The sequence below is a fragment of the Dermacentor variabilis genome, chromosome 1 (assembly GCF_050947875.1).
Source record: "Dermacentor variabilis isolate Ectoservices chromosome 1, ASM5094787v1, whole genome shotgun sequence".
NCBI lineage: Eukaryota > Metazoa > Arthropoda > Arachnida > Ixodida > Ixodidae > Dermacentor > Dermacentor variabilis.
In genome coordinates this window covers 238,309,946-238,454,124 of record NC_134568.1, presented here as the reverse complement: position 1 = coordinate 238,454,124, position 144,179 = coordinate 238,309,946, and the positions used below count along the sequence as shown (strand labels likewise).

Sequence of the window (144,179 nt, the reverse complement as noted above, 5' to 3'; positions counted from 1 at the left end):
ACGTAATGAATCTTAATTCTGTGTTCCCCGTGTTACAGGACCTGCTAAAACCGATGCAAAGTCAAGAAAGTGATAACAGAGTTCACGTAACATATACCCCAGCCAACTTTAGCCAGAGTTTAAAAAATGTAAATGCCACATAGCTGGACAGAACCAAGGTAGCATTGTTTGCCGTCGCTTGTAGATACTTAATTGCTTTTCATTCCGCCTAATTAGATCATTAGTCCTAATTAATCCACTTCTCAAATATTATAATGAGATGAAAAGTTTCAATGAGAAAATTGTAGAGCGACATGAAAAACACCCGATACAGCTTTCTGTTGCTCAATACCTGCTACATAAAAGTGTTTCTCCAAACGTGAAGGCCGCATGCGAATACACGCAAGGTGCCTCGATTGGCCAGTCATGCGGCAATTTTGTATGCATTTGCGGGCTTCTTTCACGCTCGGAAAAACACGTTTATGTAGAACGTATTTAGTAACAGAAAGCTGTATAGGGAGTTTTTCATGTCGCTCTACAATTTTCTCATTGACACTTTTCACCTAACTATAATATTTGAGAATTAACACTAATTATCTGATTAGGCAGAATGAAAAAATTATTTGAGTATCTCCAAGCGACGGCAAACAATATTAGCTCGGTTCTGTCCAGCTACGTGGCATTCGCATAGTTTTAAACTGTGGCTAAAGTTAGCTGGGACACCCTGTATATGCGAGTTACAACCCGCACAGAGGAAGTCCTGCAAGGGACGTTTTTCGGAACATCTTTCCTGCATAATCCCCTGTGAGATCCACAGGATGCCCGTATAACGTCCGGTGGGGGACATGGGATGTTGATGCATTTTTGAGATATCCCTGGTAGGTTTTGTGCACATGTTGTCAGGGATTATATTGTCACGTGGTGGTGACGTTGAAGAACACAGCAGCAATACTGTGAACGACAAAACTAACTTTTATTGGGCGAACCTTTGCCCACAAGACAGGCTACACTTATAGCACAACGATAGCGGCGAACACGGTCGGCGATCGTCGAAAATCTGATCAACGGGTCAAGCGCGTCGGCTTTTATACATCAATCGTCGAATGTTCCAGACTAATCGTTGGGACCCGCGTGCCTTCCACAAAGTTCTACACCATTCGCGTCAGGCGATGAAATCAGATAACATAAGGTTCGGCGACAACAGAAAGCGGATAGAAGCATCGATAACTTTCCAGAAATTTCGGATAGATGCAGGCGCGTCCCGCGCTGTGCGATAACATTTGTTAGGCAGCGAAACGTGGTCGCCCGATAAAGATAAGTACACGTGTCATTACCCCCCTCTTAAAAAGCATCGACCCGATGCTGCAAACAAACGAAAGTAATAAAGAAAAGCACTCGTAGCAAAGAAAACAACAAAATAAGGAAGTTAATAATATTTGGGGTTTTACGTGCCAAAACCACTTTCTGATTATGAGGCACGCCGTAGTGGAGGACTCCGGAAATTTTGACCACCTGGGGTTCTTTAACGTGCACCTAAATCTAAGCACACGGGTGTTTTCGCATTTCGCCCCCATCGAAATGCGGCCGCCGTGGCCGGGATTCGATCCCGCGACCTCGTGCTCAGCAGCCCAACACCATAGCCACTGAGCAACCACGGCGGGTAAAATAAGGAAGTTCGTCAGCGTCCGTAAAATGGTTTAAGGCGCACCACGTGGACCACTTCAGATCGTGCGCGGCGCCGCTGTGAATGCGAAATGCCGTCTGGCACGACCTCATAGTCCAGTGCGCCAATACGTCGGATGACCTTGTAGGGTCCGAAATATCGTCGCAGTAGCTTCTCACTGAGTCCTCGTCGGCGTATCGGGGTCCATACCCAAAAACGGTCGCCGGGCTGGTACTCGACGAAGCGTCGTCGGGGGTTGTAGTGTCGGCTGTCGGTCCTCTGCTGGTTCTTGATCCGCAGGCGGGCGAGTTGTCGGGCTTCTTCGGCGCGCTGGAGATAGGTAGCGACGTCAAGATTTTCCTCGTCACTGACGTGCGGTAGCATGGCGTCAAGCGTCGTCGTCGGATTCCTGCCGTAAACCAGCTTAAATGGCGTGATCTGTGTTGTTTCTTGCACCGCCGTGTTGTAAGCGAATGTTACGTACAGCAGGACTGCATCCCACGTCTTGTGCTCGACGTCAACGTACATTGCTAGCATGTCGGCTAGGGTCTTGTTCAGGCGCTCCGTGAGACCATTCGTCTGCGGATGGTAGGCAGTTGTCCTCCTGTGACTTGTCTGGCTGTATTGTAGAATGGCTTGCGTGAGCTCTACTGTAAAAGCCGTTCCTCTGTCGGTGATGAGGACTTCTGGAGCACCATGTCGCAGCATGATGTTCTCGACGAAAAATTTCGCCACTTCGGCTGCGCTGCCTTTCGGTAGAGCTTTTGTTTCAGTGAAGCGGGTGAGATAGTTCGTCGCCACGACGATCCCCTTATTTCCGGAAGTTGATGTCGGAAACGGTCCCAACAAGTCCATCCCGATCTGTTGAAAAGGTCGGTAAGGAGGCTTGATCGGCTGAAGTAATCCCGCTGGCCTTGTCGGTGGTGTCTTGCGTCGCTGACAGTCTCGGCATGTCTTGACGTAACGGGCGATATCGGCGGTTAGGTGCGGCGAGTAATACCTTTCTTGTATCCTCGATAGCGTCCGGGAGAAACCGAGGTGCCCAGCGGTCGGATCGTCATGTAAGGCGTGCAGTACTTCTGGACGCAGCGCCGACGGAACAACAAGAAGGTAGTTGGCGCGGACTGGTGAGAAGTTCTTCTTCACGAGTAGGTTGTTTTGAAGCGTGAATGAAGACAATCCACGCTTAAATGCTCTAGGGACAACGTCGGTACGTGTGCCCTTCCAAATACTCGACTTGGGCTTTTAGCTCCGGGTCTCCTCGTTGCTGTTCGGCGAAGTCTTCCACGCTTATTATTCCAAGGAAGGCGTCGTCATCCTCATCATCTTGCGGCGGCGGGTCAATGGGGGCGCGTGATAGGCAATCGGCATCTGAGTGTTTTCGTCCAGACTTGTACGTTACAGTGATGTCGTATTCTTGTAGTCTGATGCTCCACCGTGCCAGCCGTCCTGAAGGGTCTCTTAAGTTAGCTTGCCAACACAACGCGTGATGGTCGCTGACCACTTTGAATGGCCTGCCATATAGACCGTTTCATCGGGCGAGGAGGATAGGGCGCGCGGGGAGCCTTTCCTCCTCTCTGGCTTGGGCGATCCGGTGCGGCGCTGCTTGAAAGTATTGCTGTCGCGTGCTGCCGAACGATTTGGAGATGTTTTAGATGGTACTTTCTCAAATTTAAGCCATGTCCGTTCATATAAGGTCGTCAGGGAAGCCTTTCAGTGCATCGGTAACTACAGTACGCGGAAATATCTCTTGGGGGCGCAAACACGCGATGCGCATCGTCAGCCGTGGTGCGTCTGTGAGTTGTGAACTCTTTTGCATTTAACGGTTTTAATTCAACGAAGAGAAACGGCGTCTCTGTATTAGTAGCATGAAATGGTAAATCTGCTCATTATCTGATCGCTTGGCGTAGGGAGTAAAACATAAAGCATAAGAGCGCATGCTCGTGCACGGCCAACATAAGGCAACCACGAAACATCTAAGCGGCAGGCGCTATCAAAGATTTGTGATGCACCGGCATCGTTCTCACGCATTTCAAGTCTAGTAGGCTTGAAATTACTATATGTCCACGCTAGCCTTCCTGCATGAGGCCGATGGCGCTGCTCAACACAGCGATCACTGCGGTTGGTGAACCAGCACGATACATATGTAAGCTGTGCGCTTCGGCATTGCCTTTTTGGCCTGTATACTGCTATAATGTATGAGAGGGATCGCATAAAAAGAATGCGATGCCTATTTTTGAGGACAAAGTTTCCGTAATACGTGTGAGTGCGTCGTAGAGAACGGAACGAACACAACCGAAAAGAAAATTCGTTTATCATCCTGTTTCTCAAAAAAGCAAGAGAAAACGAGCTAACGCCGCAATAGGACCTCGCATAATCACGCCGCACAACGTTTATAAATATATAACCGCTGATGCCGTATGCTTGGACCATGCGGTATATAGAACAAATATATATGTAGTCCAGCACCTACCACTGCTTAGGACGCTCGCGCAGTTCGTAAACAGTCTCTTTTCTGGACAAGCTTAATTCAGACTGTAAGGTATGCTGGTATTACTTGCCAAAACTATTTTATTCAGGGGCGGAAACCTGATCCATCGAACCAAGTATAGTCACGCAATGTAACCTGCAGCGAACAGTTTGAACGCTTGTAAAAGTATAACATCACAGCTCCTATCGTAGCCGACCATGTTACGATCATCGCGTATGTTTCATGGCTCCTAACCGCAGCTAACAAATAGAGGATAATACTAGAATAAGGTCACATTAGTGATTGGTACATTCAGAAATACACAATTGATCTCCGAGGCTGATTGTAGGCTCAAATATGCGTGCACACATCGCGCTGCGTGTTCCGTCCACCTCAACGCCAGCATAAATTCCGGCCATTACGCCTTAAACCACTTGAGCACGTCTCACAGAACCGTTTACCACGTAGAAGACGCACGTCATACTAAACAGACCGCACGACCGCGAAAACAAACGCCAGAACCTACCGCCGAGCGTATACCTGCCATGCAAAAGACCGCTTTTACCCAAGCCAGTATGGCGCTGCTCATAGGCGGCGCCACTGCGTTCACAATATGGCGGCGCCTACGAAAAAACGGTCTATAGGTAAGGGCGAAATTTCGCTGCAGCCCAAACGATGGCGAGGCATTCCTTTTCGGTTGTAGAATAATTGACTTCCGCTTTTGACAACGACCGGCTAGCGTAAGCTATCACGTGTTCATGTCCATCTTTTCTCTGGACTAGGACGGCACCGAGGCCTAGGCTACTGGCGTCAGTGTGTATTTCGGTATCGGCGTGCTCGTCGAAGTGCGCAAGTACGGGCGACGACTGCATGCGTCGTTTGAGTTCTTGAAATGCGTCGGCCTGCGGCGTTTCCCACTTGAACTCGACGTCACATTTAGTTAGCTGTGTTAGCGGCTCAGCGATGCGTGAAAAGTCCTTGACAAATCGCATGTAGTAGGAACACATGCCAAGAAATCTACGCACTGCCTTCTTGTCGATGGGTTGCAGGAACTTTGCGATGGCAGCTGTCTTCTGCGGGTCGGGGCGGACTCCAGACTTGCTCATAACGTGGCCTAGGAACAGAAGCTCGTCGTAAGCGAAGCGGCACTTTTCTGGCTTCAGAGTGAGCCCTGATAACTTGATGGCCTCTAGTGCTGTTGCAAGCCGCCTAAGGTGATCGTCGAAATTTCCGGCGAAGACAACGACGTCATCCAAGTAAACGAGACAGGTCTGCCACTTCAATCCTGCTAAAACCGTGTCCATCATGCGCTGGAACGTTGCAGGCGCCGAGCACAGTCCAAATGGCATAACCTTGAACTCGTACTGGCCGTCTGGGGTGATGAAGACGGTCTTTTCGCGATCTATTTCGTCGACTTCTATTTGCCAATAGCCAGACTTGAGGTCCATCGACGAGAAGTATTTAGCGTTGCAGAGCCGATCCAATGCGTCGTCTATCCGTGGGAGGAGGTATACGTCCTTCTTCGTGATCTTGTTCAGACGACGATAATCGACGCAGAAACGTAGGGTTCTGTCCTTTCTCTTCGCCAGGACAACAGGGGATGCCCACGGGCTTTTCGACGGCTGGATGATGTCGTCGCGCAGCATTTCGTCGACTTGTTCTCTTATAGCTTCACGTTCTCGAGGCGAAACTCGGTAAGGGCTCTGGCGGAGTGGTCGAGCGCACTCCTCGGTGATTATGCGATGCTTGGCGACTGGCGTTTGTCGAATCCTCGATGACGTCGGAAAGCAGCCTTTGTATCATCGGAGCAGACTTCTGAGCTGCTGTTGCTTAATCACGGGGATACTTGGATTAATGTCGTAGTCTGGTTCGGGAACCATGGTCGTCGGGGTAGATGCGGCGGAATCCGACAGGACAAACGCATTACTGGTTTCCAGAATTTCCTCGATGTACGCGATCGTCGTGCCCTTGTTGATGTGCTTGAACTCCTGGCTGAAGTTTGTCAGCAACACTTCAGTTTTCCTTCCATGCAGTCGAGCGATCCCTCTTGCGACGCAAATTTCACGGTCTAGCAGTAGACGTTGGCCGCCTTCGATGACGCCTTCTACGTCAGCGGGTGTTTCGGTGCCGACCGAAATAACAATGCTGGAGCGAGGCGGGATGCTCACTTGATCTTCGAGCACACTCAAGGCGTGGTGACTACGAGGGCTCTCCGGCGGTATCGCTTTATCTTCCGACAGCGTTATGGACTTCGACTTCAGGTCGATGATTGCGCCGTGTTGATTCAGGAAGTCCATACCGAGAATTACGTCTCGTGAACACTGTTGGAGGATAACGAAAGTGGCAGGGTAAGTCCGGTCATGAATGGTTACTCTTGCCGTGCAGATTCCAGTCGGCGTGATGAGGTGTCCTCCAGCGGTCCGAATTTGAGGGCCTTCCCATGCGGTCTTAACTTTCTTCAACTGGGCGGCGATGTGTCCAGTCATTACGGAGTAATCAGCCCCTGTGTCCACTAAGGCGGTAACTGCGTGGCCGTCGAGAAGCACGTCGAGGTCGGTGGTTCTTTGTCTGGCGTTGCAGTTAGGTCTTGGCGTCGGATCACGGCTGCGTCGTCAAGTCGTCTTTCGTCGGTGTAGTCTTTGCTTCCTGGCTTCGTCGGGACGGCGGCGTGTCGTTATTATGTCGTCGAGATGGTCTCTTCGGCGTCTTCATCGGCGGCGGAGGATCTTCGTCAGTTCTACGAACAGCAACCGCACCTCCATCGGTTGCTGCTTTTAGTTTTCCGGATATGCGCTCGCAGAGCGGCCCCGTCTGGGCCGGTGTATGGTCGGCGCTGCGGCGACAGGTAGCGGCCTGGTGACGGCGAACGGGACGGTCGTCGAGGGCTCCACTGAGTAGCGGCGAGGTAGTCAGCTATGTCACGAGGGCGTTCACCTTCCCGAGGGCGCGGTGCGTCGACGGCGAACCCTCGCAATCCCAGGTAGCGATATGGGCATCGGCGGTACACATGGCCGGCTCCGTCGCAGTGGTAGCAGAGCGGGCGGTGGTCGGGGGCTCGCCAAATATCCGTCTTCCTCGCGTAGCTGCGCTGGGCGACGGGTGGGCGTGCTGGCGGCGGCGGCGGTAGACGACGGAATTGCGGCGTTACAGGGCCCTGGCGTTGTTGCGGAGGGGGACCTTGACGGCGGGCGACGGCGGCGTAGGTCATCGCTTCCGGCTGAGGTTGCGGTGATTGTGGTTGCGCCTCAGGGACTCCAAGCGATCGCTGAACCTCTTCTTTGACGATTTCAGCGATTGGATCCACTTGGGACTGCGACCTTGGGTACAACTTCTGCAGCTCCTCCCGTACGACCGCTCTGATAGTCTCGCGTAGATCGTCGGTAGCCAGTGATTGAACCCCGGCGTAGTTTGTAGAGTTCGTGCTGCGATCGAATTGCCGGTTTAGCATCTCGAGTGTCTTCTCGATGCTGGTGGCCTCGCGAAGAAACTCGTCGACGGTCTTCGGTGGGCTTCGTACCATTCCGGCAAAACGTTCCTCTTTCCCACCACGCATGAGTAGGCGGACTTTCTTCTCCTCGGCCATTTCGGCGTCGGCGTGACGGAATAGACGTCTCATTTCCTCCGTGAAGATCGCAGTTGTCTCATTAGGCAGTCTTAGGGTCGGCCTGCAGCTATTTCAGCCCGCTGCACGTGTTCCGATCCAACCGCGACGGTGGCGCACTTCAGAGAACTGCGGATGACCGGCAGCCACGTGGCGAGGGGTCAGCTTAGGGGAGTTCTCGAGGGGGGAGGGGGTAATTGGCGGAACCTCCCCACGCGCTTTTCGAGACACCAGACAATGTGCTACCCGGGCTCGCCACCCGGGAGGGCTCCGAGTTCGACGCAGCAGGCTTTGTGCGCAACACGACAACGCCGCCCTGTTCTGCTATGAGTGGGGGAGTTGCCGCGGGAACGCCGACGAAGGCTCCTTCCCACGCGCCGACCAAGACGCAAGACAATGTGCTACTCGGGCACGCTACCCGGGACGGCTCAGAGTTCTACGAAGCCCCTTTGACGTCGGCTCCGGACCATTGCATCTATGTGTGTGTGTGTGTGTGCGTGTGTGTGTGTGTGTGCGTGTGTGTGAGCCGTGTGTGTGAGACTTAAAAGCATGGGTTCGATGGTTTTATTTGTGTTGCTCTTCCCCCCCCCCCTTGCATCCATGCTTTGTACATGTACACCTGCTTTCTCATACCATGACCTCCTGCTGACGCAGCTGCCATTAGTAAATCATTGATAATTGCGAACCATCGGACCATGAGTTTTTTTTTTTTTGCTAGGCTTTAAGATAGCCATGGGTGACGCTCCGTCATAGTCTTTGTTTCATGCCAAAAAGGGTCAGTCTCATACGTGAGCATGTCGCGGCAAGTTTGAGTGCCTTCCACCGCCGCGCTCCGTACACGCTCTTCGTGCACTGAGCACATTCTGCAACGTGCGGCTGACAGACACACTCGCACATTGCAACGAAGACAATAATTTCAATAATTATACGTTGCAACAAACCAAAGTTTCACAAGCACATAGGGAGAAAATGCGCACAATGCAGTTGGCAAGGCACCTATAGTGTGCGCTCTAAAAGCACCTGAACAAGCGCGCGTCTATCAAAACCTGCCGGGAACCAAGCACTCCAGACCGAGTCCTCCGAGCACAGAGTCACGTGTTGGGCAGACTTCTTGGGAGAAAAAGCATGAATGGCTTCATGGCAAGTTGGCTTGTGGAGGCTAGCTGCTTGACGGAATGTCCCCTCCTAGTTTTATTTCATTCCTCCACGCCAGTCGGTATCACACACACATAGTACTAAGCAAGCACAAAGGAAAATAAGTCGCAACTTCGCCCGAAAGGTGAAGCATTCACGGCGATAGTAATGTATTAGACAATTACACGTAGCAAGCATCTTAGTTTCATCAGCCGTATAAATTCTATGACAGTAGCTTAATAATTAAGTTTGGTGTCGCTCACCGGGAACACAATGCTGTCACAGCGCAAAAGAGCGAATGCTCTGTGCTGTCTCTTGCTTCACCGTACCTCGGAAATTTTAGATTATGCGACCTCCAACAATATGCGTGCGGGAAGACGGAGCGTGTGAAGCCATCAGCCATCTCGGCTCACTCATACTTAACCTTTACATGCGCTCAGTGCAGCCAACCTCTGAAACCTGTTATCCCCTAAATCGGATAAAGAAATTATCTAGATTTCCCTATTTATTAGGATGCATATGGTTGTTCACTTGGCAATATACTTCTTTGTTATGCAGATCGACTGCGAAAGCGTAGTCTAAATTTATTGTCAAGTTTATTTTTATAAACTTTATTAACGAAGTCGCTGCACTCCAGCTTAAATGATGTGGTAGCGTAATTTCTTGCAGTACAAGTTTTTCTTTCCTTCACAAGTTTTCCCTGGATACAAAAAAAAATCCTAAACACCAAAAATCCCTAGATCTAAGGAAATTTATCTGGAGTTGGCAGCAATGCGTCCACTGTAGATTGCTCTACGAAGCGACACGCGAGCAGCGTATACGCTCAGTCGCCCGGACAGCCACGTGCAGCTACGGCCAGGTGAGAAAAGGAGACATGGGCTCTCCTACTTTTATATAGTAAAAAAAATCCCACTTTCCAGGCCACACCATGCAAATGTTTGATTAAAGAGCGGTGAAGAATAATTCCTAAAAAAGAGCATTCTCTATATATAACAAAACTTACACAAGCCACATTAAGTTTGCCTCATTCCATAGGCGCCGACTACGGAGGGGGCTCCAGGGCCCTAACCTCCTGGAGTTTTCCGGAGGGGGGCTGAGCCCCCCCCCCCCCCGCCAAAGACACACACACCTAAAGTGCCATTACCAGAGCTCTTTCATCCACATCATTTGAGGTTTCTTTTGACTTTCCTCGACCTTTTCACTTTCAATTTTAATGTGGTGAATAGGGTGCATCATTGTTGGCACGGACATGCATGGCTTTTAATTCATACTTTCGTTTTATTTCTCCAAATCCTGACAATAGGAGGACACACACATTAGAAACACTAGCGGCGGCTGCCTCATCTGTATTTTCTCACTTGAACATTGTTTTAAATTTCCACTGTAAACGCAATACACCACTACACAATATATTTAAATATACACACAGGACAAAGTTTATTATATTTTTGAAAGAGATGGAGCTGGTCAATTAAAAATTATTTCGAAAGGTTCCAATTAACAATCATGCACCAAGATTTGAAAGAAGAGCAATGCGTTACTTGAAGAAAACCTAGTGCATATTGTTTGTAGCACAGTGAAGTAGCTGCCAGTAATTTTTTCGTTACTGAGTTTTAATCAGGTAGTTATAATTATTTATCTAACTCGAGACATACTATCCTAATTATCAAACTGTCAATGAGGCATTTGTAGGCACAGCCAAGGTTCATCTAACTGCGGTATTTTCAGTGACGTACTAATTTCGCACAAATGTTTTCGAAAAGATAAATAAATTCCGTGAAATATGGAGGATACCACGTGACTACGCTCCCACCCGGATCATAAAGCAGCGCCCTCGAACGGGTTCCCTCTGAGTTATTCAGAACGAAATAAAGGAAATAAAGAATAACATTGTGATCGAGCGAGTGCCTTATCTGCCACGCCCCCGCCGAAGTAACATATTGCGTTTGGTGTTTCTTGGAAACAAGCTGTGATAGCTGTTGTCTCAGCGTAGATAAAGTGCACCGATATTTTTTCTTTTTTTTTTGCCACAATAACTATCACCACAAAAGCGAATTGAGGTCAGTGCAAAGGTTTAAAGGTGCGTTTCGTTTCATCCTACACTCTTAGGCAAAGTTACACCCTTTGGCTTGCCCCTTCTGCCACACAACAATAATCGTTATCTGCCTTGATGCGTTTCCTTTCTTTAACGCTGCGAGGCCGGAACTTTCCAGTAACGAACGGCACGCGCGTTATCAAAAGGGGCAATCCAAAGGGTGTAAACTGTTGTATGCTGATAACGCGCGTGCTGTTCGTTACTGGAAAGTACCGAGCTCGCAGCGTTAAACAAAGGAAACGCATCAAGGCAGATTACGATTATTGTTGTGTGGCAGAAGGGGCAAGCCAAAGGGTGTAACTTTGCCTAAGAGTGTAGTCGCCATGTCTTTCTCTAATGAGCAGAAGGTAAAAATGATCCTTGCTTTGGGAGCTGAGAATGAGAACAAGAGTAAGGCCGCAAACATATATCAGACATGGAAGTGTGGTGGTAGACCAAATGCATCGACTATCATCAGAAATGATGATACCCGAGACAAACCGGCAGCTTCAAGAAACTCGGCGTAGGACTCCATCTTTGAGTCCTAGCCTATGCACGTATGTTCTAGCATTTATGGCCTCAAACCCTCATGCTAGCGCGCGGGACGTCGCCACCCAGTGTTAGGGTTGGCGTCTGACACCACGTGTTGAAAGGAATTTCAACCGACCATTTCATCCTGCCTCGTCGAAATGAGGCGTGACTTCGCCTGCTATTGTGGGCATCCTGATCCACGTGCAGAAAGAACTTTCTCTTTACCAGGCCTCGTCGAAATGAAGCGTGACTTTCTAATTCACCATGACCGTCTCGAGTGTGCCCCGTCTGCCGGAAGCCCCGCAATGTACAGGCCTCTTTTGTGTGTGTGCGTGCGTGCGTGCGTGCGTGCGCGCGCGTGTTTAGAGAGGCCCTTTCCTCGAATTGGACCTAGAAGAGAACTTCCACGAACCCGCAAAGCGCAGAAGAGGCGGACAGGCGTCTACAATTCCAGGAGGCGGGACGACGTCTTCCTTTCAGCAGGATCGGTATAACCAGAGGAGGAGGGGCCCTCTTTCTGTGCCGGTCACGTGACATCGTCGGAAGCAAGATCCCACCCACGATTGTAGAAAGCCTATTTAAGGGGCTCCGAAATGTACTTTTCATCACTTCATGCTCTTCTCATTTTCTTTCATCTACCTTTGAATAAACCGTGCAAGTTTCGCACTAGAAAATCGTTACGCCCTTGCTTGGTCGCCATGGTCTACCGGAGCCCGCCGACAACGCCACGCTACCCAATAAGTAACGTCGGTCGAGCTTCGATAGACAGGCGCCGCTACTTCTCGCCAGCAGTACGATACGCTACCCTGGAGCATGCAACGCCAGGTACCAATTTCCAAGTCATCAGTTTGGATGATTCTAAACGATGGTCTTTCACCCGTACCACCTTAATTAGCACCAGTGCTCGGAAGATAGATACCTGTAGAATCGTCTAGATTTCTCGAATTGGGTTCTCACAAAAGCCGACGAGTCACTGGACTTTTTGAGCAACATCACGTGCACAGATGAAGCCAATTTTCACAGAAACACCCAGATATATTTGCATAATGCACACTATTGGCGTGACAATTCACACTGGGTGAAGTGCAATCGGCACCAGAACCAGTGGTCATTCAATGTGTGGTTCGAAATTTACGACGGTGCTATAATCAGTCCCACCTTCTTTGATCACGCACTGACTGGACAGCGTTACGTGAACGAAATACTTGGAGTAGTGGATGTTTTTTTCAGCGAAGTCTTGCTGTCACGTCTTCCACTTCTGTGGTATCAGCAAGATGGGGCACCTGCACAAAGCAGCAGCCAAGCACGAAACTAGCTGGATGCAACTTTTCATGCGCAATAGATTGGAAGGCACGGGCCTGTAAATTGGCCGGCTAGGTCACCTGACCTCTCCACTCGATTTCTTTCTTTGGGGTTACCCGAAAGATCGTACTTACATGATTGAGACGGATGTCAGATTAGCTCAAGACAAGGATAACGGATGGTTGCCGTAGAATTCCGGCGTCAGTCATCAAGAAAACCACTGAAGATGTGATATAACGGACACATTAGTGCGTAGCTGCAAAAGGAGACCTATTAGAACATGTCCTCTATGCAGCAGCTGGTGTTCACGAGCTTATGAATTCATAGATTTCAGTGTGCCCTTATCATCTGATTTTTTTTTTTTTTTGTGCAGACATCTTGATTGCCGATTCGGCTCATTTAGAAGCGGAATATTTACTTACTTGAACGCATCGGTTTTGTCTATTCTCTACACGTTGGTCGCTTCCCGGTCCGTTTATTTCACTTTTATTTTTTTTACATGAACCTGTTTTTGCAGCACGTATACATTTTCATGAAAAATAAAACGGTCACTTTAATTTGGCTTTGGTCCGAAGCAAGTTTCTGGAGCAAAATATAGCTTCGCACGCACTCTTTCGATGTAGTGCGAGCAAAGCTTGGATCTTGAAACATCCTATGCCTATTACATTGCTTTTGAGCGGCGCTTCGGCCGTGTTATCAAGAGGCTTTTGTTATCAATGTGATAAGACGACCTTGAGAGACGGATAAGTGTGACGTAGAAATGAGAGGAAGGAATAGCTGCAAAGCCACAAAACCTACTGTTGGTACTCCTTCCGTACCATTATCAAGGTGATGTGCTGTCTCTTCGAGTTTGCGACAGGCAATACAGTTGCTTTCATTCAGCTTATTTCAGGGCGCTGCTTTATGATGCGGGTGTGAGCGCACTGATTTGGTATTTTGCATATTTCGTGAGGTTTCTTTGGCAGTCGAAAGAAATCACACGTAATTTTAGTACGTCGCTGAAAACACCACACTCATATGTCATTTTGGGTGCCTATAAATGAGTCAGTGACACTTTGACAATTAGGACAGTACTTCTCGAGTTAGATAATTAATTACAGTTACCGAATTGAATCTCAGTAACGAAAGAATTACTGGCGGCTACTCCACTGTACTGTACTGGAAACAATTTGCACTAGGTTTTCTTTGAGTAACGCTACTGCTTTATTTTTAAGTCTTGGTGCATGATAGTTGGGGAACACTGTATAATTCACTCAGTAACCAAAATGAGGCCAAGCCAGATTCACTGGAAATCAGGATCACCAGCGCTCATGCGCAGCAGTGCTTATGCTCAGACTCAGGGAAAAAAAAAGAGAGAGAGAGAGAGGCTGCAGTTTCGCCGGGAATGTGAAGCAGTACTAGTGATAGCCAAATATGCGACAATTGGACGAAGGAACATTACATCACCGAGAGGACTCAGGCTGTGAAATTGTACTGTCTCCTACTAGGAGGTCTTGTATATTCTCATATAATGCCATCACTACAGCGCTCAGTTCCTCGAGGTCACACGAAGCTTCTTCAAGTGCAAGAAATATATATATTATTACGATATCATCGAGCGATGCTCAAGAGACGAGCCGAAGCGAGAACGACGAAGAAGTTGGTCGGTGCTCTTGGCACGAGCGAGTGTCAGCCTGGCTGCCTGGCTCCAGTGTAAATAGCGTGTAAACAGCATCTTTCGTATGTGTCTTTCCACACGTAACATTTCTGGTGGAGGTCGGCGATCCCTGTCCTCACCACGGAACTCCGAAGTGGTCGGCACACCGAGCTTGTCGCCATGCCTCCCGGTGACGAGCCCGCCTCTGCAACGGCTTCGGCTTGTCCGGCTGCTCCAATCGTCACGGTTGCCCCACATCGTGACCCAGGTGTCTTCTCTGGCTTGGAGGGACAGGATGTCGACGACTGGATCAAGCTTTATGAACACGCCAGTGCTAATAACAGGTGGGACCCAACAATTACGCTCGCCAATGTCATCTTTTATCTCGGCGGCACCCCACGCGTGTGGCACCAAACGCACGATGACGAAATAACCAGTTGGGACAGTTTCAAAGAAAAGCTACGGGAACTGTTCGGCGACACCATTGGGCGCAAGGCTGACGCGAGAAAGGCTCTTGCGTGTCGTGTTCAGTCATCTACAGAGCCATACGTTTCCTACATCCTCGACGTCTTGTCTCTATGCCGTAAAGCTGACGATATGTCCGAAGCAGATAAAGTGGCACATGTGCTAAAAGGCATCGCCAACGACGCTTTCAATTTGCTTGTTTTCGGCAACGTCTCGACTATCGACGCCATTATAAAAGAATGCCGTCGCCTTGAACAGGCTAAGAGCCGCCGTATCTCACACCACATTGCGCAGCTACCCAACACTGCTGCTACGTCGACATGTGAGGGTCGACCGCGTCAGACCACCCCCTGTGACGACGTCACCCGTATCGTTCGCCGCGAACTCGAGGCCGCCTGTTCGCCAGCCTTCTCCACGACGCCTCCCGATCCGCCAGCAACCACCATTGCGATGATTCAGGCTGTCGTCAGACAGGAATTTGAAAACATGGGTCTGAACACCGTGTGTTCTACGTCTCGACCCAGCGTTCCCCAGTTATCTAGCGGCCCTCCTCGACCCCGGCAGTCCTTTTCTGCCCCATCTCGCCGCAACCCGTCCGAATGGCGTACCCCTGATGACAGGCCGACCTGCTTCCACTGCTGTCGCATCGGCCACGTCGCCCGTCACTGCCGCAACCGATGGCCACCACCTCCTCGGACTTACGCCGCCACTTATTCCCGCACTTTTAGGCCTTCTGTACCCTATGCCACCCGCCATGAACCCACTACCGCTGATGCCCCTGCTCCGAACCTTCGCTACAGCCGCTCGCCCTCGCCTCGACGCCACCAGTCTCGTTCGCCCCAACCCCACCGCTTCTCTTCGCCGCCTATCGCCTCCCGGACCCAGCCGGAAAACTAGGCACTGCAGCTTCTGGAGGTGAAGCTGCGTTGTCGACCCTGCCCTCAAATCCTCTGCTCACGTTACCTACTAACCAAAGCCTTCTTGACGTTGACGTTGACGGCTATCTTGTCACGGCACTCATCGATACAGGAGCACATCTTTCTATTATGAGTGCTGCCTTCCGACGACTGAACAAGCTCCTCACCCCAGCGTCGGCACGTGTCGTCCGCGTTGTGGATGGCGGTACTGTGCCTACCATCGGCATGTGTACGGCACGTGTCAGCATCGCCGGCCGCCACACTCCTGTCCTCTTCACCGTAATTGCTCATTGCCCCCACGACCTCATTCTCGGCCTCAATTTTCTCTCCGCCCATTCTGCTCTTATTGACTGCTCTTCCAGTACCCTTCGCCTTGAGTTGCCGATGCTCGCAGAACCTTCTGACGCACCCCACTGCCGCTTACGCTCCACCGGCTTTCTTCGCCTGCTGCCAAAGTCCATAGCCTACATTGAACAGTTGTCTTTCCCACCAGTTCCTGATGGCGAGTACCTCGTCACACCTCTGCCCGACATCCCAATACAGTATGACGTCACCGTGCCTCACAGTATACTTACTATTACTGCAAACCCCACTCGAATGCCTGTCTGTAACTTTGGATTGGCAAAGCAAATTCTACCGCAAGGTATTTGCCTTGCCATCATTGATTGTCTCGGCGACCAATACGTGGCAGCGTTATCGACCGATGGCTCTCGCGAGCTTAGCATGCCCCTCGCGCCAGCCTCGGGCGTCGATCCCAACATAAAGAAAATGCTTGCGACGGACCTTTCCTCTACGCAGGCTGAAGACCTTTGCGAAGTATTATCATCCTACCGCGATATTTTCGACTTCGACGATCGCCCTTTAGGACAGACACTCGCGGTCAAGCATCGCATTCTTACTGGCGATGCTGCGCCTAGTCACCGACGACCGTATGGAGTTTCTCTGGCGGAACGCCGAGTAATTCAAGATGATGTGAACAAAATGCTCGATAAAAACATCATTGAGCCTTCATCGAGCCCCTGGGCGTCACCTGTGGTGTTGGTTAAGAAGAAGGACGGCACGTGGCGCTTCTGTGTAGACTACCGTCATCTGAACAGCATTACAAAGAAGGACGTCTACCCGCTCCCACGTATAGACGACGCCCTTGCCTGCCTGCACGGTTCCAGCTATTTCTCGTCTATTGATCTTCGTTCGGGATATTGGCAGATTGCTGTTGACGATATGAACAGAGAAAAACCGCGTTCATCACACCTGATGGCCTATACCAATTTAAAGTAATGCCGTTTGGATTATGCAACGCCCCTGCCACCTTTCAGCGTATGATGGACTCCTTGCTCCAAGGTTTCAAATGGTCCACATGCCTCTGCTACCTCGACGACGTCATCGTCTTCTCGCCAACGTTCGCCACTCACGTTGAGCGTCTCACAACTATACTTGAAGGCGAAGCTGCAACTCGTCCAAATGTCGTTTTGGTCACCGATAAATTACTCTTCCGGGCCATCTCGTTGACGCTTCCGGAGTACAGCCTGATCCCGACAAAACTCGCGCTGTCCGAGAGTTTCCGGTTCCGAAGACAGCCGCAGACGTTCGAAGTTTTGTAGGGCTGTGCTCGTACTTTCGTCGTTTTGTTCCAGATTTTGCGATAATTGCTAGGCCCCTAACTAATCTTTTGAAGAAAGGCGTACAATTCTCGTGGGGTACTGCAGAAGCCGCCGCCTTCTCTCGTCTCGTCACTCTTCTAACCTCACCACCCATGCTCGCCCACTTCGACCCTGATGCCCCTACAGAATTACGTACAGATGCCAGTGGTCATGGCGTAGATGCCGTCTTAGCCCAGCGTCAACATGGCAAGGATCGCGTTATTGCTTATGCGAGCCGCCTCTTAGCACCATCGGATCGCAACTATTCCATTACGGGACGCGAATGCCTTGCTGTTGTCTGGGCGGTTGCGAAGTTCCGTCCTTACCTTTACGGTCGCCCTTTTTCCGTAATCACTAACCATCATGCTCTCTGCTGGCTCTCGTCGCTAAAAGATCCTACAGGCCGGCTTGGTCGATGGGCTTTGAGGCTACAGGAATTTTCATATTCCGTAATGTACAAGTCTGGCCGCCTGCGCCAAGACGCTGACAGTTTGTCGCGTTACCCTGTTGACGACTCTGACTCCTCCAATATTGCCTGTGCTTCTTGCGTATTCTCTGTATCCCAGCTGCTTCATTTCGCCGACGAGCAACGCCATTACGCCTACATCAGAGCACTCATCGACCGTTTTGAACACTCTCCGGCCAATGCTACTCTACGCCTCTTCGTCCTCCGCGACGGTATACTCTGTACCGTCGTAACCTTCACCCAGACGGCTCTGAGTTCCTACTTGTAATACCTAAACAACTGCGCTCAATCGTTCTAGAAGAGCTTCACGATGCACCAACGGCAGGACACCTCGGCCTATCTCGAACCTATGACCGTGCACGTCGCCGTTTTTTCTGACCGGGCCTTGCCCGTTCCGTACGACGTTACGTCGCCGCATGTGAACTTTGCCAACGACGCAAGAAGCCTTCCAAACTTCCCGCTGGTTACCTGCAGCCGCGCGACATCCCCGCCGAGCCCTTCCATCGTGTCGGCTTGGACCTTCTCGGCCCATTTCCGGAATCTACATCAGGAAACAAGTGGGTTGCGGTCGCAGCGGACCACGCGACCCGCTACGCCGTAACCCGCGCTCTTCCGACCAGTTGCGCAACTGACGTTGCGGACTTCCTCCTACATGATATCATTTTGATGCATGGTGCTCCGCGTCAATTGCTTACAGACCACGGCCGCACCTTTTTGGCCAAAGTCATTGACGACATCATGCGTGCCTGCTCAATACAGCATAAATTTACCACCTCCTACCACCCCCAAACGAACGGCCTCACTGAGCGTTTGAACAGCACCCTTACAGACATGCTATCCAAATACGTTTCAGACGACCACCGTGACTGGGACCTGGCTCTACCTTACATTACCTTCGAATACAACTCTTCCCGTCTCGAAACAGCTGGCTTTTCCCCGTTTTACCTCTTGTACGGCCGCGAACCGACGCTACCACTGGACACTGTGCTTCCGTCCGCCACAGCTTCAACTAGCGATTGTGCCCGTGATGCAATCGCCCATGCTGACCATGCTCGCCAACTTGCGCGCGCTCGTCTCCAAGTGTCTCAAGACAAGCAGAAACAACGCTACGACCTCCGTCACCGTGATGTCCATTTTGTGCCCGGTGCCCTCGTGTTGCTTTGGTCACCATCGCGTAAAGTCGGCCTTTGTGAAACACTGCTTCCCTGTTACATAGGCCCATATCGCGTGATACGCTAAGTGACCGATGTCACCTATGAAATCGTTCTAGCCACGCCCACTACGTCCTCCGCTGTGACAACCAATGACATTGTCCACGTTGCCCGACTCAAGCCCTACAACTCTCCATGCACCTTGGATATTTAACAGCACCGTGACGGTGCTTTTGCCGCCGGGGCGGGGGGGGGGGAGGGTAATATTACGATATCATCGAGCGATGCTCAAGAGACGAGCCGAAGCGAGAACGACGAAGAAATTTGTTGGTGCCCTTGGCACGAGCGAGTGTCAGCCTGGCTCCAGTGTAAATAGCGTGTAAATAGCATCTTTCGTCTGTGTCTTTCCACACGTAACAATATATATATATATATATATATATATATATATATATATATATATATATATATATATATATATATATATATATATATATGGAACCCATATAATAGTTTATAACAATTATATAAAATTTCCGAGCCCCATGTGTGTGTGCGTGTTGCTCTTGGCACCCATTCTGTAACCCTAATGGTCCACTGGTTATCTAACCTACGCATTACATGACCTGCCCAGCTTAATTTCTTTCTCTTAACAGGAAGCTTTAGCTCGGGACCAACTCCGACGCAGCCTATTCAAATACATGTCAAACGCAGAAACGCTTTTCTGAGACAACCCCTGGCCCGATTTTAATGAAATTTATTGCATTTGAGAGAGAAAGTTAAATTCTAGTGACTGTTATAAGCGGAATATCAATTTGGGGCCTGAATTTTGTTAAAAGAATATTCAAATATATAGAAGTACGAGGAAAACAGAAGCACGAAGTTTAGAAACTAATAGCTCCACAACAAGAACAGATATTGCAGTTCTGTAATCGGCATCCATTAGATCATTAAAAGCGGACAAGTTCGATATGTCAATTTGTTTTACGTGATTTCGTTACATTGTGTACAAGGGTTTTGCAAAAGCTGTATTAACATCTTACTAAATTTTTGGGGATTCATGTGTAACACATCAATTTTGTCCCCTTTAGATGTACTATTAGATGCAATTCACAGAATTGTGGTATCATTTTTCATTGCTGGCTTAGAGTTGTAAACGTGATAGTTTCGTTTTCTGAAAATTTGCCATTTTCGACCAATTTTAATAAAAGATTGACGACCTAAAACGAAAATTCGAAACAGACAGTCACTAGATTTTAACTTTTTCTTTTAAATGCAACAAACCTCGTCAAATTCGATGCAGTGGTTGTCGAGAAAAACTTCTTTCACGTGTATTTAGATAGGAGCACCCGAGCTAAAGCTTCCTCTTAATGTCAGAATATCAGCTATCCCCGTTTGCTCTCTGATCCACACCGCTCTCTTCCCGTCTCTTAACGCTAAGCCTAACATTCTTCATTCCATTGCTCTTTGCATGGTCCTTAACTTGTTTTCAAGCTTCTTTGTCAGTTTCAGTTTCCAAGTTTCTGCCCCATATGTCAGCACCGGTAAAATGCACTGATTGTACACCTTTACTTTTTGTGATAATGGTAAGCTTCCAGTCAGGATATGACAATGTCTGCCGAATGCGCTTCAACGCATTTTTATTCTTCTGTAAATTTTCTTCTCATGATCAGGGTCCCCTGTGTGTAATTGACTTAGGTAAACATATTACTTCATAGACTCTAGAGGCTGGCTGGTGATCCTGAACTCTTGTTCCCTTGCCCGGCTATTCATTATCTTAGTGTTCTGCATATTAATCTTCAACCCCACTCTTAGACTCTCTCTGTTAAGGTCCTCAACCATTTGTTGTAACTCATCCCCAGTGTTCCTGAGCAGGTCAATGTCATCTACAAACCGAAGGTTGTTGAGATGTTCACCATCGATGCTTATTCCTAAGCCTTCCCAGTTTAACAGCTTGAATACTTCTTCCAAGCATGCAGTGAATAGCATAGGAGAGATTGTGCCTCCTTGTCTGACCCCTTTCTTTATAGGCATCTTTCTACTTGTGGAAAATTAAGGTAGCTGTGGAATCTCTGTAGCTACTTCCAAAGATATTTATGTAACCGTCCTGTACTCCTTGATTGTGTAATGTCTGTATGACTGGCGGCATCTCGACTGAATCAAATGCCTTTTCGTAATCTATGAAAGCCATATAGAGAGGCTGATTGTACTCCGCGATTTCTCGATTACCTGATTGACGATATGGATGTAATCTATTGTAGATTATCCCTTCCTCATGCCTGCCTGTTCTCTTGGTTAACTAAAGTCCAGTGTTGCCCTTATTCTATTGGAGATTATCTTGGTGAATATTTTATATAATACTGGAAGTAAGCTAATGGGCCTATAATTTTTCAATTCTTTAAAGTCTCCCTTTTTGTGGATTAGTCACCAGTTCTAACCTCACTAAGGCCAATTATATGCCAAACAATGCCTGACAGTTCCTCAGAGAGTCCCGCTAGACTAGCTTCACTTGAGAGGGTTTGGGCAATTCCTCATTGGGCCCCGCAGTTGTCTACAACTATTAACACTTGCCTCTTCTGGTGCTCAAACATCCATTCCAGACGGCGGACGTAATCTTCGAACAAGCTTTGTGTAATACAGGCCTTTGTATTGCTGCTGTACCACACAGGCAGGTTCTTCGCACCCTTAAAGCAACGTGGGTTTTTTGCCTTCCCTATCACTAGAAGGGGCAGCTTCTCAGTGCCAACCATGCTTGCCCCGACCATGACAGTTACCCTCTCCTTACTATGCTTCCCACCAACGCCGGCCTCATTAAAAGTGAACGGTCGGCAGCATGTTGAATAGGTCTGTCTCGTCACAATTTAACATGTCTGCAGGAGCATACTCTTGTAGCAGAGCCTTCAACTTACTTGTCCAGTAATCCGTGACAGTAGATTGATCCACGGCACTGCTCTCCCCACGAACTTTCTTGAAAGAGACTCTGTGCCTTTTCTTAAACCCACGGATCCACCCATTGGTGAACTTGAAGTCCTGAATGCCCCTTTTTAAAGCGAGCATCTCGGCTTTCGGCTTGAGCATGTTTCCCGAAACGGGGAGGTTCTTTGCTAGGACTCCTTTAAACCACAGCTACAGGGCCTCTTCAAGCTTTGGATGTTGTCCTTTCCAGTTATTTTTTTTTACTTTTGCAGTGCGACTAGTCGACTGCAGACAAGATCTTTTCTTTGTTTTTCACATAATCAGGCAAGGTCTGTTTGGAGATATTAAACTCCTTTGCGACGTTGACTTGGGTCCGTCCTTGCTCGATAAGCCTGATGATGGCGGCCTTCTTGTCCACCGTCATGGTCGAATATTTTCCACGCTTCGACAAATTTGGTGGAGGCACGTGAAGAGCAGGGGCCATGGCGTCGAAAACATGTCAGCGTTGTGCTGAATGAACGGCCGCAACACACTGAAATAGCGATATGTTGTATGGCAGCTAGTGATGGCAGGCGATGATTTCACTTGCACTGTACTGGATAAAAGTTGGCAGATCACTACTGGACGAAAACGTGCATGACAATACCTACGACACCGAGGCAAAACTGATGATGGTGATGGTTATAGTGAGTATCACCTGGCGTTCATAGGTGGTGTCCAAAGCTGGCCATGCATGACCGGTTTCCAGCTCTCAAAATCACTTCCACAACAGGCTACAGGCAAAAGCATGGCCTTTAAGATCGGTGTTTCTTACAACAGGCGCCACCACTGCCGTGTGCATTTGGATACCTCCTATACTTGCTAATCAAATTACTATACCGATCCAAGGCACTTCATGTCCGATCTGAAGCTAGTCGGGCAGCTCTCAGACTCATACCAGTGGTCAAATTATGTCCGGAAAATCAAACTTTTGGCTTTATGTTGTCCGAAAAATGGGTCGCGAATATGCATTAGCTCTATGGGAACCCTGACAGTGCATTTATGAAGTCTGGAATATACATCAAGTCCGAATTTTTGGGGTCCGAAAAATCAGTTGGCTACTGTATAACTCTCTTTTCCAACTGTATTGGTGTCAACCCAGTTGCCTCTGTGAAAATGGGACAGCATTTTCTTGATAAGCATGTTCTTGTAGAGTGTCCAGTGATCATTCCATCCCACAGCAGATCGCTGGGGTGTGTCAACCTTCTCGACAAAATGCATTTCTGTAACTTTTCCATAAAGTCCAAATGATTATGTATTTATTTTGGCACATTGAAGATGGCTGCTGTAAATGCATGGTTCATGCAGAAATACTTTCAGCAGCAGGGATCATCAACCACACCCTTGAGGGAATTCCTCTCGGAGCTTGCTATAAGCCTTATCCTGTACCATACGCATCTAACAGGGCACCCTTCTATAGAGAATGTCACACCACTCAAGAAGAAAGTGTGCTTGAATGTCCCTCGCAATGTCAGAACAGACAGCAAGGAACATTGGCCCATCTGGAATGTACGGTGAAACTGCTGCAAGGCACGCCCAGGGGGATACACGTACGTCTCCTGTTCAAAGTGTCTAGTAATGCTTTCTTTGAACAAGGACCACAGCTGTTTTCTAGGTTACGTTCAGTAGGCTGCGAACAAGCAGACTTGTGCTTTGTACTGTTTTTCATGTGATACATGCTGAAGGAGGCGGCACGAAATGAAGATTGCTTGGCTTGGCATCCATTTTGTACATTACTGCCCCCCAGTGTTGCAATATACAACATCTTATAATTCAGACTATACAATCGAATTTTTCACTGAATAGAAATATTTCGAAGTTCTGAATGATGTTTCACATACTGAGAACTAACGGGCTAACCACTCCGTATCTACTTTCATCTTTTTTTTTTAGTGCACTATGAAGCAGGTGAAACAATAGGAAACCCATAAATCATGCCACCTTTTAGTAACAGACAACATTCAGTAGTCTTCCACTATGGCATTAGTAATGATTTTATGTGTCATTCAGTGCATAATTGCTTTGTATGCACTGTTCTCTGACAACGATGTCGAAACCACACCAATGCTAACTCATGCCACATCAAATAAAAACAGTAGGGAAAGAGCACTTGTTCCCAAGCTTGACATGATTCCAAGTCAAGCATGTAAACAAGTGTATAAGTGGCTTTGGCTTCGTATGCCTATGTTTTGTACATGTGTACAGTCGAAAGTCGATTTAACGAAGTGATGAACACATTCGAATTATTTCGTTAAATCGGGAAGTTCACAAAATCGAGAAAGGGATTTTTAGGCTCTTCAAAATGTAAACTTGTAACGTAGTGACACCCAAAAGGTGCCGCGGCATTGTATTTGCCGCTAACCCATGCCTGCGCATATCAAAAGTTTTTCCTTGGACATGTTCCCGGATGAAGCGACACAAATGATGGTGTCCTTTCTTTTCAAGATGGTTGAAAGAGTGCTGGCCGGGATGCCACTGCCGCCCCTAGCGCCATCTGGTACATAAGAGCGTTACCGACTGCAGAGTAGATTATTTCACGCATGGACGCAGCGTGCAGCCTCGTCAAAATAAAGCTGGGGCTGTTACTAGGGCATCCAGATGCTTTAACGCGATAGCGTTAGAGCGCACACTCAAAGAGAAACAGTCTCTGTCAAAAGTGGCAAAAAATCACTGCCATTTTTTTCAATTATTTCAGGAAAAACTTTGTTAAATCAGGTTTGGTGCAAGTTTATTTCGTTAATTCGGGCTGATGACAACACTGAACCCTATGGGTACCTGCCGGGGAACGGAAATTTCTTTGTTAGATCGGGAACATTGTAAAAGTGGGCTTCAATAGATCCGAGTTTTAACTGCAGATGCCAGGCAAGCCGTGTACAGGTTAGATTTTTACCAAGCACGTGCCAACTTTATAATACTTTGTTAAAGTACAACACATGCGAGAGTTTTGCATGGCCTCCTATATAGCAGTGTGCAATTGTGTCAACTGCATGCGGAACAAATGGTTAATTGCGATATTGGAGGCCTTGGTTTCCCTGTACTGAAGTCACTACCCATCATAAGAGAAGCAGTAGATCATCTTACAAGATGAAAATGAACTGCAAAAATCTGAGCATGTTCCACTGCATAAAATTAACAGCATCAGAGTTATAGTTGGTAGCAAGGATACTGAAAAATACCCTATGGCATTTGCACAACAAAGCAACCATATGCATGAGCGTCCAGTGAAAGCAAGCCACCCCCCTTACCCTGAGAGATAAATGTTTAGTAATGCCAGGTGTGGACCCACACCTATACAGATTTATTCACTGAGTTTAATGCCTCAAAACAACCCTGGGGCTATGAGAGACACCGTAGTGGACCGAAGGCCAAATTTAGACATCTTTTGGCCATTTTACCCGCTGTCTTGCCCTCAAGTCCACTACAGTTTATTACCTTAAAATTAGGATCCAAAGGGAGCTGATTTGGTTTGACCCTGAATGCATGAAATACCTGGGACTAACAGTCATTACGAACTCATTTTCAGTTTGTTTTGCTGGTGCAACTTAGTGTAGTATGAATCTGAAGCCAGCTTTTGCATACCGTCAGTAAGCATCCGACAAAGTGACGAGCTTTCATAAGCCTCTTGGAACATTGCAAATTCTTTATAAAGAAAAGCCAGGACAAGCCAATAAGCCTTATGCCCCACAACGGTCAGATGGGTAAAAATGTTTAATTGTAACTCAAGTCACAGCCACACACACATTGTAAGCACACAACCACAAGTCAAACGTCGAACATCATGGCCGCTACACCATGTAATGGGCAGCAGACGCACTCATGACATTTTCCGATTTAAAAACACCATGTCAGACTGAAATTTCTTTTTGAAAAAGAAAAGCATACTAGAGCCTCACCTAGCAATAAAGCCTTGAAAAAAGATTACACTAGACCAACCGGATCTTTTTTGTGGCCCGTTCTACATCATCTGCATTGGCACTGCACCAAGATGAAAGCTCTTTCAAAAGTGGGTTCTTTGAACAGTGTCCAAACAAGGTCAGGAGGAGTGCAACTCCATAGCCTGTTGCCCTTTCCCCCTGGAATAAAAGAGCCAAAGCTGTTAATATAAATTGCATAAATTGCAAACATAACATACTACATTGCTATGGCATAAAAGCGACACCTTTTCCCTTTCTTCCTTGTAAGCTTTAACCCTTCATGCCACCACAGAAGGTATTTCAAGCAATAATGACAACTGATGGAAGTCTCATAGCTAGACTCGGTCTATGAGAAATGTCATAGTGGAGGACTCCCAACTATTTTTGACAACCTAGGGCTTTTTAACGTGCACTGGAACCTCAATGCTCAGGTGTTTTATAAATGTGGCTCCCATTGGCCACAAACCTCGTGCTCAGCAGTAGCCAAAGCTACTGAGATAGCCCAGAGGGTGGTCTTCCAAGCAAGCTCCCCATCCCAAACTCAAACCAAAACGTTTTGCACAAACGTTCAATACACAGCATATAAAGGAACATATGAACCATTGAACCATCATGGTAAAATGGTTCCTGTATGGTGCACAGCATGAAATTTGCACTCTGAAAAGAAGCACGTGACTGTTCATTCTGTGGAAGCAAATGACTACTGATGTCTGCTACCACCGTGTTGCAATACAGCAAAACCTCATTAACTGATATTTCGAGGCATCAAAATTTGAGTTAATTCAGAATTTTCTTAATGGCCATGGTTTCAACCTATGTCTTCCACTTGAAAAGCTTTTGCACCCAACTCTCTAGAACTTCCAAAAAAAAAAAAAGGCAATGGGGTGGCATTGTTTGCACTCGCTTTTTACATGCTGGCTCTATGTCACCGCTTGCCCGCACTTGCTCGGCTGCTCGCTGCCACTTCGTTGTGGCCTCATGTGGCAGCAGTGAGCTGGGAGTCGGTCTTTTGATTGCGACAGCAATTACAATGACTTGTAAAGGGATTACATTTTAAAAGTTCATCAGTAATTTTCTTTAATTAGTTGAATATATGTTTTCACTTTTCGTGCAGGTAATGCCCGCCTCTATGGATAAACCAGCTCAAGGACTAGAATTATGTTATCTGCAACGGACAATATGCAATTCCAGAAAACTTAAAAGTGATCCCCGCATATAATAATGTGCCTCTCTGACAACATTCTACATTTCTTCCATGTACCACGGAATAATTTTCACTGCAGTGCCAGTGATTCGATAGGTTCATAACAAGGTCAGCCTGCCCTCTCTTTCTGGAGCTGGCTCCAAAGAGCAAACCCATTTTTTAGAATGGTCTACACAATAGTCCTTTTTCTGTTGGCAAATGTTCATTGTTTTTTCTACTCTGTGGGGTGCAAGAACACTGCTACCACCATCACACATTATTCCACTGCTAACCATTGTTAAAAGTAACAAAACTTTGGCATCTTAAACCTTTACGCGGCAGTGTTGCTTGAGTACTTAATGAGACCTCGAGCCAAGCCTAGGTCAATGTTCCTTGGCAAGTAGCTGGCACTCAAAAATATTGGGTGCCTCCACCTTCAAATCAAGCATATAAAAAAAAATTAAGTAGGGCCGTTATCCTGTAGCGATGCCTTTTCCGATGCTAATGCCTTTCGGCGCTTTTCATGTGCGTGAGTGGTCAAGAAGCCCTGGGCAGAGCGTTGAACGTGACTCACTCACCAGCATCGGGAAAAGGCATCATTACAATATCGCTGACCAGATGTTTCACAAATGACCTATAATTAGCTATGTTTCACTGAAGGAAAGTACTTTCAGTATTTTTAATTTCCAAGTTCAAACAGAGCAATTTCACAACTTTTAAACCCCCCCCCCCCCCCCTTGCCAATCTTACGTTACTCAGGGTAACAGGGTTCAAATTCTTTTACCCATCACTTGTTTGCACATCCCTTTGTAATGCACGTAGACACAAACAAGTCATTTAGTTCACATTGTCCACTGCATGTACACATACAGCACAAGCTGTGAGCATATTCACTGTGAGTGAATTACATATTTTATGAACAGCCCCACACTGTCACACGTGACATGCAATTTGCACAGTACTGCAACATACCACACCATGGTACATTGATTTCCCTTTTGTTTCATGTTTGAGAACACCAGTCCCTGCCTCACCACATGAACGAGCCCCAAAGTTTAAAAGAATTCCTTATGTGCGACAAGGTGTGTTAAAAAAGCATCGAAAATCACTGTTTTATAATGAGCAAAGGCAAAGCAAACAATGTAAAAGTACTTACACAGTGAACTGGATAAGCCATGTCTACATGCATCCACACACCAGGAAATTCAAAGCCCAGATGAGAACAAATGAACAAACCAGCACAGGATGGCTGGGCATTGTTGCGGTCCTGTAGAAATAGGATCAATTCATATGAAGCCTGAAGAGCTTTCAACATAAATTTAAGGAACCTATGTGAGAAACAGAGCTGGAAATGGCAGCTACACAAAAATGTAGCAACCTAGCTCTTAAAGGCTACATTTTACTCAATGTAAGAAACAAAATCAACCAGTGGCTAGATGCACTTAAAGTAAAACCGAAGTGGTTCTGCGATTCGAAGATGCAATGTATTGGAAAGCTGTCAGTGCAATTCAACACAAATTCTTTTTTAGATTGTGTGTGTCAGAGCACAGAAACCATCGATTCAATTTCAGTCATAGCTCTGCCCACCAACTGCAGTGGAGGAAGACCAGGAAAAAGAAAAGCCACCGGCAGTGACGTCAATACAGGTATGTACCACATAGGCCTTCTGCCATGCCCTGCAACTCAGGAACAGCCAGGGAGCAGCTGGATGTGTAGATATTTCGCGCTTTCTGTACCAACCTTAAATGCTTGCTTAATGTTTGCTCAGCTCAGTCAGGTTCTGATCAGTACCAAAATGCACCCCCTTTCAAATGTTCCTTGAAACACAAAAAAAAAAGGAATTAAAAAAACTTGAAGTGCCAGTTGTAACATCTCTTCAGCATATCTTTTTGAAAAGAGAAAACATCAGTGTCCTTTATCCTTGTCGTACAGTTCACTAACAGTGACGACGCAACGAGCTATGGAAAGAAGAATGATAGGTGTAACGTTACGGGATAAGAAAAGAGCAGACTGGGGGTGAGGGAACAAACGCGAGATAATGATATCTTAGTTGAAATCAAGAAAAAGAAATGGGCATGGGCAGGACATGTAATGAGGAGGGAAGATAACCGATGGTCATTAAGGGTTACGGATTGGATTCCAAGGGAAAGGAAGCGTAGCAGAGGGCGGCAGAAAGTTAGGTGGGCGGATGAGATTAAGAAGTTTGCAGGGACAACATCGCCACAATTAGTACATGACCGGGGCAGTTGGAGAAGTATGGGAGAGGCCTTTGCCCTGCAGTGGGCGTAACCAGGATGATGATGATGATGATGATGATGATGATGATGATGATGACGACGACTATTCTGAGTCGACAGGACTCGAGATTATGGGGATCAGTTCTCAGTGCAGAAAGATGGTTGTTGAAAAAAAAGTGCACACTGGCATCTGTTCCTGCTCAATTAACTGCAGCTTCGCGTGAGTCTGTTAAACGCTGATTGAAAGAGGGAAAGCTCAATTACAGAGCGATGCTGGCTACATGAGCAGCACAGTGCAAAATTAACAGCAGTAGGATGGCCTACGCCTCCTCCTATAGAGTAGGTTCCATTCGAACACTGAGGCAAAGGCTAGCTTTTCGTATAAAATATAGTCAACATGCTCACGGTCTATAACCTTGCAAACTTATGCTGTATTTGCCACGACAGTGATCCTGTAGTTTGTGTTTGCCGCATCAAAAAACCAGCACATGCCAACTTGTGCAGCTTGAAAGATGCAACCAGTTTCATGCAGTAAATTTTCTCCGAACAGCACACCTTGAACTTGCACCTTCACCTGTAAAGCCCTCCAAACTATTTTTTCAGTGTATACAGCCAAGTGGTCCAATGTCTAAAGCCAATGCAACAACTTGCTGTTGTGGCTGCATGATGCTTTCTGCCAATGTTATGCTGGGATTTACTGCACAGTTTGAAACAAATTGAAACAGTGTGCAACAGCCTCTAGACAACAGCAAGTGACCCTTCACAACCAGCTGCAAGCTCCACACAGTGCACTGATGACAATATTCAATGAGGACAATCAGAATGTTATCCTCACCAGTGCACATTTTAGTGGAATATTCAAAACCTGTTTTAGCATCCTTTAAGTAAACAAGGTACCAATATGTATATATATTTTTTTAACTTACGGACGGTGGGAAACAATTTATAGCAATGAAGGATTTTTACGCCCCTTCATCTAGTATTCAAGGTGAGTGTACCAGGAGACTAGTTGGTAACACATTTTTTGTGAACTTAAACTGTGCTAGGGACAAGACACCGAGGTAGAAGAAGACAGGGCGAATGCATCTAGTATTTCATCTGGTATGTTGAATTTGATATGTTTCAAAGCAGCAAAGGTGAAGGGACACCCCATTTATGCAACATTAGCAACACAAGTGCCCTTAAAGGTGACACAATTAGTTGGTGCTCGCAAAGTTGCCTTTAGCCACAAGCATAGACACACAACAAAAATTGCAGCTAGTACAAAAAGAATGAGTATTTAGTACTCACTGCCACTGAATTCTTCATGTCAGCGAGGGCACTGGCAAATTCAACAAAGTGCAGTTCAGGTGCAAAGGGCATGGCATGAATGAGGTCACCAGAAAGGATGCCTGACCGCATGGCCAACTCCTCCCAGTCAGCAGAGTTGCTAACCAAAGCAGCATGGTACTTCCCAGTAGCAACACCTTGTGCACCAGTCAGAGTTGCCATATCAAGGATTATGTTAGCCTTGAGGTCCTTGTGTGCATATGCCACCTAACACCAAATGTGCAACAGAAAGGAGCAATCAGCAAAGGTCCATCCATATACAATAGCACCAGGGAGTCAAACATCCCAGCAGTAACAGAAGTGCAACTTAACTCAGCAAAGCACCTGTTTCAGCTGTAGGAGCCATGCAACCAGTTCAGTATCCCAAGAGAAATTTTACCCGGTTACAGCTGGTATCAACTGGTTGCAGATGGATATATAGTGGTCCCAGTAAGGTAACAGTTCATCCCAGCTCAGGGCCAATTGGACAGCAGTTTGCACAGTTGCAGAATAACAAGAGTATGCTGGTCACAGTTTGAAACCAACTGGAACCTAAGCCCGTTAACTTTACTGGAACCAACTGGGAATGGTAGTTTCAGTAGCTGACAGACCAGAGGTTGTGTCACACCTGGTTCAGACTGACTCCCAAACAAGAACAAACTAAAGCACCAATTTTAATTTTTTTTTTATTCGTGGCTTGGGAGCCCACAGGCAACACTGTCTACCATTACAGTGGGTAGATGGAATAAGTTCCACAAATGAAAGAATCGAGATACCTCTTAAGGAGGCAGCCACACGTGAAGTCTACTTAGCCAATATATCATAAAGTGCTTTGCAAATAATTAAGTGTATATAAAATTGACATTGTTTAAAGTGCAAGTAAACATTCTTGGTGGAAATTATTTCATATGTACTAATAAAGTTACTGCTGATGCGATATGGTCAGTCCCTAAGGCAATTGCAAATGTCATGCATTTGTGAATGGCTCACCATTTGCAAGCCAGCAGGGGTCTGTGTGCATTCTGATATGCCACACATGCAGAACTATAGCTTGGCTATGCAGAAGGAAATTGTGTGCTAGATTATCTATGCTTCAACTAAGCTTTAGCTGCACTTGACTAACTGCAATCTAACAGCTGCACTTGAACTGCAACTACCCAGCTTGTTCAGCTGGTTCGCTTGCTGGTTTCTGACAATCTTAATTGGTTGTTACTGAGACTCAATAATCTAGACTGTTTCTTTTTCACCTGGATTGTCTACAGTATCAATTATCCAGACTCACGCTCACGTTACTGTAACCATTACTTTATTTTTGCATTTATTTTTCCCATACAGTCGAAGACCTTTATAATGAAGTGCTTGGGGCCTATGAAATCATTCATTAAACAGGTCATTTCACTGTAGAGGTCTTCATTGTACAGGTGCTCGACTACAATAAATGGGCCATATAATTTGCACAAAAAAGCATTCTCATGCATATTTGTCATTACATATCATCCTAGCATCCTCAGAAAGGCATTGCAAAGAGAAGTTGGCTGGAGCAGACCTCTCTCTGTTTGTCAACCCTTTCAGGGTCAATGACGTAAATATATGGCGCCATGAACAAGTCCAAAGTGGTCAATGCCGTATATTTACGGCACCGTCTGTACATTTAAAAAGCGTGCCAATTTCCAAACTTTTTCTTTTCTGGCATGTACTGCCACTATGTGAGAATATAGGGAATTTTTTTCTCGTGCCTCCCTCTCTCAGTTTTTATTGCATGGTCTGTTTTAGAGCTAGTTTGCTCCGGCGCATCTATATACTACCGCTCGCGCACTGGCGCACGCGTGGGCGGGCAGCGGTTTGGGTTTTGTTCCGCGGGTGCTTTCAGCTTCTTGCGCTCGCAAAACTGATGGCTATCTTGTTACTAATCGCTCAAAGGGCGACCGCCTGTTTCTCGCTCGTTTAGTGCTCACAGAGGTGGACATAGGAAGGATGCCGCCGTGCATGCGTTTTCTTTTTGTTGGAGAGAGAGATAAAACTTTATTATGTCCTTGATGGGGTTCAGGGGTGGCGACGGTCGGGAGACTAACCCCAACCCCCCCTTCCTCAGACGGCGGCCAGTCCTTGCTTTCTGGCGGTGTCTTCGGCCATCCGGACGGCCCAGAACTGCTCCTCTGGGTCCAAGCTGAGCAGCAATGTCTCCCACTGCTCGGCCGTAGTTATGATGTATGTGTTAGTGCGGGAGGTGTTGGTGGGTGAGGCTTTGGGGAGATTCACGAAATTTAATCACCTCTGGTTGGCGATAAGATGAAGATTAGCGGAAGTTTGTCACATGTTTTGTTTTTTGATGGGCACACAACCACACAGTTTTCTTGAGTGCGCTCACCTATGCAGTTCGATTACGCCATGGACGTAAATATTAGTGTAAGAGCAGGACCATCTGACACTCGTGAAATATTCTCGTGTGCGCATTTTCTAAGCCTTCAACTATGTGTATAACAATGCATCAAATTTTTAATTCTTATAAATTCATTTCTCTTTTTTTTATTGCTGTCATTCTTGAATAAACAGTACATATATACCAACGCAAATTTTTTTTTCTCTCTCTTTACGGTCACCCTAGAAAAATGAAGGTAAATTTTTTTTCGAAATAGGTCCCTCAGAAGAACCGGAATCTGCAATAAAAAAAATCGACCCTGGGTGGTCGCATATGGCGAAAAAATTGCCCCTGAAAGGGTTAATGTTGTCAACAGAGTGAATTTCTCTAGTACAGTGCAGTGTTCACTTATCTGTCATGGTGCTGGTTACTGGGTTGCAGTGCTGCAGTTGCTGCAGCATTGCTGCAGAATCATTTCTAACATGCATTAGTGGAGTTGGAAAACATAAATGCACTTGCTCCTGTTGCGAACTGGTGTCCAGCTGGCCACTAAAGCATGCTGCAAACTTGCTTCAGTTTGCAACTAAAGCCAGCTCACCAATACTTAGTTTACAGCAAACCCAACCCAGCTGGGGCCAACTAGGCCAGTACAATCTGGCACCATTTTAAGTGTAGCCAGTTTCAATCAGTTCCAGTGGCAGATCCATAAAATTTTTTAACTGAAAGCATTCGAATCCTGGATTAAGTTTCAGTTCAACATTTTCACTTGGAGTAATAATACACTACTGAAAGGACAGAGCCTTCCAGCACACTGCGAATACAGTAGACTTCTGTTATTTCAACTTCGGTTAATTTGATGCTGACCGAAGGTCCCAGCCGACGCCCATGCTCATACTTTTGTTATTTCTTGACTAAAATTTGCTTTCACCGGGTAATTAGAACTTGACCACTCAGCACACACGCACTTGACCCCTATGGCGATGCCAATAGCGATCCCTTTAGTGGCAGCGTCTGTCTCAGCGGAGCTAAGAGGGCAGTGAATGTGTTGCCCACACACCATCTTCTGTTGAAAACGCCAACCTTCGGCCTGTCCTAGGAAGATTTTTAAGTGATAACTGTGGCTCACAATGTCTCATTATGGTATTTACGTGATTCTGATGCATACTTTTTTTCACAAAAATGGCGCCAAAAATTGCCTGCGCAGCGCAATCGAACACGAAGCCAAACCTGCCTTTATATGCTTCACTACATAACACAAGTGTAATGCCCCGTAGCCGACTTTAAAACACCATGTAGCGAAGCTGACATTGGGAAACCTGGCCGCCATTGTGCAACACATATTAGACCCTTGCCCATTTTTCTTGCTAAAAAATCGGGTGCACGCTAGATTTCTACTTTATTTAGGAGCTTATACCCAATTTTTACATTAATTTTCTTCTTTGGAAACATAGAAAGTGGGCAGGCATTTGATTTGGGAGCGTGTTAGACTTAGACAACTGCTGCGAAATGAATTGGCGGTGCGTTTTGGCGTTTTCCTTATATATATATATATATTTTTTTTTTGCGTTGTTTAATTTCTACAGTACTGTCAGGGTCGAATTTATGGAAGATGACTGTATTCAATACTGACAACAGAAGCAGGCCATAGTGGAAAGGCTTTGCTTAATTCATTATGCATATGGGTTGCTGTAAGAAACTGGCAAATAAATATACAACAAAGAAGGCCCTTCTAACAGAGCACACCGACGACATACCCCGTCACCAACAACAAGACGTCCTTCAGCATCAGTATTATTGATTTCAACAGTTCTGAAAGCAGTCAGAAAAAGGAACACTTGTTTGCATGTGCCCAAGTGAAAGTGATATCAACATGATTTACATGCAAACAAGCTCTTCGGGGCTCCACTCACCTGCCAGAGTACATTGTAATTATGTCATCAGGCCGTGTTGCATCTGGACCAACAGCATTTTCTGCCAGGCAGAAGATAGCATGAAGATTATCACTGAACCCCTGCAAAAAGATCACACTATGAACAAATGCCTCTTTCCAAATGCTGAGGCAAATAGAGCAAAATAGTACCCATATCACTAGGTTACAGCAACGTCCATGGAACGTAAGCTAAGCACTGTGGGCTTTAACATTACAGTAGCACTTCAGTATACATACCACTTGATTTAAGCTTTTACCTGCCAAGGTCCATGAATTTTTTCCAATAAGTGTAAGCGAAGAATCTTAATCGCCCAGAGATTTCCTTTCATCTACCAAGTGAGATAAGCGGCAGCCATTTTATCATTTTGGTCCCAATTCTGCGCTACTAGATGCTAGCAGTCTCCCAGAAAACTTGGTTTTGTGAATGCAGTTAGTGGAAACACAGCGAGTCTGGAGTCCCTAGGTTTTAAAAATGGCAGCCCAGAGTTAGGGGGCTGTAGCAATGATGGCAGACTTTTTCAATAACGGAATTGTGGTGTTTTTGGATGTTTCTTCACCTCAAGTAAACAATTAGACCTGAAAAGCTCTAGTGAGCCATAATTGGGGCTTCAATTTAGTACTGGCAATTGTGAGGAAGAGTGAGTTGCTGGTGGCCTCTTTTGCATGGACACGACTCAATGAGAACGATCTGCCGCCACCTCTGCAATTTCCTGCAATTTCTTCCCAGTGCCAGGAATGCCTCATATGGAGGATAGCAAAAGCATGCTTAACTTCTGTTCCAAGAAATGTCAAGCTTCATATGGACTGTTTCTGTGGCCATACCTATCCGAGATTCAAAAGCATGAAATAATAAATGATAGTAAAGTACAAGAGAAAATAAATTAGCTGCCGATACTGCAATAGCTAAAATTGTTCCCAATAGGTCAGTCATAAAATTTTAGGAAACTTCAGCGGCTTTTCTGAAAAGAATCTTGTGTGGAGAGGGTTAAGATATTTAAAGGGAACCTCAACCACTTTATCGAAGTGGAGAAATGCACTTGAAGTTAAAACAGGCTATTTCAGAATTACTTTGTTGCAATAAGTACTTCAATGCATTCCGCAGAAGCAGAGTTACTGGCAATCAAACACTCCCTTTGTGGTGTTTCTACTCCTTCAATGCTTTGTATTGCGAAGGCTACGGCGGAGCGGGGCGTACCCACAACGCTGTGCTTACTCTACATCACCGGAGTGTACAGTTCACATTTGATTTTGGATATTCATGTAGATGCCACTACTTGCGATTTTGGCACCTACAACACGCCAAATGTAAGCCAGACGCAGTTGTCCTCAGTGAGCCACAGTGAGCTCAGCCAGCACACTCTTCGTGGCAGCCCATGGTGGCTGCGGTATATACGCTATGTAGCAGACCACACCTACATGTAACTGTAGTGAGTATGTGCAGCGTTTGCTTTGTGCACGACACAGCTCAAGTGCATGCTCATGCTCATACGCTCCAGCCACATCCAACTTGCTATAAGTGCTATAAATAGCTCATTAGAAAAACTTAAGAGTGCTATCAAAACGCAGGACATATAAAAGGAACACACACACCACACACACACCTTCCTTTTCTATGTCCTATGTGTTTATAGTGCTCCAAGTTTTTCTAATAATGCCTTCCCAGCTAGCCCACCAAACCATCTTTTATCAATAGCTGAACACGAAGCGAAGTCTGCCAAGGCGTCTAACCAGGAGCGGCCAGGAGTGAGTGCAGGCTGGCAAGCATGCCTGTGGTCTGACCTTAAGAGGAAGCTTTAGCTCGGGCCCAACTCCAACGCGGCCTATTCAAATACATGAAAAACGCAAAAACGTTTTTATGAGATAACCCCTGTACCGATTTTGATGAAATTTGTTGCATTTGAAAGAGAAATTTAAATTCTAGTGACTGTTGGAAGCGGAATTTTGATTTAGGGCTTGAATTTTCTTAAAACGATTTTCAAATATTTGACCGTTAGAAAAAATAGAAGCACGAAGTTTACAAATTCATAGCTCTGCATCAAGAACTGATATCGCGGTTCTGTAAACGGCATCTATTAGATCATTCAAAGCGGACAAATTCAATATGTCATTTTACATCTTACGTGAATTTGTTACGTTGGTTACAACGGTTTTGCAAAAGTAGTATTTTCCTATGATTAATTTTTTTTATATTCATGTGTAACACATCAATTTTGTCCGCTTTAGATGTACTATTAGATGCAATTCACAGAATTGTATTATCATTTTTAGTGGTTGAGTTACAGAGTTTTAAACTTGATAGTTTCGTTCTTTGAAAATGTTCGATTTTTGCCAATTTTTAATAAAAAATTGACGACCTAACTCAAAAATTCGAAACCAACAGTCACTAGATTTTAGGTTTGTCTTTTAAGTGCAACAAACCTAGTCAAATTTGGTGCAGTGGTTGCTGAGAAAAACGAATTCTCCTTTTACATGTATTTAGATAGGAGCACTCGAGCTAAAGCTTCCTCTTAAGTTTCCCATGGTTCGAGGCTAGTTGTGTGTTCAAAAATAGCCAAATTGGCTACTTTTGAAGACCCGATGGCTATGACATTGATATGCAGGGTCACTAAATTTTAATTCTTATGCAGGCGGCCACGGCCAAGCATGAGCAGGCGAGAGACTGCTTCTTCCAGAAGTATGTAATTATCGAAATTCAAAAGCAGATTTTCACTTCAGCCTGTTTATTAAACTTTGTCAACAAATATACACAGTGACAGCAGGAAGACGCACACTGATCCAAACACCCTCCTTGATTAATGTCATCTATAGGACAATAGCAGCCGCATATGGGAATCTGCTATATTATGAAATAAAGCTTCTAGGAAAGAGTGAGGAGCAGGCTTCTGTTGAAAAGAGAGCATTTGAGAGAAAGGAGACTTTAGCCTCCGCTTGCGAGCTCCACATGCTGCGCAAGACTGCAAAACTTGGCCGAGATGTTCACAGCAGCGTAGGCTATCCGCAGACTGTTTCTTCACCAAGCCTATAGGGTGATTCAGGAGTCCTTTGAAGGGACACTAAAGGCAAATACTAAGTCGACATGGACTGTTTATATACCATTCCAGAAACCTCGCAACGGTTGTTTCGTGCCAAGAAAAGACTTCGTTTACGAGAAAATTGCATATGAAGGGTGCAAATACCTTTCTCGACATTCAAATCTCACACCACCCAGCCGGAGGAGTGGTGACGTCGCATACACCGTCGCCACCCTTTGCTGCCCCGTCGGTGAGTGAAACGGCGCCCGACAGACGGTGGTACCGAGTCAAGTCAGAGCAGCGGATTCGCTGCTGCATCTGCTTTTTTGGCCAAGTGGCGCAGACTGTTCGGGAATCCTGCCACATCGCATAGAAGTTGAATTCTCTGCTACTTGCAGTTTGTGCGAGTTTCACGAGCCAGCAAAACAAGCGCAGCACTACGCGATGACTACTGAAACGCGAAAGCATGGGCGGCCTCGGAGTCTAGCGAAAACAAAACCTTTCAACCGCCCGCGTTGTTATTAAGAGTAATTTCAATCAGTTATTTTTTCGAAAACAGGAATAGAACTGGACAAGTTGCATTTTATTTTGTCTTATAATACAATGTAAGGATGTTTTGTCCAACGAGTGGTTGAGTACTACTGACATAATTTAACTGAGGAGTGCTTTCATCATCGGGCAAGTACTTGAATGTCTCGGGCGGTCTCTAATCATGTCCTAAATTTACCTAAATTTCTCTATTATTAAGGGTCTGTTCGTGATAATATTGACACCTTAGAGATTCTAGAGCACTAATCCATCACTTTAGCTTGACTTAATATTTGCCTTTAGTGTCCCTTTAACATCCTAAAGCAACATTGCAGCTATGAGAGACACAGTATCAGAGCTCCCTGCGGTTCTTAAAGTGCATCAAAAGCATTAAAAAAAAATTATGGGGTTTTACGTGCCAAAACCACTTTCTGATTATGAGGCACGCCGTAGTGGAGGGCTCCGAAAATTTCGACCACCTGGGGTTCTTTAACGTGCACCTAAATCTAAGTACACACGTGTTTTCGCATTTCGCCCCCATCGAAATGCGGCCGCCGTGTGCACCAAAAGCATACTACGTGAGCAATCTTGCATCCCGCACCTATAGGAATGCAGTCATCTCAGCCAGGAAACAAACTCAAAACTTCATGCTCAGTGGTAGAACTTCATAAGACAAGACTGCAGCGACCATTGTCGAATTTGTATCACTGCCAAAGCCTACATGACAACCTGCGATTTTTGCTTGTAGTTCGTAATTTATCGTTTCTTGCAGTTTGTCATGTAACAGTTTTATCTTTTACGCTACAACCAGTGATGTTTCCTTTGCAACGGGCCCTTTTACATGTTTTTATGGTCTGTCCCCTTTATTATTTCTAATTTATGTGAACAACTTGCCTACTAACATACATTGTAAATTACAACTTTTCGCAGACGACTGTGTAGTTTACAACACTGTTAACTCCTCTGACAATGTTCTTCGCCTGCAGCGTGTCCTCGATGCCATCTCGTCATGGTGCGAAAAATGGCACATGCCGCTCAACTTATCGAAATGCAAATCTATGTCTTTTACCCGAAAGCGCAGTCCCTTTCAGTCCACTTATCGCATTGGCTCTATCAACATCAGCGCTACTTCATCTTGGAAGTACCTGGGTCTTATTTTGACGTCATCACTCTCCTGGATAACACATATCGAAACAATACGTCGCAAAGCTGTGCGCTCACTCGGGTATCTACAAAGAAATTTAAAGAAGGCATCCCCAGAGGTAAAGCAGTTGGCGTACGTGACATTTGTCCGTCCACAACTCGACTTTGCTTCCGCTGTCTGGCATCCATCTCAAGTTTACCTAGCCGCATCATTGGAATCCGTTCAAAACCGAGCCACCCGCTTCATCACTTCATATTATTCACGGTACACTAGTGTCACTTCTTTGAAGCAAACAATAGGTCTGCCAACACTGAAGTCACGCCGCATCATATCACGTCTTTGTTTGCTGCACTCTTATTTTTACAATCCACGCTCAAGACACCACCTTCTTAAACCGCCATTGCGAACTTCCTCTCGCATAAGTCACAGCTCTGCCATAGCATGTTTACCCGGCCGCTCATCTGCCATGACCACTTCCTTCTTTCCTGATGCAATCGTTTATTGGAATGCGCTCCCTGACAACTTCGTTACCTGTACTGACTGCAAAAAATTTCGTGAATACCTAACACATCACTTTGAATAACTTTCTGTTCCCAGCGTACATCGTTTATGAACCCATCATAAACCACTCTGAATAGTCTACCCTTGTCAACCCTTCCACCTAGTCTTTTCTTTTTTTGTGTTTGCAAATGTATTGCCGTGTTACTTCTTTAAATTCGAAATTTTTCTTTGATTGTTTAAAGTCATACAAAATCAGCAATGTTTCTTTTTTTTTCCGTTGTTTTGTACGTAACCACTCTTACACGTGTTTGTATTGCCCCCCCCCCTTGGGTAACGATTTCGGGCCTTGAAGGTAATAAATGAAATGAAATAATAAAACAAGTCCTTCAGCAGCTCTTTTTCTTTTTCTACAACTTCTGATATTTTTTAAAACAACCATTCATTTCACATTTTAGGAAAGCTACTCATACAGCAGCCATTCTTTCTTGGAAAGCTTGTTTTCAAACCAGGCTGAAAAGATGTTGGGAGATTACTTGTGCAGTTCCTTTAATGACATTTAGTGATATTGTGTGTAAAGCTTATCTTAATTGCGGGTGATTGTTGGCCATCTTTTTTTAAATTAGTCGGTAGAAGCTTGCTACTTAATTATTCCAAAATAAATATTTCTATTGTAAATATATGTGTCTGTGTTTGACTATTCGTATTCAACTTGTATTGATAAAACTTGTTATTCACCGACCTCACATATATATATATATATATGAAAAAATGAAAACAAAATGAAATGAAAACAAGTGACGCAGATGATTACTTCCAAGTTAAAATAAACAAAAGCTGCTGCTACTAGATAAAATTGCAGGAATCAAGTTTGTTTGGGGTAGACAACTGACAGCAATAAATCAGTCCATAACACTTAAGCATGTTCAAGGCAAAAAAAAAAAAGCAAACATACTTACTAGTTTTACGGCAGCATAAAAAGCCCCAAGAATCCCAGCAGCTCCACCGCAGTCTCTCTTCATGCCACACATAGCAGTCTGGAGAAAAACAGTTCATAAGCATGTTTAAAGTTTATTTCTGGGGTTTTACGTGCCAAACACATATGATTATGAGGCACACTATCACAGGGTCTCCAGATTAATTTTGACTACCTGGGTTTCTTCAATGCGCACATAAATCTAAGCATATGAGCATTTTAGCATTTCACTCTCACAGAAATGTGGCCGTCATAGCCAGAATCAAAACCCTGACCTCGAGCTCGGCAGCGCAACACCATAGCCATCGGGCTACCGCAGTGGGTCATAGGCGTTTTTCCACCAAGCTACCATTTTGCAGTTAAACATCTATGTAACAAACCTTGACTTAACGAAATTCGCAATGTAATGAACTGAACTACTGAAACACGAAAGTGTGGGCGGCCTCGGAGTCGAGTGAAAACGAAACCTTCCCTTTTAAAGCGCACACTTAATCTTTTAAACCTTGACACTAGACACAAGTTTTTACGTTTGTCTTTTTTCCACTCTTTATATTTTGGTGACTCTGGATTCGGAGCTACATGCATTGTTCCTGCGCATCATATTTCCACACGTACCATTCACGTACACAAGGTATCGGCTATTTTCGCAGAAACAGTAAAGTAACAGTAATGCGAGCCTATCCACCTTCTCTCCTTAGCGCATAAGTCGCTACCCTTGCTGTAGCTGTGCATGGCTGACTATACGCAGGCCACGTGCTGTACCTTGGAGGTAATCTTCGGCAAGCGCAAAAGTTGAGCTGAGATGGTTGGTGCCTTGATGTTCGTTTCGTTCCCGCACATCTCAAGTTTCCGAGGCATGGTGTAAAGCGTTCACTCATGTTGCAACAGCGAGCATTCTTGGTCATCAAGTGAGATCTTTGCCCGAGCGTTCGCGAGATCGATTAAATCTGCGAAACTTAGTGTAGTTGTCCTCTTTGCTATCCCCATCAATGCTCAGCCTTTCTGGCAAAACCGTGACATTTCTTTTTTCTTGGGACGAATACCCATAGCTTTCTGCGCTTTTAATTTCAATTTGAGGGTGCGATCTGATGACTGCTGCGGGCAATGAGCACAATCGGCCATGGCGTCCAAGACTGATGGCACCGCGCAATGTAACATGCTAATCTCGGACGCCGTGAGTCACACCGATGCATTACTCTTACAAGATCTGCACCACGTATACGCTAACACTCATAGCCACGCTATTATGGTCCCACCTTCTTGTGATTTGTTTATAATTCATTACCTACAACATACCATCAACTAGGAATGTTCTGGAAATTTGTGAAATATTTTTACTGTTGACACTTTAAAGGGACACTAAAGGTTACTATTAAGTGAACGTGGACTGTTGAAATACCATCCCAGAAACCTCGAAACGCTTGTTTCGTGCTAAGGAGAGACTTATTTTAAGAGAAAATGCATTCTGAAGCGTCCGCGTACCTCTAGCGCAGTTCAAATCGCCCTCCCTCCCATCGAGGAGTACTGACATCATGGTCTCAGTGACGTTGCGCTACGGCTTTTCAGCGCAAAACGCAAACGCGCGGCCAGAAACAGAGCCAAGACAGAGCCGACAGCAGAGCGAAAGCGGGAGTATGGTGGCTAGCGGAAGGAGAAACGTGCGACCATAAGCTGGTACTTTATTCTACGACGCGAACTTCGACGCTCGTCGCAATGGACCCTGACAATAACAGATTGGCTCGCGATGCTGGGCTCAACTTCAGCGATTTGAGCACTGACGAGCGCAATGTGCTGCTGAGGGCTCGCGCTGCCGGCGTCGTTGCGTACTACGACGGCGGCCTCGACACCGGCTCTCCGGAGCGGGAAAGCAACGAGGGCTTCCCACCACGACATCACAAGGACGTGGCATTCTCACTGCTTGTTCGAAATGAAAGTTTCACGAGCCAGCAGAACCCGCACAGCATGACGCGATAACGAAACTACTGAAACTCCAAAGCGTGCGCGGCGCAGAGTCGAGCGCGCAGAGTCGAGCGAAAACGAAACCTTTCGACCACCCATACTACAGAAGGGTAACGTCAAAATGTTATTTTTTCTTAGAATCGAATAGACGTAGACAAGTAGCATTTTCTTCCGTCTTATAATCGAATGAAATGATATTTTCAATACGAGTAGTTGAGTATTAGTAACACAAATTATGAGGAGTGCTTTCGTCATCGGGCTAGTACCGGAATGTCGCTGGGGGGTCTCAAATCGTGTCATGCATTTACCTCAATTTCTCGGTTACTAAAGCTCTGTTCGCGATTATATTGACGCCTTAGACGTTCTAGAACATTGCTCTACCACTTTAACTTGACTTTCTGGTAACCTTTAGTGTCCCTTTAAAACCTTGAATTAACGAAATTTTTGATTTCACAAAGTTTTTTTGTTGCAAGTACAACTTCGTTATATTGAGGTTAAACTATAATATGCATGCACCTTACACCACCCACCCCCCTCTATTTTTCTCCTCACAATAATTTTGCTTTGGATTTAGCCCTTGCCTTTGCGTCTAAATTAGCTTTGTAGTGAATTTTCAAAGCAGTACAAAATATAAGCTCTGTGGACACAAGTGAGGCTTTAGTTTAAGGTACGATGAATAGGGCTCATTCCATGCAAAACACTAAGACAATTTCATTTCGTCTCAAAGGGTCTATGAGGTAGACGCCAAATCCCACTGACTGAGTGCCTGTCTAATTGAAGTGAGTACTTGACTAGATAGGTACTGAAGAATCGGGCACATTTTGGCAGGCTCAACACAATCCAATTAGTCTATCTGCCTTTGCCAAAGACAGTGTTGATGTGCAAAGAATATTGTAGTCTGTCATTAACACATTTAATTTAATCTTGGACACAGTAATGGTACAGAGAAAAAGAACAAAGACTGTGCAAAAGAAATAACAGAATCCAAACGGTTCGAATATAGAACACACATTTCTATAGTGGTGAAACTGCTCTACATTTGTACTGCTGTAGTTTAGGCTCTGCACTTGTGTGTTTTTCTTGGGCTTTCAAAGACCAGGTAAATGAGTTCACTTACCAGGAGTTCCATTTACCAGAGACTCAGCTCAAACACACGCCAGATTATCTTTTGAAAGGGGTTACCAACAGCAGATAATAGGTGTATCAGAGATGATTACAAAGCTTGCTACAAAATTTCTACTTGCACAGGGCCACTGACTAGAGGTAGCAGCATAAAAGATTCACAAGAAGAAAAAGAAGAGTCATTTACTAAAAAAAAATTGCTATTTTAGTGGACCAACCACTCCAGAAGTCACCGATAACTTCAATCTTCATCTCCAGCATGAGTGCATTGAGCGGGCATTTCTGTGCTGCCATTGGAAATGCTAAGCAAAGTCGCAGCTCACTAAAATTGCCAACACAAAGAAGCCACAACAAGTCACGACCATGGTAGGGCCACACTCCCCATGGCACCAACAAAATCCAGCAAAAACTGCCTTGGTGATAGTCATATTGCAGAAAATTATGGAGATAACCCAAAAAGGAAAGGCATAAACACTGATGCCTGCAGCAATCAACTGAGATTGGCCACTAAGTTTCCCTTTCAATAATATTTTTCAGTTAAGTTTACCCAGAGTAGGAAAAAGATGTGGTTTCGTTAAAGCACTTTCTTTTTCAGCGCTTTAATCCAGAATCTACCAACCAACCTTAAACGGAGCCTGAAACAATTCTGACGAAATTGTAAAAACATACTGAGTTGTTAAGGTTGGTCCTTCTGATCATTAAGTGACACATTTAGGCACTCCGTATAAAGCATGTAATTTATTATGAAATTTTAAAAATGTACATCGCTACCGATTGCAGTGGCACAGCTCCCAGAGTTTTCAGCCACCCCACACCACGTGACATGTGGTGGCCATATGACATCAGTAGGGTGAGCTATCCAATTGGCTGCCCAGGGCACATTATTGATAATTTTTCCAACCTTATGGTGAAAATATGTTGTTCATAATAGTTGGAATATTGGTTAATTTGTTTCTATAAAAGAAGTAACAGAAAGAGAATGAACAAGGACAATTTATCGCTACACTCAAGCACTTCCGGCACACAGCAAGTGTATTCTGCTTGTGTTACAATGTGCTCCGTATTGGCGAGAGCTCAGCAGTCAGTGTTGGTCTCAATCTTTCTTTTCATGAGCACCATGGTTCGCCCTTGTTACGCTGTGGGCTTCAAACGTAGTGATCAGTGATATGTCAAGCTGTGACATCTTGTCTTTCTGCAAGGGAGCAGACGAGTGGAGTTGCTGCAGCACATGGGATTGCCGGTATACGATCAGTGCCAGGATCTAGGCGTTTGTGGCCGTCACTTCACACACGAGGATTACTACCAGAACAGAGATTTAACGTGTCTGGTATGCGGGTAAATGCAAGCAGACTGGGTATTTTACCAGAGAGGTAGGGGCGCAAATGTGAACGGCCTGCATGGTGCAGCCACCTGGTGACACAGGGCTCAACCAGACTAACACAGAACTAATGCAGCAGTAACCAAGTATATTCTACTTTGCAGCTGGTGTAAATTTTTGGCAGGAGCGTAATCATGAAAATGCCACCTTTGTAAATCTTTAAAATGTTTTAGACTTGGTTACAGCAATAGTAGCTCTGTTTGGTTGGTTATGCTCTGCACCACCAGGTGGCTGCACTGTGCAGGGCCACTCGGGGTGCTCATGTTTACACTCAAGCCCCTTCATCACTGCAGTAGCAGTATGGAGGGACTTTTAGTTTATGGCTCCACCCATCTGCAAAAACACCCAGCTTGCCTGCGGTTACCAGAATACTGGACACACTCCGCGCTGCAACATAACGCTCACAATGCACGCTGTTTGAATAGCTCTTGTGTGGGATCGACGGCCAGGCAGCTTGCAAAGATGTTGGAAAGGCTTCATGCACTGGCTCCAAGACAACCGGAAGTAGACGCCGCGATGTCACATCATGACGCAGAGCCAGTGAAGGCGGAGCTTAGCACTGATCACTTGGCAAACTAGTTGAAGAGGAAGAGCATGGCTAGGGAGGAAGGTAACTTGTAATAATCCGTACCTGCCTCAATATGAGACGCTTCGCTTAAATTGCGGCACTACTGTTTTACTGTAACTGTACCCTACACGTCTACAAAGTTTGTCCAAACCGTTTCAGGGACCCTTTAAGGGCAATTTCATTAAAAATTTCCGTTTACCAAGATTTCACAAGTTTGACATGACAAACTTGGATTAAGACTACATGTAGTAACTCATTTTGAGTTTTTTTTTTTTGTGAAATGCAAATGCCAGCATTGCCACCATTGGCAGCACAGTCTGAAGGCCGCGGAAAACAAGCAACACAGACACGTGGGCAGCATGAACTTGGACTTGTCAGTTATCAGTGTGCACATCACAAGTAGCATGACCAGCAGGGCTCACAGGACAAGGTCCTTCTGAGTAGTCCCAAGTAGCTTGATAGTGACATCTTCGACAGGTGAAATGAGTGACTGTGGAAGCTGTGGTATGAGGTGGATTGGTTTGCTCTTCTCCTCCTGTCATTGGACTCGGTGTGATTTCAAAATTTTTCAAATAACTTAAGCTGCTTAAGTGCAGCAGAAGTTTCAATTCTAGTAGGACAATTTCAGAAAAACAGTCTGGCTACATTGTACTGCACATGCAAGCATGCACCAGTGCACATCTGAATTACCGTCTAGTTACTTCTTGCTTTTCATCCTGTCATGAATACGGTGGTTGTACACAAGCATGGGACTGTGTGCACTATATAATTAGGATCCTTCGTTTTCGGGTAAAGTCCAATAGCTCCAGATTTTTCCATCCCAAACAAAATTTATGAGAATCAAGTTAAACCTGATTTCTCTTCGAATTCACCCCTTGTTACAAAACTAATGAACACTGCCCACCTTTTGTGAGCAAGTGGTCAAGATATATCATATATCACATATCATGTTAATATATGGCATATATGCTTGTTTTCTACTTAATGCTCAAGCAAAAATGGCCACATAACAATATAACATACTATATTCAGTGCCTGCCAGTGTTGAGTGAACGAAGGCTTGTTGCTTTTTTAGTAGCCACATTTACATGAACACAACAATGGCTCCCTGCATTTCATTTGTTGTAGATCGCATACATGTAAACGGCTATAATACACCAGGAAGCAAACTATTGCAGCGATGACATTGCTCTGCATTGCAAACGGTAGCAGTGACATCGAGAGGATGTTTGCCCAACTACGGCACATTCAAAGGAGGGTAGCTGATTCGTCTAGTTGGTATTCCATTAATTGTGTTGCAAGAGCGTATTATTAGGAACCAGTAAAACAGGACAAAAGGCCAGACAGGTATAGGATGGATGGAGAAATGCTCTCAATGCATACAATGTACGTCATCAAGGCCAGACTTGTAAGATTCCGAAAAGCATCACACCTTCTGCGAAGCATGCCCGTATGCACTACCTTTGTACTTTTTTCCTTTGTTAAAATAATGCAGAGAACAACGTAACAAAGAGATCGCCAAACCCATCTCTATTTGTTGTTTTTGTTATAGTGGTTTCCTTCAAATGTATTTATAATGCCTAACAAAAAAAATTTATAGAGATGAGTTCGTCACATGATTTGCGAGCAGTTCTCTTAGTCATTACATGTTCCTATGAGTGATTTCGCTTGTTTAATTAGAATGCTTGTGTCCAAAAGGGGACCACTTCCTGTGTTATTCGTTTGTAAAAGTTACTAGAAAGTCCCAAACTTTGTGCTGCCAGACAACAAAGCCCCAATTTCTTCCCATTTTTCCTGTCAGGCAGCGAAACCCCTGATATCTCAACAGGACCCTATGCAGGTATATATATATATATATATATATACACACATATATATAAACGAGGAGAGGGGGTTAACCGAGGGTCCCGATTTTTATTAGTCATATTATAAGAAGCCAACGAACACTGACACCAAGGACAACATAGGGGAAATTACTTGTGCTTATTAAATGAAAATAAAGAAATGATAAATTAATGGAAATTGAAGTGGATGAAAAAACAACTTGCCGCAGGTGGGAACCGAACCCACAACCTTTGCATTTCACGAAGGTTGTGGCGCTTGGTTGGCTTCTTATAATATATATATACATATATATATATATATATATATATATATATATATATATATATATATAGGATGTTTCACGTAATTTGAGCCAAACATTAGAGATATGTAAATGCCATGCAGCTGGGCAGAACTAAGGTGATGTTTGCCGTCGCTTGGAAATAGTACTCAAATTATTTTTTCGTTCCACCTAATTAGATAATTAGTTTTATTTAATTAACAGAGTTGTCAAATATTATAATTAGATAAAAGGTGTCAAACAGGAAATTGTAGAGCACCGTGAAACACTCCCGATACAGCTTTCTGTTGCTGAACACGTGCTACATAAGTGTTTTTCCGCACATGAAAGAAGCCCGTGAATATACACAAAGTGCCTCAAGCGGTCAGTAGCATAGGAATTTCGAGTATTTGCAGGCTTTTTTCACGCTCAGAAAAACACTTATGGAGCATGCATCGAGCAACAGAAAGCTGTATCGGGAGCTTTTTATGTTGCTCTACAATTTTCTCATTGACACTTTTCATCTAACTATACTTGAGAAGTTTCTAATTAATTGAGACTATCTAATTAGGCAGAATGAAAAAAATTATCTCCAAGTAGAGTATCTCTCCAAGAGTATCTCCAAGCAATGGAAAAAACACCTTGTTTCTGCCCAGCTACGTGGCATTTGCATATATTGATTTTTGGCTCAAGTTACGTGGTACACCCTGTATATATATGTTGCATAGCTGCGATAGAGACACCAGTTGTTAATTAAGCCATCATGGTGTCTCTCTGCCTGCTTGTACTCATTCTGCTGTGCTGTCTTGCACTTTCTGCACACTAGCTAACCCAATGCACTCACTGATGCAGAAATCATTATGGAGAAATTGACAGCATAAAAAAATAACGAGGAGAGGGAACATTTTTGGTGCTCAATCACGTATGATGTATCATAATGTATCCCCAACAAGCCCAAGTTCCGACGCTTTCAAGGAATTATGCCTAGGCATAAGAAAAGAAAATTCCGGTAGAAACCATCTCACAATGAATGTCGACATTATTGTAACTAGCATTGAAGCATCGTAGCAACACACCATATTGCCAACGCCAAAATGTGTGTGCAGCCGGGCTCCTCTCTCGTGCTTCCCACTGCACACGCTGCAGCAACTAGAGGCTGCCACTGAGTCCACATGTGGCCCATGTTTGATTCCGCCTAGCACCAAAGAAGTTTTAAAGGATCTTTTTTGTCATTGAAGAGTGGCACGTACCCAATGGCACATGACCAGTGGTGCACACCCAGTACTACATATTCAGTGACCCAAGTTGGTCTAACGGTTGGTTTAGAACCCTGTTCCCTCAGCACAGCAGCCCGACGCCCCACCCATTAGACCATGGACTATACAGCGACCCCAAGTTGGTGGAAAAATTGTTAGAGACATAGACAGACAGTCAGTCAGACATAGGAAAGTGCGTTAAGTACCTTAAAGATGCAAATCATATTAAAAGAGTGCTAGGGGTTTCTATGAAGTACCTTTGACTTGATGCAGAGCCCTCCTGTGTCATACACGATGCCTTTGCCAACCCATGCAATCGTGTCTTGAGAGCCCTCTGGTGTGTGGCTCAAGATGACAAGTGCAGGTGGATGCACTGCTGCCCGGCCGACAGCGTACAGACCTACAAAAAAAAAAAAAAAACTTAGAGGGACACTAAAGGCAACTATTAAGTCAAGCTAAAGTGATAGATAAGTGTTCGAGAACCTCCAATGCATCAATATTATTGTGAACAGAGCCTTAATAATAGAGAAATTGGGGTAAATGTAGGACATGATTAGAGACTCCCCCCGGACATTCAAGCACTTGCCTGATGACGAAAGCACTCCTCAGTTAAATTATGTCACTAGTACTCAACCACTCCTTACAAAAAACAACTTGTATTATAAGATGAAATAAAATACTACTTGTCCAGTTCTATTTCATTTTTAGAAAAAATAACCGATTGAAATTACTCTTGACAATGACAAGCGGTCGAAAGGTTTTGTTTTCGCTCAACTCCGAGGCCGCCCACGCTTTTGCGTTTCAGTAGTCATTGCGTAGTGCTGCGCTGGTTTTGCTGGCTTGCGAAACTCACACAAACTGCAAGTAGCAGAGAATTCAACTTCCATGCAATGTCGTGGGATTCCCAAACGGTCTACGCCACTTGACCAAAAAACAGATGCAGCGGCAAATCCGGTGCTTTGACTTGACTCGGTACCGCTGTCTGTCGGGCGCCGTTTCACTCACCGACGGCAGCAAAGGGTGTATGCAATGTCACCACTCCCCCGGTTGGGTGGCGGGAGATTTGAATCTCGAAAACACTATTCGAACCCTTGAGATGCAATTTTCTCATAAACTAAGTCGTTTCTTGGCACGAAACAAGCATTGCAAGGTTTCTGGAATAGTATTTAAACTGTCTACGTCGACTTAGTATTTGTTTTTAGTGTCCCTTTAAAGGATGACCTTTCCAGAATTGGTCATTCCAACATCAGAAAAATTTCTGCTTTCCCAGCAAAAGTTTATTAATACTAAAAACGAAACTTAAGAATAAAACAGTGCAGAAACTGCTCGAATTAATGTTTCACCATGCAGGTGTTCCTAGCCATGTGCACATGGAGGCATAAGTGGCTGTTTATTTGCATGCCTACAGTGTTATCAAGTTGTTCAGCCAAAATGAAACACTTGATTGGACACACTTGAGAAGCGATTAGCAGGAAGTACCAGAGAAAAGGGTGCCAAATTATTCCAAAAGGAAAAAGCAATAAAATATACTTTGGATGAACATGTTGCTAACCACAGCAAAGTATGCTCGCATCTGGTTGAGAATAGTTGCTTTTTTGTCACTATTCCTGAACAGCAGTGAAAGAGGGCAACATTCACATGGACAGACCATTCCATAACAGAGTTCATGTTTGCTTGTGTAACGTATAGTACCCCCAACATTAGACATGGGCGAAGAAAGAATACTTAAGTTCTTGTCACTCAAATGTCACTCAGTCTCCCATGGTATAGTTGGCAACAAGTCCACAGTGAATCTTTTTCTTCTGGTATAATTCCATGTGAACACTTGTCAAATGATGCTAATTTTTCTTTTTCAAACTTGAAATTTCAAACAAAATTTGGAACTTGAAGTGCCTGTGTTCTTTTATTCCTCAGCATAAAACAGGCATCTATGACTGAATACAATTGGCAAAAGTTGTCGAGAACACACTATAATACAAGTTTTAAGGACCATATGGGCAGCTGACTTGCATCGTAGCAATTTGCAACATTGACATCGACTTGACAAAATTCTGCAGCTCCTTGTATGTTCCAAGGAGACTGCGGACATTACTGATCAGGATGCTCATGCACACCCAGCATGAAGGGAGAAGATGCTTCTTTGCAAGGCTGCTTGCTTGCTTGTTTCTGGTTGCTTGCCCTCCTACATACATCATTGGGAATAGAGATTAGAGTGTGTTTACATATGAATACAGACTGTACTAGCATGGCATCTGATTCGTTTTGTTTCCCTACATAGGACCCTAACAAGAACTGTGTGCAGTTTTACTTGCTCATTTAATTTTTTGGCAACTTGTTACTGGAAGGTGTCTGGAGCATGGCTAAGACAGCTAGCATGGTCAATGCATGCTTTGTCATGTCTACCTTTGTTACTGCTTGAAGTACTGTCACCTTCCAAAGTCCAAACAGCAAAATGGTTGTGAGTGTGTGAATACAGAAATTTTCTAATAGAAATACTTAGCTTTAAATATCAAATAATGACATGCAGAAGCATTTTATTAGCAAGTTTCTTTAACATACTGTAACATCACAATTGTGTTGCCAACAGCAAAAGATAGGCTAGTCAGACATTACCGTAAATGCTTAGTTATGTGACCCTAGTTTGGAAAAATTGAGTAATTCACCCTTCTTAGTCATGCCAACATGCACATTAATATGCAGCATCAAATATCTACCAACTTGGATGCATTTGGCCCTGAGCTAGTTGACACTCGGTACATTTGTCATCAAACAATCAGCTCAGCAGTGCGAGTAGCACTGCAATAATAATGACAAACGAGTCAGGCAAAAACTGTGCTAGCACCCAACAAGAACAAAGCAGTCTACTATTCACTATGACCACTGCTTAAAAGATGGCCAAGGGATCTTTTCTTTTTCCTGTGTTTTGCACCACATGCATTCAGGACTCTTGCAGCACAGCACACGCTGCAAGCCTCCTTTATTGTTTTCCTTGAGTGTGAGCCACCCAACCGACTCATTGTCATCAAGATACTGCATTTGTACAAATAAAACAACCACAAATTAACATGAGGTGTGAGGATGAGGGAGGGCATTCTTGATTGCATGAAAAAAATATATTACGATTATAACCTTAGCTAAGGATCAGTAATGCAGCCATATCCCTATGCTTAGAACACCATCTTGGAACCTAGTGCAATGCACGTGGGCATCTTGGTAACACCCAAAGTGCATAGCTTATCACCGGCGGGATCTGCACAAGTCCCAGGTTCTGCCCGGGTGCATGTCCATGGCAATGCATCATCCATCGCTCAATTCTATATTACTATAAGAGGAACATGATGCGTTGCACTGAGAGGCCAGATGGGCACACGGTGTGCATCTGGCACGTTTGCATAATTAGGCCATGTTGATTGGCATCGCTGTAGTAGGTCAGCCCATTGGATTTACACTCCGTAGAAAAGTATTCTTATTGCAGTTGGACTTCTTTGAGCAAGAGCCCCATTCCCTTTTGTCGAGCTAAGTTGTGCCCTCGCTATTCACAGACTGGGACTCCCTGTCACCAAAGGTTGCTTTTCCTGTAAAATTTAGTCATCCAGTGGCTTAGTTTACCTTACGCACTAAGTTCTGCCATGGCAGGAACACAGTTGACCACAAATCAGGTCCCCATTTAAGGGTTACACAAAAACAGATGCAATGAATCGCATCTGCTTTCACACAGGAGCAGACGAGACTGTACATGTTTTGTGGCTGCGTGAAAATGAATTCCCAAGTTTATTCTAACCATCAAAAATTTTCTAGTCAAACAGCAAGATTTCAGCTTTCTGCAAAAACTGATAACCCTTTTAGTATCAATGACGTAAATATACGGTGTCACGAACAAGTCCAAAATGGTCGATGCTGTATATTTACGGCACCATCTGTATGTTTAAAAAGCACGTCAATTTCCTAACTTTTTCTTTCCTGGCATGTGCTGCCACAACACGGGAATACAGAGAATTTTTTCTCGCACCTCCCTCTCTCAGTTTTTGTTGCATGGTTTGTTTGCTCTGGTGCGTCTATATACTACCGCTCACGCAATCGCACACGTGCAGGCTGGTGGCGTTTAGTTTGGGTTTTGTTCCGCTGGCGGTCTCGGCTTCTTGCACTCGTAAAATTGATGGCTATATCATTACTAATCGCTCAAAGGGCGACTGCCCATTACTTGCTCGTTTATTGGTCACAGGGGTGCGCATACAATGGTTGCCACCACACATGTGTTTCCCTATTTTTGTTTTTGGAGACTCGCGAAAACTAATTGCCTCTGGTTGGCAATAACATGAAGATTAGCGGAAGTTTGTCATACGTTCTGCTTTTTTGACGGGCACACAACCACACAGTTTTTTTTAATGCGCTCACTTACGCAGTTAGATTACGCTATGGATGTAAATATTAGTGTAAGAGCAGGAACATTTGAGACTTGCAAAATATTCTCGTGTGCACATCTTCTAAGCCTTGAATTAGTGTATAACAATGCATCTAAGTTTTAAGTCTTATAAGTTTATTTCCTTTTTTTATTGTTGTTATTCATGAATAAACAGTACATATATGCCAATGCAAAATATTTTTTGTCACTTTATGGTCACCCTAGAAGAATTACGGTCAATTTTTTTTAAAATAGGTCCTTCTGAAGAATTTAAATCTGCAATAAAAGAAATCGACCCTGGGCGGTGGCATATGGCGAAAAAAATCAACCCCGAAAGGGTTAAATGTACCACGCTGAATTTTTTTCTTAGGCGACTGATTTTGCTCATGCTGTTTTTTGCTAATATGCAAGCTGATTCTATTGCTGAAATACTTTGCTTCGAATTATCAGGTGCATCAGACAACAATGACGGAGATCTGTGTCGTCACATATCTGACATAAGTGACTTTTCTTGAAAGAATACTAAAAGTTGAACTAAAAAAAATGCAGAAGTTAATTTACTTGCAAGTAAACTATATCTTGAAAATATATGCTATAAAATTTATATATATTTAGCAGTAAAAACATTGAATATAATGAGATTCCCAGATAAAAAATTTACTCGCCATCCTGGCCTTACGAAAGCGGATGTAAAGCGAAGCTGTTGAAAACCACCACCACAACTGCTGAGGGGTGTATGCAATGCTTTGTTGCTTTAGGGTAATGGTAATAATAATAATTTAGAGCAATAGTAGTAATGGTAATTTTGACAGCCCGCCGCCGCATATAGAAGTGCTGCAACAATGAAACCAGTCGCTTGGCTGGTTCTTTCATATACGAAAGGCTAGGGACATCACTGCCCCCGTCACAAGCTGCTGTCACCGCAGCAGCTTGCACAGCAGTAATCTTTACCAGGAAACATATGCGAGGAGCGCTACGTGCTTCGCATTATTATCAAGAACGCCTTATCAATTATGTGGTTCAGATGCTTGTTTTGGGCTTGTTCTTTATTGAAATGTATGCTGTTCTGTATGTTGTATGCGCGATTGCAAAGAATGTATGCACTGTTCACTTTGCTGAGTACTTGAAGCCTCTGCCTTACGGTAGTACGAGCTACTGCTCGTGACTTTGCGCTGCCACCGCAATTGGCCCAGATTTCTGCTAACAGACGTACACACGAAAAATTCCAACTAGAAGCTAACAGCTTCACTGCAAAAGAAAAACTGCTCAAGCGAAGAAAAGCTGTGTTGGTGACCAGAGTAAAATTCGCAGCAAGTAGGACCTGTATATGATGTAAGGATTCTTTTCCACCCACTTCTTTTCTTATCCACCACTGACTATTAGACCATGCTGGCAATACCGTAGCCGAAGCGCTGCTCAGACCACTGATGTAGTGGTAAAACAATTGCAACCTGATCGTTACATTATACAAGTCTAGATCTGTATGCTTTCCAGTGCCTCCTACAACTGAGAGAAGTTAATGAAAACAATCTTTAAATGCCAGAAGTCATTCAGTGCATATCTAAAAAAGCATGGACCTTGTGAAGCTACCCAGTGCTACATATGTCAGCAGAGTGGAAAATTCTCATAATTTTAGAAGCAAGAACTTGCAGATAGTCAGATGATAATACAGTCTAATCGACTTATAATGATACCGGTTTTAACAATATATTGGTTATGACAATAAAAAGCTGCTTCACCGTCAACTGTTGTATGTTTTCTATGGGGAAATAACCCGCTTACTACAATGTCCCCATGCCACATTATCGGTTATAACGAAATCTGGCTGCTGGGTGCCCAAGCCAAAAGGTAATGGAATGCGAAATCCTTGAAAAGAAAAAAGAAAAAGTGAAATGCGAGCCGCTGCGCGATCGCCTGCCACCCCAACTGCCGCCACGCACTTTCTCTCCATGAGGGATGCATGCCAGCCTCGCGTGAATCTCTCCTGTCGCCCTTCCACGCCTCCGAACATGAATGGGCTGCGCCCATAGCTGTGCTGTGCCAGCCTCCGAAACACTAATGCACCACACCAACTGCGTTGAGAACGCTGGTGGTGCTGCTCTCAGACTGCTCGCTGGGCCCTCACAGTTGGTTGTTTATTCTATGGCCCTCATTCTGCGCAATTCTGCTAACGGATGAAGTCACTCATGCTTGTCTTTGTTCGTTACGTTGAAGTCATTCCTGGCCACGTTGTTTCTCAGTCTCATTTGGCTCGCCGCTGAAACGGGAGATTGTTGATCCGCCCACCGATCATCGGCAACGCATGATGTTGCCGGCAAAAAGAAAGCACACTGCAACAGATTTGGAGACTAAGTGCTTTTAACCGGTGAGGCGATCATTGCGAACGTGCTTGTATCGAATAGCAACAGCGACGGCCAAGACGGCAGCGCTGATGCAGTACGGCAGGCTGTCTCAACATTGTCCCCATCAGAAGTCATAGATGAATCATTCACTCGTGGGCTCGTTTTCACGAGAGACTTTCCGCTTCCCTACGTGGAGCATCTGCATGCCTTGGAGAAGGTTGTTGGCAAGCTTTGTGTAAATCAAGCAAGGCTGATGGACATGCGGTTTTCTCATGCAAGCCAGGGTGAAGTACGTGGCAAGGTGCTTGTGGTGATCACATCCCAGTGCTTCTTCTGAATTTCTCAAGCAGAGATGCTGCTGCGGCAACCTTCCCACATTTCTTAAAAGGTGCCTTTTGGGGCCACCAAGCGATGCCTTGGCGGAGCTCGTATGTCACTTGCAGCCCGTGACCCTTCTTTGTAGCTATTATAGCAGTGCCATTCTTGAACACCAACAGTCGCGGCTTGTTAACAACACGCGATCGGAGCGTGCAGGAAGCAGAGTTACACAGTTAAATGAGTCAACACAATCAGAAGCCGGATGGAGGAAGGTGGTGGAGAGGAGAACTGGCCTCCCCTCTATTATAGTTTTTTTCTGAACAGCTACGCCATCCCCCATTTTGATTTTTTTTTTCATGCAACCTGGTTATAACAATGGAATTTTTGTGACATTTGAATGTTGTTATAAGTGGGCTCGACTGTACAGTCGAAGCTCGCTAATTCGAACACGCTTAACTCGAACTTTCTGTTTATTCGAACCAACTATGGTCCTATCAAAGTTATGTGTATTCCAATAGGTTAAAATGCCCAGTGTATCGAACGTGCAAGCATTTCTAATGATTAATTCGAAAATACCACACTCCAACAATGCTCTCAGGAGTCCGCCAAATCACGCAGCAGTGCCTCCGACCAGCAGTGCTCTGACCCCGCTACAGAGGAAAAGCTTAGGAGAGACCCCTCAATGCCGCGCACGAACAAAAAAAAATATGTGGTGGAAATTTCACCCTCTCTCAAATGGCAAGGTAGCTGTTTCTGCATCACACTGTAATGCCCCCGCCACACTAGCAGTAAAATGCGTGCCGCGGGAGGGATTGGTCCCGGGCAGATTTCTCATGGCTTGCCGTAGTGGAAAGCAAGCCACACGAGGAGGAGACCAATGAGAGCGGCCCCTACAGTGACATTCGTGCGAGAAACTGGTGTCATGAGGACCTGCCCAAACGCTATATTCGTACTTGCATCTGGTTCAGCCGGACTGCTTGTTCCACACTGTCATCTGCTCACGTCTGCTCTCACTCACGCTTGTTTTTAAGCATGAAATGCTTTTAGCTCCCATTGTCAGCGACCTTCAAGTGGCCTTGAGCCAAAAGCCAGAGCCATCATCCGGGTGCTCAAATGAGAACAGGGCTAGTTGCGAGAACAAAAGGAGATCATCTGGGCAACCAGTCAAAACTTGAGAAAATGTGGTCTCTGGCCCCCAACCTTAAGGACAGGACCGCATTACATACACTAGTTATTGCCCAAACAAGTTACAAGAAATATTGCTGCAGAGTTTTTCCTAATGTTTGTTCACAATATCACTCAAGCTGTAACTTCTAGTATGTAGTATGTTATTTGTTATTTCCAATAGCGACGTTCAAAAGGTACATCATACACTTCACTGCCATCTTTTGGTGCCGAGACAGGGTTGCCTGTGCTGTTTTGTTTCGTATCGCCTAGAGAGATCAGCGCCATGCTGCGTGGCACCTCCTTCAGGCATTTTGCTTCTTCTAGCTTGGCAATCCGCTCTGTCTTCCTGGGGTCTTTCGCTGCCTGTCATGCCACCTTCAGCCAGTTTTCTTTTTCTAGCTGGGCAGCATCCATATGAACCAGTGCACAGTATGGCATGGTGTAGTGTGGTATGGTGGGGTGTGCAGTTGCTAACATGCACTACACAGATTTCAAGATTGTGGCTAGTATCATCTCCAACCAATCTGCTTTGCCAGTTTCCATTTCATGCTTGCATCTACTCTCGAGTACAGGAGAGCCAGCAATTTTTTACAATGGCGAGTCTAAACCGAGATCGTCCCAATGGAAAGGTTGTTGGAGACAGTGCACCATATCAGATTCTGAACGACAAGTCAGACCCTGAATACAAGGATGCAAAGGAGACAGCCAGTATCTCATTCTCCTTGTCCTTTGAACATGGCACCACCATGACAGAAGGGAGGACACCAACATGATTATGATCACTGATGAATTCGTCACCTTGATAAGACATGACTCATGTTAAGAATGCAGGACGAAGAATAAACGCAGCACCTATCTCTCAGCAGACGAAGGAAAAAGCATGCGAGCATGCAGAGGGAAGCACCGGCGGAGGCCCAGTTCGGCCTCGGCAACTTCACTGCTTCGGTGGCAGTCTTAGGTGGCAGAGGTAATCAGCGCCATTTAGCAAGCTGGCAGGAAAGCAAATCCACTGCCCTCCCGCCCTTTCTCGCAACTACGCTCCCCTCAGCCTCCCTCTCGCCTCCCTCACCTTCAACGGTCTCCACGCACGCATGCCTCCATGCTGGCCCAGCGCCACCTTAACCCACTCCCTGAAGTTACGTTTTCTGCCGTTATCGGGAAGCGAGCATTGGGGCCGGCATAGGCAGTTTCATGGTCCTCGCTCGCTGTGTGCTTGAGTTCCACAATGTTTCACGACTCGCACTGTTCGTGCATCATGCTATGGTGCACGAATATTTCAAGAACAAGTTCTTTTAATTTATTTGGGCCCCTTCGAGTTCGAATTATCAAGATACCACAGCACTAACTACTTTGGATGTTAAGATAGACTTTCATTTCTATTCTGCAAGATATCTTGGCTGCAGAGTGGAATGGTTTTCCTAACCCAAATATTGTCATAGGAAACCTATACAAGGACCCTTCTTCATGCCACAAATGTTACCCAGCCTTCTTCAGGTCATACTCATACACAAATAACTGTGTTCCTTCGTGTGCACTATGATGTCGCTGCAAACAGTATAGAACAGCCCCATATACTTTTTAAGTAGACACTGCTGCCATTCTAATTTCAGCACACTCTGCCTAAGATGACAAAATGTACCGTCGCATCCTATATCATCGATCCTATTTGAGCATCAAGGATACGAGACACTACAGGCAATACCATTTGAGGTGGGTGCCAAAGCACTTTCATTTACATTCCGTAATTCCATCCACTATTGCGCGAGGGCGTTGTCATGATCCCTTTTTCTTGCAAGTCGCTTTCCGTGAAATGAGTAACTGAGATGCTACAGCGTCTTAATGTATCAAGCAGCATTTATTTTCTGGTAACTTAACCTTTCAATTATCTCCTGAACTTCACTAAACTCTATTTTCAAGCATTCTTCTATTTCGTTTATTATTACTCATTTTCTTTGATGAGTACCTCAACAGTCTCATGTTGGCTTCAATTGTGGCTTTTCAGGGATGACCACTCCTAGACTGATCTTCAATGCTCATCTGATCGTCTTTAAAATGCCTGACCCATACTCGAACACTGCTCGAGCTCATTCATGCGTCACCGTACACGAGCTGAAGTTTCTTATCAATTTCTATAGCTGAAATTTGTTCTTTCACCAGAAATTATATTGCCACACGTTGATGAAACGAGACAATGTGTGCTGCCAATTTGTTTTATGTCCTTGTGGCGAGATCATGTAATTTGTTATTGCCAAATGGCAATCCATTGTTGCAATGAAGATAGCGCCGCATACCACCAAACACCCATTCCTGTGTGTTTTTAGACTTGCATACATTCAATATTTGCATCATTCAGTACAGCTCTCACATATATAGTATAGCCCCCATAGGAATTGTTTGAAAACATATTAAGTTCTATATTTTGCCAAATTTTGCGCAGCTTCGAGAGAAGTAACTGAAATCTTCTATTCTGATAGAACATTTTTGTCATTATAGTTTTAACAAACTAGATTTCTAGACGTTGCTAGTTTTAACAAACTAGCAACGTCGCTATTTGGACCTGTGTCGTATCGACGTGCAGCGTAGCCCATAGCGCGGTATTATCCTGATGGTACCAAACAAGCGATGCTGCTTTCAAACGAAAAGTTGTGCTAGCCACGGAGGCATCGTCAAATGTTCAAGACAGGCAGGACTTCAGCATTGATGAGAAAAACATCCGTCATTGGAGGGGGCAACAGGAGACGCTTTTTGCGTGTAATGCAACAAGGAGATGATGGCGATAAAGAAGATAAGCGCGCGATAACAGAGAGGAGATGTTCCCCAAGATCGCGCTGCGTTTCCGCAGTGCCGCTGCGTTTCGATCAGTGCGAGCAGTGCCGCACTGTCTGCGCATGCATGGGCGTGCATCTGCAAGCGTGCGCGTGGTCTGGGATATAGCGACGAGGCTAGCAACGATGATAACATAAAGTGAGCTCGGCATGTTCATATTAAATAAATGCTGTTTTCATTTTGTTAACGCTGTCCTCACTTTTTTGTTCGGCCTACATTCGAGGTAAGTTTTTAAAATTTTTTCTGGCTTCAAACATCTGGGGGTCGGCTTAGAATCGAGGCCGGCCTAGATTCGAGTAAATATGGTAAACTGGAAAATCCACTTTCACGCAGCCACTAACATGTAGAAATTTTTTTACTCAAACTTGTGGCGGTATCATCTACAGTCGAATCCCAGGACAACGAAGTCCACTTCAACAAAATTTTCGCCACAATGAAGATTTTTTCATTCCCCATCAATGTCTCATAGAACATAATGCATTGAAATTCCCTCTAAAATGAACTACTTTGCGGACACATTTTCATTTTAACAAAGTTTTTATGGAGCAGACGTGACCAAAATTATTTAAACTGTAGCTTATCGAAATCCCTAAAACATTTTTCTTGCCTTGACAAAGCATCGACCTTGATAGCATAAAAAAAAACCACACAAGCTGGAGCTGCTCAGGCCATGACGTAACGTAAAAAAAAACAGAAAGCTGCCATGCCACGTTGGTAATACCAATGCAACATGCTCTTATGAAACAGCATCCGAGCTCCGAGGAAATGTTTGGGTCATATTGGTTAGGAAAATGGTACATGTACAAATAACATACATGCAATAATCTTACTTTTACATTATTTCTAATTATTTATTTTCTTCAAAGTTTCATGAAAATGTCTCCGGTGTACAACACCAATTACTGTACGAAATAGTGGTTGCGAGGTCAAATCACAGTAGGGTGTGACGAGGCATTCAGGCAATGCACGCTTGACAACAAACGATTGCACGCCATTTGGTCATTGTCTCTCGAAGCTGTTGGATCATCAGCTGAAGCACATCGCAGCTCGCAAAGAAATGCAAGTTTTTATCGCTCGAAGGCTCGAGTTATCGCCCAGGCTGAAGCTGGAAAGAAAAGAATCAGTCATCACTGAAGAATTTGGAATTCCAGCGAGCTCTCTTTTGACAATATTGAAGAACAAGGATGCTATAGCCAAAGCGCTAGCTTCAGGGACATCATTGAAGCACAAGAAAGTGACTCAGCTGGCGCACGAGGCCTTGAACAAGGCAGGTTACACCTGGTTCGTGGAGATGTAGGCCAAGAAAATCGCCCTTAGCGGGGATATTGTGCAGCAAAAAGCGCTGGATTACGCCTGCATGCTAGGAATAGATGACTTTAAGGCCAGCGTAGGTTGGCTGAACATGTTCAAGTCAAGCCACAGCATCACTGGCAAAGTTTTGTGCAGTGAAGCTGCTTCGGCGGATAGTGACTGCGCCACTTCGTGGATGTCAGCCAGCCTCGCAGGCATACTGAAAGACTACACACCATCGGATATTTATAATGCCAATGAGACCAGGCTCTTCTACAAGATGCTGCCCACTAGGACCCTGGATTTTAAGAAGCTGCGCTGCCATGGAAGCAAGCACAGCAAGAAGAGAATAATCGTGCTCCTGTGCACTGATATGGACGGTTCTGACAAGCAGCCACTTTTGGTCATCAGAAAAAGTGCAAAACCACGCTGCTTCAATGGAAATCAGAGCCTTTCCGTAAAGTATGTGGCTAACACTCGGGCGTGGATGACCTGGGCTATTTTCAGAGCGTGGGCGGAAGCCTTCGACCGGGACATGGGCAGGTAAGGCTGAAAGGTTTGTCTACATTTAGGCAATGTTCCACCTACGTTATAGAGGATGCCAAGCTGGAAAACATGCAGTTTTTCCCCACCGAACTGCACCTCTATCATTCAACCTCTCGACCAAGGGGTCATCCAGAACATCAAGCAGGCCTACTGCAAGTGCCTTATTCGAAGGCTGCTTCTGAACACGCAGCTGGGCCACAAAACAAAAGTGGACCTCTTTATTCCACCATGCTGGGTTCACTGCGCAGGCTGCCGAGACTTCGGACTCTGAGAACGAAGGTAGTGATGGAGACGGGTCGCCGTCTGATGAAGTTGCAGCCGCGTGGGCAGCCCTGCAGGAAAGTGGAGATGTGCCCGCCGATGTACATCCCAACGAATACATCCAAGCCAACTCGTGCATGGTGGTGCACGAAGAATTGACAAACCAAGAATTCCTGAAGAGTGTCTGGGAAGACTGTTTCGGCAGATGAAGATGAAACAGCTCACAATGTGAGCCCGGACCACCGACTACATCGCAGGTCATAAAAATTATGGAGTTTTACGTGCCAAAACCACTTTCTGATTATGAGGCACACCGTAGTGGAGGACTACGGAAATTTAGACCACCTGGGGTTTTTTAATGTGCACCTAAATCTAAGTACACGGGCGTTTTGGCATTTCACCCCCATCGAAATGCGGCCGCCGTGGCCGGGATTCGATCCCGCGACCTCGTGCTCAGCAGCCCAACACCACAGCCACTGAGCAACCACGGCGGGTTCATCGCAGGTCATGGAAACATTCGATACAATCAGGCATTGTATTGGGTCCTAAGGCGACGATGAGGCAATGGCTCTGCTGGCGGCATGCAAGAGTCGAGTTGTGCTATCACTTGGCAAGAAGTGCAAACAAGCTAAGCTGACCAATCTTTTTAATTGAAGCTTGCTTTTTGCGTCAGCGAGTCATGTGTCGCCTACATACTTGATAATATCACGACAACGAATTTCCGCGACAACAAAATTTTTCGCGCACCCCATCAATTTCGTTGTAGCGGGACTCAAGTGTAGCCTGATATGACCCATATAGTCTAAGCGGCAGGACTTTAATGTTCCTTAAATACATGGTAATATGCAGGCTTAAATGACAAACTATTAAACGGAGCACTACAAGAATGGAAAATAACTGGAATGCAGGAAGCCACTATATGTACTTTACATTAAAACTAATGCAGATAAATTTCCACATTTTCTTCAAGCTAAATTCTAAAATGTAACTAACGGAGTACATGGTCATACCTACACTTCAATATTCAAATGGCCTTTCTAAAGTGTACATTTGTTTAAGTGCTGTAGAAGAAATAGCATAATTTAAACAATCAAAACACACACCTCCAAAACCTTTGGTATTAAGTTCCTCTCCCTTGATTACAGTGGGCTTGAGGCCTAGAGCACTTCCAACAATTTCCACCTCCTGGAAGTAAGAAAACAAAAGGGGAACGATGCAAAAAGAAAGTCATTCAGAAGACTTCACAGCAACCCAGCCCAAGGTCCCCAATGTTCTCATCTATCATAGTGGACAATGCAATTAAAATAGGTCTCAATCTTGGTAAAGGCAAGTCCCCTTACTGAAATGCTGGTAGCGCGCTGAGCTTTATCGACTTCTGTTCAAACAAATACATTCCAGTTCTATATGGCTTATGTGACAAGCGTGACTGAAAAAACTGAATTAAATGTAAAGGGTCAACAAGTTAAGAGCTGTAAAACAAAGTAGCACATTCAATTTAAATCTTGAAGGCACCCAGAGTTTAAAGGGCCCATCATCAGATTTGGGCATTGCAAGCCGACTAGAACACTGCATGAGTAATGCAGTGGCAATCTTGTCACAAAATATGTATGCTGCAAAAACAGCTGAAAGTTCAAACGAAAGCCCACATGCCCTTCTTAAAGGAGCCAATCTTTATACCAGAAGAGACAACTTCAGAGGTTGCCATCTCTGCTTCATGTGTGTACTGCCTGTAACACACAAATAGCGAGCAGCAACATGAACAACCCTCTGTGAAACAGTGAACACAAAACCATCTCGAGAACACAAAACCATCTCCAGAAATGCAATGTAAAGCAAAAGAAGGGGAATGAAAAAAAAGAAAGGGAATGTTGGGATTGTGACGCTACCATTGCATGTGTCCTGGGCTTCAATATTAAAGAAGGCAAAAAAGGAATGTCACGTGTGGGCAGGTCAAGGTAATGTGAGGCAGCCTCTGCTGCAGGGAGCATAGCTTGAAGCCATTTATTTGCTTCTATCTTCGTTGTTGCCAAACCCTTTTTAAAAAATCTCGTCTTAGAATGCTCGCTGGACAGTGGTTTACAGCTTCCAGGAACCACCACAACCAACATATTAAATGGAGCCTGGCGAGGGGCCCTTTAACTTTTCACATCCTAAGTTCTTCCATAAAAACATTTTCAAAATTTGCCAATTAATGAAAGGAAAATGAGAAATCCACCCTTTCGTAGCAACTGCTACAAAGGAAACCCGTACAGGTTCCTCGAACGAAAAGCTTTGCAGTTGAAAAATTCATCCTGGTCCGGGACTATAACATGGGACCACCACTTTTCTGGGGCAGCCGCTCTACTATCTGAGCAAACCAGGCGGCTAGCAGATGGCAGGGCAAAGGCGAACTGTTATGTCAAATTCTTGCCTTTGCTTCGAGTTGTTGATAAGTTCGACTTCACCCTGCCATCTACTAGCCATCTGGTTAGCTCAGATGGTAGAGCGGCTGCCATGGAAAGGCAGTGGTCCCGGGTTCGAGACCTGCACCAGGACAAATTTTTCTTCAATTGAGAGGCTTTTCTTTCGAGGAACCCATATGGGTTTCCTTTGTAGGAACTGCTATGATTGGGTGGATGTCTCATTTTCCCTTTATTAATTACTTCTCTCCACCTTGCAGCTTTCCGCGGAACTATTACATCAAAATTTGATGAATTTTTTTTTCTAGTAAGTTCTCGCCATTACATCTGGCTCGAAAAAGTACTACATTACATGTGCAGTTTACCTCTTATAGTCACCCGACATACTCAATCAAAAATAGACTCTTCTTAAGACACATGTAAGGCTTGAACATAATTATCTGAACAGATGATAGCAAAAGTAAGCGAAAGCATACAAAAATATGTTCACATGCCAAAACTCAAATGCATGGCAAGGACTGAGTTGACAAGCGCAGCTCATTTCCAGCAAGCTAAGCAGAAGCAGCTGGAGCCTGGATGAGTACGGCTTGTCTTTGTGACATAGGTACAAAAAGTCAGAACAAGTACAGCTCAGGCTGGTAGTCGAGTTTGGCACAAATTAAATAATGTACATGTAAGGACACGTAGCCGCAAGCATGGATGTCAAGCATGTTAGAGGCTTGTGTGGACTGACAGGGCAACGACCTAACTAGAGAACATGCTAACAGTGACATCAGAGTGACACTGAAAACAGCCAGCATAAACAGAAACCTAACAAAGCTGAAATAGACTGTCACAAGGACCTGCCATTTCAGAACAAGATGCTCATACTAGTAGCAGTAATTGCATATAATTCTATTCATGGAGAGGTGCTGATCGATGCATACCATAAAGTAAATAGGCCAAAGTCATCCACAAAACTACCTTAATTCATGCAGATGAATTAAGCTACATGTTTTTGAAGGCTTATTCCTCTTTATGAAAAGCCTGGACAAGCAAACAATTCAGCAAACACATGCACGAGATAAAACAAGAGTCAAAGACTGCAATGAAATCCACAGACTTGGTGACCCATTAACCATGATCCACATGGCTATATGCACAAAGGCCCAGACCGGGGCGCGGCACAAAAATTGCAACGTATGTTGTGCTCTTGCTGAAGGGCTTGGGGTGGTGCTGTATGAGGAACACACGATGCCTACAACCAGAGGCCCACATTAACTTATTCCACATTTGCCACTGTCATCTTCCAAGCTATCTTAATGGATGCATGCAGCAGCCCTTTCAGGCAGCCCTTGTGAGCAGTTTCATTTTGCAAAGGGAAACAAGCTGACCTTTGTGGGAACCCTCGGTAAGGCATTGGTTCAGAGTTTGAATTCCTGGCCAGGGCAAATTTTTCCCCAACTACGAAGCTTTCTTTCCAAGAAACTAGCATGGGTTTTCTTTGTAGCTTCATGCTACATTTGGGTGGGTGACAATTTTTCCTTTCAAGCTGACCTTTGTGACTACAGCTAAATATATTAGCTTGTCCATCCATGCAACAGCCAAACAAACTTTACAAAAAATTTTATTGGAATAAAATGTGCAATAATCATACAAGTTAATGAAGTATCACTTCGCTGTTTCTACAAAAATGTGCATCATCACTAGGATTGCCACCTGGCCAGTTTTTCCCACACGGTGCCAGCTGCCAGTTCAACCATCCCACCGCCACGCCATTTGTCAGTTTTCCCGGATCTTGCTAAATCGGCATATAATGTGCATCACAAGAACTCTGTCGGACAATCATACATAACGAAACTGATTTGAATCAAGTATATTCATTCTTAGTACCTGAAACCATTCACTGTTCTGAAACTGTAGAGCCATCCAAAGATGCAAGATCAAGCTGTCTACAGTTTGCCTTTTGAGCTTTCCCTTAAAAGTCCAAGCACACTTTCTGGTTCTCTCCAATGTGCCTTGTTTACAGCCACTCACTAGCTGGTAGCACTTGTCAGATGGCATGACCAGTTTCAGCAACATGAGCGAAATCAATGCAGCGTTCATTCTCCTGCCTCCACACATGGGGGTTAGAGAAACCATGCTCAGTTGGTTGTTTCCTTTACCCACTAGCCTCTCTTAAAAAATTTGACATGCACCAAATTTCATATAAAGTCTGCACAAATTTCAATCATGCAAAGTTCATGCATATTGCAACTGTTTTGTACTAGTTTTATAGTTTTGCACACAGTACTTATAGCAAAAGCTTACCACAATGGTCATACCTTGATAAAGGCCTCTGTGTTCATGTCATGGCAAGGAGTGTCAACAATCTTTGCTGTCAACTGAATGCCTTCTGCAGCTGCAGTGAGACAGCGCAATTCAGGTTCACCCAAGTGGCGACCTCCGCCTGCTCCATCCACAAGCAGGAACTCCACTGTAACACTGTGAGACCCTGGAGTACCACTGGACTTTCGGGTGTACACTGGAAATGCTCTGGCAACAGCACAAGCACTAGCAAACACATCTTGCCACTCACATACTACCTGCAAGTAAAAGATTGAGATGAAAATTTTCAGAGCAGTGAAATTAGCAAACATTAAGGACATTCAATAAGGCTGCCCTCCATACTAGTCTATCTTTTATGCTCCCTCCCACTCCCACCCTTCCCCCATCCCCCTTGTGCAGAATAGCAAACTGGGTACTCCCATCGGGCAAACCTCCCCGTTTCTTCATTTTCTTCTCTCTCTTGACAACACACCTAATAGAGCATCTGGCCACTCTCTAAGAATCTAGGTAGTTACTAAACAGCGCTTATATGTATTCTTCGACGTAAAGTTCATTGATAAAAACAAAATTAAATTATGGGGTTTCACGTGCCAAAACTTTCTGATTATGAGGCATGCCATAGTGGAGGGCTCCAGAAATTTTGACCACCTGGGGTTCTTTAATGTGCGCCAAAATCTAAGTACACAGGTGTTTTCACATTTCACCCCCACTGAAATGCGGCCGCCGTGACCGGGATTCGATCCCGCGACCTCGTGCTCAGCAGCCCAACACCACGGCCACTGAGAAACTACGGCAGGTAAAGTTCATCATGCACACAGACTGCGTGAGGTATTCAAGCACATAGCCTTGGATCAGAATTGAGGCTTTGTATAGTCTTAGGACTTCTGCTAAGCAGACACAACTTCACTAGTCCTTGGCTTCAAATTTTTCAAGCACCACATGTGCCCTAAGATAAGCAATTGAAACATTAATTAGCACATTTGTGCTAATAGGTAACATTATTGGGGAAAAATTTTTACCGTTAATGTCTACCCTGCCCCGTAGCCCACGTGCAAGAGCAGCAGGGGCCTAGATATGACAGTTTCTTTTTAATCCCTTAAGCTTTTGGACAAGCGCAGCTCATTAATGCAATATTGGCAAACTTTCCTTTGGATGAGCTCAGCTCATCCATGCCAATATTCCTGTTTTCAAAGCGATCTGGATGAACACAGCAAATCCATTAAGCTTTTTTATTACAGAGATTGCAGCCTTATGTCAGTGCTCAAAGCTTGCGTTTTTGAAATCGTGCTCTCTGGGCACCTTTCAGCAGAATGTTTTGAAAGGAAACTAGGATCTGGTGCAAGCCCTGTGGCAAAGCTCTGTGCACCATTCTGCGATGTATGAAATTCCATACAATTTGTGACCTTCCTCAGCACTTAGCAGTGGAAAAATGAGTAAAAAACTTTGGTGCAAATTTCACTTTGCAGAACAGATTTAGAAGCAAAGTAATTCTTTTTTTTCATTTGGGACCATACCGTCTGTGGCAATGACAAATATTATATATATATATATATATATATATATATATATATATATATATATATATATATATAATATTTGTGTTAATAAGATAATATTGATATGTGTTTCAGCGAACACTCAAAAATTTTTAAAAGTTGCCTGTGGCAGATATCACAATTCTAGTTCATGAGCTGGTGTACTCGAAGCCGCGGACAATACTTGCCGAAAAAATATAGAAGCAGAATCGATTAATTAATAAAAATTACCTAATTATGTTTTTAACTAATTACACTATGGCCCATATTGCAATTCACAAATTATAGCTGTGGAATTCGCATGGCGGATCCACTTGGAACAAATTTTCAAGATGACACCAGATGACACTTGTGTGCTTCAGTGCATGAAATGACGTCTCTCTGCGCCTCGAGACTGAATATATAAATACACCAACTTTGCCAGCATTCCCTACTTCTGGCAAACAACCTGCAGAAAACCATGCCATCACACACACGAATTTAAAGTGATGCAACAAAATATACCTGTGTACAAACTTTTTTTAAACAACTTTATACAAGTATACAACCTTATTGCTGCATATGTATATCTTTGTTGTTTATGTATACCACTCCTTTATGTAATGCCTTTGGGCCTGGAAGGTATTTTAATAAATAAATATATAAATACATAAATAAATAAATACTCTTCAGCATTCAACAAAGCCTTACAAAATGTCAGTTTTGCAGTTCAAACAAGTCAAGAACAACAGCACATTTTCAGTTTGATTTCCGTTAATGTCCATGGCTTTTATTCCTATTCTGTCACATAGATTTTGGGTTGATACATTCAGAAGCTCACTATACGGCAATTGAACTTCAGGAGAGTTTGCCATTGAACTAGTTGGTAAACGGTGTTAAGAAGGAAAACAGAGGAATAAACGGGACAAGAAAGACTTTTTCATGTCCCGTATCTTGCACTATTTTTTCTCTTACAGCAATTGAATGTTGCTCTCCCAATTAGTTACACATCAAAGGTATTTTCACTTTAATTTTTTTTTCTGTACACATTTCAATTTACACTGATGATACCACCATGACAGTAATTATATTAAGTTCTGAGGTTTTACGTGCGAAAGCCATGGTCTGATCGTGAGACACACCATAGTGGGAAGCTCCGGATTAATTTTGACTACCTAGGGTTCTTTAATGTGCACCCAATGCATGATAATTGAGCGTTCTTGCATTCCGCCTCATCAGAATACAGCCACTGCAGTCGGGATCAAACCCACAATTTCAGACTCAGCAGCGCAATGCCATAGCCACACGGCTACCATGACAGGTCGCCATGACAGTAAGTGCACTCAATGGTCTACCATGGTTAGTTTCTTAATGCGCTGTAATTCCATGCAAAGTGCTACACGAGTACATTAAGTGCTTAGAGAATAATCGCACTCTGAGGAATATGCAGCTGCACATGGCTGTGCAAACTGTTGAGCGCCCACTTCAGAATCTGTTGCAGCGATACCAATCAAAACTTACCACGACATACTCGTCCACTCCTGCTGTAAGGCTCTTCACCAGTTTGGTAAGCGAGTGAGCATGTGACGGCGTATTGTGACGTGAGCACTTGGTTGGCAGAGCTGCCACAATGGCTAGATTCAAGTATAAGAAGCAGTTGTCGGTGGGTGAAGGGTGCAATGAGCCCACAGCTGCTTTGAACATCTAAAATAGGTGGGAAACAAGCAATTGCTATTTTTAAATGAGTGTCCTGCATAATTGCCGGCACAATGTAAGCAAAAAAATGAAAATGAACTGCAAGAGAATATTGGCCATCCAGTGGGTAAAGCAGCTGCTAAGATTTAACCTCTGGTGTGCTTTTGGGTAAGCCTAGCTGACAGCACAATTTTGGAATGAAAAATTGCCTAACCATGGCCAGTGCGATTTTGAGTGATATGTACAGTATGGCCCATGAGCTCGGTATATTTACTTAATTTCCTGTGCAGACATCGTGCGGCAGAGAAATAAGTACTCGAATATAACTGGTAAGCTGCTTCACACTATCCCTACATATTACTGCTTACACAAACATTTCTGGATGTGGGAAAGATAAGGTAAAGCAAAAACAAGGTTGGACCAGCAATTGCTAACATAATGAAACAGGTAGGTTAACAACCATAGTGCAACACTGCTATGAAGAAGCATGCACATGCACAGGATGCGCGTTCGCTGCTTTCTCTAAATTACTGCCAAGCAGTCACACTAAATAGGATTTGTCTGACATTTCTCAGAACTATTAATCTTGTAGCGCATGACTCCATGCACTTCATTTTGTCCAATGATAAGAGAATCAGCACTGAAATTTTCAGAACTATGATGATGAATGCAGCACTAAAATGCACAGCCGAGTGAGCAGAAAGAGCAGACTTTGGAATTGCACACTGCACATTCATCACACCATTCATGTTCAGGCATGTGTGTCCTAGCTATGGCAGATGAAGAGCTTAACATCATCTGCAGGATTAGGAGCTGATGTTTGTTGTTAAGGCATGTTCAAAGCTATATTTAAGGTGTAGTCATGGGCCAGGCAAAGGTGGATACACTGAGCTAAGACATGCAATAGAACAGTCGCAAATCTATCAATTAGAATGTCTTCTCTCCAGGAAATGCACCGCTGTGTGCGGGATGTATTTTTATTTAACTAATTACCCACCAGGTAATCATCACGACATCTATTGTCCAAAAGATCTTGAAGTATAGCTGAGAACACACAGCTGTGAGAAATGGTCACGAGAAGCAATATATAAATTTCACTGCAAAGACACCTTGCAAAGACGCGTGTGATGCTCTTACCAAATGAGCTACTGTGGCACCGTTTTCCCATCCACTTTCTTGAGTATTTATGTTTTACTATTAGAACTAACCCTGGGTTTGTTAGCCAGTACCACCACTCGCAAACCTTGGCAGCGCCGCGGTAGCTCAACTGGTAAGAGCATTGCACAGATAATGCAAAGACGTGGGTTCGTATCCCACCTACGGCCAGTTGTTTTTTCATCTACTTTTATTTACATTGATTATAATTTTTTTAATTCATTGAGTAAGTACAAGTAATTTCCCCTATGTTGTTCTTGGTGTCTTTGTTTGTTGGCTTCTTATGATATGGCAAAGCATGTGGTGTATGACACCTCAGGCTGTTTACCATAATTTAGCATCGAAACTGCCCATACTGCTTCATTGATGACATACATAAGAGACACATTTTTGCTGAGATTAGAGGAAACGAACTCATTATGAAAGTCAAAGGTTAACAAGAACTCTCAAAGTAATAGGTTAAAGGTCAAAAGCAATGAAATTTTGGGCCACTGACTGAGCCTAGATTCAGATAGAGTAAATACAGAACAGCCTCCGTGCAATATTTTACATCTGAAGAAGAGTGGATGCATCATGAAAGGCTCACAAAAGTAGGCATTTATGATACTAAAACTGGAAAAAAAATGCGACCATAATTGCTCGCCAGAAGTGATGCATGACTGATTGCGGGGCTCCTTGGCGTGACCTCAGAGATAAGGCACCACCTGCAGCTGCCTGTGGTGTGCTGGAAAATCTTGGAGGCGATGTTCTGGGACTTATGTCATAGTCGCTAACCACCAGGTTGCATATGCTATCTGCTAAGGCACTATTAAAAGGCTGTTCATAAGAAATTTAGACAGTCACGAGCCTTACAGCTTTACCAAGGTTGCTTCAGTATTACATGCCACTCATTCATTACCAATTTAGCTAAAGTAAATTTCATTGCAATTTGTTTCAGGATGGCATGATAATCAGAATTTTAAATAGGAACAAGTGTAAAAACATACCTCCTCTCCAACACGGGGCTCAAGCTTGCACTTGACATCATCAAATGTGATTTTGGAAAGGTTTTTGGGTTGTCCAATAATAAGAACAGGGTGATGAAGAGGGTCACTTGGGGTAAGGTGCCCATTGAATTTTACAATGGTGCTGCACATTCTGAAAATACAAGGCAGAGAAGAGCTTGAGCATTCAGAAAACTATCTCAAACCAAATGACTTCACTTTTTTTTAGCCAACTAGTATGAGAAAGATGACCACATTCGTGCAGTCACTGGCAATCACAACAGAATCATAATGTACAAGTGACCTTTTAGCATTGTGGAAACCAGTGGGTCGACATGTAAACATTTAGTCACGGTTGGCGCAAAAAAGTTGCACAAAGCCAGCATTAATTTTATATGTACAGTGAAGCCCATCATTAAAAGGAACCCACCAGAGCAAGGCACCCACGCAACGGCATATACAGAAGCACTTGTCTTTGCAGTAAGTGACACTGTTTTTTCTCTACATGCCTGTGCAGTGCATCGACACAACCACTATAACCCAAAGCTAAAGCCACCCAACCCTCCTGTGTGAATCTCTAAAAGCAGGTAAAATGCACATATGGCCCTTTAGTTTCACAAGAAACCATAACTTTCCCAAAATTTGAACCCTATATCACACCACAACAATCAGATTAAGTCAAACTTTTTCCAAGATGACCACATTCATTTCATAAAAAGCAGACACCAACTGCCAGGGCAGCGTTGTCGTCGAAACTTCAATATCAAAATCCTAGTCAGGCATCTGCTCTAGCCAATGTTATAAGCGCAGACAAAATGGTATGCTTCCAGTGTCACAGTTTTGTGCATGCCCTATTGCAGGCATGAATAAAAGTGACCAGGTCAGGGCTGTTTGGTACACAGCCACATGATGTCAGTGATATTGCTTCACAATTTTTGCTATATACAGGTTGAAACGAACTACTACAATCAACTGAAATGTATCAAGCAGAAAATCAGCTTATGGCATGAAATTCAGCAGCTGCCTTGGCCCAATCTAAGCACTATCTTTCAAACCAATTGTTAGATCACACATTTCTTTAAATGCTTGTGCAAAATGTAGGTTTACTGCAGGGACGTTTAACAGCATCTGGGCTCACATCTGACAGGGCTAGGGCTACCAGAACAAAAAATGATCAGAGTCCTTTCTGACGAGATATCATCACACACTACTGCACATCAGAAAACACTGCTTCAATGCTCTTTGACATTCCAAACAAAATGACTTCTCCAACATAAAAATAACTTGCAACTTAGGCACATATGTGTAAAGGCACAGCCGGTATGGCATAGCAATGCTGCAAATTGTAATACACATGTACGTCAGTAAGAATTAATGAAGCATAAAAAAAAATAGAACAAACCAACAGTGCGCAGGTTGGAAGATACTTCCTTGGAGCAACCTCTAATAATAGCATGTTTGAGAAAAAAAATGAGCTGGCACAGAAAGCTTGGGTTGTTCTCAGTGGCAAGCAGAACTATAAACGAAAAGTAAAACCGAATACGGGGAAGGCTTTTTTTTTTTATTATACACTGGAGTTCTCCATAACCATATAATAAATATATAGGTCTAACCTTATTTCACAAATTTAGCAAAAATAGAACACCCGAAAATGGAAGGATCGTATAATTGCAGTGCATAAGCCATACATCGTTGGCGCAAGTCTACAGAAGTGGTGTGAATTTTTAAGCAACTGTGTTCGCGGTGATCGACGGGTTAACTTAAATGGCGATATTCGAACAGCATTCCATGCACATGAAGGAAACAATATTTCATATTACGCAAGGTTGTGGAGGCGGCACCCATTTCCTGACGCTCTTCTCGACTTGTGCTCCATATATCTGTCCGTCAAGCAGGTTAACTTAAGCAGCGAGGATGTCCAGCAAAAGGAGCTATCACTTTCACGAGACGGTACGTTCGAGAGCTTGATGGGTACGATGGGTACCTGACCACGCACTCAAAGCTCCTTTCTTTGTAACGAAATACGATTACCATTGCACATCGTCAATTTTGTACACATAAGTTACAAGTACATTTTAACTCGCGTTGAATCAGCTCAATTTCTTAATTTAAATATAACAATCTCACAAAAAAGCAAGACGCGGTACACAAACGACGACGAAAAAAAGGCACGCCCCTCAGTGTGTTCAGTTACTGCATGCAAACACCTTCACTCTCACAGTGCACTCACTTTTCTCACTTGAACACTACACTACTCAGCAGCGCTAACTTCGCATGGCCCGAAATGTATACATAAGCCCGATACACCTTACACCACACGGTCCACACTATGCACCCGCACCAAGCACCACTAAAGCGGACCAAAAAAACAGAAAAAAAAGCGACAGGCATCACAGGCCCTGCAAAAACGAAAGCACCTGCATATTGTAACAATAAGCTTGCGCTGCTAAAACACGTTTTATTGCATAAAGTCATAAACCAGGCCAAAAATATTTATGTAGCAAATATTATGTAGAAAAATCAAGTTTTGGTTTAAAGAAAAGCAAATAAAATGATGCATTGAATACTTGTTGAAGACGCGAAGTCAAGTCACCGTCAAGACAAGTCTAGTTTATCAGCTTATTTTTGCCGCGAAACCATTGAAAGTTTGCAATGTGGATAAGTTATATATAATTAAGTTGTCAGAACCATTGACGTTGTGTCCTTGATGAAATGAACTTGAATCAAGATCTCCAACGACTTAAAGTTGTAATTAAGGAGTGGGAGAAGACATTCATCATTGAAAAGGCCAGAAAACCTACTGCTGTTAGTATTTTCAGTTGCGTGCTGTATTAACAATTAATTTGAGTTTTACGGGAAGTGAGCATAAATGTTTTTCTTGTTTTCTTGTTCCAGGCTGACATAAAAGACGCGCCGGAAAATATATCAGGTGCATCTTCTCTCTTATTCAACTCCGAAACAAACTAGAATTTTAACTGTCGTTCCCGCATAGCTGCGAGCGGTGACATCCCTGCCACATCATTGCTAACTGTAAGAAGTGACACCAGCTTGAAGCAGTCGACATAGACGAAGCGATTGCGTTTCGTTTTCTGTTGATAGACGCCACGCTTTTGTTAAAAACTTGTTTGCAAGCTCTCGAAACTTTGTTAGTGTGTGTATTCTTCGACATACTTTAGGGAGACTATTATGTCCTCTTTACGTGCGCTTGCACTTTTTAACAGTGCGCATGGACATATTTCAGAGGCCTATACACAGTACTGGAAGCTCAAGAAAAGTCTCTCTGAACCGAGTTCATCGGTAAGTCATAGTTCATTCTGTACAGAGGTTAGTAATGCTTTAAGTAAAAAGTCGGCTTGCTTTGGTTGCATTTCTAGGTATCCTCAGATAATGGCGTATGGGACGTCTCACTGAACAGAAAATCTGCCGCGAACCAAAAAAAAGTACGACCAAGTTCTTCAAGTGTTTACACCAACAAAGTCCGTGAAAAGCTGCTGGCGTCGTTTCACCCAGAAGTAAGCCTCCCAGCATATGATCTTCTATGTCGGAAACCAGAGAATTTGACTACCTTTTTTATATTTCAGAGTTCATCCAAACCAGGATGCATGCCCCATAGATATCGATCTAAAAGTGTGCAAGATGAACCTGTGTGTCCGAGATTGGAAGTGCACAAGGAAAACTCGAGCTCTGTAGCACTTTCCAAAACTGACTGCAAACATGTACAAGCTAAGGAATGCACTCCAAATGAAGCAGTTGCAGCCACAAATGAAGATAGAGTATCTATATCTCCATGCAAAATGGTATTAGCTTCACGTATGCTGTACTATACACATAGCCTTAACGAGTCATGGCTGTCAAGAAATAGCATTGCTGATGATGAGGTGTTCTTCACTCCTCCATCATCGTCGTCACCACTTCCCTTGGCATGTAGGCCAAGCACATGCAGTGCCAGGTTGAGTGAGAAAGGATACATCAAAACCAAGGTCAGCAAGACTTGTCCGATCAGCTGTTCATCCATAGAATCAACAGATGATGTGTTTCTCACACCCACACCCCCTCAGACTCCTGCTGTACAGCAGCAGCATGTGTCCCATCATCTCACATTGCTTTCCGGGGTTACATCTGAAGAAGACAGTTCTAGTACACAGTTAGGTAAATCACAAGTAAATACACAAAATGAAAGCGGTACTATTCATCACATACCAAACACCCGGCACCAGTTATGCTCAAATAAAGAAATTCGAGTAAATAAGCTTGACGGGAGCAAGAAATGCCTACCATCGCAGGCTGCACATAAATTGAAAGAGGAGCCTCTTAAGAAAGCATGTGAAAGTTCTGAGGTTGAAGTGGTGGCAAAAAAAGACTGCGAAAAGCCAAAGAGGAAACGGCAGAGAAGAACAGAAACTGCAAGCACACTCGGACTGTCTGGAAAGAAACAAGAGACAGTGAAAAGACGAAAGACTTTGAAAAATTCTGGTTCTGGTGAACACTCTGAAGTGAAGGAAGAGTTAAACAAGCCATCAATGACAGATCCAGATGACATACAATCAGGAAGTTCTGCAATACAACCAAGGAAAGCTGGAAAGGATAACACGAAAAGGTAATGAAAAATATATTTGTGTTGAGAATTTTGTGTGTAGTAGCTGCCCTGATTAATGATGGATGCCTTCAAATATGAAATACATGCTGTTTCAGGCATAAAACTAGTAAAAGTCTTAGCGAAAACTTTGTGCGGATCAACCTGAAGAGAAAGAAGTTTTCACGTGGTCATCACAAAGTGAATGTCCGGCAGCTGAAATACAAAGAGTGGAAAAAGAAACACAATTTCTCTGAGGGAGCCTCTTCTAAAAGTGGCACATCAAAATGCTTCAAATGTGGTGAACTTGGCCATTGGGCACGTTCCTGTTCTACAAACACAAGTATGTTTCCTGTGCACTTCTTTTTAAATGCTTTTAGAAACAAGAGTGCTGTGCTAACCAGGATTGTTGTTTTTCTTTTTATTTTTTTATTCTAGGTAAGCTTGAAATCCCTGCTGAACCAGAAGTGGCCCATTTGCCCACATTAGAGGAAGCTGCTGAAATGGCACGTGGTATCAAGAGCTGCAACATGCCAGAAACCTTGACAAAGGTCTTTTGTTCAAAAGATATTAATCGTAAGTTATTCTTTTGTACAGAGTTTCTGATGTCTTGCACTATTATAAATTGTTTTGGAGGGCAGCTCTGCTGAAGTTTCATCTAAAAAACTGTTATAGCCCTACATTCTTTGGAACAATATGTCTCCTCCACAGAACATCAAGATAGAGTGGAAAACACTATGAATGAAAGCGAAGCTCATAATCTTGCTGCACACATCAAAGAAAATGAAAGGATAGGTGTCCAGCCACTTCTAAAAGCTGACCTTCATGGAAAACTTCCAGGTGAGGTGTAGCACTTAGGCATCACTTAGAATAGAGCATCTCACTTTTAGTGCTTGGGCAGCATTAGTATTGTATGATAACTTGGCAGTTAGTGCACTCTGCATAAGTGCAGACTACATGCTATTTAGAGCCTTTGTCAAAAGAAACAAAGCCAGTGGAAGCCTGAGTGTTATTGAGCCCTGGTTCTTTAATGTTGTGCCTATGGAAATCCTGTAGTTAAAAAGCTTCAAAACTGGTCTTCCCTAGACAGTCTGTGGATCATATTTTGGCTCCTTCTCCAGGGCTTTTGAGCAGTGCAGGTGCAACAAGAGTCTGACTAGAGGTCCTGGAGCCAGCTGCAGTGATGTGTGCAGTGGTTTTGTTTCTGTTGGAAAAGTCTATGTGCCTCTAATGACTCAGTACATTACCTCTCAGCTACACAAAATGACCGCTAAAATCATCACTCAGCCGCTAACATCCTGCTGCGGATGACATTGTTCACAACTGTGGAAATCATAACGACAGCTTGGATGACGATTACCTCGCATTGCATCAAAAATACTTTACAAGGCTGGATTCCAGTATGGGGCAGGAGAGTCTGACTATGGAGCTCAGAAGCAGTGACAACTTTATTATTATTATCTTTTTTTAATTCATGTATTTCTTCGCTTTGCCCGAAGGCGCTACAGCAGGGCGGTTGCAATCTTGAGAAAAAAAACATCTTCATTCACACTGCACACTTGCTCAGACGTCAGTTGATTCCACTGAGCGATCGTTTTTACAAAAAAAAGAATTTGCATACAGGTTCGTCCTGGCCTGGTATTCCCTAATTTTGTACTTGTGGTCAGTCCATCCAGATATATAATTTGGCTGTTTTAAATAACTTTCGCTATCAGTTCCAGTTTTGTTAATAAATATTTGGTATAAAAGTTTTAACCGCAATTTCTTTCGGCGTGACGAAAGTGATTCCCGATTCCGCTCTGTTTTCATTTCAGTGCAACTATAGTTCCTACCATACCTACCCAAGACAAACCTGGCTGCTCTGTTCTGAATTTTGAAATTTTCAAGTTTATTGATCAGACATGTTTGTGATGGGTCCATAGAGTACAGGCATATTCCAAGATAGGTCTTATACATGTTAGGTACGCCATGCTTCTAAGGTTGGAATTTGCACATATTAAATTTCTTTGAATATAGTTTAATGCTACTGTGGCCTTGGCAACCACATAATCCACATGCGCATTCCAAGAACAGTCGTCCGACAGCAGCACACCCAAACATTTAGTCGTTGCTTTCTTAGTAAAACACACATGGACACACTTATTCGTGTTCAGATTCATTTTCTACATGGAACACCATTCACAAATACATTCAAGATTGGCTTGTAGTTCTAGGACATCACATTCATTTTTAATTTTTATATATGTAATACAGTCATCTGCAAAGAGGAGTACATTATAGCTGATGCCTAAATGAATGTCATTAATATAGATAAGAAATAAAAGAGGCCCCAGCACAGACCCCTGCGGAACGCCTGACGTGACTTCTAGGCAAACTGACTTGATGCTGTTCAAGATAACACACTGACAGCGCCTTGACAAGTAGTTCTCAATCCATTGAAGAACACTTGAATCTATATTAATTAGTCGAAGTTTTTCAAAGAGCAGAGAATGGGAAACAGTGTCAAATGCTTTGCTGAAGTCTTAAAACATGCAGTCGATTTGCCCTCCCAAATCAATTGCTGATGCTAGGTCGTTGTAGAGCTCAAGAAGCTGTCGTACATGAAAACCCCTTGCGAAAACTGTGCTGACGGTTCGTTAGCAACGCGTTGTCCATTAGGTGTTTCATTATAGCCTAGTGTATTATGTGCTCTATAATCTTGCAGGAAATTGATGCAAGTGAAATAGGCCTATAATTAGTAACGTCCTTTCTTGAACCTCCTTTATGAATTGGGACTACGTTTGCTACTTTCCAGTCCTGTGGCAACTGACCAGTAGATAATTATTTTTAAATGTTAGATAAAGGTAAAGTGAAAGTGGGCGAGCACACTGTTTTAAAATTCTTGGAGAGATACCATCGGGGCCATTAGCCTTTCTTTCATCAATATTCCTAAGTAGAGCTGCAATGCCGCTAATGCTAAGTTTCAGCGGTCGCATAAGAGGAGCGCTGCTATTAGACAATTGTTGGCTGCATGCAGAATTAGAAATAAAAACTGTTTGAAAGTAACTGTCTAAGCACGTTGCTTTTTCTACGTCGTCAGAAAGAGTGCGTCCATTGCTATTCAGTTCATTTCTCCCAACAGGATCAGACCCACTCCCCTTCAAGTACTGCCAGAAAAGTTTAGGGTTTATCCTCATTTTGTCATTTAGTCATTTGAAGTATTGTTCTTTCGCATTTTTCAACAGTTTTCTTGCACTCGCATGTTAATTCCTAGAGATTTTTAAAATCGACTTGTCCTTTCGTTTTCTTTTTTTTTTTTGTATCTTTCAACGACGCGCCTTCTTTTTTTAATTAGCCTCAAGATACGAAAGGTGATCCATGGTTTTTACGTCTTTTAAGCCTAGCAGAATCAGTACTTGGTATGGACTCTACTGTAAGTTCAAGTAACCTATTTCTAAATCTGCTCCACAAGTAATCTACATTGTGTTGTTCCTCTACTAAGCATTCTAAAACAGGCAAATATTCAAATAGTTTATCGGAAATTTATGAATAGTCACCTTTATCAAAGAATACCCTTCTACTGGTGCGTATTGGAAATTGATGAATAGTCACCTTTATCAAAGAAGAATACCCTTCTACTGGTGCGCCTTTTGTGCACTGAGTTTTCGTTTTAATACTTGCAATGACAACCTGATGATCACTAATTCCTGGAGTGATAGTTACATAATTAATTAAATTAGGCGAGTTACAAAACAAGATCCAGGGTATGACTAAGTCTAGTGGGTTCCAGGACATACTTATCAAGCCGAAACTGTCAACCATGTTTTTCATTTCTACATTAATACGGCTTACCATTCAAGACCTCACATGTACCATTTTCCTATTTCAAGTCTGGTAAATTAAAATCACCCGCTAGTAAAATTGTTCGATCAGACGCCTCCAAAACAATATCATATAACATTTCCGAAACACGGAAATCTGTACTGGGTGGTCGATAAAACACCCCAGTGATAAAAGAAAAATTGTTAGCCAATGTAATTGTACACCAGACTGACTCGACTGCATCATGACCAATGTTCATTATCGCAGACAAAAGGGATGAGTGAATTAACAAAAAAACCACCGCCTATCATTGAAATAAGCAGCATAGTTGTTGGGAAACACCTCCTTATTATCGATGGATGGGTTAAACCAAGATTCAGTACCAAATGCTATATCTGCCTTCAATGACGCAACCAGTCCAGCAAACTCATCTGTTTTGTTTATTATACTTCAGCAATTTACCACTACAACAATTAAATCACGATGAAGACAATGATCACTGCTGTGTCACCGTTTAGTCAAGGCAACAACTTCTTCCTTCTCATCGTCCCACGTAAATGCTTTGCCATTTATGATCAGCTTATCAGCTTTTAGCTTAACCTTGTTTTTCTTATCCGCCTTCTTTACTTTCCCGTATTCCCAGAGTTTCTTTCGCAATGCTCGAGTTTCAAATGAGAAGTCCTGTTCCACACAATACTACGAACCCTTAAATTTGCTTCCGTTTTTCAGAGTGGCCTCCTTTTCTTTATCAGGCAAAAAATTTACAATAATGGGTATTTCGTTCCGTTCACTAAAACAGTCAACCCTATTTGCCCTTTCGAATGACTGCACTTCAATTCCCAAATTGGTAGTTTAGATGCCCCTAATAAAGGTTTCGGACTGTTTCCAGGTTTCAGACCGGTCGTTGTCATCTATCCCATAAAACACAAGGTTTAGCCTACGGCTTCTAGTCTCGAGATCTACATTTTTCTTTTGTAGAACTTTTACTCGATGAGTTCGTTCCTTAATTATGGTTTCTTGCTCTTGCACCAATTTCATAACGTTGCCTATCTGGCCCTAGGTTGTACCGAGCTTCCTGTTTATTTCAGCCATCTTAGCATCATTGTTAGTTGTCCTGGTGTCAGTGTTGACCAGCTTAGTCATGATGGTATCCTGTAGCTTCTTCAAATAATCCAATTCACATCAAAAGGCCCAGGATTGCAGTTTAGTGCCAGCAGTTTTACGGCAGTGCATCACTGAAGTGCAGTTGGCCTTTCCAACAATTTGCATCTCTTGGAAACGCAGGAGAACATACTGCCCCCTCTTGTCTCATGGAGTGCAGAATGGACTCAGATTTTGGCAACATGACCATAGTGTGTGTGTATGCGTCAGTCATATCTGGTGCCACGAGACCATGACAAGAAGTTTCGGTGATTTGATGGGTCACCATTTTCACCTTCAAAGTCATTGCAGCTCTTGGCGCATGTTTTGAACTTGTCTCAATAAAAGGTAACGTAATAAATAACTTGTTGCACTCTTGGTAAATTGAGGCTCATAGCGTAATTACTGAGTCAACGGCTATCCAATAAATCAATAAAAAGGAGACTGAAATTTTCTCAGTAGTCCTTTAAGAAATTATATAGGCCTAGTGCCTTTTGCCCCTTCTTCTTTCATAGCAGCCAGAGGCCCTTACTAAGAATTATTTTTCTTATCTTTTCAGAAACACCAAAATTTGTTTTTGAAACGCTGCGTAAGGTTGGCTTTTCAGAGTTTAGACCTGGGCAAGAAACAACGATTATGAGAATTTTATGTGGTAAGGTTTCTTTCTATCTGTCCATTGTGAGCAGAACTGCCATAGTCACTATACTTTCAATCAATCAATCTTTCTTTTCAATTCAAGGTTTGTCAACACTGTTGGTGTCTTCAACTGGCACTGGAAAATCTTTGTGCTACCAGCTCCCAGCATACCTTTACGCACAGAAAACAAAATGCCTAACGTTGGTTGTGTCACCATTGATTTCACTAATGGAAGATCAAGTGAGTGCCTGTCATATGTTACTAATTGACAGCTCTAATGTGTTATCATATTGAAAGAATGACATCAATGTGCATCCCGAATACCAAAACACATGAATTGACATTTCTTGTTTCTCTCGGCAATTCACGATAGACCAGAGCAGCCAAATAATCACTGCTCACTTTTCTCTCTTTCTCTGACTTTACGAGCTGGTGACCATTTGCTGCAGTCCCTATACCTTGAGACAACTCCACTCCTCAGGAGAACTTGAGATGCCACATGCAAAACTGCCACAGTTGAGTTTGCGCTCACAAGGTTGGATAGACGTTTGAAGGAGCACTTGTAACTATTTTTATTGCTGGGCAACCAGCAACCGGGTGTGTGAAACCCACAACATTCTCCTGTTGATGTGGCCACTGCTCCAAAAGCATACAAAGGCTAGACTTTATATTGGTCTTGAATACAGTACCATCTTATCTTTTTTCTGGTGCTGTTCCAAGTGCATCCTTTATATAGACTGTATTATTCCCTACACAATGTCAGTGGGCTTCACTTCGTACAACAAGCCAAGCAGATAATTAGGGAAGATCTGCACATTTACCAGCTACACATCGTACGTAGTGAACAGCTGTTGTTGTTGCTGTTCTTGTTATTTGGTTTGAAAACATGTATACAATTGACAGAGAGGAAAAGAAGGAAAAAAGCAGGCTGGCAATGACCAGCAGAAAGGGCACAATGCCTCCCTACATTTTAGGAAGGAGGGGATTGAAACATAGATAGGAAAAGGAAAAAAGAAAGGAACGATCGTGATGACCTATCACCAAGGCTAAAGTGAACCAATGACAAAGAATAGAGTACAGCACTAGGAACACAAAAAATGAATTGCCACAGGTTGCTCTAATTCCAAAAGAATATACTAAGAAGAAAGGTCAAGGGCTTTTCATTTGAAACAAAGAAAACATATGCTACAAATGCAAAGCCAAGTAATTTTCTTCTAGAAAAGTAAGGAGGGGGCGATGAGCCAGTCATGCCGAGATGCACAACCACTGTAATCATAGTTGCAGGCTGCAGTGATAATACAACCGATTGGCATTGAGCATGTATGTAGTGATTTATTCATGGATATGGAATGATGATATAGCCGATTCGTATCTATAAAACTTCACTGAAACAGTATAAATTTTCAAAGAATTTGTTAGGTATGGTGGCTTTCAATTTGATACTCTCCTACATCAATGGTGATGTCTTCTTCATTGCCCTGCTTTTTTTTTTTTTTTTTTTTTTTTTGGCAGGGCTACACTAAATGCACTCCTTGTTTTGCCCCCTTTCAATCATCTCATTGCTGGTTTAAGGTTGTCTCGTGCACTGCAGCAGTGTTTTGGTTTTAAGTTACCTGTTCATTGCTGTATTATTGTATCTTATGAAATTTGTCTTCTGACGCATTCTTGGGTGCCTAAACTCCTTTGACCATGCACGCTGGTGACTGAGCTGGATAACTTATACTTTTAGGTGGCAAGGTTGGCTCCATGCTTAAAGGCATCATTCCTGCACAGCGCTATGCCACCGGCCCAGAAGGAGCAAGTGTTGGCACAGCTTCGAGAAGGCAGCATTCATTTCCTGCTTGTCTCTCCTGAAAGCCTTGTGGAAGGCAACAGCATTGTGCACCAGCTGCCTCCAGTGGCTTTTGCTTGCATTGATGAGGCACACTGCCTTTCTGAGTGGTCGCACAACTTCCGGCCTTCGTACTTGCAACTTTACAAGGCAAGTATGAAGTTTGCGATCCCCACTAGGCTTTACTTTGTTTCGGACTGGCTACTCTTGCATTTCAGCTATAAAACACTAAAGCACATAACATCTTGTATTGCTGCTCTCCTGGGTGATCACATCCAGCAACATTTACAGTCTGCCTCCACTAACTTGAACCATCCTATAAAAAAAAGATGGCAGGCTACCATTTAACAGAGCAATTAATGCATATTTAGCTGTCCTGAGAATGTGGTTTTGAATCTACCTATGTATAAAATGCTTCAGAATGTGTCTTATTTTACCTGCATGAGTTTTTTTTTTTTTTTTAGAAACTGGTATGCACACACTGGGGGGGGACCTGAGACTCGATTTTATAGGTACTGTTAAAGGGACACTAAAGAGAAGTATCAAATCAGTTTCGACTGATAAAACAGTCTTTAAAACCTATATTTTTGTTAATATTGTAGTAAGAGGTTGATTACTATACAAGAGAAAATGAAGACTAAACTTCCATTTCTTGAATTGCACGTCAGCATGAAATCACAAATTTCACAGTACTTTATCATATTTGAGCCATTGTGGCGTAATAGAAATTCTCAAAACTTGCCAAGTTCCGTCTTTGGCTCCTTTATAATGCAATATAGTTGATCCTGTAGTGCAATAATTTAACTGGGCTCGAGTGTTAATCCATAACATCAGGGCAAGCTGGTGTGGGAACTTCAAGGTGATGTCGCCACCCTTCTTTGGTTTTTGCATCTTCTCTGGCTTACCAAGCATCCTCTCAGAGTAATACTGGCTGTTTTCGTATTGCAAAAGGGTAATTTATTAATTCATTCTAAACAATGCTGAATGACACTAATCGCGCTAAGTAACCAAACAGACACATCAGACAGAACGAGAGAGTGCAATTGATTCATTCTGCTCTAATTGATTTTCTTTTTAATCTCTCTTTACATGAAAAGCTGTACTTTCAGCAATTCAGTGCATCATGATGGCACAGAATGATAAAATGAGCAAGGTTAAGAGCACATGCAACAGCATGTGCAAGCATAAGTAGAGTCTGCTATATAGTCCTGTTCAGTATGGCATAATCACGTTTAAAGATATTAGCACAATGTTGTGGCCTCTTGTATTTGAAGTATGTAGTGATTCACTGCTTTTGCTTGTTTTTGTTTGCCTCCAGTACTTTTTCTCTGGTGATGTCACATGAGCCGGTTGCATAAGTGTCATCACTTTTTTGTAGGGTTTTACTGTACACGCTGCTATCTTGTGCATGTAGTGATAGTGGAAGGGAGCAGCTTTGCACACGATGCTCATGCTCGTGTAAATATTGTGGAGAAAACATTAATTAAGCAGATAGAAAAACTCAGGTGAGATCTGCAAATGTTGAAGCATCTTAATAAAAAGGAAAATACAGATGCATGTTGTTAGCATCTGTGGTGTGAAAGCACCAGTGCCTTCTGCAGTCTGCCTAACGAGCAAATTAAAATTAGGTCAGATTGACACTACCACTCATAGCTGTCGCAGCTTCTCTGACAAGCGAAATCAGCACACATATTTGCAATTGCAAACATGAAACTCTGCACTCTTCAAAACACCTCTATATAAACCATCCATTATGGCTGCATTATAAACATAGGTTTGGTAAAATTTTTAAAAATTTCTTTCTCAAGCAGGCAATATTTAGAAGGTTTAGCTTGCCTTTGAAAATGTTACAGTTTTTAACTGCAAGGCATTGTTTTCATAGCTACTTTTTGTCTGTTGGCAAACCTGCGAAACCTGTGATCTTCAGAAGGGTATAGGCTTGGGCTGGTTGGTAATGCATAGTTACACTAGAAGCATAGCACGTAAAGGACGAATGACAGACTAGACAGGACAAGCGCTAACCTGTCTAGTCTTTGTTGTTCATCCTTCCCATGCTATGCTTCTGGTGAAACTTGTGATGCTGCTATATAAATAATCTTCTTTATTTTCCCATATATACTAATCAAACTCGTTGGTCTTCTTTATATTTTTGTACCGATTTCAAATATTTACTTCGTTTTGGTGAAGCTCAATTAGTTCTTAAGGTAATTAACATTTAATTCCTTTTGTTTGTGGCCTCAATTAAAAATAAATGGCACAATAAAAATTATTTGTAACACGTGGTTAGATAGCATATGGAGTAAGGATTGAAGTATAACAAACACTTTTTTTATGTGACCATTAATACATACTTTACAGCCCATTGAATGTAAGCCCACAAAATGTGGCAACCATGTGGCACAAAATATAGCAAAATAATTCATTTCTGAAATTGAAGGTAAGAAATCCGCTTGCTATCTTTCATAAAGTTCACATTAGACTTCATTCTGCAAAGAGAATTTCAGTTCTAACTGTTCTAGGTGTCGAGATATCGAGGCCTCTATATTGCATGGAGCCAAAAATTTGTGTTTTGAGAAAAATGCAAGAAACAAAGAGCACAAAATTTAATGAAAATTAACAAATGTTTTGCACATATTTGCACATGTACATTCCTAATAACCACCAGGAATGTAGTCTAATTGCCTGCTGCTGTTTAAATGTCGTCTCTTCAGTGCCCCTTGAACACTGCCGGCCAAGGAATGACTCACTTCTTCATCACTTCTTCGGCCGCATGAATTGCTGCAGGGGTCCATTTTTTTTTCACGTAGTTCTGCCACGTCTTGTTGTGGAGACCGCGGTTGGAAATGTTCATCACCGAAAAAATATCATTAAGTGCTGTCTGCTGGTTCCCAGTGCACTGCATAGCACGCACTGCCAAAATAGTTACAACGAACGGGTTCACCGTCTGATCACCACTTACATGCGGCGAGTTCCACGTGGGCGCGATGTCTTTGCAGTTGGAACATGAGAGCGTAAGTTTCACAGCGAGGCTGTATTCTCGCTCACCTTTTTTGAACTCAATTTTGCCGCTATCACATGCTGTGCACTTTGTAAACCTCAAAAGCTGGTTTTGCAGATCCAAATTGACGATCATGAATGCCGTCTCGTCAAGTGCACTGTCGACCACGTTGCTGTCACAGTTAAAACAATTTGATTTCCACTTCGACGCTGCCATTGACGCGCATTCCAGGAGTTTTTCCTTGGTAGGAATCCTGTGTTCTGCTCCACATCGGAAGGCTGCAGCATCACTGTGTCACGACGGACGCGGCCCCTGTCGGCTTCGCAAGCTGGCACACACGCTGGACCCACGCCGTTGTCGCCAACTTCCACTCGATGTAGCCTCTACATCGCCCTCGCCGCATCTTGGGAAGTGCGGCGACCTTTAACATTACCAACCATCGATTTCTTCCGTTTTTTGCTGAATTTGTTCAGAATACAAAACTTTCTCGCTGACCTGGGCATTGTTGCGTTTCTCAGTCGCTGCACGCAGTTTTTCAAAATGGCGTCTCAGCGCGACAGTGGCACGTGGGCCGGCTCGCTTAGCAGATGACGCCAGCCAGCTCCGCCAATCGAGTGACGCGGTCTTCTCACATGGGCTCGTTCAGCCAATAGGAAACAAATAATGTGCTTTTCTTTCTTTATTTATTTTGCACCATCAAATGGTCGAACCTGAGCGGCGGTGGCGGGAAACTTGAGCAGGAAGGCGGCTCTTTCAAATGAGACCGAGATGGCAGCGATAGGCAGCGTGAAACGGCAGCTGCGCGATGGGAAGAAAGGGCCGTTTTGGGGTTGATTTTGGCTGGAATTCAGCCGGAACTCATTCCGCAAATTATATTTCGCCTAAAATACTGATTCTAGAAACGAGAAACTTGGCAGATAGGTAGAAAAATAGTAGATTTCGAAAAGAACACTTCCAAAATCTCTATTTTTTAATTTTTTTTTTTTTAAGACCTGTGTCCCCCCTTAAAGGTCGGCACCACCTATCAGCTGTGCATATCGTAATAATGTAGTTTCAACCTCACCCACCACAATGGCTGAGTGGCCATGGTGTTCCATTGCTGAGCACGAGGTTGCGGGTTCAGTTCCAAGCCATGTAGGATTTATTCAAATGGGGCTGGAATGCCAAAATTATTATGTGCTCATATTTAGATGCATGTTAAAGAACCCCATATGGTCGAAATTAATCTGGAGACCCCTGCAATGGCATCACTCATAGTCCATGCATAGCTTCAGGTCGTTAGACTCCATAATTTGAATTTTTGATTTGGTCCTCAATTGGGCTGTGGACACTGTGGAGCGCTATTCATGACAGTTTTTGGCACTGCTGTAGAAGTTATGAGGTGCCAGTTTTGGTGGAAACTGTAATAATCATGCAAGTGACTAGTTCTGTGTGATGTTGCTATTTCTCCAAAATGAGAAGGATGTTTTAGAGCTAAGGATGTTAGGGAATATCTGAATTGTTAAGTTAGAAGCTTACACAAAATATTCTGCAGTAAAAATTTACATCAGCAAACTTGTACATACCTGTTATCTTAAAGTCAAAAGTCTTTAGGAAACATGAGAATGGCAAGAAAGCAATATCACAAGGATTATTGCTCAGTGTTCTTTCAGATATTTGTTCTAGTGGCTAATGCAACGTTCAGTTTACTTGAAGCACATAAATTTTTTTGTTACGGAGGCTTTGTTATTTCAGCTAAGAAAATATTTGCAGGTCCTGACTATGCAGCTAAAGGTTCACTGCATCCTTGCATTGACAGCGACTGCCACAAGAAGTACATGTCTAAGCATAGCAGAACACTTGCAAATTGACAACACCTCTGCTGGTGTTATTGGGTCACCTTCTGTGCCAAAGAACCTCATTTTGTCGGTTTCAGAAGACAAATACCGTGATGAGGTATGTATAACAACTTTGTACTTCACTGCATCATGATGTGTTTAGATCTCTCAGTCATACAGCTCATCCATTCAGCACTAGGATCACATGCACTTCATTGTACTGTATAGTGCATACCGTCTCTGAATATGGCATATACTAGTTCTGTGTAATCCTGCAAGTGGAGGAGGTGTCGTGCAAGGTGGAGGAAGTGTCACGAAAGTGAAAATTGTTATCCACTCCAATGTAGCACGAAAGCTACAAAGGAAACCCATGCGGGTTGCTTGTAAAGAAAGCTTCACAGTTCAGGAAAAATTTGTCGTGGTCCAGGATTCGAATCTGAGCCTTTCTGGGGCAGTCTAACACCTTATCATCTCTGTAGCCAGGGCCTTTTCAAATTGCAGTTGTGACAAAAGGGAGGATGCAGTGCCCAGGCATCATTGTCTTAGTCACAACCTCCTAGGTCCACGAACAGTTTCACTAATCCAGCACATATAAAATTATCTCATTAACATCTAAATTAGCTACTTTAAGTGACATGTTGTAATTGCAAAATTAGAACTGGCTAGTACGCAGAGTGTGCCCATTTGCTAGAAATCCTTTGCCTGGCACTCCTTCCAAGAAATATGTCCTCAATATTTCCTCTACTTGTGCATCAATATGTACTGCATTTCTATTAAACTTGTATCAGTATACTGAAAGAAGTGCAGTGTGGATGGATGTTGATTGGAACAGCAATGCACTTTGTTACAGATCTTGAAGCCATATTTCTTGAAATTGGTGATAGCCTTAAGGTTCCTGCCAAGTAGGATGCCTAGAGTATTAACTACTGTTTGCAAACTGGTGCATGGATGTTGCATTTGTTTAGATCTGTATATAATAATAATAATAATAATAATAATAATAATAATAATAATAAAAACAACAAAAATCACTTTATGCTGTATAAGCATGTTCGTCAATGGCACCTCCATGCATAACACAGCTGCCATTTATGTCTCTTATGTTCCCTTGATGTTTAGAGTGTCTGAAAAAATTAATACCCATGGACCAGCATTCAATGGCAAACCTGTTCACTGCGTTATTTTTCGAAATCTCGATTCCTGTGTGTTGTAACCCATCCGGTGGGCCACTTGTCACATCCCTTAGTGTGTCATGGCCCACCGGTGAGTCATGGTGTAGGGTGATGGCGGCCTGATGCATCAAATCAGAAGAGACAAAACAAAATTTTTCCTCTCTGTTGATTTCTAGCAAAGTCGTCATTTGTGCAATGCAGGAAAGCCCTGCACAACCACCCAGTGAGAATCACTGCTGTGACCCACTGGTGACCCACGCTGTAGCGGAAGTGTTAAAAAGATACTAAAGAGCAACGCGAAATTAGTTTAGACAGGTTATATATTCTTATGAAACTGTTGCCTTTGTTGATTTCATGATAACATTTTGATTACTAGCTGTTACAATAAAGGTCAAACTGCCTTTTCTTTTTATTCCGTACCAATACCCCATCATCTCAACGTCAGTTTGGCATGACAGATTTCAAGCTATTTTGTCATGTTTGAGCCATTGTGGCACAGTAAATGATTTCAAAACTTGCAAGGTTGTCTTCGGTTCCTTTAGAATACAATGCAGTCCTCCTCTAGTCATAAACAATTAACTACACCCAAGTAGATGCAGTCAAAATTCATGATACCATAGTGAGGAGGTGCAGCCACTTCAAAGTGTCGTCATCACTTGTCTCATTTTTATGGCATTTTTGTCTTACCAAGCCTTCTCTCACTGTAAGATAGTGGTTTTTGCTATTACAAGATGTAATTTACTAATACAGCTTAACTTAATATTCATCTTTAGTGTCTCTGCAAGCAAACGTACTGCACAAAATACAAGAACGACAGAAAGAAAGATAGGACAGAGTGCAGACTACCAACTTTTATTGCAAGGAACTCCAGGAAGCCAATATAAAGACATTCTTATCCATGTCCCACCTGGAAGCCAGAGGGGGCACACCAGAGAAATGCACCCTCTTTCCCCTACGGTCCTTCGAAATTTCTGTGTGCCAGGATATCTGGCATTAAACAATGTGCAACAGCCGCCTGCCTGCGTCACTGCTGGAAGCACGAAAACCTAAACAATCATTCTGCCACCACTGAAACGCGAGATGAGCACACTTTTTCTTTCAGTTGCAAGAAGGTGGATACCACAAAGGAAAGTTCCATTGGTAATCCTGTCACATGTCTCCTAACTCATGTTTGGTGCCTGGCATAATAGACATATGCAAAAAGCCTTGTAAAATGGAAAATGCCCATCTCTAACACTCTCTTGCTTCATTCTTTAACCTGTGTGCAGGCTCTTATAGAGCTTCTAAAGGGGAGCAGGTTTGGCAGCTGTGAAAGCATCATAGTTTACTGCACACGAAGGGAGGAGACAGAGCGGCTAGCTTCGTTAATTCGAACCAGTTTGCAGCATCTTGAAAAGCCAATCGAAAGAGACAATGGTTCAAAAGGTAAGCAAAAAAAAAGGCATGTGTTGGGCTACTGTAAATAGTTCTGTATTTCTTCTGAAGCATTGCTTTCTCATTGCTTTATTGCAGCAGCTAAAAGCAGACGGTCCTACCTAGCATGGGATGCAGAAGCCTATCATGCTGGAATGACATCATTCAGACGGCGCTCGGTACAGAAAAAGTTTATGACTGGTAAGGATCTGCATGCAAACCCATAGTGTGCGACATTACATTAAAGCAAAGAAGCAAATCCACTTCTTGTGTGCTTTGTTTGCAGGTAAGCTCCGCGTAGTTGTAGCAACTGTTGCATTTGGTATGGGGATTGACAAGGCTGACATCAGAGCAATCATTCATTATAACATGCCAAAGAGCTTTGAGAACTATGTCCAGGAAGCAGGACGGGCTGGACGGGATGGTCTCACGTCACATTGTCACCTGTTTTTGGAGCCTGAGGTTGGTATTTGTAACATCTGTTGGTCTTGCACTTTTCTGGCTGTTAAAAGGGTTACCTCTGCACTGCACATGAGCGCAAGCAAGAGTCGAATCATGGATGGAGTCAAATGTTACAGATCGGGAAGAGGTGGCAGCATTAATATGAATTAGGAAGGAGAACTAGAGATGTTTTTACGAAGTGAATTCATGGCAAAATTAAGGTTGTAAATGTTCCACCTTGTAATATTACAAATTTTGATGATCATAAGTGACTAGAATTCTAGAACTCATATTCTTAATTCAGATGTTTTACAGGGAGTGCCTCTGGCCATTAGCTGGGCTGCACTTGTAACAAAACTTAGTGGTAGGATGTAGAGTTTGTAAGAGCCCTATCTGTAAACTGCCATTAATGGCCACCTTTTTTCTGCAAAATAGTGTAAAGCCAGCAACTACCTGAGAATGGGTTCAAACCTGGTTTTATTTTTTGTTGTTATATTGTATGGTATTTGAAGTAGAGGTAATGGGTACAAACAGTGCTAGTTACATTGGTATTGATGTCACATCTTTTTTCCCTTTTAGAAGAAAGACCAAAATGAATTGAAGCGCCACATATATGCAAACTCAGTGGATCGGCATGTCATTAGAAAGCTCCTTAAGAAAGTTTTCACACCTCTCGTGGAAAGCAGAAAAACTGAGGGTAACACTGTATGTATGAAGTTTTCTCTGCTTGGTCATACTGTGTCATGTCTTTTGGTTCAAACAACTTGTGCACCATTTTTAGGCGCCTATGTTGGATGAAAATTCCATGTATGAGATTGCTATTCCAATTGAAGCTGCAGTAGAGGAGCTGGACTTGAAAGAAGAGAGTAAGTCTTTTTTTTTTTTTCTCTCTCTCTCTGCTTCTTCATTGTGGTCATAGATGACTGCATGTCCACTAACATCGCCAACTATGCACTTATTTTCTACCCCTACATCTAAGATATCCTCACACTGTTGTGCTTCCTGGAGTTCCATCCTGATAAAGTTGTGCGAGTGCTAAATAAGGTGTATGCAACATGCACAATCAAGTGCTATGGTGGACCACAGCAAATGAGATCAGTTGCATCAAAGGTGAGCAAACCTGTGCATTCAAATAGAAAAGTGGTGTTACCAAGTTTCATTTCATATTTCTACACTTCATCTGTTCAATTTTAAAGTATGTACACAATTCAAAACCATAGCCCCAGTCTTGTGGAAAAGCTTTTTGTGAGCGTGTGTGCGAGTTTATATGTTGACATCACCGCCTACAAACCGTTTTTCTTGCACCCCTTGGGCACAACCATTTTGGTTATGGTATGCTGCTTATGGTCTCCACTGGAAATCGACCCTAACAATGTTCAACTCTCGAACCCTCTCGAGTGAAGCTAGCTTAGCAGGCCTCTTTGAGGAATTATCAGACATTGTTTGGGATATCATCGGCCATAGTGAAGTTAGAAGAACTGGTGAGACTTATGCAGTGCTAATGGTCACGTCCTGTGCTGTAGAGGTCTCCCAGATAAGAAGCAATATGGGGTAGCATTCCTAATCCATAAGAACATAGCGGGCAACATTGATGAATTCTACAGCATAAATGAGAGGGTAGCAGTATTTGTCATAAAACTAAATAGGAAGTATAGAATAAAGGTAGTACAAGCCTATGCTCCAACCTCCAGTCACAATGATGATGAAATAGAATAGTTTTATGAAGATGTTGAATCAGCGATGAGAAATGTGCCCACTCAGTATACTGTAGTCATGGGCGACTTCAGTGCAAAAGTGGAGAAAAAGCAGGTTGTGGAACAAGCAATTGGCAACTGCGGCATCAGTTCTAGGAACACTAAAGGAGAGATGTTGGTAGAATTTGCCGAAAGGAATAAGCTGCGAATAATGAACACTATTATTCAGGAAGCGCAGCAACAGAAAGTGGACCTCAAAAAGCCCTAATGGAGAAACAAGAAATGAAGTAGATTTCATACTTTCTGCCGATCCCAGCATAGTGCAGGATGCAGAAGTGTTGGCTAGGGTAAAGTGCAGTGATCATAGGTTAGTGAGGTCTAGGATTCACCTCAGTATGAAGAGAGAAAGAGTAAAATTTATCAAGAAGAAACAGGCCAGCCTAGATGCAGTAAGGTTAAAAGCAGATCAATTCAGGCTGGTACTTGCAAACAAATATGTAGACTTAGAACAAAAAGATAAATGACATAGAGGTAATGAATGAAACTGTAACTAGGCTTGCTTCAGAAGCAGCAATTGAAGTGGGAGGTAAGGTACCAAGGCAACCAGTAGGTAAGCTCTCCCAATTAACAAAGGACCTAATAAAGAAACAACAAAGAATAAAAGTGTCCTACTCAAGGGATCAGATATAATTCACATAACTGTCAAAACTGATCAACAAGGAGAAAGTAAGGGATATTCGAAATTATAATGTGAGAAAGACTTAGGAAGCAGTAAAAAATGGATGCAGCATGAAATCAGAAGAAAACTTGGCATAGATGAGCAGGGTAATATCATCAGTAATTTTGAAGATATAGTAAAAGCAGCGAAAGAATTCTATACTGACCTGTACAGTCAGCGCAGCCATGGTACCTCCATTCGAACTAGTAATGAACAGGTTACAGAGGCTCCTTCTATGTATAACTAGTGACGAAGTTAGAAGGGCCTTGAAAAACATGAAACGGGGAAAGGCGGCAGGAGAAGATGGAATAGCAGTCGATCTAATCAAAGATGGGGGAGACATGCACAAAAAGCTTGCGGCCCTTTATATGAAATGCTTATTTATTTATTTGTTTGGTTATCCAATTTACCCTACAGGCTCGGAGGAGCATTGGGTAGTGGGGGTTACAGAAGTATGATAATAAAGAAAGGGAACTACATAGTAGGAGATACAAATAAATTTGTACATAGGAAAAAAGATAACACTGGTAAACATTGAAAAAGAAAATACAAAATCAAGGGAATACAATAAAGGGAATACAATACAAAACAAAGTCGAAAAGCGATCCTTGAAAAATGGACCCTCGAAGTCGTGAGACTTCAAGGGTCCCAGAGAACTAGAAGAATGCCAACATTTTACTAATCCACAAAAGAGGAGACGTTAAAGAAGTGAAAAATTATAGGCCCATAGCTTACTTCCAGTATTGTATAAAATATTTGCCAAGATAATTTCTATTAGAATAAGGGCAACACTTGACTTCAGTCAACCAAGAGAACAGGCTGGCTTCAGGAAGGGATACTGTGCAATGGATCACATCCGTGCCATCATTCAGTTAATTGAGACATCTGCAGAGTACAATCAGCCTCTCTACACAGCTTTCATAGATTACGAAAAGGCACTTGATTCATTAGAGATACCAGCAATCAGAGGCATTACGTAATCAATGAGTACAGGAGGCTTACTTAAATATCTTGAAAAATATCTACAGAGATTCCACAGCTACCTTAATCCTCTAGAAGAAAAGTGGAATGATACGTATAAAGAAAGGGGTCAATCAAGGAGACACAATTTCTGCAATGCCATTCACTGCATGCTTGGAAGAATTATTCAAGCTATTAAACTGGAAAGGTTTAGGAGTGAGGATCGATGACAAATATCTCAACAACCTTCAGTTTGTGACATTGACCTGTTCAGCAACACTGGGGACGAGTTACAACAAACGATTGAGGACCTTAACAGAGAAAGTGTAAGAGTGGGGTTAAAGATCAATATGCAGAAGACAATGACCAATAGTCTGGCAAGGGAACAAGAGTTCAGGATCGCCAGTCAACCTCTAGAGTCTGTGGAGGGGTACGTTTACCTGGGTCAATTACTCACAAGGGACCCTGATCACGAGAAGGAAACTTACAGAAAAATAAAAATGGGTTGAAGTGCATATGGCAGACATTGTCAGATCCTGACTGGATCCAAGCTTACCACTATCATTGAAAAGAAACATGCCCAATCAATGCATTCTACCAGTGCTGTCATCATCATCATCAGCCTATTTTATGTCCACTTCAGGACGAAGGCCTCTCCCTACGATTTCCAATTATCCCTGTCCTGCGCCAACTGATGCTAACTAGTGCCCGTGAATTTCCCAATTTCATCACCCCACCTATATATTGGGCAGAAACTTGGAGACTGACAAAGAAGCTTGAGAACAAGTTAAGGACCACGCAAAGAGCGATGGAACTAAGAATGTTAGGCATAATGTTAAGAGACAGAAAGAGAGCGGTGTGGATCAGAGAACAAATGGGGATAGCCAATATTCTAATTGACATTAAAAGAAAAAATTAGAGCTGGGCATGCCATCTAATGCGTAGGTTAGATAACCAGTGGACCATTAGGGTTACAGAATGGGTGCCAAGAGAAGGGAAGCGCAGTCAAGGATGGCAGACGACTAGGTAGGGTGATGAAATTAGGAAATTCACAGACGCTAGGTTAGAATCAGTTGGCGCAGGACAGTGATAGAGATCGCAGAGAGAGGCCTTTGTCCTGCAGTGGACATAAAGGAGGCTGCTGCTGCTGATGATGATGATGCTAATAGGTGCATATTTTCATTGCCACTTACACTGGCACCAAGCTAAAGTACTAATGCAACCCCAGACGTGTCCATTACATTTTTCTGTTAGTAAGCTAGCACTAAACACTGCACATTGGTGGCACGGTCCTTTTTACAATTTAACTGCTCGTTAGCTGGCATAATTAACACGCTAAAGATGGGTCAGATATAATTGTCAAAGAGCTTCGGTGTTAATCTTGTGCCCCCCTTCCCTTTCTTTTCTTTTTTTAATCACAATAACGTGGAACATCTGTGTGCATCCATTCATTCATATCAAAACCAGTTCTGTTGCTTTGTCTTCCAGTAACACATGCATAATATATTCCCATTCCCTTGTGCTGCAACAAATGGCATTATTTTTTCATACTCATTTCTCTAGGTAAAGCTACTTATTCATTACTTGCAATGGAATAACATTTCATCATAAGCTCCTAAGTGCATTTCTTCATAACAATCTCCATTGTTATCTCTTTCACAGCTTTCTTTTAGGTGTGCGTGTGTGTGTGTGTGCGTGCGTGTGTGTGTGTGTGTGTGTAAGATGCATTTAAAGAGATCCATTTAGGTAATCTGCTTCTACCATTGCTTTGTGTGGTGCCAGGAAGGAAAGCTGCAGTCTGTAAGGTGCTGCTTTTTGTCATTTGCAACTTTCTAACTTAAATTCACACCTACCATCATGATTTTCTTGGTCAAGTTCATTGGTGTAACTAATTATTCGACCAATAGCCAGACAAAATCTGCTTCTTAATAACACATGTTAAGAATGTTGCTTCACCAATCTGAACTGTACCTTAATAGGCATCTTTCCAGATTTGGGCACAGCAAACTAACAAGCACCATGCATAGATCATGTGGTGAAAATATTTCTGAAAAATATTACCCCTTTATATGCCATGAAAACAGTTGTATGTTCAAAGGAAAGTCTGGGCACACTTATTCTTGGATTAGCCAACCTCCTTACCACTAAATGTCACAATCTTCACCTACCACATTAAGGTCCTGCTTGTAGTGAACAAATAGCAAGCAGCAATGCAAATGATGCAAGGATTTCCATGAAATGTAGAGCATGTGAAGCTGCCACTGAAAATACACTGCACAGCAAAAAAGAGAGAGAGAGAAACGAAAGAACAAGGCACAGCTCAAGGCATAAATATGGTCTCTCAGTTATGATATGGGAGTTGGCAGGGGAGGAATGTCGCTTGCAGACACTGGTCAAGATAATGAGAGCCTTTGCTGCAGGGAGTGTAGCTTGCCTTCTTGCATGATCGCATGCAATGTTGCACTTCCTTCTATCTCAGCTATTGTCATACCCTTTTAAAAAATATTTGCAGTAGAATGCTCCCTAGTGCGGTGCATTACAAGTTTCAGCATATAACAGAAAATTTCCCAACTGGTGAAAGGCCATTTAAGTATGAGTGTGTTTATTGTTACTGTATAAACGAGAACTAGAGATTTCTTGCAGGAAAAAAGAGCTAAATTAGCCCCTCATCTTATATAGGGGTCTTTCGCACATAGTAAGTGGTCTCGCCAAGTTAAGGTCAGGGGCTGACCTATTTTCCTGTCCACACGGTAGGTCAGCCAGTAACCTTACATGGTGCATGCAGCATTTTCATGCTAGGCTGCCCATGAGTACATATAGGCGTGACCTAAATGACTATTTATTATAGATGTTTGAAAAATACAAGGTAAGCGTCAAAACTCAATTCACATCTATGTCTAGAGTCAGGCAGTCTTGAAGATATTAGGATATGTACATTTAACCAGTTTCAAACTCACATGTATGTTTTAATAACATACTACAAGTGTTCCTAGCAAGTTTTGAGTCAAACTGTTACGAATCATTAATACACTTCCAAGAAACAGACACGGCGGCCGTATTTCGATGGGGGCGAAATGCGAAAACACCCGTGTACTTAGATTTAGGTACACGGTACACATTAAAGAACCCCAGGTGGTCGAAATTTCCAGAGTCCTCCACTACGGCATGCCTCATTATCAGAAAGTGGTTCTGGCACGTAAAACCCCATAATTTTTTATTTATTTTTTTTTTTTCAGGAAACAGTTATTGGCTGCTAGATATAGCAGAGTCGCTTTCTGGCAGGCACTTGCTGAATCGCGGTTAGTGCAGATTGTGCCATGCTTCATCTGCTAAGCCCTATGTGTTTACGCATTTTTTAAACATTTTTTTCCTTGGTTGTAGCATGGCCATAAAAGCTGATTTGCATTTTTATGATGTTGTACAGAAACATTTGGCCTTGCACTCTTGTCAGTACGCTGTAGTAAGATCCGTGACCGCCCATGTCAAGCGCATGATGTGCTATCGTCGCCCCCTCCATTATCCACAATCATACTATTTTTAATGTCATCTTGTGTTTCAAGTCACTCCAGAAAGCATTTTCTCGCATTTGAAAGAAATCAAGTGGTCGTAGCAACATGTAAATGCCACGCTTCAGCCTCTTGTTGCAATGTGTTGATCACTCCACAATCTCTGTAACCACACAGTATGAATGAGGTGCTGTGAATATCACTCAGCGGTAAAAAAAAGAATTATTAGCAAGCACTCACTATTGTCATACACTTTATATTACGATAACTGCATCGTGATAATTGCATAACTCTCGCTTAGTGGTTACACGGCAGCCTGAAGTGTTCTTTTAGTATGTGGTTCTGATGCAATGAGGGAGGCATTATTTTGCCTATATATATAGTAAATCGTGGGCTTTTGTTTTTTGGTTCACTACTACAAAAGGAAAGCTAAAATAAGGTGTTAGTCAGGGTTATGAGTGACAGCAGTCTTAGACACAGCACATCATAAGACTGAATTGAAAGGCAGTTACTAACCCACCGTGGTTGCTCAGTGGCTATGGTGTTAGGCTGCTGAGCACGAGGTCGCGGGATCGAATCCTGGCCACAGCGGCCGCATTTCGATGGGGGCGAAATGCGAAAAACACCCGTGTACTTACTCCGGAAATTTCGACCAGGTGGTTGAAATTTCCGGAGTCCTCCACTACAGCGTGCCTCATAATCAGAAAATGGTTTTGGCACGTAAAACCCCATAATTTTAAAGGCAGTTACTATAATTTCCTTTAGCTCTTCAATGTAGAGTTGTTAGCTGGATGGAAAACAGTGGTCGTTATTAGCTGAAATAGAAAAACCTAATTACTTTAGCCTCTCAAATAATTAGTCTTTGCACCTAACCACACAAGGGAAGCTCTGTTCTTAAATTTTTAGTGTTACTGCGATAAAAATATTCTTGTCTGAAGCAACCTGGTGATCCTGCTAACGTGCTGTCACCCACAGTGGCCTAGCTTGCTTAATCAAACTCATTAACTATTTGCATTTTGCAGCAAACAAAAAAAAAACAGGAAAATGGAGATGTATGTTTAAAATTATTGATTTAAAGTACACATTATCTTGCTACTTTAACATTATTGTGCAGGGATGCTTTTTTATAGCTAGTGCAAGATTTGCAGATAATGCAGTAATAATTAAGCTGCACAACAATTTTAGGAGGGCAGCTGGAATGCCAGCGAAACATGTACAAAAAGCCCCAAGGAAGTGCTGAAACACACATTGTTTGGCTGATTGCCAGTCTTTGTTCTATGGCAATTGGTGCTTCTTTCAAGTAAAAAGAAACTTTTGGTGCATTGCGTGCGAAAATGTGGCATAGGAAGGCAATATATAATCGTTTGCTACAGTCAGCACAATTCATTACCAAAAAATCGGTCCAAATCGCTCACAGCGAAGCACCGCCGCATGCGCATTTCAATGTGTGCCGTCGACCTCCTATCTGCACTAATGTGGCGACAGTGCTGCCACCTGTAGCTTGATCTTGCGGCGAATAACAGCCCCCTTAGGGATTTGCCCAGGCAAGGCTTATTGCTGATTCCTGCAGGGCTAAATTTGTTATAGTCTACTTTGCACTCTTATTGCCATCTGCAATAAAGCGAGAAAGAGAGAACCTTTGCGTTATAACATTTTATGATTTCAAGAGTGATTCAAATAAAACTGACAGCCCTTAGTGCTCACAGCATGTTTTTAGGGAGCTTGTCCTTTCCCATTTAACAATATTGCACTTCTTTCAAGAATTTAGCAGGGGTACAACTGAAAAGACGAAGAAAAGACTGGCCGCCTGATGACCGCAGTTGGCGGAGAAAACATTGCTGCTGTGGAAATAGTTGTGTTTGAGGACAATCAAGTTACATTTACGGACATTCCAATGGCCCTGCAGACTGTGTCACCAGCAGTTTCAAAAATCTAGCTCCAGCATCTGAGAGTCCGGAAAGTTTCATCCTGATGGGTGCCTCACACTTGACAAATACACAAAAGTGCATTTGTGTTGAATGGTGCGAGGAAATCCTGGCCAGTTTTGATCGAATCAGCTCGAAACAGGTTTCTGACATTTGATTTAGAACATAAGTGCCAGTGAGCAGTGTGGATTTCTTGCAATGGAGGTCCACCAACAAAAGTGGAGCTGCCACAAAGTGTTGGCAAGAGAATGATGGAAAAAAAAAGCGGTGACATTGCCACTATTCCTACTGATTAACAAAGGACTGCTACAGCTAAGTGATACACTATAGTATGCCTCCCTGGAGTTTTAACAAGCTGCAAGAATGGCAGGCAAGGGTAGCACTCAGGGGGATCATCATGCACCGTGGCATTGCACCTGTGCACTCTGTTTTTTACCACAAAGATTAAACTCGTGTCTCATCCACTTTACAGTGTTCACGTGGCCCTGTATAATTATTTCCTGTGTTGTAGAGTGAAACGCCGCATGCGCTGCAGGAATTTTTCAAGCCCTGAAGAAGCTATCCATAGATACAAGAGTAAGAGTGCAGCACCAGGTGAAAATGAGTAGAAAAAGTGTTATTTTAAAAATGGCTTACCAGAATACAAAAGTACATAGAATCTCTGGGCATTTCGAGAAAATGTAGCGGTATATAAGACAGCATCTTCATTTCTGGTCATCTCAAAACTTTTCTAGTGCCCCTCAAAATTTGGCATGGTTGGACATCTTGACTTAAAAGAAACGACAGGGATATGACAGTGTGTCTCCCTGTGGTTTCCTCACTGCTTGTTTTATTAAAGTTAACATGTTCTTCAGTTTACAAGCTAGTTGCGCTTGTTATCAGATGGTTAAATGAAGTCGAAGGTGAACAGGGTGTACGCCTGAAAGCGCAAGTTTTCCAAGAGCACACGACTGTGTATGCTGTGCTATTTTTAACAGGGTTTAGCAGCAGCACAAAGCTTTTGACACTGCGTCTGCTTTCCCCAGGAATGGCACCCAGGATATCAACATTTGTAAAAACAGTTGCTCTAATAGAGAAGATACTGTAACAGCTGCAAATCAATTTAAATGAGCCTGGATAAATTACAATGATTTCAAAAACAGTATCCTTCCCACTGATCACTGAGCATAAAAGCAAAGGTGGTCTTCTGTTCCCCATATTTTTGTGGAGCACAATAAGGACGTTTATGTACACAAATCCACAAAGCTTTACCACAAAAAGTTCAGTATGAAGCAACTATTTTTACAATATATCCCCTGGCAATGAGGCCCATTTTCCTCATGTCAAACCAAAACATAAGGAGAGCAATGGTGAGGGTTGCCAAGCTCAACAGAATGTTCTGGCAATCCTTCATAAAGGGGATGCTCACTGAAGTAAAATTGTATCAACGTCACTCAAAAGGCAAATTATAAATAATGACTTTGTAATGTGCATTGTACCTTAGTCTTTTACAGAAGTGTAGGGTGTTCTGCAACTCTCATTGTATGTAGCACGATGTCTCCCAAATGATTCTTGCTTGCATCTTTCATTCTACGTTTTAAAACGTTCAGCAGTGCAGTCACACCTCTTGAGAGTTTTTTTTAGTTTACACTGTTGGTATTAAGCCCCAGGATGCATCAACATTTTGTTTCATACAAAGACCATTAAGGGTTGGGTTGGCTAAAGTTAACTACACTAATACTTATAACTAAAGAACATGGTTTCACTAGAGTGCATGATGTAAAACAGCAACTGCCATCTACCAATTTCAGAATGCAGCAGTGGCAGCTGCAATGGCACTGCAAGAGAAAAACTGTGAACAAGCGCCTGCCAACACACTGTCATTTCCTGTTGTGGATGTGGCTGCACGTATGGGCTGGAATTCTAAGCTGGTCAAGAGCGATCTGAAGAGACTAGAGTATGACAACACTATGCTTCATGGTGAGCGAGTGTGACAGAAATCAATCAATTTTAGTGTGTGCCCTGTGCAACTGTTGCCCTGTGACACCTCCTTCTCACAGCAACGGGACACTCACGCAAGACAGGTGTCATTGTGGAGTTCTCAGACCTTGCCTTTCACCTGAATGTCTCGGCCAGCCTCACTGAAGAGGACTGTGATCACCTGCTGGATTACTTGTATGAAAGAGTACAAAAGCAAGAGAAGATGGACATTGCCCGTCTAAGAAAAGTGCATGAAGCCTTTCAAAGGTAGCAGCTCTGCAGTTCTACTGCAGCTCATCATGACGAGTCTCGATTAGCATTTTATGTTTTTGTTGAGAACTGTTTGTTGCTCGGAAGCTGTTGCTCCACCTGTATCACAATCCACATTTTTACTGGAGCTGTAACAGTAGCAAATTGTTAAGCTAAGTGCATACTGTGTGCAACCGTTATAGGTACTATACTGGTTCTGTAAAATTATTAATAAGCACTATTTACTGTAAGCATGTAGTTGTCCTGTACTTTTATGTCATGTTATTTTACTGGTTTAACTTTTGTGAAGACTATTAGATTTCCTCTGCAGGATTGCTTTGAACACACATGCAGCTGCAGAGCATTTCGATTGTGACGTAGCACAATCGTAACATTAAGCAGACATTGTTGTCATTCCAACTTAAGATAGCACTTATCCTGCAGGTAATAAAGCATTACTTTACTTTTCACTTTACTGAATCTGCAGATCACAACCCGAGCTCTATTTAATAATTGCTTGCATTTGTTAGAAAACTATGAGTAATAATGCTGGCAAGCCTCATATTATTTCATTAAAGCTGCTGGTGCATGGAACATATTGAATACGTTTCCCTGGCTTCATCGTGCCTAGTTTTAGAAAAAGAAAGCAAGCATTCAATGAAACTGAGTTTCCAGGAACCAATAAGTGCGGACCAATAAATAACCAAATAGGTGACATTTGAATCTATGTATTGCCTGTTTGGGGTACATGTATCCAAGACAGCATAAGGGCATCCACCGTGGTGGCATATTGGCTTTGACGTTGCGCTGCTAAGCCCAAGGGCACGAGATCAAACCTCAGCCACGGTGACCGCGTTTTGATGTGGGTGAAATGCGAAAATGCCTGTGTACCGAGCATTGGATGCACATAAAGAACCTCAGGTGGCCAAAACTCAGGTATGCCTCATAATCATATCGTGGTTTTGGCACATAAAACCCCAGAACTTAATTTTAATCAACAGCACACTAGCAGCTATTCTTTATGTGTCGGTCAAGACTGCATTCAAGCATTTCAGAGTCGCATCAAAACTTGTATTCTTTTGCTCCACAGTGCATCTTGTGAAGAATGTGCTGAGTGTGCAGAGACTGCAAGCATCGAAAAAAGCAATTCACTTAAGAAGTTGATTGAAGATTATTTTGATGAAAGGTTGGACCTTGATGATGATCATGAAGAGCCTGCACAGACTGTAAGTAGTACTACAGGATTTGTGCCCACCTGAGAAAGTTGGTTGGCATACTTTAAATGCCCTTATTTTGACTAAATTGCTCCACTGCTGTTGGCAACAACAGTTGAACAATTTATACTTGTTTCATGTAACAACAAAAAAGCTAGCAAAAATAACTTAGCAAGAAGTTTCTGAAACGAGTAGGTTTACGATCATTTTATTCACAAATTTAAGCTTGCTCATGAGAATGCCAGCAGACCTCATTTTTATTTTCCTAGGGTGTGCAAGTATTTGTCGTAAGCACAGTGAGAAATTTTTTTTTTAATGGGCTTGGAAAAGCAAACTTGATATTTAAAGGTTTTAAAATGTTAAGTATGTTTTATGGTGCAGTATTACAGGTGGCTTGGTGCTGCTAGATTTATGGCAGCGCTATTTTATTAGTGTGGTCAGTTGTAGAAAAGACCATCTAAAAAGTATGCTGATGCGTATACTTTGTTTCCAATTACTCTCGCTCTGAAAGGGAAGCTGCAGCTGGTGTGAACCATCAGAAGTGTGATCACACAAGTATCCATCAATATCACAGTGTCATCTGTTCAAGTATTCAGCACCAGAGCGAGCATGCTTTGTAGCTTCCACTCCTGGGCCAGATTGTGAAACAGGGTATACAAGCTTGTGCTAGCTTGCAATGTGCAAGTCTACTTAGGCAACAATAAGCTAGCATGAATTAATCTGAAAGAACAAAATGTTAATCGACACTATCCCACAGCTGCCATCACACAGTACAGTACATTATGGTTTAAGAGTTGGTGTCTCACATTGTTGCAGCCTTGAAGAGAGGTCAGTAACAGGCTATTTCCTCTTCCCCCCTTTGCCCTTCCCCTCACAACAGGAGCCATGTCTAAGCAGCCTTCGACAGGAAATCCGAAGCCTTGTGATGCAACACAGGGACCACTCATTCAATGGTCGGGCGGTGGCACGAATATTTCATGGCATAGGGAGCCCATGTTTTCCAGCACAAGTGTGGGGAAGGGTGCACCGGTTTTGGAGAAGCTTCTTGGATGTGGACTTCAACACAATAATAAACATTGCAAACAAGGAACTTCTCTCACTGCGTTAACTGTGCAGTGAAATTCCCGCAGCCCCCTCAATGTTGCAGACAATTCTATATGTAAATACATACTGCCTTAATTCTTTTGTAATAAAGAGTTTTATTTTTTATGTATAGGTCATATCTGTCTTCTGTCTTGCAAGAGCTTAATAAATGCAACTGAAACCATTTGGAAAATGTCTTGACTTTTCTGATTAGCTATTGCTGCTTTTTCTTTTCTTGTGAATTACATTTACATCGACTAGCCTAAAGAAATAACATGCTAACATTGCACTTTCATACACGATAAGTGACAGTGTACTGCTATTATGACTTTCAACTCTGCAAACATAAAACATGGAAAAGAGATAATCTGAAAATGTGTTAATGTTTGAGTCCCTCAAAGTTTACCGAGCCAGAGAGAGAGAAAAAAATCTGCAGGGCACATGTTTGCCAGATGCACTTTGGCTATCATTTCTTTAACAATCCATTTCATGCCTGCATATCTGAAAATTACTAGCACAGAAGAGAACGGCTTTATGAATGCTCTTACGAACCTGTAGACTAGAAAGCGACACGTTTAAATTTACAAGTTAGTGAAAATCTTTACTTATTGCACATGGGTCTGGTGATGTGCTGTGCTGTTCAACAAAGTCCAGCCTGCTATAAGCTTGGCAGATAAAGTCGTGACTGCATGGAAAAAACATTGACAGTATGCAAAAAGGAAAGGAGGCGTTGTCTCCATCTAACATAAAAGTTTTGAAGATATACTCTTCAATGTGCTATTCATAAAAATGGTTAACTCACTTCAGCAGCAAACTGAAGCTGAACTAATATATATAAGGAACAAATTTGGTGCACTTGAAAGCAGGTAATGTGTCTGCCACTACAATGCGACAAGGCATGACATTCGCAAATAAAGCACACCATAATAAGCTCCCCTTTTCTTGATCTATCATTCTTTATAGAAATAAATCCGCGCTATGGTACGTTGACACTGAGGAATTAAACACTATCACGCAGTACAAGCACACATCCTGCAAGGAGCCCCTTAACTACAGTTATCTTCTGACAAGCTTGCAGTAATGGTGCCTGGTAAACTACCACCGAATCTTGTCTTTGTACTCGTCGTGTACGCTCCACCGCTTGAGCGTCTCATAGCCCAGGGCCAGCAGAAATGAGCTGATCACGCTCTGCATTACGCGAGCCGACAGGCCAATCTGGAACATACGCATGCGTTCTTCCGTCCAAAGCTGCCAAAAGGTTTCTGTGACTGAATTCATGCGCTGCACTTGGATGCGGGCCCGCACAACGTCCATTGGGTTGGTGATGAAGCATACGGTGATGCCGCTCATGGGTCCTGCCATGCACTGCACAAACATCTGAGGCGTCCAGCCAGGCAGGACACGCCGCAGCCCGTCGGCGTAGGCCGGGTAGAACATCCACCATAGCGCACTGCCGGGCACATAAGCAAGTAGCGATGCGAAGTAGCCCCGGTAAAACCCGCTGAAGCCGTCTCTCCGATATAATTCACGCACAATGGCTGCAGAGATGAGGTGCTTCCTCTTCAGGTCGGCGCTGATGTTGAGCGGGTTCATGACCATACCGCCGCTTTTGCTCGATCGGCCCAAAACCATTATGTGCTGGGAGACAACATCGAAGGGTGTGATGATAGTTTGACTCACGAGAGAACTGCAGCCACCAGCTATGAGGCCCTTTAAACGTCGGTCGTGTATGTCAGCGTGTCGAGACAGCACGTCCCGCACTTTTTCATACGTGAAGATGTAGCCGATACCCGAGAACATCTGTATTGTATTAATCCAAAAGCCTCTGTACAAACCTACGAAGCCTTCGTAGCGCAGAATCTTTGAGCAGGCGTCAAATGTACCACTATAAAGCTTTCCCTGTTTTTGGACTTGTAGTCGCGTTTTGATAACCGTCAGAGGGTACACCAGGCAACGCAAGGTGAACGAGTTGATAATACTGAACATGAAGAATCGGGATTTGTCCATCATCTCCCATTCTATCGTAAGAATTTCGGGATCCTCCATGCTCGCAGGTGTGTGCCAAATCCGGCGTTTTCTTTTAAGTACAAATACGTACAATAAATAATCGGGTGCTCTTCATGTCGTCCGCTTTTCAACATAGCTCTGCACGAGGTCCATGAAGCAGCAATCACAGGGATGTAGAAACGTAGTTAGCGTCAGAAGTTCACCGCGTAAAGCACGCATGTCTACAAAACTGGCTGGTCTAGAAACAATTGGAGACAACCAGCACTCTCCGCAACGTTTCATAAAACGTGAAGGCGCACCATTTCAACAAATCGGCTAAGTGCCCGCTGATCATGCGATCGTACGCTTGTCGCGCGTTCGTAGCGCTAACTGCGGCAAATATGAGGGCCGTGTATAAAATATGGCGACCATGACGTATTTCGGCTTTCGCAATCCTTTCCGGCGTTTGCATGACCTTTGAGATCAATTTTTGTTACTTCGATATAGCCGTCACTGGAGTTGCAATTTCGACACCTCCATATAATTCAATGTTAATAAAACATTTTAGTACACAAAACTTTTAAAAAATACAGCTTTTGCAAACGTTTGCAATTTTACTTCCGGCGCCCGTAGTGTGGTCCTTTTGGAGTTTGCGCTTGACCACTGACGCCTTTTATGCCCTACATTAATTGCAGAGCAAATGCGGCGTTTGCCAAGCATTTCAGCTTCGCGCAGCGCGTTACACTTGTCTGGAACTACCGGACACGTCACAGTATCATGCAGCAGAACTGCGAAACACCGCAGCACCCCAAAAGCATGACCTCCGAGATAACGGCGCGCCGTTCTTAGTATGAAGCTACAATGAAGCTTCGGAAACTCTGCCTCCGAAGAGCTTCGCATTACGCTACGGAACAAACTACACCCATCGTTGTCGTTTGCGATTTCAACGTGGACGTGTCGAAACCACAGGACGAATGGTTCCTCCGGTACGCTGCGGATGAATTTGGGTTAATTTTAACTTACCTGTCTCTCGTAACACGTATGGTCAACGACTGATTGAGTTTTATGGTGCCAAAATTTGGAATTCAATTTCTCATGAAGTAATAATGGCAAACAATTTTGTAATCGCTGTCAAAAAGCTGTACCAATCTAAAATTACTTGATTCATTTTTTTTATAGTCTGCTGCATTTATTTGTTCTATGTGTTTTGCAATCGCTGTCAAAAAGCTGTACCAATCTAAAATTACTTGATTCATTTCTTTTAATAATCTACTGTATTTCTTTTGTTAATTTCATGTGTTTGTTTGTTTGTTTGTTTTAAATTTTATTGCTAGGAAGTAGACGTGTACTAAATTTTGTATCTGCTGATATATGCATATTGACTATGGGCCCACACTAGCCTTTGGCTGCGGGCCTAACAGTTCTTTATACAATTCATGCAACAATGAAAAATGAATGAATGAATGAATTAATTAATTAATACGGACACATCGCAACCGACGACCATTCACGGCTCATGTATCGACTTGACGTCCGCCGAGAATGTGTCCTGTGTGAAGACGGAACATCCCTCAGTGTACCATAGCGATCACAAGGCCATGGTCACCATCGTTTCGAAATGAGATGAATAAAAATTATATATAGATGTATACGTGTGCATGAATGTATGATCTATAAGGGCAAACCTAATGACTTAAAGAGCTCCGCTGGCTAATCCGCCACCGTATGAATGGTTCGGCCCGAATTTTTTTTCTCGCCCCCCCCCCCTTAAACCATATAGAACTTTTACTCGAAGGCATTACTCGCACGGCAAATCAAAATACATGATAGCCTAATTGCCAACATTCTAGTAATTAAGTTTTCACCTAATTACATTTGATTTGATTTATTGTTTCCTCGTATAATGGACAGGAGACAAGGACTAAAGGCATACAATTGCCTGAGAATTGTCCCTGCCCTTAAAAAGTTCGACGTTGGTAACACAAGCATGTTGACTGTAATTAACATAACAAACAAAAACAGCCGCAATTGGACTTATGTCGAAAGTCGAAAGCACTTCATGATATATTATACAATACAAACTGGCAATACAAGATAACACATTAATTTTCATGCGATAACGCCGCCAAGATCGCGGTTATAAAGTATGTTTGTATATTTTCCAATCTCATATGCTAAAAAAAAAATAGCAAATATCATCATCATCAGCCTAGTTACGCCCACTGCAGGGCAAAGGCCTCTCCCATACTTCTCCAACTACCCCGGTCATGTACTAATTGTGGCCATGTTGTCCCTGCAAACGTCTTAATGTCATCCGCCCACCTAACTTTCTGCCGCCCCCTGCTACGCTTCCCTTCCCTTGGAATCCAGTCCGTAACCCTTAATGACCATCGGTTATCTTCCCTCATCATTATATGTCCGGCCCATGCCCATTTCTTTTTCTTGATTTCAACTAAGATGTCATTTACCCGCGTTTGTTCCCTCACCCAATCTGCTCTTTTCTTATCCCTTAACGTTACACCCATCATTCTTATTTCCATAGCTCGTTGCGTCGTCCTCAATTTCAGCAGAACCCTTTTCGTAAGCCTCCAGGTTTCTGCCCCATATGTGAGTACTGCTAACACACAGCTGTTATACACTTTCCTTTTGAGGGATAGTGGCAACCTGCTGCTCATGATTTGAGAATGCCTGCCAAACGCACCCCAGCCCATTCTTATTCTTCTGGTTATTTCAGTCTTATGATCCGGATCCGTGGTCACTACCTGCCCTAAGTAGATGTATTCCCTTACCACTTCCAGTGCCTCGCTACCTATCGTAAACTGCTGTTCTCTTCCGAGACTGTTAAACATTACTTTAGTTTTCTGCAGATTAATTTTCAGACCCACCCTTCTGCTTTGCCTCTCCAGGTCAGTGAGCATGCATTGCAATTGTGCAATTGGTCTCCTGAGTTACTAAGCAAGGCAATATCATCAGCGAATCGCAAGTTGCTAAGGTATTCTCCATCAACTTTTATCCCCAATTCTTCCCACTCCAGGTCTCTGAATACCTCCTGTAAACATGCTGTGAATAGCATTGGAGAGATCGTATCTCCCTGTCTGACGCCTTTCTTTATTGGGATTTTGTTGCTTTCGTTGTGGAGGACTACGGTGGCTGTGGAGCCGCTATAGATATCTTCCAGTATTTTTACATATGGCTCATCTACACCCTGATTCCGTAATGCCTCCATAACTGCTGAGGTTTCGACTGAATCAAACGCTTTCTCGTAATCAATGAAAGCTATATATAAGGGTTGGTTATATTCTGCACATTTCTCTATCACTTGAATGATAGTGTGAATATGGTCTATTGTTGAGTAGCCTTTACGGAATCCTGCCTGGTCCTTTGGTTGACAGAAGTCTAAGGTGTTCCTGATTCTATTTGCGATTACCTTAGTAAATACTTTGTAGGCAACGGACAGTAAGCTGATCGGTCTATAATTTTACAAGTCTCTGGCGTCCCCTTTCTTATGGATTAGGATTATGTCAGCGTTCTTCCAAGATTCCGGTACGTTCGAGGTCACGAGGCATTGTATATATAGGGCGGCCAATCTTTCTAGGACAGTGTTCCCACCATTCTTCAACAAATCTGCTGTTACCTGATCCTCCACAGCTGCTTTCCCCCTTTGCATAGCTCCTAAGGCTTTCTTTACTTCTTCTGGCGTTACCTGTGGGATTTCGAATTCCTCTAGGCTATTCTCTCTTCCACTATCGTCGTGGGTGCCACTGGTACTGTATAAATCTCTATAGAACTCCTCAGCCACTTGAACTATCTCATCCATATTAGTAACGATATTGCCGGCTTTGTCTCTTAACGCACACATCTGATTCTTGCCTATTCCTAGTTTCTTCTTCACTGCTTTTAGGCTTCCTCCGTTCCTGAGAGCCTGTTCAATTCTATCCATATTATAGTTCCTTATGTCCGCTGTCTTACGCTTGTTGATTAACGTAGAAAGTTCTGCCAGTTCTATTCTAGCTGTAGGTTTAGAGGCTTTCATACATTGGCGTTTCTTGATCAGATCTTTCGTCTCCTGCGATAGCTTACTGGTTTTCTGTCTAACGGCGTTACCACCGACTTCTATTGCGCACTCCTTAATGATGCCGATAAGATTGTCGTTCATTGCTTCAACACTAAGGTCCTCTTCCTGAGTTAAAGCCGAATACCTGTTCTGTAGCTTGATCCGGAATTCCTCTAGTTTCCCTCTTACCGCTAACTCATTGATTGGCTTCTTGTGTACCAGTTTCTTCCGTTCCCTCCTCAAGTCAAGGCTAATTCGAGTTCTTACCATCCTATGGTCACTGCAGCGTACGTTGCCGAGCACGTCTACATCTTGTATGATGCCAGGGTTCGCGCAGAGTATAAAGTCGATTTCATTTCTAGTCTCACCATTCGGGCTCCTCCACGTCCACTTTCGGCTAACCCGCTTGCGGAAAAAGGTATTCATTATCCGCATATTATTCTGTTCTGCAAACTCTACTAATAACTCTCCTCTGCTGTTCCTAGAGCCTATGCCATATTCCCCCACTGACTTGTCTCCAGCCTGCTTCTTGCCTACCCTGGCATTGAAGTCGCCCATCAGTATAGTGTATTTTGTTTTGACTTTACCCATCGCCGATTCCACGTCTTCATAAAAGCTTTCGACTTCCTGGTCATCATGACTGCATGTAGGGGCATAGACTTGTACTACCTTCAATTTGTACCTCTTATTAAGTTTCACAACAAGACCTGCCACCCTCTCGTTAATGCTATAGAATTCCTGTATGTTACCAGCTATTTCCTTATTAATCAGGAATCCGACTCTTAGTTCTCGTCTCTCCGCTAAGCCCCGGTAGCACAGTACGTGCCCGCTCTTTAGCACTGTATATGCTTCTTTTGTCCTCCTAACCTCACTAAGCCCTATTATATCCCATTTACTACCCTCTAATTCCTCCAATAACACTGCTAGACTCGCCTCACTAGATAACGTTCTAACGTTAAACGTTGCCAGGTTCAGATTCCAATGAATATAAAACAACTTCAAAAGAACCACTGGTTATCACCCCATTCCCAAAGGAAAAATATCAAATTCAGACACTGTCCTTATATATATGCGCACTAGGAATGGCAGGGGAGAGTTATTAGTAGAGTTTGCAGAACAGAATAATATGCAGATAATGAATACCTTCTTCTGCAAGCGGGATAGCCGAAAGTGGACGTGGAGGAGCCCGAATGGCGAGACTAGAAATGAAATAGACTTCATACTCTGCGCTAACCCTGGCATCATACAAGATGTGGACGTGCTCGGCAACGTGCGCTGCACTGACCATAGGATGGTAAGAACTCGGAATTAGCCTAGACTTGAGTAGGGAATGGAAGAAACTGGTACACAAGAAGCCAATCAATGAGTTAGTGGTAAGAGGGAAACTAGAGGAATTCCAGATCAAGCTACAGAACAGGTATTCGGCTTTAACTCAGGAAGAGGACCTTAGCGTTGAAGCAATGAACGACAATCTTATGGACATCATTAAGGAGTGTGCAATAGAAGTCGGTGGTAACTGCAGGATACCAGTAAGCTATCGCAGGAGACGAAGGATCTGATCAAGACGCGCCAATGTATGAAAGCCTCTAACCCTACAGCTAGTATAGAACTGGCAGAACTTTCGAAGTTAATCAACAAGCGTAAGACAGCTGACATAAGAAACTATAATATGGGTAGAATTGAACATGCTCTCAGGAACGGAAGAAGCCTACATGCAGGGAAGAAGAAGCTAGGAATAGGCAAGAATCAGATGTATGCGTTAAGAGACAAGGCCGGCAATACCATTACTGATATGGATGAGATAGTTCAAGTGGCTGGGGAGTTCTATAGAGACTTATACAGTAACAGTGGCACCCACGAAGATACTGTGAGAGAGAATAGTCTAGAGGAATTTGAAATCCCACAAGTAACGCCGGAAGAAGTAAAGAACGCCTTGGGAGCTATGCAAAGGGGGAAGGCAGCTGGGGAGGATCAGGTAACGGCAGATTTGTTGAAGGATGGTGGGCACATTGTTCTAGAAAGACTGGCCACCCTGTATACACAATGCCTGATGACCTCGAACGCACCGGAATCTTGGAAGAACGCTAACATATTCCTAATCCATGAGAAAGGGGACGCCAAAGACCTGAGAAATCACAGACCGATTAGCTTGCTGTCCGTTGCCTACAAAGTATTTACTAAGGTAATCGTAAATAGAATCAGCAACACCTTAGACTTTTGTCAACCAAAGGACCAGGCGGGATTCCGTCAGGGCTACTCAACAATAGACCATATTCACACTATCAATCAGGTGATAGAGAAATGTGCAGAATTTAACCAACCCTTGTATATAGATTTCAATGATTACGAAAAAGCGTTTGATTCGGTCGAAACCTCCGCAGTCATGGAGGCATTGCGGAATCTGGGGGTGGACGAGCCATATGTAAAAATACTGAAAGATATATATAGCGGCTCCATAGCCACCGTAGTCCTCCATAAAGAAAGCAACAAAATCCCAATAAAGAAAGGCGTCAGGCAGGGGGATACGATCTCTCCAATGCTATTCACAGCGTGTTTACAGGAGGTATTCAGAGACCTGGAGTGGGGAGAATTGGAGATTAGATTTAATGGAGAATACCTTAGCAACTTGCGATTCGTTGATGATATTGCCTTGCTTAGTAACTCAGGGGACCAATTGCAATGCATGCTCACTGACCTGGAGAGGCAAAGCAGAAGGGTGGGTCTAAAAATTAATCTGCAGAAAACTAAAGTAATGTTTAACAGTCTTGGAAGAGAACATCAGTTTACGATAGGTAGCGAGGCAGTGGAAGTGGCAAGGGAGTACATCTACTTAGGGCAGGTAGTGACCACGGATCCGGATCATGAGACCGAAATAATCAGAAGAATAAGAATGGGCTGGGGTGCGTTTGGCAGGCATTCTCAGATCATGAACAGCAGGTTGCCATTATCCCTCAAGAGAAAAGTGTATAACTGCTCTGTCTTACCAGTACTGACATACGGGGCAGAGACCTGAAGGCTTACGAAAAGGGTTCTACTTAAATTGAGGACGACGCAACGGGCTATGGAAAGAAGAATGATGGGTGTAATGTTAAGGGATAAGAAAAGAGCAGATTGGGTGAGGGAACAAACGCGAGTAAATGACATCATAGTTGAAATCAAGAAAAAGAAATGGGCATGGGCAAGACATTTAATGAGGAGGGAAGATAACCGATGGTCATTAAGGGTTACGGACTGGATTCCAAGGGAAGGGAAGCGTAGCAGGGGGCGGCAGAAAGTTAGGTGGACGGATGAGATTAAGAAGTTTGCAGGGAGAACATGGCCACAATTAGTACATGACAGGGGCTGTTGGAGAAGTATATATGGGAGAGGCCTTTGCCCTGCAGAGGGCGTAACCAGGCTGATGATATATATATATATATATATATATATATATATATATATATATATATATATATATATATACTGTCTTCATCATGCGATACATATACACTTTCTAATTAATATGTCCTTCATTTGCTTTTTAAGTGTACATTTTGAGCAATTGAGTTCGATGAAGTTTTCCATTTTATTAAGAATGACTATAGACTGAAAAGCAAATGTTTGTTTCCCGTAATTCTACACGTTTTCGGTGTGCATCTTGTGATATGTAGAAATCTGTAATGGTGAGTTGTTGTTTCCGCATTAACACAGATTTTGCCTTTACCTTGCTTACCTTTACCTGATTTCACCTTTGCTTTGCTTTACGGCAGATAGTGCAATTTAAGAATTGTAGCCGACGAGTTCGCAAGGCGTATCCACTTGGAACGAATTCTCAGGATGACGCCAGTTTCGAGAATTCATTCCCAAAGTCTGCGGCAAAATATATTGGCGTTTCAGTTATTTTTGTGCTTCAGTGCCTAAAATGACACTTTCGTTTAAAAAACAGTGCACATTTACCGTAAGTTAAAAGGGGCATATCTCGAAACCGGTACCATCATCATAATTCGTTTGGATATGCCATCTAAGCTCACCAGCTACAATCCGTAAATTGCAATATGTGCCTGAAAGTAATTAGTTAAATCCCAATTAGTGAACTTTTGTTATCTAGTTGATTACGCATTTTGATTCCCCATACGAGTAATGTCCTCCTTTTTAAGAAATACAGCTCCAGGAGTAGAATTGTGCTATCTGTATGACACAGGCGATTTTTAAAAATCCTGTATAGTGTAAAAAAGGACACCTATAAATAAACGTTTTTTTTTTTTTTTGAACCACAATGACGCTGTACGGTCAGCTTAAACTTTAAAAAAATGTTTTATTCCTTGCGTGCATTTGATACCATAACATGATTTAATCAACGTCATATTGAAGAACAAAAACGTTATCCAGGGTATATTAGCCTTTATAACTAATGATGAGTCAATCGTCTATAACCTCACTTTGTAAGTTATCGCCTATGTAGTTAGTACAACTTTTCTTTGCCTTAGCAAATCTTTTAAAAGATTGTGTGGGCCAGCACTTCACCACTTCAGCGCGCGTACACACGCACGCACGCACGCACACACACACACACACGCACGACATTAGAAGCTCTCCCATTCCCTCTCTACCTTGACCACGTGACCGGCTTTCGGCACTTCACACACATACACTTGTTTTTCATTTTGACACTCCTAATGCTATAATGAATTAAAGACACACACACACACACACACACACACACACACACACACACACACACACACACACACACACACACACACACACACACACACTGAGCGTAGAGGCTATACGTTGCAAGTGAGCCCGTTGTACCGTCGATATACCTTTCACACTCACTAGCTACAATTCGTAGATTGAAATATGTGCCGTAAATAATTAAATAAAAGTTAATTAGCGTAATTGTTCAATTAATCATTTTTCTTTCTCGATGAAGCACTGGCTGCGTCATCGAGTAATCTAGAAGAAGGGTTAGAATTGTGCTATCTGCCACAGGCAATTTTTAATATATTTGGTGCAGCTAAAAAGACAAACACCCTGTATGTACCGTACCATGTTTTTCAAAGATAAACTGAGTTGCGAGTCAGCGCTTTTTGCGCTAACTTTCTGTCTTTCGTCTTATGTGCGCTCCACATTAACCACGAATCACCTAAACATGTACCCAGAAGCCCCGGACAGGCGATCGAAATTACGTAAATCTCTCTCTCTCTCTCTCTTTTATATATCTCTCTCTCAACAAGCACCAGTTGCAAAACACATGTCGCCAAAATTGCGGTGAAATGCATTGACGTTCCACTTGTTTTCTCGAAGAACTTCCCTTGCATTCAGCACGTGCAATTGAACTTGAACAGAACAACGTTCGTTGATTTTGCTGCCATGTCTTCAAACAATGTGCGTTTATCGCATGTGTGTGATATCACAGAAAGCCTCATTTACAAAACCATACATGTATTTTTTTAGTTGGCCTCTACGCAGTTAAACTAAAGAAAATTAGAATGTTAAGCTTGTAGGTTTATTACACGTTTGTTTGTATGTTTCTTTCTTTCTTTCTTTCTTTCCTTCTTTCTTTCTTTCTTTCTTTCTTTCTTTCACCATACTTCACAAGAAAAATAAATGTCACCAGCCACATTTTCGCGAAATCCCTATGTATGATCGCAGGTATAGTAAGCAATAGTTCAGTAGTCAAATTGCTTGAACTACAGTAACTCGGCACGGGGGCTATGGGTCACAGAGTGTCAAAATAAAGCGCTTAAATTGTTTATAGAGCTGGGATGGAGGAATCCTCGTTAACGACAAAAAGTAGTATAATTTATAAGTTGATATCGTGCAACACACGCTGTAATTTTCTCACTACAAAAATAGAACGCCAGTTCCATGAGAGTTCAACCAACACCTCTTGGTTCAACCGCCCTTGCTCCTGCCCCTCGAAATAAATTTGTGACTACGTTACTGTAGGGAATCCCCTACTTGCTGGAACGTCGCTCGAACAGATTGAGCAAAGCTCAGAAACTTGGTATTCAGCTCTTGGTCCCACCAAGCCGGAATCAACGACGAATAACCAGTACGGCGCACGGGACGGCGAGGGGTCGCGGCTCCGCTCGAAGGCTGTCACCAACGCTTTACTTTGTGTTTCTGCGGCGAGCTGTCTCTGATAACTAAACACAGGGCATTCGAGTAAACATTGTAATGTTTACTGTCCAACTTTCTTAGCGCTGGCAGACATCAATATTTGCGCGATAGTCGCAATTATGGTAATTTGACAAAATGTCACTAATTACAGTTACTTTATGTAAATAATCAAATACTCGTATAGAAATTAGAGGTGGGCGAATATCCCCTCTTTAACTGAATCGAAAATCTAATAGTCAATCCAGAGTTCGACGGAAACCCATCTGGCGAGGAATGAGCCTAAAATAAAACGAACACTCGCCAATGGAAAGACATGCATAGAAAAATAAAACTTGACGTTTCGGGTGCCGTACGGGACCCTTGATCACAATGAAGCAAGCGCAGTGGTTCTTGTCACTGCGCTTGCTTCATTGCGTCACTGTGCTTGTCACTGCGCTTGCTTCAAGAGCCACTGCGCTGGCTTCATTGCGACCAACGGTCCCGTACGGGACCCGAAAGGTCGTTTTATTTTCCCATACATGTCTTTCCATTGGCGAGTGTTCGTTTTATTTCACTATCTAATAGTCAAACGCAAACGCACATATTTACAGCCAGAAGGTTACGCCTGTACTGACTAGAACAACAACAACAACAAAAAAAGTGACTGGCCCTCCCGGCCCTGCGAAAGTGGATGTCCATCGAAGCTGTTGAAAACCACCCGTACGACTTTTCAGTGGGCTTTGCAATGCTTTATTGCTTTAGAGTAATGTTAGTAATCGGAGTAAATGCAATTTTGACAGCACGCCGCCGCTGGTCGTATTAGCGTCTCTTTTTCTCTTTGCCGCTCCTTGTATTTACGCTGCTCCTCGGCAGTCCTGGGGAGTCTCCTAGGGAGTCTATGCGTTGCCTACCCATAGCGGTGCTGCCACAACAATGAAATCGGTTGCTATAGGCTGGTTCTTTATATACGAAAGACTAGTGACGTCACTCCCCACGTCGCAAGCTGCCGTTGCCGCGGCAGCTTGCGCAACAGTAATATTTGCCGGAAAACGTATTGCGGGGAGCGCTACGTGCTTTGCATTGTTATCAGGAGCACCTTATCACCAATTATATGGTTCGCATGCTTGTTTTGTGCTTGTTCTTCATTCAAGCGAATGCTGTTATGTATGTTGTACGCGTGATTCCAAAGAATGTCTGCACTTTTCGTTTCCCTTTGCTGAGTGCTTGAAGCCTGCTTCACCTCCGCTGCGTGTCGGCCCGGCATTGCACGACCTCCAGAATTGGCCCACATTTTTGCCCACGGATATGGACACGAAAAATGCCGACCAATGAGAGGATAACCGCTTCCCTGTGAAACTACATATAACCATCATGGACAAGGTATCAGCTGGGTCCTTTGGTATCAGTTTTAAATAGAAGCTCACTAATTGGCCTTAAAACATACTGCACGAATATTTACAACATCTTTAGAGCACGGTTGCAAACAAGCTTTCCAGGAATCAGTGAGTGCTGTATGACTATAGTTCCCCCAAAACGCTTAATAAAGGGTTGGCGGAAAATGATCAAAAGTTGTGAAAAAGGGAAGAAAGAAAGCTGCTGGAGGACTTCTGTGTCCTAGGCACATGTAACAGGGCCCGTCGCAAAGAAGACATCACTAATTGTAGCGTAAAAGATAAAACTTCTACAAAACTACGGATAGACTGTCAAAAACCCTGAAGGACAGACAAGCAAAAGATCAGAGGTTGTCGTATAGGCTTCCGCTGCGAAACCCTAAACAAAGCTTGCACTACCCGTATTGAAGACAGGGTCCTCTTTCGCGACTTCACACGGGAATGGCGTACGTGAAAGCTGGGTCTTTCTGACCTCTTTGTCTAAAAAAAAAACAAAGAAAGCGGCCCCTTCGCGTCACCGGAGCGTCATAGCCAGTCGCAATATGTTATACTTATAAGGTTATAAAGGTATCAAAATGTAAGTCTCAACGAGACAAGAAGCGAGAATGAATCGCAGAGCAGGTGAAATTAACAGTGCGTCAGTAATTAGCGCTAATATAGCAGAAAATTTACCACGTTGCACCTAGACTCCACATCCCCGGGATGGGCCCACCTGGCCTTCCAGTCAAAAAAAGAAAGGCGTGTCAACCGACCCGACAGAAGACAACATCGATAGTAACTGTGCGTAAAAAAGGAAAGCGAATGAAAACCCTCCACGTGAATAATAGAAATGGAGGGTCTGAAAAAAAAAGTAAGGTCTGACAGTGGAGCGAAGAAAATAATGCAAATAATGCAAATAATGCAAAAATATCATGCAATTATGTAACATTGTATCATCTTTAATGCCCCCAGTTTCAGTACACATAAATGCATATACCATGTACGTCGACTTTGTCTTCTTTAGCGTAGAATTTGGTTCCCCCCCCCCCGTTTCATTTCATTTCATTTATCTTCACATTGAAGGAGGGGGGCGGGCAATACAAACACGTGTAAAAGTGGTTGCGAAAAAGAAAGAAAACGGAACATACTATTAAAGCCAACAACAACAACAACAAAAATGGAATAATGCTGATTTGGTACAACTTGAAACAGGCGAAAAAAAAATTTTTGAAAGAAGCAACGCGACATACATAAACGAAAAGAAAACGAACTAGGTGGAAGGATTTACATAGGCAGACTATTGAAGGTGGTTTGTAATTAATTTTTAACGTTGAAAATTGGTAACAAAGAGTTTGGTCGGTCGGTCGGTCGGTCGGTCGGTCGGTCGGTTGGTTGGTTGGTTGGTTGGTTCTCGGTCAGTACAGGGAGCGAAGTGGGCAGGCAGCGCATTTAAAAAAAAGACTATTGCATCAGGGGACAAAAAGTGGCCACGTGTTGCGCGGCCAGGTAAACGTGCTTTAGCAGAGATGTGACTAAGTCGAGAGGAAGTTCGCACTGGTGGTTCAAGCATGTGGTGTCTTGAGGGTGGGTCCTAAAAGGAGGACTGAAGCAAACAAAGGCGTGATGTGACGCGGCGTGACTTTGGTCTTTGTAGGGCGGTTGTTCGCTTTAAGCATCGGGAATATTGTGAAGGGATGAAGTGAGCAGCGCGGTTTTGAACGGATTCCTGAGGGTTATCAGTTGTTTCGAAATAATTGATTAGTTTACATATTAAAAAATACCGGATAGCTCATTTTCGAACACGAATAGTCAGTGTGAGCGATTCGATTGGAGACTTCGAATATTGGCCCACGCCTAACAGAAATCCCTTTCGTTAGAAATTTTGTGCCTGGCGCTAGTATTCGAGAAAGGTGGACTCAGAAAGCGACGTGTGCGTGGATTGCTGTTCTAGCGAACAGTTTTCTGCACCGCATTTTAAGGGGTTAGCTTTCTTAGGGTGCGTCACAGATTTTCCTGTGCTATCCAACCGTTTTCCCGCTAATATCGGTTAATGTGTAGGCCATGGTCCAGCATCGGGCTGGCTGTGCTGAGGGGAACAGGGTTCGAAACGAACCACCGGACCAGCTTGAGTGTCACTGATTATGTGGCGAGGTGTACATACGTGCTGCTCTTCAACGAAACTCTTTGAAGCCGACTTCGAGAGCACTGGGTATGTGCCAGTAAGTGGGTGCCGCTGTACAATTACAATAAAACATCCTTTAAATTTCTCCCTTGCTGGGCGGAATCGAACCCACGTCACACGGGTTTCTCAAGGACAGCAACCGGACGGTTTAGCAGGCTGCGCCACGAATGCACCGTATAAGCGCCGCTATTTAATGAACTTCTTTCACGCGAACACTTTAGCCAGCTGCGCCATGAATGCACTGGCTATGTGAAACACTACAAAGAACCTCTCGCCTACTTCGGTCATTACACTGCGTGTGTGGCAAGCGATGAACAAATCTCGGCGTTCGCACGCACCGGCGCGCCACGTTTCTCGTCTCGGAGCCCACGCACGGACTTTTCGGCAGCGCCACTAGACGGCGCAACATGTTTAGAAATAAACGCGAGGGAGGAGAACGGCTGCCGCATGACGCGTTTCTCAGAGTGCGTACGCGCCGGCGCGCCATGCATTTCGGATACCATGCGCAGGACTCTTGGCAACGGCTCTAGATGGCACCGAGTGTTCTCAAGAAGCGCGTACACAACTCGTTTCGACGGTGGCAATACGTTGTGTCGCTGTATTGATTCAATGCTAAACGCGTTACCGTCGACAGTCACCTTGGCATGGGTCCTGCCAGATTTTTTCCAGAGGTTGCAGAAACCTTAACTGAAACAGCAATGCGTTTCGCTGCAGATTCCGAGTATTTATTTCTCGAAATAAGGCACAAAGTTTCTAGCACAAGGTTACGCTTTGAGTAACGCTCCATATAGAGGACTTCAAATTATTTTGATCGCTCGGATTTCTCGCACGGCCTCCAAATAGTACGTTCACATACATTTTTGCTTTCTATCCACATCGGAATGCAGCCGCAGTGGCCTAAAATTGTACCCGCAAACTTTTTAACAGGTGGCTGTAACCGTTTATCGAGCTGCGGCGTGTCAGACGAATGAAATGGCGATGGTGACAGCGAACTCGTTTTATGCTCAGATTTGCAGTCATTTAGTCATTTGAGGAATAAAGAGCGTTGTTATGGGCTGCTGAGCACGAGGTCGCGGGATCGAATCCTGGCCACGGCGGCCGCATTTCGATGGGGGCGAAATGCGAAAACACCCGTGTGCTTAGATTTAGGTGCACGTTAAAGAACCCCGGGTGGTCAAAATTTCCGGAGTCCTCCACTACGGCGTGCCTCATAATCAGAAAGTGGTTTTGGCACGTAAAACCCCAAATATTATTATTATTAATAAAGAGCGTTGCACAACGTTGCATACTAAGGAACACTCGCTTGTCCAATGCGCAGGCGAATACATTGGAACCAAGAGCACACGATGACGGGATTGATAAGGAGGCTTTTAAAAAAAATAAAACTCACGAACACTTATCATTTTCAAGTCGTGTTCCTCTTCAGGTGTTGGACGTTACTGCGTGGCGTGACTGTACATAAATGTAACTCCGGCCGAGCAAAAAAAGAAAGGAAAAACAGTGGAAGTGCTGGGTATCGATCCCAGTACCTCTCGCATGCTAAGCGAGCGCTCTACCATCTGAGCTACACCCTTTTTTTTCTTTATTGCCGGCTTTAACATACTCAAACAATACCCAAAAGATAAAATATGTCAACAAAGATTTCGCTGGCACGACATAATAAAATTTTTTCAATGCTGCCAGTTTATCTAGCATGTGAATCCATGTTGGCTGTTCACGGAGTGCCCGATGGGCGTCCCTGAACCATACTACAGCTTCAATGAAGTGATCGCGTGTAGGTCGAGAATTTACATCAGCATTGTTAATAATAATAATATTTGGGGTTTTACGTGCCAAAACCACTTTCTGATTATGAGGCACGCCGTAGTGGAGGACTCCGGAAATTTTGACCACCTGGGGTTCTTTAACGTGCACCTAAATCTAAGCACACGGGTGTTTTCGCATTTCGCCCCCATCGAAATGCGGCCGCCGTGGCCGGGATTCATCAGCATTGTTGAACTGCGTTCTAGCTTTCCACAAACTGTGGAGCCCCATGAGCAGTATAGCGTCATACGGAAAAGCCTCTGTTTCTAGTGGTAAAAAATCTTATTCCATGTGGACCTAAAGCTAACTCTTTCGTTAACGTCCTTCGTAAAACATCCCAGAAAAAGATGGGATCCCAAGCAATCTCGAAACGCATGCTCTATCATTTCAGGTTTCTTGCATAAGAAGCAGTTAATGGACCACGGGACAAAAATACTTTTGTTATGCAACCATGTTTTAACTGATAATGTATTAGTGTGTAGATTAAAGAAAAATGTTTTTACCGAAGGGCGTACCGGCATTCCTTTAACCCTTTTGAGGACATCTCCTGGGCCTCCACGGTTTGACATACGGTAAATCAGTACAGGGAGCATAGAGTCAATTAGGTCCTTATACAGTTCTTTTTCTAGTAATATTGGCGAGATACTGCACTGAAAACCGCACATGCAACATTCCGTACGCAAGCACGACTTCTCGCAGATAACCTTTAACGGTACCATGCATTGCTTCACACGAGTATACAACAAATTCTGGAAGGTGACGACATAAAAGGACTTTCACCCGCCGTGGTTGCTCAGTGGCTATGGTGTTAGGCTGCTGAGCACAAGGTCGTGGGATCGAATCCCGGCCACGGCGGCCGCATTTCGATGGGGTCGAAATGCGGAAACACCCGTGTACTTAGATTTAGGTGCACGTTAAAGAAGCCCAGGTGGTCGAAATTTCCGGAGTCCTCCACTACGGCGTGCCTCATAATCAGGAAGTGATTTTGGCATGTAAAACCCCATAATATATTTTTTTGTAAATAAAAGCACTTGCATGGCTCTGCGAAGGAACACATCATTCTGATCGCGAAGGTACATAAAGCGCGACACAACTTCTCGCACAAATAAATGTGCCAACCCAAGGCCCCCTTTCTTTACGGGCAAGAACAAGTTAGTGTGGCTGGTTCTTTCCCAAGACGATGCCCATATGAAAACGGCGAAGACAAGGTTGATTTTTTGTATGTTTTTCCGCGAGGCACACAGCACATTCATGACATGCCATATCTTGGAGGTAATAAATACGTTACAGACTGTGGAGCGCGAGAACATTGACAGCTGTCGCCCCTGCCACGCGTTTCCTTTTCCTTTGCTCTCGCCACTTGTTCATATAGTACGGCTCAGAGTCGCGATAAGAGTCGAAAGGCACCCTTAGATAGGTTGTTGCAGTAGTTGACCACCCAAGTCGAGCGAAGTAGTCTGGCGTTTCTTCCCATTCACCACGCCAAAACCCATAACTCTTCTACCAGTTTATTGCGCCCCGGTGCATTTGCAGAAGGTTTCAACTACCGCCACGGCCTCACAAATATTATCTCTAGTTGAACAGAATATGGCGATGTCATTGGCATACGCCAATATTTTCACCTGTGTTGACTGTAACCTGAAGCCAGTTATCCGTTCGTTGTTTTGGATGACCTTGCACAAAGGCTCAAGGTAAGCTATGAACAGCAGAGGCGACAGCGGACATCCCTGCCTCACAGAAGACAGCATTTGCACGCTGTCTGTCAGGTCCCCGTTTACAATGACCGGAGTTGAGCAGTTAGCATACGCCATTCTGACACTGTCTGTTATTACGCTTCCTACGTTGGAATGCTCTAATATGGTGAAGAGAACATCGTGGGAAACACGGTTGAAGGATTTAGCGAGATCTAGTTGCATCCCCCCATAGCCACTCGCTCACCAAATACATCGCAACATTCTAGCACACTTCGAGCTACGTGTATGTTCGTGGCGATGCTTCTGCCCTTTATACCACAGGTCTGATGCGTGCCAACCAGCCTCGTTATCACACCCTGCAATCGTTTGGCCAACACCTTGATAAATATCGTATAGTCGACGTTGGTAAGGCTTATCGGGCGATAAGACTCCACCAACTGGCGTTTTTCAGGCGCCTCATTTTTTGGGGTGAGAACGATGTGCGAAGTTGTGAAGGACAGTGGTATATGTTTTTGCTGATACGATTCGGTGATAACTTTGAGCAGAATCTGGGCTATAATTGTTTTGAATGTTTTATAAAATGCTACTCTTAGGCCGTCAGGGCCGGGTGCCTTGCCAACCGGCAGCGCATGTATTGCATCCACTATTTCTTTCGCGGAAATCGGCTGTTCCAGACGCGTTCTTTCCTCTTCATCCAGCTTTGGCACTACACCTCTACGCATGAATGGCACAATGAAACAGGCTTTAGACCGCAGGTAGTTCTGCATAAAACTGCCAAAATGAGGGCCGCCGTAGGAAGCGATGACTAGCCACTGCTGGCACGCTGGTTCGCATTTTAATATACTTGAAGAGGCATCGCAGCACGTGAGCACGATCCCTATCCGTTAAATGGTGTTCGTGTTCGGCATCTTTATATCAGTTGTGATACCAGTTAGCCTTATTACTTGCTTGTACCCTTAAGCATTCAAAAATGTCTGTTGTAAGTTGAAGTCTTCAGTTGTCTCTGCAGCAAAAAACCACCAGAATTTTTGTTATGAGTTAAGTATGTCTTTGCGTCATGAGCAATCATTCCTCGGTCATGCGTATATCTATAGGCGCGCTGCCACTATTCTTACTCTGCAAGATCCAAAAGATTATTACACCTGTATGGTTAAAACAGAATAGGTGTGCTTTATTTACAAGGCAGTGCCTATACTTACCTTCGTGCGCAATTTAATGCACAAGGAGGGAAAATCTCAGAAAAATGTTTATTGCAAGTCGCGATAGCAAAGCGATTGGCTATGACCACCTTTGCACATGATTAAGCAAGACAAGAGCTCTCACTTTTCACAGGACAGGCTTATAACATAAGAGTTCGTTTGTAAAAAGTCCGAGAGTCAGCGAAGGATACTGGTCGTGCTACTTTCAGAGTGTACTTCGTCTGGGGTGATTAGGGTGATATGAGGATATTTTCCTATGAATTCGCATAAATGACAAAAATAAAGCAAGCTTGCTTTCTTCTCTCTCTCGTTCACTGTATTTTTCAAGAAACTGTGCATTTCTAATGCCTTCGTGCAGCTGGCTTTCAGTAGCGTCTTTTTTTTTTAATGGGGACGGATCAAGGGTATCAATTTATTGAAATAAAAGTGTGACGGTGCTAAAATGCAAATATTGGTACTTATTTGAGCCTAATTTTCACATTGAGGTGATCCAGTTAAAGATGCCTATCTCGGTGAAATGAACAGAAAACGTTGATGACATTTTTCTAAGGAAGTTTAAGCACAACCTATATTACTTTGGATGAGAATATGTTTCATGAGGCTGTCCCTGCACTCCACTCTGGACGCAGTAACACAGGCCACAGTATATCCTCAGCACTGTAGTCCCGATAAAATTACATCACGTATTAGAGAAAAGGGGACTGCGGAATCACAAAAAAATATGTTGGAGGGAGAGTTGCTGTTTGCGGGTTTCGCGCGGTCCCGTAGAGTGTCATGTGCGAGCACAATGTCGTCAAAGAAAGCCGTCAGGCCTGCTAACGTGCTAGAAGGGTTGGTTGCTTCATTGACTATCATCATTTATTTAAAAAAAAGGTCAGGTCTTTCTGTTTATCGGCTTCCAAACTTATAATTTCACTGTTGTTCTTGAACACTTCGCTATTATTCGAATCTAGACGTCTGTTTTATAATCGCGTATTTTCTATCATACTCGCGTTTCCTTATATTTTATTTTTTTATTATGCTGATTGGTTAATGAAGCCAACATGGATTCCACCCCGTGGTCGTTTATAGGCCTCTTAAAGCTCTTAAACAAGCTCTTAAACCTAGTCTCTCAATCCCGTCATGGGAGATACCCCTGATTCAGGAAGACCACCTTTTGCGATGGAATGAAGCTTTTCGGGTGCGTCAAATTGCGTGAGACCGTAGGACTACACCGGAGGAGTGGCCGTAGAGTCTGAAAGGTTGAATGGTACAGCGTCTGATGATGACGATGACAGTCCTTTTCTCTCGCAGACCACGGCGATTCCATCCGTTTTAGGACCAGGCACGGTCACCCTCTCGAGGACAAACCCCAGCAAAGGCGCTCTCAGCCCCGTTTGATTGCCCTTATCCTCACGCGATAGAGTGAATGTGAAGTGAGAGGATCGCCGTCGAAAAGTATGTAATTACAAAGGCAAGATATGGCGGAAGTTGTGAAGTTCGGTTGCGTGAAAACGACTAGATTGAAATGATGCGAAATGACGAAATCGCAATACCGTTACGGTTATCGCATTATGTGTTCATCGGGGAGCGCTACGCACCATTGTAAACACTTTAACTCATCGACAAGCGGGGGTAAACCCTGAGTGCTTATTGATCCAACGGCACCATTAATGCTTGAGCACACGCACTTCTGACACGCATGGTCCCATAGGCGCCGACTACGGGGGGGCTCCGGGGGTGCTGTTGAGGTGCCCTCCTGTGAGAGACAGTTGCGGCACTGTACTTATCTCTTCAATCTCCCTTCATAATCACTTCACACACACACGCTCCGGGGCACAAGCCCCCTCCGGAGTTTTCCGGGGTGGGGGGCTGAGCGCCCCCCCCCCCACACACACACAAATCCAAGGTGCCATAACCGGAGATTTGTCAGCCACATAATTTGAGGTTTCTTTTGACCTTCCTCGACCTTTTCACTTGAAATTTTACTGAGGCTAATAGCTTATTGCATCATTGCTGTTGCGGACGTGCACGGCTTTTTATCCATACTTTTGTTTTATTTCTGCAAATCCTAACAGTAGGGGAACACGCGCGTTATAAGCACTGGCGGGGGCTGCCTCATCCGTATCTTCTCACTTCGGCATTGCTTTAAATTTACACTGTAAACATCATGCACATATACAATATATTTAAATATACACACAGGACAAACTTTATTATACTTCTGAAAGAGATTGGGGCAGCCAATAAAACATTATTTCTAAAGCTATGAATAGCCTATGCCTAGATAATGATTAGGTTGCTGCATGTTCACATGCTTCAAATTGCTTTGCGTCCTTTCAGTGACTTCAGTGACATAGACTTCAGCGACTCCTTCGGCAGAGTCTTTTATCACTGGTGTGTGAGATGCACATGAATGTTGTGCGTATTAGTGTTGCTTCTCTTTCCAATAAGCAATGCTAATGACTCATGAAAATTTTTTAAAATAATCTGCAACATTCATTAGGGATGGAAACATCGTCACTTGCAAAGGTCATAAATATATAAAGCGTGTCCCAATTAACTATTATGCACCAAAAATAAAAGAAAGAGAGCAATGCGTTACTCGAAGAAAGCCTAGTGCATACAGTACACTGGAGTAGCTGCAGTAATTTTTTCGTTACTGAGAGTTAATTAGGTAATTGTATTTAATTATATAACTCGAGATGTACTATCCTAATTATCAAAGTGTCAATGACGCATCTGAAGGTACAGCCCAGGGAAATCTAACTGCGGTATTTTCAGCAACGTACTAATTGAGTGTTAAGTTTTTCCGACTGATAAATAAACCCCGTGAAATGTGGAGAATACCAGGTGACTGCGCTCCCATCCGGATCATAAAGCAGTGCCCTCCAACAGGCTCCCTCTGAGTTATCCAGAACGAAATAAAGGAAATAAAGAAAAACATCGTGAATGAGCTAGTGCCTTATCTGCCGCTCCCCGGCCGAAGTAACACGTCGCGTTTGGTGTTAGTTGGAAAAAAGCTGTGATAGCTGTTGTCTTAGCGTAGATAAAGTGCACGGGTGTTCTTTTTTTTTTGCCACAAACCCTGTCACCACAAAAGCGAATTGACGTCAGTGCAAAGGTTTAAACGTGAGTTTTGTTTCGTCTCAGTCGTCACGTCTTTCTCTAATGGGCAGAAGGTAAACATGATCCTTGCCTTGGGTTCGAAATGACAACAAGTGGAAGGCCGTAAATATATATATCAGTCATGGAACTGTAGCGATAGACCAAACGCATCGACTATCATCAGGAATTATGAAAACCTGAGACAAACCGGCAGCTACAAAGCGCGGCGGAGGACTCCATCTTTGAGTCCCAGCCTACGCACGGACGTTCTAGTATTTATGGCCTCAAACCCTCATTGCGCGGGACGTGGCCGCCCGGGACGTGGCCGCGGTACCAATTTCCAAGTCATCAGTTCGGAGGATTATAAATGACGGCCTTTCACCCGTACCACCTTAACCAGCACAACTGCTTGGAAGATAGGGACCTGTAGAATCGTCTAGATTTCTCGAATTGGATTCTCACAAAAGCCGATGAGTCACCGGACTTTTTGGAAGCGCCGAGCAGTGCAGACGTGGAAGCATGGGCTCCGTTTTCTTCCATGTTCCGCTCGATAATTTTGAGAGTACAACGAAAAGAAGCATACCACTGGATCTGCGAAGCGACGGCGAATCGACTGACACCAAGATTCGAGGTGAGGCTTGTATTTTCACAATTTTACGAGACTTTTTCTGCTCCTACACGCCGAGTTAAGCTCAGCGGAGCTAAGCTTAGTGAGAAGTAGGACCTTTGTTGGGCCTAGTAAGCCCACCTGCCCGCAGGCATGGCGGATACAAACGTGGAAGATGAAAGTTTTGCTAGAAATGAAGGAAACAATGCTCAGGACGACTTCGGCTGGCAAGTAGTGGCTGACCGAAGATCACGAGCTAGTACAAACGCTGTGGTTGAGGAGAGCATATTGCCAGGCAATCAGCAAGAGCATGGCGTCAAGGGAACCGCCGTCGGTGGAATGGTTAAGAATCGGATTATCAAAGCTTCGAGGATGCCTCAACTGCCTGAGGAGCACAGAAAGATCATTATACGACCTCGAGCAGGACTCAATTTGAACAAGGTGAGCACCACCATGATTGGTTCCGTAGTCATCGAGGAGTCAGGCCTAACGGAATAGGAGGCCTGTGAAGATGTCAGCCCAAACTTCACTCAAGATATCATCGCAGCCAGCACACCTAAGCCCGAACATACGGCGAAGTACGTTAGAATGAAGTCCTTCAAGTTTCTGGAAGCGGAATACGAAGTAAATGCATAAGAAGCGGCACCACATGCCGCGTGCAAAGGTGTCATTCGAAGAGTGGATATTGGAGACTCGCAAGTTATGATAACAAGAAATATCGTGCATGACTTGAACCCGCTTGCGCTGGCTGCCAAGCGCATCAAGACGTCAGGATCGGTCATTATACTTTTCGATGGGCTCAAAGTGCCCAATTTTGTCAGATATGGATCCACACTAGTGAGATGCCACTTTTACAGGAAGCAATTCGACATCTGCTTCACCTGCGGAAGGGTCGGGCACCGCTCTGATGTGTCTCCAACACCTGACTTTGTTCAGTGCAGTGGATGTGGAACTCGCAACCCAGGAGATGAACATGTGTGTGTACCTAAGTGTAAATTTTCCCCGCAGGGGCGTCTGCGTCAGCAGGCGTTTGGTGTGTTGCGACACCACGTACCCGAGCACACGAGGCTTGGACCCTCCCGCGTGTAGCCGTGCGCGGCTTAGCCGTGTCCGGGGAAAGGGGGATCCTGGAGGTTGAGCCGATGCCGGGTGTTAGGACCTTTAAGGCCCCCCGGCGGAGGCAACACACCTCTTTGGCCTCTGCTTCACGTAGACGGCACCCCCGGACTGACCCACCCGGGGGAAATCGGTAGTTTCCTTTTCCTGTCTCTCGCTCTCCCTCCAACCTTCGTCTTTTTCTTACTTTCCATCTTTCCTGTCTTCTCCTATCTTCCTCTCACTTCCAATTTTCCAGGCAGCAAGGGTTAACCTTGTGTGAATAACCAACCTAGGTTATCTCATATTTGGTTATAGTGATAACGTACAGCTGGCGTTTGCAGGACCTGTTCTTACAGTCCCTGTAGCGTCCCCTTGTAGGACTCCCCGGTGGGTGGCTGGCGTTATTGCCGAAAATTCAATCCCTTTATGGCAACCTCTTTCCCTCCGCTTCCTGATCGCCCTCAGAAAAGAGGGCGCTGTTGCGTTTCGCCTGCGACACGTGGTTTTGCCGGCGCGACGGCGGCGGGGCGGCGGACATTTTGGCCCGATCGTCGTCACCGCAACACTCATCGCCAGGTGTTTCCAGGCGCGTCTGCGGCGATGCGACCGCCTAGGGATTTCGTTCCAGTCATTGTGCCCGAAACAGGCGAGGCCAAAGCAGGGATCTCCTTCCAGTTATTGGGCCCGAAACAGGCGATGCCAAAGCAGGGATCTCGTTCCAGTCATTGTGCCCGAAACAGGCGATGCCAAAGCAGGGACCATCTTCTCGTTACAGTCATTGTGTCCGACCGGCAGCGCCACGACAGTGTGCTGCGCAGCGCCACGACAGTGTGCTGCGCAGCGCCACGACAGTGTGCTGCGCAGCGCCACGACCAGGTGCTACGAGATCGTGCGCAGCGCCACGACATGGTGCTACGGCGTCGCTACGACAGTGTGCGTCACCATTAGCCCATTGTACATTCACGTGCTCGTCTTTTGAGGGGTTCCTTCTTGCCCTCAACTGCGAGAGTATAAAAACAGCTGCCCCCGGACGCCAGAGGAGGGCTCCGATTTCTTCCGTTGAGTGAAGTGCTCTCCCGTCTCTCTACTTCGGTCAAACCTGACCGCCAACTCTTTGCGATGTTAAAATAAACAAGTTGTTTCGTTGTTACCAGTCGACTCATGCTTTGCCGGGACCTTCGGATGCTTCGAGTTGTACCCCAGGCCGCCAGGCCAACGCTACCCTTGGGGCTTGCGACCCAGGTACAACCACGGGCGTCAGCGCCGAGTTCCCAACCGATCGCTCCAGTGTCGCGATCCAAACATCTGGTTGCCAGCGGTGAGATCGCCTACGACTTCAAACAACGGTCTGCCAGCGGCGAGATCGCGACAACGGAGGCCAGCAGCGAAGAGATGCAGTTGACTGTATGCTGAGCAGCTCAACGACGATCCGGGAGCAGTGCAACGAGCCCTGTGTGACGACTGGTTGCCTGCAGCGGAACGACTGCGCGGAATTCCTGCCTGCGAGGTTTGGTGAGTGCGGGACTTTCTTCTTCTGAGCTTTGCCAGGCTTTTGTTAGTGTTAGAAACAGAGCTGGTAATTGTGGTTGTCGTTGCTGCCGGGTTAGTTTGCGGCAAGACAATAGTAAGCAGTAGAGAAAGCAGCATTCAGAGCAGCCATGGATTTGAAGTCGTTGCGCAAACCGAAATTGTTGGAGCTTGCAAGAGAGTTGGGTCTGGATGTCTCAGACAAACTAAGAAAACCGGAACTGATAACGGCTATTCTTGAGTTAGAGGCTGAGGATGACGAGCTGTCGGAATGCCTTGAGACTATTGAGGAGAGGTCAAAAAGACAGGAGCGCGAACTTAAAGAGCAGAAAGAAAAAGAAGAGCGCGAACACGCTTTGGAAATGAAGCGTCTCGAGGTAGAGATGGAACGAGCTCGTAATGGAAGTCAGGCACACGGTGCAGGAGAACGCGTATTGTTCAAAATGACTGACCTGATGCGGCCGTTTAAGCTTGGAGAGGACATTGGTTTGTTCCTGGTTAACTTTGAGCGAACGTGCGAGAAGCAGGGGTTCTCTCGGGAAACGTGGCCACAGCGCTTGCTCACTTTGTTACCCGGCGAGGCGGCCGACGTAGTCGCTCGCTTGGATAGAGAGGAGGCAGAGGATTTCGACAAAGTAAAATCGAGTCTGCTAAAAAAGTACCGGCTGTCTGCGGAAGCGTTCCGTCGGAAGTTTCGGGAAAATGAGAAAGGCAAAAGTGAGTCATATACAGAGTTTGCGTATAGGCTTATGTCGAACATGCAGGAGTGGCTCAAAGAAGAGAAAGCGTTTGGTGACCACGATAAAGTTCTGCAGTGCTTCGGGCTAGAACAGTTTTATAGTCGGTTACCGGAGAACGTGCGATACTGGGTCTTGGATAGGCCAGACGTTTGTACGGTGGCTAAAGCCGCTGAGCTAGCCGAGGAGTTTGTGACGCGTCGAGCTCGCGGAGCTAAGGACGGTCAAAAGGGTGAATTTGGCTCGAAGTTTGAGAGGCCAAAGTTCACACCCAGGAGATTAAAGGGGGACACGCGTGGTGCGGATGCGAGCGAAAGCAGTCCGACCAAACGTAAAGAGACGGCGGCAGCCAAACGCAGAAAGCGGTTCGAGATGAGGCGAGCGCGCTTGTGTTATACGTGCCAGAAGCCGGGTCACTTTTCGGCGCAGTGTCCGGAAACAACACCAAAAGTTGTGTTTTTTTCATTAGGCAGCACTGACGAGAACATGAAGCTTCTCGAGCCTTACATGCGAGACCTCCTCGTGAACGGGAAAGAGTGCCGAGTGCTTCGCGATTCCGCAGCTACGATGGATGTAGTTCACCCGTCTTACGTAGAACCCCATATGTTCACGGGCGAGTGCGCATGGATCAAGCAAGCCGTGGAAGCTCATAGCGTGTGTCTGCCGGTAGCAAAAGTGCTTATTGAAGGACCTTTCGGAGCGCTTGAGACGGAGGCGGCAGTGTCATCTATGCTGCCACCCCAGTACCCGTACCTATTTTCAAACAGGTCCGATCACCTCCTGCGCGAGAAGGGGCTTTTGTTTGGTGAAGCTAGTGTTCAGGCCTTAACCAGATCGAAGGTTCGGGAGCTCGCTGCAAAGGCGGTAGTTGCGGGGCCGACGTTATCAAACAACGAAAAAGGGTCAGAGGCGCAGCAAGCTGATATTCAGAGCACGCCCGAACAGAATAGAATTGAGTCTGTAGCGTTGAAGGCGCCAGATACTGGAGAGGAAAATCCCGACGCGGGAAAGTTAGAAGAGCTATCTACTGATTTGCTCATCGCGCCTACGTCAGACGGACTTGATAGGTTGCTAAAAGTCAGCCGGACGGCTTTGATAGCCGAGCAAAAAAAGGATGGCAGCCTGGAAAACGTGCGCTGCAATGTCAAAGAAGGTATCGCCAGGAAAACTGCGCGTTTTGTGGAAAGAGGTGGAGTCCTGTACCGGAAGTATCTAGACCGCCGAGGAGTGGAGTTCGATCAGCTGGTCGTGCCTCAATGCTATCGTCAGGATCTGTTGCGCTTGTCACATGGGGGTTCGTGGTCCGGACACCTAGGAGTTAAGAAAACTAAGGACCGTCTCTTGCAAGAGTACTATTGGCCAGGGTGTTTTCGGGACGCAGACCATTTCGTGAGGACATGTGACACTTGTCAGCGGGTGGGCAAACCAGGGGACAAATCGAGGGCGCCGTTGAAATTGGTACCTATCATTACGGAGCCTTTTAGACGGCTCGTTATTGATACAGTGGGACCTCTGCCGGTAACAGCCACGGGGTACAGACACATTTTGACTGTGATCTGCCCAGCGACAAAGTTCCCTGAAGCAGTGCCGCTTAAAGAACTCAGCTCAGTTGAGATAGTTAATGCACTACTGTCCATATTTGCGCGAGTTGGTTTTCCTGCGGAAATCCAATCAGATCAGGGCACAGTGTTTACTAGCGCTTTGACGACAACTTTTCTCGAAAGGTGTGGGGTAAAGCTGCTACACAGCTCAGTGTACCACCCACAGTCGAATTCCGTTGAGAAGCTCCACTCCGTCATGAAGCGCGTGTTGAGAGCCTTGTGTTTTGAACATCAAACTGACTGGGAGCTGTGTCTGCCTGGGGTGATGTTTGCTTTAAGGACCGCGCCGCATGCGGCTACGGGGTTTTCGCCAGCTGAACTGGTGTACGGTCGCTCGCTTCGATCTCCGCTTCGCATGCTTCGAGAATCATGGGAAGGTAGGGGCGACGACCCAGTCGTGGTGGAGTACGTGCTTAAGCTCCTCGAACGCTTAAGAAGGGCACAGGAGTTGTCAGGTGAAGCAATGACAAAGGCCCAGCAGAGGGCCAAGGTTTATTATGATCGGACAGCCAGGGCCCGTCGTTTTGAGGTTGGCGATGAGGTCATGATATTGCGCACATCGCTAAACAACAAACTAGACGTGCAGTGGGAGGGCCCAGCGCGAATTGTTCAGAAACTGTCGGACGTTAACTACGTGGTAAGTCTGCCAGGAAAGCGGAAAGCACAGCAAGTTTACCACTGTAATCTGCTCAAACCTTATAGACAAAGGGAAGCAGTGGTGTGCATGATGGTAAACGTTCCTGAAGAGCTTCCGGTCGAGCTTCCGGGACTAGGCTCAGTGACGAACAGGGAAGACACCGGTCAAGTCATTAGTGACCTTATCAGTAAAGCACCGCTGTCGCCTGAGCAGAAAACCGAACTACACCAGCTATTACAAGAGTTTCAAGGTCTGTTCTCTGAGAGGCCTGGTAGGACTTCTGTACTTACTCATGATATAGAACTTACCTCCACAGAGCCAGTACGATCCAAGGCGTATCGGGTGTCACCCCGCCAGAGCGATATTATGGAGGCTGAGGTAAAGAAAATGCTACAGCTCGGTGTTATTGAGGCAGGTGAGAGTGATTATACCTCCCCTTTGATTTTAGTTGAGGTACCGGGCAAGGAACCTCGTCCTTGCGTCGACTACCGCAGGCTTAATTCCATCACTAAGGATCAAATTTATCCGATCCCTAACATCGAGGAGCGCCTTGAGAAAGTTAGTAGCGCTCAGTTTATTTCCACCCTAGATCTTGTCAGGGGTTATTGGCAGGTTCCACTTACAGAAGAGGCTAGTAGGTATGCGGCGTTCATTTCACCAATGGGAACATTCCGTCCTAAAGTGTTGAGTTTTGGTTTGAAGAACGCGCCATACTGTTTTTCAAGTCTCATGGATAAAGTGTTGCGGGGACAGCAAGAATTCGCTTTACCGTATCTAGACGACGTAGCGATATTCTCCGCATCCTGGTCTGAGCATATGACACACTTGCGGGCAGTGCTAACCCGCCTGCGCGAAGCAGGCTTGACAGTAAAGGCTCCTAAGTGCCAGTTAGCACAGGCCGAGGTTGTCTACCTCGGTCACGTGATTGGTCAGGGTCGTCGCCGCCCCTCTGAAATAAAAGTGGCCGCTGTGCGAGACTTTCCGCAACCGCGCACAAAGACCGATATTCGGTCGTTCTTAGGTGTCGCCGGCTACTATCAGAGGTACATCCCTAGGTACTCTGATATCGCGGCTCCCCTGACGGATGCTCTAAGAAAGACAGAGCCTCAAACAGTCGTCTGGGACGAGACAAAGGAAAGAGCTTTTAGCGCCCTAAAGAGTGCCCTAACAAGCCAGCCTGTGCTACGATCGCCAGACTATACAAAAGGGTTCATTGTTCAGTGCGATGCTAGTGAGCGAGGCATGGGCGTTGTACTGTGCCAACGGGAAAATGGAGAAGTAGAACACCCCGTCCTGTATGCTAGTCGTAAGCTGACCAGTCGTGAGCAGGCGTATAGCGCCACCGAGAAAGAGTGTGCATGTCTCGTGTGGGCCGTTCAGAAATTGTCATGCTATCTAGCCGGCTCGAGGTTTATCATTGAGACAGATCACTGCCCTCTCCAATGGCTGCAGACCATCTCTCCCAAAAATGGCCGCCTCCTGCGCTGGAGCCTCGCTTTACAACAATATTCCTTTGAGGTGCGTTACAAAAAGGGGAGTCTCAACGGTAACGCCGATGGCTTAAGTCGAAGCCCCTAACGTAGGAATCAGCCTCAAAATTGTTTGTTACTGATGTTTTTCTTCCTGAGGCAGGATTTTTTTTAACATATTGCTTTTGTTTAGTGTTTCAAAGTGATGATATGCTTTCTAGTGCAATTTTTCAATTTGTGGACGCGTTCTGAGTGATGCTAGACTACTGTAAGGAACTAGGCAGTGGTATAAAAAGGGGAAAGAGCCTGGCAGGGCTTAGTGAGGGTTGTGCCGTGCTTGCTGACTGAGCGGTTGAGTTTTCAGCGTAGTTCTAACGCTTGCCGGGAACGAGAACAAAAATGTGAACTCTCCCGAAGTCACTTTGCAGTGTCCCGTGCGAACCTGAACGAGAGAACGAGGCCTTCTCTGTGCGCTGCGCTCAAGAAACGTCAAGGGACGCCCGACTTCGGTTATGAGCATCATCGAGCGACATCCCTCCGGACAGCGGATGCAGTCCCCTGTCCATCGGGATCTCCTTTCCCCGGCGGGGCGGTCTGTTGCGTTTCGCCTGCGACACGTGGTTTTGCCGGCGCGACGGCGGCGGGGCGGCGGACATTTTGGCCCGATCGTCGTCACCGCAACACTCATCGCCAGGTGTTTCCAGGCGCGTCTGCGGCGATGCGACCGCCTAGGGATTTCGTTCCAGTCATTGTGCCCGAAACAGGCGAGGCCAAAGCAGGGATCTCCTTCCAGTTATTGGGCCCGAAACAGGCGATGCCAAAGCAGGGATCTCGTTCCAGTCATTGTGCCCGAAACAGGCGATGCCAAAGCAGGGACCATCTTCTCGTTACAGTCATTGTGTCCGACCGGCAGCGCCACGACAGTGTGCTGCGCAGCGCCACGACCAGGTGCTACGAGATCGTGCGCAGCGCCACGACATGGTGCTACGGCGTCGCTACGACAGTGTGCGTCACCATTAGCCCATTGTACATTCACGTGCTCGTCTTTTGAGGGGTTCCTTCTTGCCCTCAACTGCGAGAGTATAAAAACAGCTGCCCCCGGACGCCAGAGGAGGGCTCCGATTTCTTCCGTTGAGTGAAGTGCTCTCCCGTCTCTCTACTTCGGTCAAACCTGACCGCCAACTCTTTGCGATGTTAAAATAAACAAGTTGTTTCGTTGTTACCAGTCGACTCATGCTTTGCCGGGACCTTCGGATGCTTCGAGTTGTACCCCAGGCCGCCAGGCCAACGCTACCCTTGGGGCTTGCGACCCAGGTACAACCACGGGCGTCAGCGCCGAGTTCCCAACCGATCGCTCCAGTGTCGCGATCCAAACAGCGCACCGATGATGTATTCCAGTTTTTTGGTCGGCAAAAAGAATCCTTCCCTCGTTTTCACGTGATCCACTCTGAAAAACCAGCTAAACCAGTGCGAACTATCTCACCATTCCTTGTTTCTAAGACATTGACTGAAGTCTTTGGTCCAGGTTATAAGGCGTCGAGGATGGCAAGCGGTGATCTCCTCTTGGAGCTCCGCGATCAGAAACAATATGAGAAATTGACAAAACTAGTGTCGTTTGGGGAAACCCAAGTAATTGCAACCCCGCACCGTACGATGAACACCAGCCGCGGTGTTGTCTCGGACGATGACTTGCTGGAGCTCACTGAGGATGAACTCTTGGAGGGCTTCAGTGACCAGAATGTTATCAATGTTAAAAGAATTAAGATCAGGCGTGACAGCAAAGAAATCAAGACAAAACACCTTATATTGACTTTCGGCTCAAGTAATCTGCCCGAGTCTGTAGAGGCCGGGTACATCAAGCTTCGTGTTAGGCCATATGTGCCAAACCCCCTGAGATGCTTCAAATGCCAACGTTTCGGCCACAGCTCGCAGAGCTGCCGAGGCCGCCAAACCTGTGCGAAATGCAGTGCCCACGAACACACCTCTGAAGCTTGTGAGAACTCTCTCCACTGCGTTAACTGTGATGGGGAACATGCCGCGTACTCGCGGTCCTGTCCATCATGGAAAAAAGAAAAAGAAATACACTCTAAGAAGTATTCCGGGGAAAACGGGAGTAACTGGGCAGTTAGTCCTAAAAAGGGCGCTTTCGTCCCTCAAGGGAGTAACTGCATGGATGTGCGTGCCGTGTGCAAATTTTGGAGAGTAAGTGTTTAGTCCCTGGTCGGAAAGAGAGCAACGGGAGGACGAACGGCAACAGTTACTCCCCATGTGCTCCGCTGTTTCCGTCCGCGTCGTGGAGTGATGCGGCAAAAACTGTATTGTCTATAAATCGCGAATAGTTCGAAGTTCGTGCACTGTTTATTGAACGACATACAAAGCAGCACTTTGCCTCTTCGTGAGAAAATTGCGTGAAATATAAAGTTGGAATGTGAAGAGCCATGCCCTTAATGCGCGCACCATGAGTGAGCGATACACATTAAACGCGCAAGTCATTGACAGACTGCTAGATTTTGCTGGTCAATAGTACCTAAGTTCATTCCGTTCCAAAAAGATTACGAACTCAACTGAAGCGATGTGTAGCTCAAACGGGACACAGTAAGCGACAAAGCAATTGTCCGTCTCTGTCGTCTTATGTGCCCCTTTTGAGCTCGCTACACGTTTACATCGCGTAGTGCCTCAGTTTTAGGCCCCCTAAGAATACTCGGGTAGGTTTCTTTTCGCACTCGCTTATGGTTGCAAGTACACTCGACGTTACACTCTCCCCGCACAGGATACACACAAAATGCCGAATCGCTTGTACATTGCCGCACCTGCGTGCCGATGCTTAACCTGTCTCAATTTCCTACCCCGGTCAACCAATCTGCCGTGGTGCAGTGGTTAGAGTAGCTGACTTGTGAGCCCGAGGACGTGAGTTCGAATCCTACTTTCGGGCACGTTTTTTTTTGCTTTTTTTTCAGCTCAGTGATCTTTTTTATTAGCGTATAAATGCCTAATTTCATTAATTCCACCTTTGCGGAGCATCGGAAATAATGGCCGTTACTCCCTTGAGGAGCATCGGAAAAGAGCAACTGTTAGTCCTCAGAGGAGTAACGGCATGGGGAGTAACAGTTCATCCCCTCGCACTTACCCCCTAAAGGGAGGAATGGTTGTGGCAGATCAGTTGCTCCCCAAAAGGAGTAACCTCAATACCCCATTTCCTCCTTTTCTTCTTAGAGTGTAGTTACAATCAAGGTTAAAGAAAACATATCTTTCAAAGAGGCACGCAGGCGGGTTTCATACCTGCCCAAGAAAAGCTTTGCCGATGTGACGCGTCAGGGGGCAGCGACACAAAGGCTTCCGGCGGCTGTCCGACCCACAGTCAGTGAGTCGCCAGTTACGCCGTCTGCCCCCGCGGCGGTTGCAGCTAGCGCTGCTCCGCCAACCGAGGAGAAGGGACCATCGACCCCGAAGGTGGGCGCAGCCGAGGCTGCCTCAACCTCCCAGGTCCCATCCAGCGCTGGCAACAGCCGGCGCAGCCAAATCCCCCAGGGAGCCCCATCGACCTCCGGGCTGGTGGGCGCAGGGGTCTTGCCCTCCAAGGCGGGACTCTCCCTGGTGACTTCTCGCTCGCAAGAGCACGTGTCCGGCGCCTCACAAGAGGCAATGGACACTACACCTATCCTCAAGGCGCACCAAGCGCCTAAGGAGCGGCGAGGCTCCCTCGAACGCTCCAGAAAGGGCAGAACTCCCGTTACAGGGCCTAGAAAGGGCTCTGTAATTTAATCTCTGTAATTTCCATAATCACTACTTCTGTTTCTGTACACACAGCACTTATTGACCTCCAATATGGATACACAAATAATTCAATGGAACGTCAGAGGCCTTCTTAGAAACCTTGATGACGTGCAGGAACTCATCCACAAACACAATCCAAAAGTGCTGTGTGTACAGGAAACACACTTCTAAACACACAAATTTCCTGCTACAGTATGTTACGTTTCGCAGAGATCGCGATGATGCTCTCGCATCATCGGGCGGTGTTGCCATTGTTATTCAGAAAGGCATAGCGTGTCAACGTTTGCAGCTACAAACGCCCCTTGAGGCAGTGGCGGTTCGTGCTGTTCTCCTCAACAAACTTATCACTGTCTGCTCGCTCTACATACCCCCCCCCCCATTACAAATTAACTAAACATGAATTTCAGTCCTTCATAGACGAATTGCCAGAACCTTACGTTGTGCTTGGGGATTTCAATGCGTACAGCAGCCTGTGGGGAGACTCTCGTATCGATGCGCGAGGTCGCCTCGTTGAACAGTTCCTTTTTTCGTCCGGTGCGTGTCTGCTGAATAAGAAGACACCCACATATTATTCTCTCGCAAACAGAACATTTTCTTCAATTGACCTCAGCCTAGTTTCCCCTTGTATGCTGTCTGAACTCGAATGGGAGGTCATGAAGAATCCTTACGGAAGCGACCACTTCCCCATACTGCTAAAAACACATAAAGAAAAAGAATGTCTACCACAGGCTCCTAGGTGGAGGATCGATACAGCCGACTGGGAGAAGTTCCGAAACTTGACTAATATCTCATGGAATGACATGTCTTGTTTAGGAATTGATGCTGCTGTGCAGTATCTCACAGGCTTCATTATAGACATGGCATCTAAATACATATCAGAAGCACATGGCTTGGCATGTAAACGGCGGGTCCCGTGGTGGAACGAAGACTGCAGGATCGCTCGTAAGAAACAAAACAAAGCGTGGGGGGTTGCTGCGCGCTTCTCCCACTGCAGAGAATCTAGTCAACTTTAAGCAAGTAAAATCCCAAGGCAGGAGAACCCGCCGACTGGCCAGAAGAGAAAGCTGGCAGAAGTATTTATCGAGCATTAACTCGTTTACAGACGAGGCCAAAGTCTGGAACAGGGTAAATAGAATTAGAGGGCGACAAACATATTCACTCCCCCTGGTAAATACACAAGGCGATACACTGCAAGATCAGGCAGACTCACTTGCGGAGCACTTTCAGAGCGTGTCAAGTTCAAAGAATTATTCGCAATCTTTTCTCACATATAAAGAAATAGAAGAACGTAAGCCTTTAACAAGAAAAAGCCGAGAGAATGAGCCTTACAACCGTCCTTTCAGTATTGCCGAATTGAGAGCTGCCTTGAGTGCATGCAAGAGCTCCGCACCAGGATCTGATAGAATCATGTACGAAATGCTGAAAAACTTACACAATGACACGCAAGTGACACTACTTACACTTTTCAACACTATCTGGGACGCAGGGTACCTTCCGACCGCATGGAAAGAAGCCATTGTGATCCCTGTTCTAAAACAAGGCAAAGATCCTTCATCAGTGGCAAGCTACCGCCCGATAGCCCTCACAAGTTGCATGTGTAAGGTATTTGAAAAAATGATAAATCGGCGACTGATCCATTTCCTTGAACAGAACAAAATGCTTGATCCCTATCAGTGTGGCTTCCGAGAAGGGCGCTCCACAACCGACCATCTTGTACGTATTGAAACAAATATCCGGGACGCATTTATACATAAACAGTTCTTCCTCTCGATATTTCTCGATATGGAAAAGGCGTATGACACAACGTGGCGATACGGCATCTTGCGAGACTTATCGGAAATGGGCATTCATGATAATATGCTCAACGTAATAAAAAGCTACTTGTCCAATCGTACCTTCCGGGTGAAAGTTGGCAATGTGCTGTCAAGTCCTTTTACACAAGAAACTGGTGTACCCCAGGGAGGCGTGCTCAGTTGCACACTTTTTATTGTTAAGATAACAACGCTTCGTGCTTCCTTACCCCCGGCCATTTTGTATTCCGTCTATGTGGATGACATTCAAATAGGCTTCAAATCCTGTAACCTCGCAGTATGCGAGAGACAGGTACAGCATGGTTTGAACAAGGTGTCAGGGTGGGCAGAGAAAAATGGTTTTAAAATCAATCCTCAAAAGAGTTCTTGTGTGCTGTTCACAAGGAAGAGAGGCCTGGTCCCGGATCCTTGCTTGGAAATGTGTGGACATCAGATACCTGTAAACAAAGAGCACAAATTTCTAGGTGTTATACTCGACAATAAACTTACTTTCGTCCCACACATCAAACATCTTAAAGAAAAGTGTCTGAAAACAATGAACTTATTGAAACTTCTATCCCAGACTACATGGGGTAGTGATAGGAAGTGTTTAATGAACCTATACAAGAGCCTAATTCGGTCTCGATTGGATTATGGTGCCGTTGTGTATAACTCTGCCGCCCCGAGCGCGCTAAAGATGCTAGACCCAGTCCACCATCTGGGAATCCGACTGGCCACTGGCGCTTTCAGAACGAGTCCCATACAAAGTCTATATGTGGAATCAAATGAATGGTCTCTCCACCTACAGAGATCATACATAAGCTTTACTTATTTCCTTAAAGTACGCTCCAATCCTGAACATCCATGTTTTCATAACGTTACCGATATGACGTGCGCTACACTTTTCAGCAATCGTCCCTCCATAAGACAGCCTTTCTCGCTGCGTGTGAAGCAGCTTAGCGATGAAATGCATGTCCCGCTCCTCGAGCATCGCTTAATGCACCTAACCAAGCTCTTACCTCCTTGGGAATGGCAGGTGATACAATGTGACATATCCTTTATAAAAGTTACAAAGCACGCTCCTGAGGCTGAAATCCGAATGCATTTCCTAGAACTCCAGCACAAGCACTCCTGCGCAGAGTTCTACACAGACGCCTCCAAGTCAAATGCCGGGGTATCCTATGCAGCCGTCGGCCCATCGTTTTCGGAATCCGATGTACTGCATCCGGAAACAAGTATCTTTACGGCCGAGGCCTACGCACTACTCTCTGCTGTAAAGCACATAAGAAAATCGAAACTTCCAAAAGCAGCGATCTATACAGACTCTCTCAGCGTCGTGAAGGCCTTAATGTCACTCAGCAAACATAAAAATCCCGTATTTAATGAACTATATTCGGTCTTGTGCAAAGCGTACTCATCTAACCAGAATATCATAATATGCTGGGTCCCTGGCCATAGGGGAATTGAAGGTAACGTTCTGGCGGACGAGATGGCCACGTCAATCACATTGCAAGCTGTTAACCCTACCTCTGCGGTGCCTGTCACAGATCTGAGGCCTTTCTTGCGAAGGAGGCTGCGCGATCACTGGCAACACATGTGGGATGCGGAAACGGATAATAAGCTCCACCTGATAAAACCACAGTTAGGATTTTGGCCGTCTACTACAAAATCGCGCCGAACAGA

The 144,179-nt window shown here is 44.3% G+C and overlaps 3 protein-coding genes and 1 non-coding gene across 6 annotated transcripts; 2 read left to right on the top strand and 2 right to left on the bottom strand.

Annotated features, from left to right (window-relative positions):
* Positions 1 to 25,674: 25,674 nt before the first annotated feature.
* Positions 25,675 to 75,040, bottom strand: grsm (probable aminopeptidase NPEPL1 granny smith protein). 3 transcript variants are annotated; one of them, XM_075672082.1, is made up of 12 exons: positions 74,895 to 75,040; positions 72,668 to 72,818; positions 70,353 to 70,535; positions 67,314 to 67,574; positions 63,715 to 63,796; positions 49,717 to 49,859; positions 41,056 to 41,133; positions 34,896 to 34,996; positions 34,740 to 34,794; positions 30,609 to 30,854; positions 28,238 to 28,348; positions 25,675 to 26,057 (listed from the first exon to the last, which is right to left on the bottom strand). In XM_075672082.1, the coding sequence occupies exons 2-12, from the start codon at positions 72,815 to 72,817 to the stop codon at positions 25,908 to 25,910; spliced, it is 1,560 nt and encodes a 519-aa protein (XP_075528197.1). In that variant the 5' UTR covers position 72,818; positions 74,895 to 75,040; the 3' UTR covers positions 25,675 to 25,907. The 3 variants fall into 3 exon arrangements, with proteins under 3 accessions (XP_075528197.1, XP_075528189.1, XP_075528206.1); XM_075672074.1 differs by lacking the exon at positions 74,895 to 75,040 and adding an exon at positions 74,485 to 74,856; XM_075672091.1 differs by lacking the exons at positions 28,238 to 28,348; positions 74,895 to 75,040 and adding an exon at positions 74,485 to 74,859.
* On the top strand, positions 71,779 to 71,851 carry TRNAI-GAU (transfer RNA isoleucine (anticodon GAU)). Its single transcript has one exon. It is a non-coding gene; the product is annotated as a tRNA-Ile (tRNA).
* A 227-nt stretch (positions 75,041 to 75,267) lies between the features above and the next one.
* On the top strand, positions 75,268 to 105,920 carry RecQ4 (RecQ4 helicase). The gene is made up of 22 exons (XM_075672060.1): positions 75,268 to 75,469; positions 75,560 to 75,593; positions 75,906 to 75,961; positions 76,039 to 76,176; positions 76,246 to 77,261; positions 77,357 to 77,580; positions 77,676 to 77,813; positions 77,949 to 78,077; positions 82,738 to 82,830; positions 82,918 to 83,054; positions 84,544 to 84,795; positions 89,396 to 89,578; positions 91,901 to 92,057; positions 92,145 to 92,246; positions 92,332 to 92,507; positions 93,066 to 93,191; positions 93,268 to 93,352; positions 93,466 to 93,596; positions 103,080 to 103,248; positions 103,329 to 103,515; positions 104,588 to 104,723; positions 105,592 to 105,920. Exons 1-22 carry the CDS (start codon positions 75,377 to 75,379, stop codon positions 105,817 to 105,819), a joined length of 3,990 nt encoding a protein of 1,329 aa, XP_075528175.1. The 5' UTR covers positions 75,268 to 75,376; the 3' UTR covers positions 105,820 to 105,920.
* On the bottom strand, positions 104,904 to 108,180 carry LOC142560189 (solute carrier family 25 member 44). Its single transcript, XM_075672102.1, has one exon. The coding sequence runs from the start codon at positions 107,838 to 107,840 to the stop codon at positions 106,890 to 106,892; it is 951 nt and encodes a 316-aa protein (XP_075528217.1). The 5' UTR covers positions 107,841 to 108,180; the 3' UTR covers positions 104,904 to 106,889.
* Positions 108,181 to 144,179: the final 35,999 nt, after the last annotated feature.

Coding starts and splice junctions, on each gene's coding strand:
- LOC142560189 (XM_075672102.1), bottom strand. CDS start 107,840: ATGGAGGATCCCGAAATTCTTACGATAGAATGGGAGATGATGGACAAA.
- grsm (XM_075672074.1), bottom strand. CDS start 74,540: ATGGAGCACAAGTCGAGAAGAGCGTCAGGAAATGGGTGCCGCCTCCAC. Junction 49,860..63,714: donor TAATACCAAAGGTTTTGGAG/GTGTGTGTTTTG, acceptor TTTTTTTTGTAG/GTCTGTACGCTGTCGGCCGG. Junction 34,997..41,055: donor TTTATGCTGCCGTAAAACTA/GTAAGTATGTTT, acceptor ATCTTTTTGCAG/GGGTTCAGTGATAATCTTCA.
- RecQ4 (XM_075672060.1), top strand. CDS start 75,377: ATGAACTTGAATCAAGATCTCCAACGACTTAAAGTTGTAATTAAGGAG. Junction 93,353..93,465: donor GCTGGACTTGAAAGAAGAGA/GTAAGTCTTTTT, acceptor CCTACATCTAAG/ATATCCTCACACTGTTGTGC. Junction 103,516..104,587: donor GTGCATGAAGCCTTTCAAAG/GTAGCAGCTCTG, acceptor TTTGCTCCACAG/TGCATCTTGTGAAGAATGTG.